A 119083-nucleotide genomic window follows, 5' to 3' on the forward strand; every position below is an offset into this window, starting at 1 on the left:
AACAAGGTCGCAGTGTAAACCTATATATGCTTCCATGCTGCAATACTATTGTAAGATCAATTTCTAGAAATATAGCTTCAGTATCCAATAATATTCAAGATTTAAAAACTGAATAGATAATGCCAAATTACCATTCCAAATATCGTAAAAATTTACACACCCAGCAACATTAATTGAGAGTTTATATTCCAACACATTATCCCACATAGTGTATATATCACTACTTTTAATCTTTACCAATCTAATTAGGCAAAACAAAAAAATACAAATATATATGTATTTGAAAATTACTGGCATAGAATAATCTTGCATACATTTAATAGTCAGCTGTAGCTCTTTTTGGTTGTTGTTTCTAACCACTTGATTATTCTTTCTTGCCAATTTTTCTATTAAGCCCTTTGTTTTATAAATTTTAATTCATTAAAAAATAACTACATATTTCATTCTTGTTATTATGTTTCAAAATGTAAAAAATTTAAAATGTGTACATGGCATATTATAATTTATGAAAATATTAGACTTTTTCAATAAATCTAAAATGGCTGCAACTAGATAAATTTCTTAGACATAACTTTATATACTACTTGAAAGCAACCATTACCTGAGTTTGGAATTGATGATATAAAATTAAATGTAATCATGGGTTTTCAACTAAATGTGTTACTATGTAAATAGCCAATGTCTTTTATAGAGTCTCATAAAACAAATATAAAACTTAAAATTATGCAAATCTTTAAATTCCAATTTAATATTTGGAGTAATATTTTAATATTGGTGAGAAGGGATATAGCAGACATTGTTGGCTCAACTGTCTAATCCGAAACCCATATTGAAACCCATTATCCTTTATCCACCTTGTTAAGAGGTTCTCACCACTGAGATATTGGCAAAAATCTGCTAGAATTTCTGAGAGAGCTTTTGCTGATTGACTCCCAGTCACACAATTTTCTACTTTGAATGTGGAAATTATAACTGGTACTTAGAGATTCATTTTGCAACCATAAGAAAAATCCAAGAGAATGATTTGTCAATTTGGCATCAAATAAGCTAAGAGTATTACTAACTGATACAAGTATAAATTATAGTTTAATTATAGAGTTAGAATCAATAAAGAGTCATCTTTTGAAGTACAATGTTAGCATTAAGTTGTCAATGTGAACACAAGACTTTTAGGAAAATATGTTTCTAGCTGTCAATTCTCATGTGAAATATACTCAAAGGAAAAAAATATAATTTATTTTCCTAAAATTCAGTTTTGGGTTTCCAATAGTTTTTTTCAATAAAGAAACTAGAACTTTTTAAAGAGCATATTCTATATCATGAGGAAGGAGATAGTCAAAGAGAGAATGGAATATCTTATGGCCTAAAAGCAAGGTTGCTTTCAATAGATTCTGGAGTGAAATATAAAAAGATAAATGAGACTTCAAAAAAATATATATTATCAATTAAAAACAAGCCTATGAAATCTATATGTCCATAAATATACTAAAAAAATAAAGCAATTCAATTTAAATGTATTTTCACTTCAAACAATTAACATTGGTTATTTGAATTAATTCAGAAACAATATAACTCTTATAGATGAATTATATGAAGATTTAAAATATAAGCAAAAGTCTATCCAAGCACATTAACACTCAGGAATAAATAAATACATAAATAAACAAATGATCAGCACTCTAGATAGACCCTTGAGAAATTCTATTAGATCAAGTGGCCATATACTTATATGTTATTAATATGTTAAACAATGATAAAGTATATTATAAAAAACACATAGAAATGTCTTAAAGTTTTTCATTCCCAGAAATGAATAGGCCTTCTAATAGATCATAATAATCCATGTTATTATCTTTATAACCTATAAGATAAATTCATATCAAATTTCATCCAGAGACACATTGCGAACAAAGTTAGAAATTAGAGTTAAAGCACAGTAAGGTTTAGAAGAGTCCCTGAATTTGCCTACTTTCATAAGATCACTACAGCTATCTTCCAAATTCCTAACCACCCAAAACTTCATCATTTTTATATCTAACACTAACCAGCTTCAGTCTTAAGCACTGGAAGGCTGAGTTTGCAATCAAAACTTCAGAAAAAGTGAGACACTTCTCTGATATCGCCATTCCTCTAATAAAAAAAAATAGTTAATGATTTCTCTTCCATGGGACAGAGCTTTTCCTGAAACATGCTCTATAACCCAGGGCACAGAGCTAAAGAAATAGTACCAGCCTGGTAACCATTTTTCTGCCAGAAAAGACTCTTCCAACAACAGAGACCAGGACATAAAAGCACAGCAGAGGCTCTGATTCCAGGCTTCTAGAGTGGAAATCTGGTTCTAACACTTATTAGTTGCATGACCCTAGACAGGATATTTAATCTTTCAATGCCACAGTATTCTCATCTGTAAAATTAGCATAACCATAGTTCTTACCAAGATTAAATGAGTTCGTACAGTTAATACAGTTCCTGGCCCATAGTAAGAGCTCAATAAAATGTCGCCCTTTATTATTAAGGTCATCTATACATAATAACATAGTCGCCTAGTTTCCTTTCAGTAAACAAAGAATATTTTTCGGAGGTATCTGTAACCAGGAGACTTTGAACTTCATTTCTCTTTATCCATATCATCCCCGGGCTGCCAAATTCTCTTGGTTAATATTGCATTGCTGTCTCTACTATTCTAATGACATTCCTCTCTTCTCAAGTCTGACAATTCACAGAAATCCTCTAATTTACCCTCATTCCTCTTCTCCCCCAATCCACACACATGAAGAAAACTAACAAGAATAGAAGAACGTAGGAAGAATTCTACTCCAGGACATAACTGTGTATAGTTCTTTTTAAAATAATAGATGTTATTAGTTAAAAGTGAGCACACAGAAGACTCTAGGATTTTGGCTTTGTGAATTTGATATTAGAAACCTCTTATTAGTGTTAAAAGATGATAGGGAGAGGAGATCTGGGGAAGTAAACAGTAGATTTGGTGTCTAAAATAAAAGGTAAGCTGTCAGATTCGGATTCCATAGGAGAGTGAGTGTCACTTCATAGATAGCTTTGTAGAGAATAAGAAGAGAGCATATTCTCTGTTGGCAGCAGCTGGGAGGCATCCCATTTTTCCTTCTTCTGAACCTTATCTATACAAGAGTGTGTTCTTTGGGAGTCGAGCAGAGCTGAGATTGAATCTTCATTTCGCCATTTCCAGAGCAAGGACCTTAGGATGTTATGTTCTTTTAGACCTAGTTATACTTGGTGAACCGTTCTTTGAATTTATGAGGGAGAATTAATTGCCCTCTTCAAGCACTTTGTTCTTGTATCTGTTAGGGAGCTTACCATTTTGTGATGTTTTGATTTGTCTCCAATTCTATATTCTATGCTAGTGAAATTCCAAAGGAAATTACACTAATCTTTTTTATTCTCAGAAGTTTTAGTGAATAAATGAAAGAAAGTGGAAACAATCTTGATAGGAATACCATACAAAGCTGTTAATTTGCTTTAACCTTTAGGAGACTGCCCTCCCTGTCATTTCTCTTCCTGGCAAGGTCTCTGACCTCTATGCTGATAAAAGGCAAAACAGGGGAAAGATCAACATTATTGGCTAAAACACTGGCTCCAAATTTCAATATGGGACTAGTAGGTGGAACATTTGAAAGGTCAACTGATTTTTCTAAATTTGGCTGAATGACCTAGAAATAAGTCAACAGGATATAAGCCTGGATCCCTCCTTTCATTGTTCCACCAATCTCCTCCCCTCTACTATTATCAACATCCTTCAAATCTGAGTCTTGGATATTCAGCATTTTGATTCATTTAAAAGCCAATCTAACCAGAAGTACCACAGCAAAGCAAGTTAAGAAAACACATTTATTCCAATGCCTTCGAGCTCCCAGACTATCTCCTTTGTCCGGATTGGAATTCCCTGGGATTTAGGCTCTCCTAATTACCAACCTGTACTATTTTTCTCAACTGGAGCCATCATCAGAATGATTGTTTTCCTGCTTATCTTAATTCACCTGTGTAGAATTCCCAAGAGAGTCTATCTTCCCATTCTAGTTATGCTTAGGAAAAGATGCACACATACATATGTGGGGGAGGAGGGACAAAAGTCTACAGGGAGAGTCTGTATATCACTGACTGATGAAGGAAATATAATTTAGAGTGAAGACTCAGGGTAGAAACACAGCAGAAGAGCAAAGGACATTTGAATTAGTAGCTCTATATGGTTGACCACATCAGGGTAGGGAAAGTTAGAGTCTTCACCCATGTTGATTCCAGCTCTAGAACCCAAAAGCAGCAACAAGGTCAGTGAATTAACTAATTTCGGGAAATGGGACATATCCAGAGAAAGAACAACACACCTACATAACAATAGGTAGCCCTAGAGTGCATGTAAATATTGTGACTAACAGTTGGGAAGGTTGAGCAAGGAGGAATTAGGAAATATTATTATAGGGCAAATTAGTATAAAGTGTAAAGATTTCAATTACTAAATTTCCTAGGAAATGGATGAGATGCAAATGGGACCAAAGATCAAGGGATTGTTTTAAAATCGTAAATAAGCATTGTGACTGATTTCTGAAATGTTTCAGGAATCGATATTTCAGGAATCAAATGAGATTTCCAGTTAGCTGTTAGGCATTAATGTCATTGACATTTGCTCTAGACATATCATTACTGAGTTTTAGATAAAAGTAGAGGAGTGTTCAATGGGTAAAGTCTAATAGTTTTTCTTTTTGGTTCAGAGCTTCCTCGTCCTTTGTTTGGCTTGACCATATCTCTTCAGGAGATTAGGGGATTAGGCATGAGTCTACTCAAAAGACACCTTCTTAAAACAGTAGCCTGGTTCAGTTTGTAGAACCCTGTCCTGAGGGCCATAGTTAGAAAATGTGGTGACTACTATTGGGGACATCAAGACTTACGGGAAAGATCAGACATGTATACAAAAAAATCAAAAACACTTAAAAAGAAAAATATTTTAAAGAAACATCTCTCTCTCTCTCTCTCTCTCTCTATCTATAGATATAAAGATATGGATATATCACAGGGAATATAGATAGAGTGATTAGATACATGGAATTAGCTTGTTAAAACTAGAAAAGATGCATGTAGAATTTAGTTAGGTTAAAAAGGAGGCAGAGATTGGAAGGGAGATGAGGACATTTCAGGTAGGAGAGATTCCCTTTAGGAATATTCACAGATCAGAAAATGAAAGTGAGATTTTTGGAATAATAACAGAATTGGCTAACTTGGATTAGTAATTAACAATTTGCCATAGCAACAGGAGATAAGATGGCTTATCTTCTACAGAAGGAGATAAGATGACTTATTTTCTACAGAAATAACAAAAAAATAATTCCAGTACAATATTAAAGGAAGATGACATAGGAGTTTGACGGGGCTTAGTCACGTAATCAATGAACAAATACATCCATAGCTAACATAAATAAGAAACTATTAATAAAGGGACCTTTCCTAATGCATATACAAAGTAAGATTATTAATCAATGATAGACAATAAAGGGAGTTTGTTATTTCCTATTTCACTGATTGGAAAAGAGTTATCCTACAGGATTTGAGAATGTTTCCTTTTAAAAGAAGGAACAAATTTGGAGGAATAGAATGGTGAGAATGTAAAATTTAAGTATTAATATGGAAGGGAAGTCACATGAGTAAACTGATGCTCTGGCAAGATTAACCTTGAGGGAATGGAGCTTATATGAAAAAAGTAAGACTGGAAGCAGAGATCTCTGGAAATCCATTACAATAGTGTAAGCATTATGACCAGGCATCAAATTAGGGTGAAGACAATGGAAATAACAGATATTGGTGATATAGCAAGAAAAAAGTAAGTTAAGAAACTTATAAGTTTCTTCTTCTTATAAGAACATCAGTCATATCAGATTAGGGCCCACCCTAACGACCTCATTTTAATTTAATTTAAATTTAATTTAATTTTCTCTTTAAAGATCCTGTCTCCAATACAGTCACATTCTGAGACACCAAGGGTTAAAACTTCCAACATATGAATCTTGAGGGGACATAATTCAGTCCATAACAGGTGAAGAGGCAAGTTTGGGTCCAGGTGAGGCATCTAAGTGAAAGTCTCCTGAGGAAAATGTGGGACTCAGGAGGGAGACTCAAAGCGAGGAATGTTAGATCACATTAATTAATGAAAGTAAAAGGCCAATAGAAGTTGATAAATAGTCTTGGATAAATGATAACTCTGTGTGGAAGAGAATATGGAATGAGAAAAGAAAAACAAAGATAGACTTTTGTGTTATCTCCGTTCTTGGGAGGTGGAAGACAAATAGCCAATGAGGGAAACCAGGATAGTGTGGTGTCAAATAGACAAAAGAAGATAAGACTTTTAAGGATCAGATGATTGACCTTCGGAGGTTACTGGCAATGAGGACAGAGAGATACCATTGAATATTCAAGCAAAAAATCATTGGTATACTTTAAGAAAAGAAGTATGGAAAATTGAGAGTAGAGCATTGATTCAAAGGGATTCAGGAGTGAATGAAGAAAATAAACGTGTATTAACACATTGGGAAAAATGATGTTGATACAAAGGAGAGAAAGAGTCTGAGTAGAGACAATACTTTTCCCTCAAAGTTTGTGCATATTTGATACAAGAAGAGAAGAAATCAATAAAGAAAGTAAAATGCCCTATGATCCAGCCATCCCACTACTGGGAATCTATCCAACGCACCTAAAATCAACAATCCAAAGAGCCTTATGCACCCCTATGTTCATTGCAGCATTATTCACCATAGCCAAGAAGCGGAAGCAACCTAAGTGTCCCTCGACTGATGATTGGATTAAGAAAATGTGGTATATATATATATACAATGGAATACTACTCAGCCATAAAAAAAGACAAAATCATCCCATTTGCAACAACATGGATGGGCCTGGACCGTATTATGTTAAGTGAAATAAGCCAGAAAGAGAAAGACAAACACTGTATGATCTCACTCATATGTGGAATATAAACCAACACATGGACAGAGAAAACTGGACTGTGGCTACCGGGGGCAGTGGGGGTGGGGGGAGGGGGGTGGGGGTAGGGGGGTGGGGGGTGGGCACAAGGGTTGAAGGGAGTCATATATATGGTGATGGACAAACAAAAATGTACAACCCAAAATTTCACAATGTTAGAAACCATTAAAACCTCAATAAAAAAGTAAAACAAATGATTCTGAAAAGGGACTACAATTAATAGGACAATATCCTACAATGTGTTGTGTTTAAATTGTATTCTACAGAGCCCTATAGCTCTTCTCTCTCCACCCGACCACCCCATACAATTCCACTAGAGCAGCTCCATATTTATTGCTTAATAATATTATTGTTTCCATTAGTTATTTCATTTGATCAAAAGCTTCTGGTACAAAACACATCTGAGAGCCACTTTCCTAGAAGATGGAGAAGAGAAAAGATAGGAGGAGGTAGTATGGCCCATCTCTTTTTAAAAAAGAAAAATAACATACAAACATTGCTATAGTTTTTCTCCTCTAAATATTCTCTGAATCATGGTTTATATATATACAGAGAAAGAGAGAGGATTTAGAGGCAGAAAGAGGAGAAAGAGGGTGGAATTCACAAATATGGTTTGTCTTTGTCATTAAAATATTCAATTAATTCATATGCCAAGAATCCGACGAGGAACTGGGAACTTGAGGATAAAATTTTGAAAGAGTTGTAGGGAGACTGCTAGGGAATCAATAAGACTTGAATACAGGAAAGAACATTATCTTGCTGTTCCTTCAATGCCTTGTCTAGTTCTATGTGTGTCCAAAAGCAATGGTTTTAAAATATTGTTTCTTGACCAGCAGGATCAACATCATTTGGAAATTTGCCGGACATGCAGATTCTTTGTCTCTATCCCAGACTTAACTGAATTAGAAATTCTCAGGATGGGGATCAGCAATCTGAGACTTAACAAGCCCTACAAATGATTCTGATGCATGCTAAAATTTGAGAATCACTGGTCTAAAATATTGACAGTGCTTTCTGACTGGATTCTTTTCCATACTACAGCTTCAGTTGTAAGCATCTATGGAATATGGACTATTGCCTTCCTTTTTCTTCCTCTACATCTCCAATACAGAGATCTATCCAGAGGCCGACATTTGGTAAGTGTATTTTCTCTGTGACCAGTATTAGACATCTCCTAGAAGGCCTGAGTACACTGAGAGTTGAAATCTTCATTTCTGACCTGGAGATGGAGAGCTCCAATCAAACCATTGCTCAAGAGTTTATCTTCTCTGCTTTCCCTTATTCTCGGGGAGACTCTGTCATCTGTTTTGTTCCACTTCTCTTCATTTATACTTTCATTATTGTTGGAAATCTGGTCATTATCTCAGTGGTCCAGCTGAATACTCGCCTCCACACTCCCATGTACTTCTTTATCAGTGCCCTTTCTTTCCTGGAGATTTGGTATACCACAGCTACCATACCAAAGATGCTCTCTAGCCTGCTTAGTGAGAAGAAAAGCATTTCCTTAAATGGTTGTCTCCTGCAGATGTATTTCTTCCATTCCACAGGCATCAGTGAGGTTTGTCTCTTGACAGCTATGGCCTTTGACCGCTACCTGGCCATCTGCAGCCCTCTTCATTATCCCACTATCATGACCCCCAAGCTATGTGCCCAACTGACTTTAAGTTGCTGTGTCTGTGGCTTTATCACACCCCTCCCTGAGATTACCTGGATCTCCACATTGCCGTTTTGTGGTTCTAATCACCTTGAGCACATCTTTTGTGACTTCCTCCCAGTGCTACGCCTGGCCTGCACAGACACACAAGCCATCATCATGATTCAGGTAGTGGATGTTGTCCATGCAGTGGAGATTATTACAGCTGTGATGCTCATTTTCATGTCCTACATTGGTATTGTGGCTGTAATTCTACGTATTCGTTCAACTGAAGGCCGCCGCAAGGCCTTTTCCACATGTGTCTCCCACCTCACTGTCTTTTTGCTCTTCTTCGGCAGCGTGGCTCTCATGTACCTACGCTTCTCTGCCACCTACTCTTTATTCTGGGATACAGCCATCGCTCTGGCCTTTGCAGTTTTGTCCCCCTTCTTCAACCCCATTATCTATAGTCTGAGGAATAAAGAGATAAAAGAAGCTATAAAAAAGCACCTGGGTCAAGCTAAAATCTTTTTTCATAAGACCAGAGACCTCAAGTAAAATCCAATAGTCGGGAGTCTATATAGTTGTCGGTTCCTTTTCATCCTCAACTCTCTGCAATCTGTTTTTTCCCATCCAGCTTTTACTGAAACTGGTCTCTCAAAGGTCACCAATAAACAAAGTTCACTAATAACTGAATTCAATAGTTTCTTTCAATCCTTATCCAATTTGACATATTTTTGGATCTGACTTTGTTAATTGAACTCTCTGTCACTCAATTTATTCAAGATAAATTCACTTTGTGGAAATGATCTGGGTAAATATTTACTTATTTTTAACGCAATCAAAATATTTGTTTGTAAGATAAGGTAATTGAAAAATCATCTTCATAAGATTAAGTTTTCTCCATGGTACTTCCAGTGGATATAGTTGAAGAATAACTCTAATTTCTAAATTGAGTATCCATGTATTGATCAATAGCAGTCTAGACATATTTCAGCAGGTTCTATTATGAATTCCCTTCACCATTTGTACATCAGCAATACTACACAATATTAATTCGATGTCTGGGTGAATAACAGATGCAAAAGCCATCTTTGTGTGCTTGCATCCAGCAGTAGTGAGCCTACGTGTGTCAAGTTAGTGGAGGCCATTGTGCTGAACACCAAATCAACTTTAATATCCATGACAGCAAGAAACTAGGGGAACACGTAGGCGTCTGTAAAATTAAGAGAAGGAAAATTGACGGAAAGTGGTTGGTTGAAGTTGTGTGACAGTTAAAGACTATGGCAAAGAATCTCAGGCCAAGGAGGTCATTGAAGAATACTTTAAATGCAAGAGATGAACATAAAAAATTTGGCTCTAAAAAAAATAGAGCAGCATCACTAAGGTATTTATTAACTAATCATATTTTTTCATGATAAATCAAAAAACAAAATATTTGCTTTTACTGTAATCAAATGTATCGTACTTATTAATTAAGCAATAAATATCCATTGAATGAATAAACCAATACCACCATGCTGCATTCTGATTATTCCAGCCAACTGATCTACCGTATTGAAAACAGCTCTCCCCTTTTCAGTCTTTCCTCCATCATCTTTCAGAATTCTGGACTCTTTTCTATCCTGCTTTCTTTGAGGGTTGTTTCTCTTGCTGACTCTTCTTACACATGCTTCACAAAGGATGATTTTCTCTGGGACTCACGTCTCAGTTGGGATGGGATAAAGCTTATTATTATGCAAATGTTAGTAGATTTTCACCCTTCCCTAGCCCACCTACCTGAATCCTATAGTTGTCAGCCTCATTTCCCCACTACTGTGCCACAGCCACTACCTCATCCATCCTCACCTCTAAATCTTATGCTACTTAAAAGTCAAATGGAAAGACAGAAGTGAAGGGAAAGCTCTTATAAGAGGCTAATGCTATCTAATAAAGAGCTCAGATGGAGAAGAGGAGGAAAAATGAGAGAAAAACCATAGGTTGTGGGTGGAGAGGTCTTGGTAAAAGAAACTCTTCAGAAAATACTTGGTGCAAGAAAATGAGAGAAGAAAGATAAAGGGATAGAAGAAGTGCTGCTGGGTTTAAGTAATGTGTCTATTTTTAATGTTTTTCAAAAGACATGACAAATGAAATTACTGATTCATTGACTAATTAATTAATTATTTTAACTGTGCTTTTCTAAGTGCAATATTGTTACAGAATTGGTACAAATAAATCTGCAGTATATGAAAGTGTTACATAATTTTCATATCCGTTCCACACTTTTTCATTTTGTATTATATAACCCTTTCCTACAATATTATCAATATCCCTAAAAATTAATATAGCTAAAACTACCTCTCTTATTTTCATACTCTCCCACCTTCAAGCTGCTCTCCCAGCTGAGACTGAGGTATTTCTTAACACTTAGATCTGATTGCTTTACTACTCTGCTTAAAAACCTTCTATGATTAAACCCACCCTCACTCCAAACTGTGAATGTAAATTAATTTTACTGAGTAACCTGTGTGTGCATGCATGTGTGCATGTGTGTGTATGTTGAATAAAGCAAATTCCAAGCTAAGGCAAAAACAAAAAGGAAAGGAAACATAAAAAGAAAGTTCATAGTGTGTTAACATTCATATGCCACCTTGTAAATCTGCAGTTAGTGAATACACGGGATTAAGGAAACACGTACCTTCTGGCCTGGAGAGTACAAAAGCAGCTAACTCATATTTCTTTTATCAACAACTGCGCTGCATTTATTAATCATGCTGTTGCTTGTAATAATAAAATACCATTTTATATATTCACAATTTTATATGTTCACAATTGCAATTATATATATATTACAGCAATAATACAATTTTCCACTAACGGGCACTCACTATATTTAAGACATCGTAATAAACATCTCCTATATATGTTGTTACTTTATAACAACACTACACAATAGGTATTATTATCATTCTTGTTTTATAAGTGAGGAAACTGTGGCTTATAAAGGTTAAGTGATTTCTCTAAGGACACACATTCAGTAAGAGGCTGAGCTGTGATTTGAACCCCCGTCTATCTTACTTCAAAAGCCTTGTTCTTTACCATCATTCTAAATTTCCTAATATTATGACTATATTCTTGAGGAAACAGAGGGATTGGGAAGACTTGTTTTTCAGCAACTACACAGCATAGACAAACCCTGCGGTTCTTGTTGGTACTATTGAAATATTTCACTTATTTCTTCAAGAAAGTTTTAAAAATTATCCACTGTGTTCAGGGTAAGTGCAGTGGTAAGTGTTGGAATAATATGGCTACAAGGCACATTCTCTGATATCCAGAATCAAAGTGAAGGAAAATGGGTTAGGCATTTGAGTCGTCTACAAAGAAGATGAGAAGACCAACGCAAGAGGTTGCTCCTTTCTTTACTCTTCCCCTTTTACCTAATCTCTTCTTTCCTTTCACTTTTCCTTCACACCTTTCTCCTTTGACTCTTTCCCACATTTTCAAAATCTGGTCTATGCTATGACCTAGGGACTTAATAAATGAGGTGGAGTCTAGCCTCTAGAATAGCATCTCTAATTGCAAGTCCAATCATTTTCTTTAACTAATCTTAAAAGGAATGGATTATTTTGTTTTGATACTCAGACTCTCCTGATACTCTGGACGAAAACTCTAGTAGGGAAAATCAAGTTACTTATAATCTCTAAGAAATCTATGTTGGGGTGTGTGTTTTATCCCATTTGTGAGAAAACAGAGAAGGCCTCTGGACAGAGGTGAGTATGGGGCTTGATGCCAGAGAGCTCAAAGCAGTATGACGGACTGAAGAAAAAATATTTTCCTTCAAATATAGCATGATTGGCTATGAGATAGGATCCAGAACACTTTGAATAAGTGAGAAAAATGGCTTTGGCCAAATATATGGAGGCGGAAAAAGATATGTGTACGCGTATTTGGTGGATGTGCAAGGTGCGGGGCAAGTGAGAAAAAATATAACTTCCTCTTTCATTTTGTAGGTTGTATAGTGCACAAATAAAACCACTTCTGTTCACATGGGCTTGAGGGCTTGGGCCTGATTGTAATCAGAACTATGGCCTAGAAAGCAAGTTATTATTTGACCACCTCACTTAATTCTCATAACAATCTTGTGTGGTTGATATTCATATCCACTGTGTAGATCAAAAAAAACTGAGGCAAACAGACTTGCCTAAGTTCATATCGTTGGCTAATGATAGAGCAAGTAACCAAACTGAGTCCAGGCTTCAAATCGCATGCTTTTCTCACCACAACACTTAATAGTATTTTTCTGAGTGAGAGAGGGGCTGATACAGAGGGAAGAAGGTGAAGGATATACATTCTTTCTAGACAGAAAAGAAATATACAGGGAAAAAATTCTGCTAATTATAAAAGTGTGGTCTTGGGCAATAGGCAATTGACTATATAAGCTGAATCTCTTGGTGTGGCGGGCTAGGAGGAATACAGCAATTTATGTATCTGGAACATCAGCTGTTTTTTAGGGATCCCTCTCATTCGAGTGTATTGCAGAGAACGAAACGTAGAACACGGTGAGCTCTCACCAAATATTTGAATGAACAAATGAAATATATAATAAATGAATGAATTGATTATCCAATTAATTATCTAAACTCGCTGTCCAGGAGTCTCATTTCTTCTTTTTTTTGCCCCACAGCTGAGAAGATGACAAGTAAGAGTCTGACAGAAGTAATTGAATTTCTTTTAACTGGTTTTCTCCATTTGCAGGAAAATGGATGGTTATTTTTATCTTTTTGCTCATGATTTACCTATTCATCGTCATTGGAACCCCTATGGTCTTTTTTGCCATCAAACTAGATTTCCACCTCCACACCCCCATGTGTTTCTTCATCAGTGTTCTCTCCTTCCTGGAGATCTGGTATACCATGACCATCATACCCAAGATGCTCTCCAATATAGCCAAGGAGAGAAGACCATTTCTCTGACTGGCTGCCTCTGAAGATGTATTTCTTTCGCTCCTTTGTCATTACTGGAGTTTGCCTGCTCACCACCGTGGCTATGGACAGATACCTAGCCATCTGCAAGCCTCTCTGTTGCCCCACGGTCATGACACCTCAGCACTGCACTCAGCTGACTCTAGGTTGTTGCTTCTGTGGCTTCTTCACACCACTCCCTGAGAGTGCTTAGATATCTACATTTTCATTTTGTGGTCCAAATCAAATACAGAATATCTTCTGTAACTTCAGTCCCATCCTGAATCTAACATATATGGACACTGGCACAATTGTTTTAACCAAGGTTGTGGACTCTGAGCATGCTGTGGAGATCATCACAGCGACAATGCTTATGGTTTTGGCTTATCTTTGTGTCCCTACAGTAATCCTACATAGTTGCTCTGCCGATTGACACCAAAAGGCCTTTCTACCTGCGTTTCCCAACTTGCTATTTTCTTGATATTTTTTGGAAGTGTGGCCCTGATGTACCTTCTCTGCCAAGTACTCCTTTTTCTGGGACACAGCCATAGCCTAATGTTTGCAGTGGTATCATCATTCTTTAACCTCGTTATCTACAGTTTAAGGAATAAAGAGATCAAGGAAGCCATAAAAATGCTCATGTGCCAATCTATTATATTCAGACATCATATCAAATAAGACACAATACATACTCATTAAGAAAGTGTATTTATGGCAATATCTATATTAATCTTTTCAGTGTTTTTGTTGCTGTTATGTTTATTTTTTCTGTGCGTTGACAGTAAATGGTATGTTTAGTCATTGTATCTCTGTGAACTTAGGAAATATCCTCAGAGGTTGATACGATAGAGTGCAAAGAAAATGGGATGAAGATGCACACAGTTTCCTCATTTATTCTTTCTTTGAGTCCAGAGGGAGTCACGTAAAATCCCTGACATCTCCTGCCCTAACTTACTTAAACAGAAATAAACACATTTTTCTCTGCGTTTCTATAACACATTTCTTGGGATTCTATTTTGTATGGTTTTTATTCTATCTTATATCACAGTTTACATGTGTTATGTGGACCACCTACTTTGTAAACTCCTTGAAAATAGTGTTTTATTTTCTTCATCTCAATATTGCCAGTGCCTATTAGAATTTTTTGCCCATAGAAATGCTCAATAATGTTTTGCTAAAAGAGTAAATAAATGATTAAGGCAGTCTTCATCTCTTGACAAAATTAAAAATTATAAAAAAAATTATGTTATAGAAAAAACCCAGACTATTCCCACATTCAACAAAGAATGGCAGAGGAGGAGGAGATAATGGGTACAGACAAGGTACGTGGTACATTTGCACATCAAGCAATTTTTAATAGTGAAATGAAGCCATATCACAGATAATCCACTCAAATTTCCATGACTGGCATGTACATAGATGTTAAATAGGATTTTCATTGCTATCCTAGGAATTTAGTCCCTTAAATATAAGAATTAAATTTCGGAGTTCAGTCTAAATAGCTATGAAGGAAAATAATATTTAGTCCTGGCTCCTACTTTCCTTTATTCTACTGAGAAATAATTTATTTTTTAGTTAAGCTCTTTTTTCCCTGAGTGAGACCATGTCTCCAAACATGCTATTTTTATAAACTTTGTAAGGATTTAGGCTTATATAGCTTCCTTCAGGCATCACTGCCCTCAGAAATAATTATTAGTGGATGGGGACATCAAGGAATTTTATATAAGATTTTCTAATGATACGTTGCAAATCATTCTTTAAAAGATAAGCACTTAGCTTTACGAGAAATTGTCCCATATCAGATCTTTGCCCTTTACATTCTGATTTTCGAATTTAATGATTCTGAGTAAAACGTATGACTTCAAGTAGTTGAAATATACCTGGTTGGCATTATTTACCTCAGCTAACAACAGCAATTCTTTTACTATGTAGATTTAAATACAAAGTGTTTTTAAATCAACCGTTTAAATTTAGTCATATAATAATTCTCTGGAATAAGTAGTTTACTCCTTAGTCTCCCCATTATGTACTTAATAAAATTTAAGCAAATTTCCAATGATCATCCGATCATTAAATGGTGGAATCAAGCCTGTAAATTTGATGATTCAGTTTCAAATACAGAATACTTTCCATTATCTCAAGCTCTCTTTCAGTTTCAATTACACAGTTCATTGTATAAAGGAAATATTGTGGGTTATGGTTTTTCTTATTCAATGCAGTAATACCAAATAAATAAAACAGAAAAATAACAAAATAAATATGGGAGAGTGAGATATGATACAGGTAGGGAGCAAAAGAGTTCTATTTTTTAACTATAGGACTGCAAACTTGAATAATATATAAAATTCCCAATACAGTTAAGGGACAAATGACTTTAGAGGACCTGAAGTAATAAGAGTTAAAGTGGATACAGTTGACTGCAATAAGGTCTTTCTTATTTTTTTATATTTTTTTTTTCTTGGAGTTTCTGAGCCCAAGAAAAGAAGATCTGATAACTGAGCAGAGGCTGAGGCAAGCTGGGCAGTGCTGATTAAACTAGTGTGTGAAGTACAGATCTGCCCAGAGCTGATAACCATTACCAAAGGCAACAGCTCTCCAAATTATTCCCACCCTTGAAAACGAAATATAATAATTCTCTTTAAGAATTCTCTTTAATGAAGCTGTCTGTGAGCAACTCTAGCTTCGTCTGTAACCTCTCAGCATCCCTTTATGTATAGTGCAACATGCAATTTTGTAGATTGTACACGATTCTATACCTCCATGGTATATGTCATGTATTCTTTACCTGTGTCTCCTCTAATCAGGGTCTTTGTGTGGTCAGAGCTGGTAAGCATTCTCGGAAAACAACAAAAGTGGCAAGAAGTTCAGAGGTCCAAGTATTAAGCCACCAGGGTTTAAGATTTTCTCATCATGTCTTTCTATCATTCTGAAGGAGACACCCTGATACTCATAGTAATACTGGTAAATAGTGCTCAGAGACTGGAGAAACTATGTCAATCTAAAGGGACTGAGAAGATGGCAGGGGGGGAGGGTGTGGCGGGGCTGAATTTAAAGTCAGCAGCTGCCCGAGGATCAGCCTGAGTGCTGTTAGAGAAAGTTTTACACTGAATCTCTTGCCTGCAATGACTGAAAACACAAAGGACACTTGTCTGAATATATAAAACCTCTTCTCTGTCTCCTGTGCACTTCCACACTGCTACCTGTTCTGAAGACTATTATTCTTATCCACTTTTATTTTATTTCATGACGACTAGTTCTGCTGATTGGGCCCTATTATTTCTTTGGTCACAAGGTTATCACATGGTTGGCACTCTTGGTGAGAATATCCTGGATTAGAACAACCAGAAATGTTGATGAACTAAAAGAAGATTGACTAAAATAGTTGAGGAGCAGAGAGGCATCATGGTCATACTGACTTGAGTTTGACTCTTTGTTTAAATATTTATAGACCAAACAACCATGGGATGAGACTACCTCTCAGAGACTGTTTTTTCATATAAAAATGGGGATGAGAATACCTGCTTCACAGAATCTCCTACAGATTGGGAATTAATGTAAATTAATCATGTCAATACGTGAATTAAGATATGGTAGATTGTAATTGATGATTCTTAGCTCTTGGATAAAGATTAAAAAATGTCCCCTCTCCAATCCAATTCCAGATAAAGGTTCCTTGGTGCGTGTGATATAACGTATTCTCTAAGATTTGTGTTCCTGCCTTTAGTACCCAAATTTGACTTGAATATAATGAAACTATATGGAAAAGCAAAGTAATACTAGACTTTCAAAAAGAGAACTTAGAAGTCTCTCAGTTTCTTTGGATGAGATGATCCAGGAACAGGGAAAATCAGAACTGTAGACCCTTGATCTAGACCGTGAAAGCTAGATCATTCAAATCGAATTTACACTGAAATAAAATTTGGCATGTTTAGCCTCACAGCTTTGTAGGGGGATTGGAACCATCCCACTACTTTCTTTTTGTTTGTATGTTGCATTTTTGTAAGGTTGTCTAAAAGGACTGTGCTTTTGGATTCTGCATTCTTTTTCTCCACTAAAATTAATACACAAAATAGTATGACTTTTACCTCACATTTTAGAAGTCTGTCCCATTTTCAAATGTTTTGTGACTTCGTCAGTTTGTCAAATAAGATATCCTAATTTTTGTTTCATGAAATACAAATAAATACACATATATCCTACTTCTTTTGTTCCTTCCATTTAAATGATTAGGGCACAGCTAAAAAATATTTTTAAAAACCTAATCTGTGAGACCAGGAATAAAATCTTCTTCCTATTTTGACAAAGACTCTACAGCAAGAATTAGGATATCTTGTTGACTTAAGGGCTGTTAAAAATCTGCATTTGTGTTTCGCTGAAGTTGTTGAGTTATATTTCCTAGAGATCAGTTAGAATAAGAATACCTGAGTTCTTGTAATTCTGTACAAAGTCAGAAGAATGGACAACCCTGAATTCCTTCCTGATTTATAATTCTCAGACATAAAATCTAAAACTAATCAAAGAAATAAAACACGATCTTAACACAGCCTCTTTATTTTACGTCCATAACTGTGTTTTTCTCTTTGTATTTTTTAACCTAAAAACTTTGCTTTCTTTTTGTTTTCTAAAGTCCTACTGAGAAACTCAGCCCAAACCGCTGAGTCACCCAGTATCTGTGAAAGTTAGTAGCTGCCTCAGCTGAATCTGTCTCCTGAAGATAATGTAGATTGTAGCTGGCAGAATTCTGGGCCCAAGTAAGAGACTATTTTTTTTTTTTTTTGGTCTCTACCACATATGTAACATTTCCCTCATGTCTATCCGAATTAGACTAGAAAATTCCATGTGAATTGTTTCTTTTTTTTTCTCTCTCTTTGTGTCTTTTGGATATATTTTATCTTGCCAGGCTCTTGACTTTTAGGAAAAGCAGAGCACTTTCTAAAGGAAACCGTGAGTACAGAATTCTTTGCAGTATAATTGTCACTGATATAGTTAGGAAAGCTGTCTCCTTTGAACTTTCTGTACTATCTTTGACAGGATGATTTAGAATTGTTTCTTGGCTTTTAAGAAGTAGAGAAGCTTCATTTAACTCTCTTTTTGTGACTCTCTCACTTTATAAAATGACCTTGAGCTTGTAGCTATACAGCACCAAAATCCAGCAATGATCTGTTTATGGAGGTTCATATAGGGAACAACTGGGTAACTTGGAGCAAAATAATACACAATTAAGATTTGAATCGCCATAGAATGATTTAATTCTAAAGCCAATCTAGTAAAAGCCATCCACAGAGAAGCAATTATATTTAGGAAAAAGGAGACTAAAATTTAAACTTTATATTGAATGTTCTGGCTGACATAAGCTAGAGGAAAATGTACCCATATCCAGATGAATGAAGGTGGACTCTACGTAGATTTTGCAGGATATCATCACAAATAGGTTGGCTCTCACTATAAGGAAATGGATAGTTTATGTTGTTTGACAGTACAGTGCTTTATATTGCAAAAGTCAATTACTGAGATGCTAATAATTTGAAATTTGTAATAATTAGGTAGAAGATGTGCTAAACTGTTGATTTTTAGTGTTTGTGAATAAAGCAAATAAAAGATTAAATAATATATGAGATGCACTTTTAAATAAGAAGAAAATATTTCCAAACTTTTGTGTATATCCCTCATCAAGTTAATTGAAGGTCATTTTTAATTATTCATTAAATTATGTTCAGAATGATCGGTACTTTTCCACACCTTTTTAGCCTTTGAAAACAATAAAATTACATTTCTTTTTTATCCATCTGAAACTCTGTAATTTTTCTAATTTAAACTTGTCTTCCATCATTAGTCCAAATTAATTCTTTTCATAGAACTTAAATGTTGGCATAAATTTATGTGAAAAGTTGGAAGTGTTCTGAATGATAAAGATATTATTAGCCTAAACGGTAGCTGTATATGGTTAAAATGATATAAAAATACTACAACGCTTCTAACAGACTTTTACAAACTTAAAATTATCTTAACATAAGTCCAACAAGAGTAAACGCTTTGGGACATATAGAAGGGACAACATACTAGAGCTTTGAGAACCAGCAATAGATAGAAGGTTTTTAATTGCAGGCTATGGCAAGTGGTGGGCCAAAGGTGCTGGAAACAGCGGAGGAGATCCAGAAGAGGCGTCAGGAGGTGTTGACTCGGTACCAGAGGTTCAAGGAGCTGGTTGCTGAGAGGGGTCAGAAGCTTGAAGAGTCCTATCACTACCAGGTTTTCAGACGAGATGCAGATGACCTGGAGAAATGGATCTTGGAGAAACTTAAGATTGCAGAAGATAAGAGCTATGAAGACCCAACTAACATACAGGTCACTCAGTTCCACTGACTTCCCCAGAGCAGACCCTAAGATCTCTAGGGAGGGAAACATTCTTATAAATATATATCTGGTTAACCATAGGGGGATGATGTAATAGAAAGATTAGACTATCTGTTAAGGAGAGTGATTCTGCCTCTAAATAGACCACTTCTTCAACTTCTTAAGCCTCAATGTCTTACATACAAAGAAAACTCATTCTACATAGCATTCTATGAATGTAATATTCATCTGAAGTTAGGCTATGGGCAAAATGGTGACTGAGAGTTCAAGGAATTTATTCACGTGATTTCAATATTTTGTGACATTAAGGATGGAATTGAGGTGAAGAGACATCAATGTTTCTGAAACAACTGCTCCCTACTTTCCTCAGAAAGACATGAGTTAACCAGGCTTTTTCCCAAATGGCTATTCATGCCCCTTGTGAAGGACAAATGAAGGGTCCTAGGAGGAGAGGTTTGGTGGAAGCTCCTACTCCTACCTGTATTATAACATGTGGCATAGTCATGATCAGAAGAAAGGGTTACATGCCTAAAAGGGGCAGTGGATGTTGGAGAAGGAACACCTGGAAAAAGGACAAAATGATATCTATTAAATGGATCAATTTATATATGACACTGATAGCATAATTCTGCATGCAAAAACCTCTCAATTTAAAAAAAGCCATTATTGTTATGATCATCTTCTTCCTTGTGCTCTACTTTCAATAGCACTTAGTTCTTCTTTTCTGAAGAGGAATTCCTCTTTTCTGAAGAGGAGAAACTCTGTGTTACATTCTTTCATTCCCACAGAAGGCAACTGAGACTTTAAAATAATAGAATATTTAGTGGAAATTCCCCAAAAGCAGTGGGGACAGGAAAAAAACCTTCCTCTATTGTCCCTGACTTAGCCTGGAACCCTTTGAAAACCTATGTGCAGTGATTCTGCCTTGAGTGATCGTTTCTTTTAGGATGTGACTCTTCCAGCTATGATCATGGGTTATCACTTAATCTAGGTTTGGAAAGAGGTAGTTCTGTCTAAAAGTAAAATGAGGAACCAAGGGCCTCTTCATGGTCTGGGAGACTAGGCTTCATTATCAATAAACTCTGATTTCTGAACGTCAGGGGAAATATCGGAAGCATGAATCCTTCGAAGCAGAGGTACAAGCAAAATCAAGGGTCATCCCTGAACTGGAAGAAATCAGAACAGTTCGATTTCCTGAGGGACATTTTGCCCATGAGGACACCAAGGTAAATGTACGGTAGGGCTCTTGAATAGAAGTTTCCAATTGTCGATTATGTTATCAGGGTTTTAATTGATTATATTGGGTATTAACTTTGATGTAGTTGGCTTGGAATCAGGCTTCTGCCTCTTATCTTCTACTGGGGTTGGTGCAGGAAAAATGATGGGATGTCCTTGTGTTCCTCGTGAAGAGCTATGATACAAAAGCTGTCCTTGATGGCATCACATTCCTCCTTATGCCATGCAGCATAAATTGGCTCAAGATCAAGCCCACTTCAACCTGGTTCCACATTTCCCAGATGAATTGGCTTCCCAAATGTTCTTTCTAATTATTTTTCTGACCTCAGATTCCTTTTCCTTTAAACTCTTCAAACAAGGGTTGCTCTCCCGTATGAATCTTCCCTGAAATCTTTCTCCCTTTGTCTATGATGCTCCTTTCTCTTCATAGCCCACATGTTGTAACCACTATAGTAGCCCTCCAAACTCTCACGGTCACTTTGAAAAACTCCTAACATCCCTCGTCTTCAGAAAATCTTCCCTGAACACTGAACACTGAAAATCACCACCCCACCACTTTGGAGCCCATTATTAATGTACCAGCTCTTTTCTGACTTAATCTATGTACTCTTCCAACATGTTTTTGTTGATATAGCCTATTCAGGATCTTTTTTGTATAAGTGGATTTTTTACTGTTTATTTTTTTAAAAATTGTTAAAACAAGTTTGTATTACATGTTTAAAAATTGGGACTGGTCTTCCCATATTGAGCATATAAATTTTACCCCATTTTACTGTCAACAAAATGTGGTCAAGGAACACAGACTTTAACCAGAACAAAACCTTATTAGAAAGAGAGATCTCTAACAAGAAAATCTCCAACGTATTTCTTGATATAAAATAGAAATCATTTTTGTATTATTCACAGTTTTGTGTGCCACCAATTCTCTACTTTAATTAAAATGTTTGACAAATGGTTGACATACCTTCACATCTATCAGAATCACTGGGGCTATGATATATTGTGTTGTGCAAGATTCAGATAAAAATGTGGTCTACACGCTACCTTGAGCAGTGGAGTAGCTGAAAGATACAAGATTCTTAAAGACATGACATAGATGATAACTTCAATTTTACAAGAAATGTACTACATGATATTCAAGCTAACCTGTCATCAAAACTCTCGACTACATAGTCTCAAAATCCTCTTATTGCTTTGGTGCCACTGATTTACTTTATAAGCCAGCAAAATTTTAGCTCTTATACTTTCTGGAAAACAGTTCATGCTGTTACTTCTATGACTCTGCCAGTGCTTAGAACACCTCTGCCTATCATCTACCTGTCAAAATTCTATCTGTTCCTCAAGGTCCAGTTAAAATGAGTACTTTTCCAGGAATCCTTACTTTGTCTTGTCTGAGCGTTTTTAATCACTTCATCCTCTAAAACTCCAAAGCATTTCTAAAAATTTTTATCTTGTGGAAGATAGTATATGGCTGGATTTAATAGCTATTCCCATATGTATCCTATTTCCTCCTTTAAATATTTGTTGAGCAGTTAATGCACAAGGGAATAGGAGGAGACATGTTTATCCAGGTCCCTCTCTGTACAAGTCTTTGAGTCTGCACCTTCTCCACAGTCTCTGTGCCTGAGTGGTTTTGCCTCTCCTCCCCAAAGAACCACCTAGATGAATTGCGCCATCTGTGGGACCTGTTGTCAGAGCTGACTCAGGAGAAGGGTACCCTGCTGCTGCGGGCCCTGAAGCTACACCAGTACTTGCAAGAGTGTGCTGACATCTTGGAGTGGATTGCAGACAAGGTATAGGACTCAATAGTACACATATAGGACTTCCCACCTCTCTGTCCCAGGCACCCATATCAATTTAATGCAGGCTATTCATAAAGAAATCAGTGTGTCTGTTCCTGGACTTTGTTCCTCGAAAGAAGGAGGAATTTTGGCAAAGATTTAGGAGTATTCCGGAGTATTATTAACATTGTATATGTGGGGGGGGTAAGTCTAAATGTATGTATCTGAACATGGAGAAGGCAGCACTTATGCAGAAACTGTGCATTGAAAGATAATCTAGGCTTATCTCTTTCCTACCTTCCACGATCCTTAATGCCTTCTCCTAGATTTTTGCTCTTATTCTGGGTCCAGGTTGAGCATATTGCCAGCTCTTTCCCTGGTCCCTTGTCTCTCAGTTCCTACAACTACGGAGTTTTCTATTTTTCTAAATACCTAAGAATAATACTATAGTTAGGACTGAAGATTTACACAAGCAAGTGTTTAGCACACTGCTTTTGTAGTTATTCAGTTTGTTGAATTGAGTAGAACCGGGATGACTTTATTGTTATGTTCCAGATGTATGTTTTATGTTCCAAAACATAAAAGGTTGCTTCCACGGGCCATGGCTGACAATGCCCTTGGCCTTGCTGAAGGATTACCCCAAAGGGCACTGTCCCCTGGGCCAGGGTGCCACCTCAGGAAATATACTCCTGCCTCTGGCTTTTTCCTGAAGGAGTTCCCCCAGGATCCACCAATATCTCCTTCTGAGTTATCCTGGGAATGCAGGCAAGGATTTGGGGCATTTGATCTGCAGGAATTCATAAATGTTTGCTGGTGACTCAATAAACTTTTCTGTGTCTACAGGAAGCTATAGTGACATCAGTAGAGCTAGGTGAGGACTGGGAGAAAACAGAGATTCTGCATAAGAAGTTTGAAGAGTTCCAAGAGGAGCTGACAGCTCGAAAGAGGAGAGTGGATCGAGTGAACCAATATGCCAATGAGTGTGCTGAGGTGAGGCGGGGAACAAAAGAGTCAATCTAAGGAAAGCATCTGCCATTTAGGAAGAACTTTTGGCCATTAGTAGGTGGGACATGAGAGATATAGGATATTGTGAGAAAACAGAGGGATTCATGTCCCTGGAGTAACATACCCAGAGCTGTTTCTTCTCCTCTCTGGTTCCATTCCTTGCCAGCCCACGGAAACAGAGGTGTGAGTGAGTGTGTATGTGTGTGTGTGCACGTGTAGAGGAATTAAATCCACAACGAGATAACTCCTGCACTGTGCAGTAGACTGAGTACTCATGTTTATGCAACACTCTTCACGAGAAGAACCACAATAAAGTAGAGAAGAATATAAAATAATGGTGGGCGATCACAATATACGTGATATCATTATACATGATTTTTTGTTGGGGTGGAGGGGACAGGAGGCAAATTTACCTTCATTTACTTAAGAAAATGCTTAAATAAGTTTTCAATATCTGAACAGATAAATATTCAATGTATAAATAGTAACCCTAGTATATACAAGAAAACTGGGAAGCTGGTCTGATTTACATATATATAGAGGAACTAGAAACTCCAGCGTTGGCTATTATGTTTTTCCAATTATAATTTCTTTATCACTGCAGCTCCGTAATGGGAATGATCCTTCTGTGTTAATAGAACAAAGATTACAGGATGAATGGGTACTGGAGTAGGAAGAATAACCTGTTTCTCAATTTTTTTCCAAGTCACTCTTCCAACAGTCCCTAAATTTTCTCCCTCCACCACCTTTCTCTCGTTGTGGAGATTTCCAGTTATCTATCACTATCTACCAAACTGCCACAAAACTTAAAATAACAAACATCTTATTTTTTTGGTGATTCATTGAGTCAGATTTGCTGATTCATGGTTCAGTGACTCAGCTGCTCAGCTGGGCAGTTCTCCTGACCTCACCTGGTTGCATTTATTGTCAGCTCAGTTGGGTTGGAGTAGCTAAAACAGCCTTGCTCCCATGTCTGAGGCCTTGGCAAGGACAAGGAAGGCTTTCTCCATATGACCTCTCACTTTTCAGTAAACCATGCTTCCTTGTGTGTCAGTGTTCAAAGAAGGTAAGAACAGAAGCTGAAAAGCCTCTTGAGGTCTAAGTGCTGGAGCTCAGAGAATATCATTTCTGCCACATTCTATTGGTAAGCAACTCACAGGCCAACCCAGACCCAAAGCATGAGGAAATAGACTCCACTTCTTGAAAGGAGGACCTTGTGGCAAAATAACGTGACCATTTTCTCTAATCTACCATAGGAAGGATTAACCCAATACAATACAAAGTGTATCATCTGCTCTTTTGTAGTGGGGTCCACACAGCTACGATAGAAAGGGCCATACACTCAGGAAGGAGAATGTAGAAAATTCTGTTGGGAGAGGCTTTGGTATGGGAATGGAACTGGAAGAAACAGGGACTTGGGCATACAGGAACTACTCAAAATTGCCAAATATCAAAATAGGCTGATGCTGCTAGCTTAATCAGTATTTATAAATCTCATTGCTTCAGATAGTGTATGTGTATATTATATATTATATGTGTATTTAAGTGTGTATAATTCTGATAAGAGAGAAATAGCTTTCATTAGATTCTCAAAGGTTTCAGGACCCCAAAAGAGTGAAGAACCACACTCTTAGAGTTTTGGAAAATTAAGTCGTAGTTCACAAAGGGAATTTTCTCTTCTTCTCCTTGGTTTTCAGGATTTTCAGGGGATTTGGCAGGCATCAACAAAGTGGGGTTCTGAAAATAACATCACGGTAGGGCAACCATCATGTTATTAGCAGGCTAGCCCAGTGCTGTGGGCAAAAGACACAATATCTGGCAGGTTGGCTTTCTGGATTTTGGTAATGTGGATCAGGTTAAAGCTAGTGGGCAGGGCTAGGGTGAAGTTCAACATCTGGCTAAATGGTCATTCTCCACTTCTGACAAAGTATGAACCAGTGTGAAATGAGAAGGGTTTAAATGATTTTTAGAATAATCTCACCTTGGCATAATTCCAGCATTGGTTTTCTCCCACAGGAGAACCACCCGGAGCTGCCCTTGATTAAGTCAAAGCAGGATGAGGTGAATTCTGCCTGGGAGCGTCTCTACAGTCTGGCTCTCCAGAGACAGAAAACACTGTCTGATGCTACAGACCTCCAGCGATTCAAAAGGTATGAATCTGGCCACCACAATATAAGAAACTCTGCAACAGCACCATGTTTGTTATTTATGTTAGCCTCTGTCTACTATTAACAATTAGTGGCCAATATCTCAAACCAAAAAAGGTCGTGTGCTTGCCTCTAAGATAGCAAGGGAGGGGATAGTTAAGAAAACTATGACCTGCCCTATAGCCAAGTTTGTGGTAAATGGAACTCAAAGCAATAAAAATAACACTAGTGAATTATGATGGAAGCTCATCAGAGGCAAGGAAAGCAGATTAAGAGTTGGATGGAGGTGGAAGGTGGAGTTGTGAAGAAAGACATTCACGAAGAGCTGACCCAGATATGGGAAGTATATCTGGAGGCTCAACACTCAGGATGTGTAGGTCCCTACATCTCAATGGAAACCGTTAAAAGCGAAAACACCTTACATTACATTTTGCTAGTGTGTAGGAAGACGGTAATTTCTAACTGGGTGAAGTAGGGTGGTCCTTGCTGTGTGCTCTGTTTGCCCTGGAATGCCTGCCATCTTCTTTTTTTGGAGCTCATGTTGATATCTGGCAGGGATGTGACCGAAGCCATCCAGTGGATCAAGGAGAAGGAGCCTCAACTCACCTCTGAAGACTATGGCAAAGACCTTATTAGCTCTGAGGCACTGTTTCACAATCACAAGAGACTTGAGAGGAGCCTTGCAGTCATGGATGACAAGGTAAGCCACTGTTGAGGAAGGGCTAGCCCCTTGAGCTAGAAGAGGCATTTAGTGGTCATCCTGCCTCCAGAGGATACAATAAATTCACTGTTTCAATGAAGGAGAAATTCTGTGGCCCTTGAATATACCTCCTCACTCTAGTTCATAACTTGTATGTGAATATTGGATATCTCTTGTTTTTATTTAAATTACTTTTATTTAAATACACATATGTGTTTTGCATACTCTTGTGTTTTTTGTAATATATTTCATGATTAAAAAACAAAGAAGATACCTCCAAGAATGGTTTCCCAATCTTACTCAGTACCCTGTGGCCAGAGATCTTTCCTTTCATCTAATCATACTTTCTTCTGTTGCGGCTGAATCCTGTTTCTTTTTGTCCTTCACTCAGTAGATAAGGGAAGACATTTCTTCTTCCCTTGTTATAATAAACACAGAGCTTACTAAATCCACCTTTGGGTTCTCCTCCAAAACCTGGGAAAATCCAGTTCCTTTACTTAGAGGAGTAGACATAGGCATACTACAACTTGGAGCAAGGCTGTATTCTTTTTTTTTTTTTTTTTGTGAGGGAGATCAGCCCTGAGCTAACATCCATGCCAATCCTGCTCCGATTGCTGAAGAAGACCGGCTCTGAGCCAACATCTATTGCCAATCCTCCTCCTATTTTTTTTTTTTTTGTCCCAAAGCCCCAGTAGATAGCTGCATGTCATAGCTGCACATCCTTCCAGTTGCTGTATGTGGGATGTGGCCTCAGCATGGCCAGAGAAGCGGTGCATCCGTGCACGCCCGGGATCCGAACCCAGGCCGCCAGTAGCAGAGCGCACGCACTTAACCGCTAAGCCACCGGGCTGGCCCAAGGCTGTATTCTTGAATGATTCCCATCCTTACTTCCCCTCACAACTTTAACCATAACTTAAGGCAATTACTCCTCAGCTTCTACAATGGAGTCACCTCACAGGAAGATGCCCCACTTACTGTGATTTAGTGATAGCTCTGTCCCTGAGTCCAGTTTTTGAAAACTATTCCACCATTCTACTCCTTCTTCCGTTCTTGCATGTTTTTTGTCCTTGGTCTTTTATCTTAATAATGAAAAATAAAATCCCATGATTTTATGAATAATGATAATAAAATCTTAAATCCTATACAACACCCGATTATAGTTGAGTATAATGAAAGGACTAATGGTGACATGTGGAAAGTCACCCATATTCATATTTTTGCCCTAGTAACCCTGCTCCCCAGGAATTGTACTCAAAATGGTCTGGCATTAATGGAACTTTCTTGGCAGAAATTTTCCTGGTAGAAATTTCTTTCTGATTCCCACAACAATATTTATGGAAACAGTATAGAGGGTAGTGAAGGACAGACTTAGATCTAAACTTGCTTCTGACACTTACTAGCTGAATGACCTTGAGTAAGTAAAATACTTTACCACTCAATTTTCTCATAAACAGGAAAAAAGAATAGTTTCTACCTCACAATATTATTAAAGGAAAACTATAAAATGAGAAAATGCATGCGAAGTGCTTAGCACAGTGAAAGATAAAAAGCTCAGTAAATTTTTATTATTAATATAGTACATTAGTATATTAATCTAAACATTTCACTATAAGTGTATTAGTAAATTATTATTGTTCATATGATTGTTTTGTTACATACCTCCCATAAAACTTTGCCACGAGGAGTCAGAGTGCTTGGATTTCCCACTAGGTTTCTTTTTCATCCCAAAGGTGAAGGAGTTATGTGCCAAAGCAGAGAAACTTAAGCTTTCTCATCCTTCAGATGCACCTCAGATTCAAGAGATGAAAGAGGATCTCGTCTCCAACTGGGAGCACATTCGAGCGTTGGCTACCAACAGATATGCAAAGCTAAAGGCTTCTTATTGGTGGGAAAATTCTCCTCTCTATTGCTCTACCTATCTCTACAGGGTCCAGGTATAAGACCAAAAGCAGAAACTAAAGAATGAAAGGAGAAAAATAATGAGAGACTCAGCCCTCCTGCTTGCTCAGTAGAGGCAAAAGAAGTTTTAAGTTGCCGAAGGAAGTCCTTTGCAGGCTGATATAATGCTCAGCATGACACCTGCCCTAACCTGCACGCCTGTCTTCCTCTGTTTGTGTGGTTGTAGGGTGCTATGAAATGGCCCATAGGACTGGAAGAGCAGCTGAAGAAACTTCAAAATCCTGGTGCTAACTGAAACAAATCTCAATTTCTAAGCCAAAGAGCATAAAAATAAATCCAGAATTGTCTCCTGAATGTGGGTTAGCTGGTCAAATAACTGGGTATTAGTTCAGTATTTAATTTTTATAGTTAGTTCTTAGATCACCAGAGAACAGTCTTTATCTTATTGTTATGATTGAAAATCAAATGGTGAGCATTTACTTTTTTGAATAGGTAACCATTTTAGTGGTTTGTGTTTTTTTTTTTTTATTTTATTTTTAATTTTTATTTACTTCTTTTGATGAGGAAGATTAGCCCTGAGCTAATATCTGTTGCCAATCTTCCTCTGCTTTGCTTGAGGAAGATGGTCCCTGAGCTAACATCTGTGCCAGTCTTCCTCTACTTTGTAAATGGGGTGCTGCCACAACATGGCTTGATGAGTGGTATGTAGGTCCCAGGATCGGAACCCTCGAACCCCAGGCCGCCAAAGCCAAGTGTGTGAACTTAATCACTATACCACCAGGCAGGCCCTGGTTTTTGTTTTTTATTAATAGAGTTTAGGATGAACTAAGATATGTGAAGGCTCCTAACCCTAAGTCTAGTCCCCTCTTCTCACGAAGTGGTTCCTGTTATTTATATGTTATGTACTTATTTATTGGCTTCATTTATTTTACTCCACTTTAAGTCCCTCTAGGGTAGGTGTGATCTTGTGATGTTGGAGATGCAATGTCCATGTGCCTCATCACACCATGACACATCTACCCAAGGAATAGACAACCTGAAGTGAAGGACTTGCAACCTGCACCACTAACAGAACCCGAAGTACATCAGGGGAATGGAAGGGTAGGATTAGCGTGAGGAGCATGTGCCACATCTTAGCTCAGTCCCACCCTAACATCATTCGAAGTCCATTTACATCGGGCTTCTCCTTCCTGTCCTTTACTTTACCTTTCCCTCAGGTACCAGCGATTCTTATCTGACTATGATGAGCTCTCTGGCTGGACGACAGAGAAGACTGCTCTGATCAATGCTGATGAGCTGCCTACAGATGTGGCTGGTGGGGAAGCCCTACTAGACAGGCATCGACAGCACAAGGTAGACAGGAAAGGCTTCCCCAATAGGAGGAAAGGGAAGTGCCCTGGCTCAATGCCAAGAATGTTGGAACGTTTCTTGCTGCATTTTAAGACGTTTTGTCTTGTGGCCACAGCATGAGATTGACTCTTATGACGACCGATTTCAATCAGCTGCTGAGACTGGTCAAGACCTGCTGGATGCAAATCATGAAGCCTCTGAGGAAGTTCGGGAAAAGGTAATCTAGTTTCACAGAGTTCGTGAAATTTTGATGGATATTTAGCCCTCGATGAATCTCATAATAATATGATAATCTCTGAATGGCAAGAGGATAGAAGTCATGTAAACATATTAATAACATGGACCCAAATTTCACACTGCTCCCTTCTCATATTGCTTTAGCTAAACTGAGTCATTTGAAAGTCTCAGGACATGATGTGTGCTTCCACATCTCTGAAGCTTTATTTCATCAACCTACCTACTTTCATCAACCTACGTTCTACCTAATATGAAACCTCTATACCATCTTGCCTCATCACATATGCTGCATTTTATCACTTTCCCATGCTCATCTCTAGAGTGTAAATTCTATGAGGACTGCATTTTTTTCATGTTTGGATTCCCTAGCACAATGCCTGGCACGTGGCTGACACCTGTGCCTTTTCATCTCTCCTCTAAACAACCTCAGAGAAAACTGAGTTCCCTATATCTGTGTATCTCAAATTTACATTAAGTAAAAAGAAAGCTTTAAGCACTCAGAATTCCACTGATGGAAGAATCAGGTTAGCCATTATCCTAACCTCCTTGATCACAGGGGCTCCCCTCAACCCCCTGACACAGAGAGATTTTGCTCTAGTCACAGAGTCACAGGAACTCCCTGAGATGATAATTAAAATAAGATTTGCAGGCTCTTTGCATCTCATTAGATTCCACGTTCAGCCTCCAGCACTATGATGGATGAGGTTGAGATGACTGTATTTTGAATTCCCCCAGAACTCTATGAGAACATTATAATACAGATTTCTATTATTAACAATTTTCTGCCAAAGCAATAGCAGGACTCTAAGTCCTAAAAATTTACCTCTTATCTTGGGATCCTGAGAATTCGTGCTGTCTTTTGGATGGAGTTAACACGGCAGCTGTGTTAATAAGCTGGAATTTCTTGGGCAGGTGCTTGGGCAGAAACCAAAGCTTTTATGGGTGAGAATGACACTTTTCTCTTTTCTTGATGGTTCTTATTTGGTTTCAGAGTAGAATGCAAATTTATCAGTCTGGTATTTTAACTGCTCTAGAACTTGAATTTCTCCAAATGTCCACCCTTTTTAGACATAGCACTTTTCTCTGGAGCACTTTGTATGACCTAACAATTACTTGGAGCAATTACTTGCTTGTGGCATTATGTCCTCCTACAATCCTGATCCCCCTTCTCCACCCTTTAAATCTCTGTTTGGTACCATACTTTCTATACTTCTACTCCCTGGTTCTCCCAACCAGAATTAATCTTTTCTTGCTTATTTATACATATTAAGTGTGTTATGTCTCTTTTATGATATTTATCTCATTTTTCCTATACTACAGTTATTTGCTTAGAGAATGGAGACTTAAGAGAAAAGTGCATTTCCTGTTCATTTTTGTATCCTTCAAAAGACCTTGCATTTATTAGATGTCCAGTAAATGTAGGATAAAATAATTAAATATCTTCCGGATACATTATCTCTTTCTTTCTAAAGATGGAAACACTTGCCAATAACTGGGCAGCCCTGTTGGAACTGTGGGTCAAGCGTCAGCATCAGTATGAGCAGTGTTTGGACTTGCACCTCTTCTACCGTGACAGTGAGCAAGTGGACAGTTGGATGAGTAGACAAGAGGTAACAGGAGGGTCTCAGCAAGTGTCCCACACCATTTCTCCCACTCCTCATTTTCCACCATGACTACTCTCAGCATCCTCAGAAGCACTTCTATGGTCTGAAGCTTGTCCTCAGGACTGGAGGGTGATCCATAAGGAGAAGAAAAGATTGACCCTCTCTATAAGGCTCCTACAATTCTCTCATGGACAAATGAGTAGAAAAACTACCTAAATGAACAGTAGGGGGGTTTTAACCTCTACTGAACACGAAGAAAAATAATTTTTTTGCAAAGGGGTCAGAAAGAGAAAATTGTGATGAGTCAGGCAGAGTTAACCAGAGATATCTTAGAGGTGGCGAATGGTCTTCTCAAGGCAGCTTTGAGAGCTCAAGACTGGTGCCTGGATTCGTTGGGAGAATTCTATGTGGACAAAGTTGATAAAGTTGTGTGAGACGATTGGGAAGGAAATCTGAATGTCCTGCTGTTTGATGTTAGTCTCTACCTACCATACTACTTTGAGCTAATTCCCACTTTGCTCTCCAACCCTCTCACCTTTCTTCATCCTTGTCTTAGAGATATTCCAAAGAGAATGTTTCTCACCAATGAGGCACAGCTGGGATATGTCTTTCTGTCTTCTCATAGGCTTTCCTGGAAAACGAGGACCTGGGAAACTCCTTGGGCAGTGTGGAAGCCCTTCGTCAGAAGCATGATGATTTTGAAGAAGCCTTTACTGCCCAGGAGGAGAAGATCACAGTAAGAAATGGGCCCTGGTTTGGGCAGTGGCTTCATGTTTGTATATGTCATCTCATACAATACTCATCCTTACGTAGAATCGCTGATAAGTATCAGACATAACATGGGGATTATTCTTAAAAGAGCAAACATCTGGAAAAATAATCGTACCATTTTTATCACCACATCTCTTATTCCATAAAGCATGTTTAGACAGTTTTTAAAGATTTCAAGCCATTTATATTTTCAAATGAAGTGCATGATTGTCTTAATTTTTTCTGCAGTGTAAATAAAAACTATTGGATCCATATCTGATATAGAATCATTAGTTAAAGGTTATAATGTTTGAAATTTACTTTTTCAGTGTATTCTTTTCCAGTAATGTCTCCATTTAGGTTTCTCTAGTAATATCTAGATAGCTAAGTAATATCTGTTCTATTGCTGTATAAGTATACCTTCATCTTTGTGTCTCTCATCTGATGCTAGGCTACTACAGTTTTCCTGTGAACCATAAATTACAATATCCCAGAAACTGGTCAATGTATAAGCAGGGCTCAGAGAAGTGTGAGGAAGACTTTATTACCCCAATATACTCTATGTCTCTGGCTGTCTCCTCGGATGGTGCTGGCTTTAAGCTCACACGCACATATACCATCACCACCAGCAACAACAATAACAATAAAATTCCAAGTCTTCTCTGTAAATCTTCAGTCAATACGGAGCATAATATGGTCCATTATCAATCCATAGGATTGTTCTGCTGATTCTCATTGGTAAAAGCTAACAGTGTATTGTTTATAAAAGGCTATCCTTTATTTTAGATGATTTTCCTATTCTCAACCAATCCATCCTGAGCTCTAGCAGTTTTGGGAGTTCATAAATGAATATGAGTAAAAATTAACCTCTACAATTTCTGACTCCTCTCCTCATGTGTCCAGAGATAAAAATGTAGATAGGAATATATATACATAATATATGATGGCTAGGTAGACAGATAGATAGACAGACCACTGAAGATGGCTATATCAATAGTGCTTCCTGTTGAAAATTTAAGAATAAATCAAATACTCATCTTTCAGTGACATCGAAATTCATTTACTATAACCTAGATTTTCAAAATATTGTTACATAGAAAGGGTAATTAACCTGCCTGAGATATATATTTTGAAATACAATTTGTAATAGAAATCAGAACTAGGACCTAGATCTTCTGATCCTGAAACTTGTCCTCTTCCAACATTGCTATGCTTCCTCTTTAAACAGCTAGCCAAACTGTAGCCACTTACTCAGTGGCTGCTGAAGGAAAACCACTCTGTTGTTTTTTTTTTCAGACCTTAGACAAGACTGCAACCAAACTGATTGATAATGACCATTATGATTCAGAGAACATTGGTGCTATCCGGGACACGGTATGTCCAAGGTCCCAGATGTGCGTTTGCCTGTCTGTGCACTGGGGTCAGAAAAAGTGTTGGGGGCATAGTGATCCAGGTGGACAGTAAATCTCATTTGTCCATATTTAGCTTTGCTGACAGTGACTTTGTTCATGGTTTTTGCAGTTGTTGGCTCGGCGGGATGTCCTACGTGAAAGGGCTGCCATTCGACGCAGATTGCTGGAGGATTCATGGCTTCTGCAGAAACTGAATCAGGACTCAGATGACCTAAAGAACTGGATCAACAAGAAGAAAAAGTTGGCAGATGATGAAGAGTACAAGGTAGGCAGGATTTTCAGACCCTGGACGTACCCATCAGAACTTCAGTTTTGTGGAATAAGAGTCTTGAAGCTGAATGGATGATACGGTCCAGCTAGTGAGGCTCATTTTACAGATAAGGAGACAGAGTCTCAGAGAAGGGCAATGACTCCACCAAGGTTATACATCTAGTTAAAAGACAAGAATCTAGGTTCTGGTTTTCCTATACCCTGCTGCCCCTCATGCCTTTTCTCTGGCATAACTTCCAATGGTCCTTAGCAGAATGAGGAAAGGGAGGGACTGCTCCTCAGTCAGCTGCTTATAGTCCCTTGACCACCTCTTCTGCTCCGTTCTGCACCTTTATAGTAGGAAAATATTGTATCTAAGCCCAATGTACCTTTAATGTTACTGAAAGATACTTGGAACTTAAAAGTAACCTAAGAGTTTGATTTAATATGGACTTACACAGTTTTGTTGCTGGAAGGGAACAACTCCTTATTTTATAGATGAGGAAGTCAGAGATTTTAAATGGAAAGTGAATTGCCCAAAGTTATCCAATTATTTAGAAGGCAATTTAACATAAGCATTAGAAGCATGAATTCTGGAGAAGGTGAACCTTGGCTTGAATTCTATCTCTTTTCTCCTTTACTTTATGTGACTTGGGGAAATTCCTGAATTATCTCTGTGCCATAGATTTCTCTACCTTGGGGTTGTGTAAAACAGATGTTTTTTACTCACAAATATTATGTAATATAAACTATTATACACACATATAAATGCTCACAAACGTTCATGTTTACAGTCAGGGCTAGAATTAGTCTCTTGGTTTCTAGGCCAATATCTATTCATAATGTTTACTTTTCTATATCTCATGTGGTCTTAAATGTATACCTCTGATCTCTTTGTTCTTCTGTCTTTATAGAACTATGAGCATCTTATCTGTACCCTTCATTCTGTGAAACTCCATAATATGTGTTTGTGTTCTCTGGAGGAGTTATGGTTCCAGTGTGTATAGGGTAAATGGATCTTCTCTCTTTGGAGCAAATGGATGGGTGGTTCATGTACTAGGGCAAGGATGGAAAAAAATCCATCTTTCATGACAGATCTGATTGATTCTTAATACACGCATGGGGTGTCATATTCAAATTGATCTTCAGGAAATATCTAGGCTCTGCAGAAATAAAGGCAGGGATTGATCAGCCAGGTTTGCCACGTGTAGAAAAGGAGCGGTTGGTCACCAGAGTTTCCTAAGCATTCTCCAGCTCTGTGCTTGGACTAGGACAATTATCTCTTATTTTTTCTTCTTAGTAAATTATATGTACAGTGAGAAGTAACCCCGTCCTCAAAAATTTCTGCCCCTTATTCATCAAGTAATGGTTTCCTTTTATTTTTTGTCTTGTCTCAGGATACACAGAACTTGAAAAGCCAGGTTCAAAAGCAACAAGTCTTTGAAGAGGAACTGGCAGCTAATGAGATTCTGCTCAATGACCTAAAAAAAACTGGCCAGAAGATGATTGAGGATGATCACTATGCTTCTGACATTGTAACTGCTCGTGTGAATGAAGTTGACAGACTCTGGAAGGAATTGCTGGAGGCTACAGAACAGAAAGGTTAGAAGCAGAGGTTTTGGTGAAAGGTTAATTCCTAAATTCTGAAACCTACTGTTTTCATCTTTACTATCTTGAATTTACCTGGTGACCTCTATGAGAAGGGATGCTATTAAATTTGCTTCCCTTATTGGTCAAGTAGCTTTTAAAATCCAACCTAAATTTATCACACTATATATTTATGCAATTTTATGTTTTCTTTGTGTATGTAGGTTTTTTTAACTGAAATTATTTTTGCTTTCCTTCACTTTTCTCCAACTCTTTTTTTCTTTCTCTTCAATAAATATTCAGGAATCATGAATTCAGTATTGGCTATGCACCTAAAACTAGTGTCCTTAAATTAGGTTTTATATATTTTGGTTTTAAGGATGAGACAAGATATTATGATTCAGGTTATTAAATTAGACATTAAAATATTGTCAGTGCCACATGAGATGTTCCTACAATATTTTAGTCTTATAAATAGGGCTTGATGACTTTTTGCTTTTTTCACCTATCTGAAAGTGTTCAGGCTCTGCTGTAAGCCTGAAAAATATTCCCACATGTCTGTTTGAATATTCTCTACTTAGATTTATCCTCCCCTCTTACACTGGAAAATTAATCAACTGTCATAATATAACACAAATAATCAGTTTCCCCCTCAATATTCCTCTTGTTATGAACATCAACTATAGACATGACTCTGCCTTGGCATAGAAGACATACATCATACTGATTTTGTTGAGTGTCATCCTGATTTTTGGTTTAGGAAAAGAATCCAATTTGGCTGTAACAATAAGAAGTTGCTGCTACTTTCCACCATCAGGAGATAGAGTAATTGCTTCTCAGAAATAATGTAAATAATTTTATAAGGTCTTAGAATAAAGAATTTAGCTGAGAACAATGTAGATAATTAAGACATTTTACAGAAGAGAAAATTATGGGGCATGGTTTATGATGAAGGACAGGCACAAAAAAGGGAGCTAGTAAAACTCTGAGAAAGACATTTATAAAAAGACACTTCAAAATTTCAAACTGAGCCAAGCCCAAGTTTTGTACTTCTCTTGGAAAGTGCAGTGTTTGGGTTTGAATCCCTTTGAAAAGGAGGTCTCAAAAGAGAGTAACAAATGACATGTGAAAATACCTAAGATGGTTAAAATCTAATACAGCAGCGCTATGCCTTACCAGGGAGTGAACCTATTGTTTATCTTTGTTTTGAGAACACTACTGTATTCAAAAACAATACCATTTAAATTCGACAAATTTAAGGTGACTTCTTGAACAACCACGCATGAGACAGTTATATATTTTTCCCAGTGCAATATCAAAATATTATATTGCTCCTTAAGTCAATGGCAGCTATATTATTGTGCAATGAGGAGCAGTTATGGTACCTGTCTTATACCTAATGTCTTCTCCCAGGGACTGAGTTGCATAAAGCTAACAAGCTGCTGCAATTTGAAAATAATGCAGAAGATCTGAAGCGCTGGCTGGAGGAGGTGAAGTGGCAGGCTGCCTCTGAGGATTATGGGAGAGGCCTGGCAGATGTACAAAATCTACTCAGGAAACATGGCCTTCTGGAGTCTGCTGTGGCTGCTCGTCAGGTTCGTTTCTGGCTCTTTGGCCAATTGTAGGCCAAAGCACCTGTATATGCTCTAAGCACACTCATAGTAACTAATTATTACTAAAAGAGAAAGAGCAAGAAACCAAAAGTAAAAATGAAAAAATTTTACTTGGTCAACTGCCTCTTCTCAAAATCTCCTCTAATCCAGACATTCTCCTGGGTGCCTGGTGTCTTTTGTCAGAACCCTGTAGCTGATAAAAGACTTTATCGACTCTTCTAAATATAACTCTGTACTCTCAATCCAGAAACCTGGGTTTTACATATAGCCTTGTCACTTACTAATTATGTGATCTTTCATGTGTCTTTTCACCTTTTCACATCTCTATATCCTCACCTGTAAAATACGGATTTGGATAAAATTGCCTCTTCTTGTTCTGGCATTCTGCAATTCAAAGTTTGAAAATATCTTTTTTTTTTTTTTATTTATTTTATTTTTTCCCCCCAAAGCCCCAGTAGATAGTCGTATGTCATAGCTGCACATCCTTCTAGTTGCTGTATGTGGGACTCGGCCTCAGGATGGACGGAGAAGTGGTGCCTCGATGCGCACCCGGGATCCGGACCCGGGCCACCAGCATTGCAGTGCGCGCACTTAACCACCATGCCACAGGGCCGGCCCTGAAAATATCTTTAATCCTACCATTTTTTTTGTTTTTTTAGTTAAGAAAATTTAAAGCCATAGAAGTAAAGTAATCTCCCTGATGTCACAGAGAAAATTAACAAAAAGGCCAGGACTATGATGCAGATGTCTAGGCTCTTAGTTTCAGGGCCAGCCCCTAACATCCCACCAGACTATTATTTAAAATAAATATATCCAGTGAGTTTCTAGAGTATAAATACTGTATGCGAGTTTCTGGAGAACTCAGTGGAACTCTACTTTCAGTTGACTCAATTTCTTGTCCCAGGAATCCTAGCTTGTATTTAAAAATGATTCTGCTATTCCTTAGAAAGACCCACTGATCTGTCTTGTTAAAATACACTTTTATGATGTCTGCTCTTTGGTCACTCTGGGTGAAATGGGAAAGACAAAATAATCTGACAGAAAACAGAAAAAGCGAAACAAATCCAGTCGCTTATATGGCTCTAAGAATGGCTTGATGGGACTTGAAATAAAGTAAAAGGCTGGAGGAAGGAAAACTATATAAAGATGGCTTTGAAATCTAACTGGAGGAGGAGAGTTTGCAACAGATTCTCAAAGGAGGGAAAAGATGACGTATGATGAAAAGTAAACAAAAATGTACAAAGAAGAGGAACAGCCTGTGTAAACACGTAATAGATAGAAGTATATGACACTATTTGGGAAAGTTAGGGCATCCAATCACCAGCTATTGGTTCTCCTAGTTGGGGTAGAGGCTAAGATATAACGCTTGCAGGGAAATTTTTGATACAGGATATTAAAGTTGGAAAAGATCTTCAATACCCTTTAGCCTAAACTCCTCATTATATAGATGAGGAAACCAAGATCAAAAAAGTGAAAGAGCTTTCCCAAGATCAAATGACAATTGACTGACAACCAAGAATAGAAGCCACATCTTCTCTCTCCTCAGTCTGGGGCATCTTGCTCTACATTAGACATTTTCAAGTAGTACAGTGGATCCATAATGTTTATGATAATTATGATGTTTTAAAATCACTTTATTACACTATGATGTTTTCCAAAGTTAATGTCTCTACTAAGAGATGAGAACAGTTGGCTAGTGAGAGATTTTAATTTTAGTACTTGATGAAGCCTTTAATTCTTTTTTTGTGTGTGTGTGTGTGTGAGGAAGATCAGCCCTGAGCTAACATCCATGCTAATCCTCCTCTTTTTGCTGAGGAAGACCGGCTCTGAGCTAACATCTATTGCCAATCCTCCTCCTTTTCGTTCTCCAAAGCCCCAGTAGATAGTTGTATGTCACAGTTACACATCCTTCTAGTTGCTGTATGTGGGACACAGCCTGAGCATGGCTGGAGAAGCAGTGTGTCGGTGCGCGCCTGGGATCTGAACCCCGGGCTGCCAGTAGCAGAGTGTGCGCACTTAACCGCTAAGCCACAGGGCCAGCCCAAAGCCTTTAATTCTTTATGGAGAAGTGAGTATACATTTTAAGAAGCTATTGATGGTCAATGGTTTGTTCCAAATTGAGATAAGATTGATTGAAACCTTTATAGGTTGAACACTGAATAGCAAAATAGAATAAATAAAACCAATGCCTGCTATTCATCTATCTCTTGAAGAATTTCTCTTATGTACCACCACCGCCACCCCAACAAACAAACAAAACAAGCAAACAAAAATCCTGTGCACTGTGCTTCTGCCAGGCCAGTTACAGTTGACCTTACCAATAAAGATGGAATGCATCTCTTGTATCTATTTTACCATCTAGGAATACAGCTAAAATTTTATTTCTAGGAAGATCCTTCAAAATACTGTGTCTGTATTCCTCCTTTCTTAGATACAGCCCAAATGGGGACTGTGATTTACTTGAAGTCACACTACTAGGTAATGGTCAAGGCATTACCTTCACATTTCTCTTTCTGAGGTTCTGACATTTGTTTTTGTAACATCACATTTCATCTCATAGGCATTGTTCCTGCTATCCAACAAACTTAGGCCTCAGAAGTATCCATGTTATTTACAATTACAGCTCATTTTTAAAGGGAAAGAAAGAGGATGGAAGGGGAACTAAGATAGAAAAAGCCTCCCACTGTTTTCCTTGGGGCCACAATTTATCAACACTCCCAAACCATTAAGGCTCTGTAGTCTGGAGTCTCTGATTTCCCTGGGACACTCTATAAATATTTTGTCCTTTCTAAAATGTGGTTTAAGAACTACTTTCCTAGCTCTTTGCTTGATGAAGTGGTCCTCAATGTAGCAACCCCTCCCACTCTATTTCACTCTATTTGAAGTCCTAACATAGTACACATGGGTGCTGATTCTCCCCATGACCCCCCACTACCACCACAAATTCCCATCTCTTTCTACTAAATGGTGGGATTTTCTGACACCCATTCTATTTCTCCCTCAGGATCAGGTGGACACCATCACAGACCTGGCGGCATATTTTGAAGAAACAGGGCATCCCGATGCTGGGGACCTACGGGGCAGGCAGGAGTCCCTGGTGTCCCAGTTTGAAGCCCTGAAAGAGACGCTGGCCACCCGGAAGAAGAAGCTCATCGACTTTTTCCTCCTGCATCAGATCTACAGAGACACAGAAGACGAGGAGGCCTGGATCCAAGAGACTGAACCCTCAGCCGCTTCCACCTACCTTGGTTAGTACAGCCTGAGCAAGCTAAGCCATAAGAGAAGACCAAGGTCTGCAGGTTGTTTGAGAGACCTGCAATACGGCAGTGAGGGGGTACAAAGTTTGCTCTCAGCTCTTTCGCCTCAGACTCACAAAAAATGTTCCAGTCTTCCATAGACTTTTAAAAAATTCATACTGAAAAGTTTACCTCTGAAAACCAGACATAAATAGTGCCGTGAATGTAAGGCCTCTGGGAAGAGCTAGGGTGCTCAGCTTTTTGCTACTGGCTCTAATTTTTTTGTTGCCAAGGTCCTTGGCTGAGCAATCATGGTTAGTGTTTGGGATACCAAGTGTTTTTGTCTATACTGCCAATGACTCTCTTTTATAACTGTATGAGCTATTACAAGGATAGAAGGGTTGAAGCAGTACATATTTTTCTCTCATTTGGAAGCTATCAGTTGACCACGGTCAGTGCCAGGACACTTGCATTGAAATACAAAAAAAAAGTGTGCATAAATATCGTGCAAACTTAATATACCTATATTGGGAACATCAATGAGGGGCTGAACAATGATAACAATGGAGAGCCTAGTCTGGGAAAATTTCCTAGAAGAGAAAAGATCTTTTTGAATGGTGGACAGGAATAGAGAGTTTCTGGAGAGGCATGTCGTGTGAAGTATAGGGAGGGAAATTCTAGAGGTAAGAGAGGGGAAGCATCTATGGGAGACAGAAAGGATGAAGTAGACAGCTGGAACTGGGGATCTTAGAAGATGAAGGAAATTAACAATACATAGTACTTATTATGTGCTTGTTAATGTTAAGCAATGACTGAGGCAGTTTTTAAAGTTATTTCTAATCCTAACAAAGAAAACTTCAAAACAGGTAACATTGTGCCATTTTCATGGTGAAAAAACCTAGGTTTAGAGAATTTAATAATTTTCTGACAGCTATGGAAATTAGTAAGTGGAAGATTCTGCTTTTAATACCACAATACGTTGAAAGAAAATTGGTTACATAGTATTGGAAATTTGAGCTGAAGACTTATTTGCCTTTCTACCTATTTTCCAAAGAGAGTAGTCATTTATTCATTATCTTTTGTGGAATAATGAATGAAATTTTCTTAGTACAAAGAAGCTAGGGGGAAGAACAAAGCTGAGCAGAGTTAATTCAGACAGATGGTATAAATTTCAGGTGGCCCATTCAATGATTAGAACTTCAAAGGGAAGAACTCATAGGTCCAAGAGTTATAAAGAAGGAGAGTAGCCTCTTCTTATTCCGTACACTAGAACAATACCAGAGCTTGAAGTTTTTTTTCTCTGTAGGCAAGGATCTGATTTCTTCCAAGAATCTTCTGAACAGACACCAAGTCATCCAGGCTGACATTGCCAGCCATGAGCCACACATCCAAGCAATAACAGAGAGAGGAAACAAAATGGTAGAGGAAGGTATGTATGATTGAGATTGGGTTTCCCAATCATCATTATGCCAAACTTATAGGAAGAAGCTTGTTCAATTTTAGGGCTTCAAGGGAATTTAAAGATATCTGATCCACCTTTCCATACAATGCAGAATTCGCCTTGGGCATTTCTGACAGATATCCGATGTTGCTTGTATATTCTAATAATAGGAACCTCCCTACCTCATGAGCCAGTCATTTCTATTTTTCTGTAAAGCCAAAATTATTTAAATAAAATATTTTTACTCTAACAATCAATATGCTCTTCTATAGAAGTTACAGAATTTAAGTTACAAAGCCCCATAAAATAAATCAGGTCCTTTTCTCACATGGGAACTTCCAGATCTGTGAAGATATGTGTTAGATTCCCAATGTCTTATAGTCTTTATGATAAATAGCAACATTTCCTTAAATTTCTTACTTTATACAGTCTCAATATCTCTCCTCTTCCTGATTTCCTATCTTCAGAAATCCTTACTGCTTAAATATGATGTTCAGAACCTACCATCATATGCCAGATATGGTACAAGCAATGCAGATTACATTGGGATTTTTCCTCTATTAATTCAGGAATAAATTGCTACCATCCAGTACCCAGCTATCAAAAGTATAGTTTAAAATTCATCTTGCTGAGCAAAAATTCAGATCTCAAGAGTGTTTCAAATCTAAAAATGTTTATTTGGGGTTCCTGTTTACTATAGTAACTCATCTTATTTTTTTTCGCTTTTCCCTCGAAATCTCCAAAAGTAATTGTGGATTTTATCTATTTCTCCTTTTATTCCATCAGTTTTTGTTTCGCGTATTTTGAAGCTGTTATTGTATGCGTAGATATTTAAGCTTGTTGTGTCTTCTTGATGAATTTAAATCTTTAACATTATGATATAGCCCTCTTTATCCCTGATGATATCCTAAAGGCTACTTACTGCGACTTTAATATAGCCACTCAGCTGCCTTTGATTCATGTTTGCACAGTATACATTTCTCCATCCTTTTGCTTTTGCTTTGTTTCTTTATATTGAAAGCAGATTTCTTATAGACAACATATAGTTAGGCTTTGCTTTTATTTTATGCACTCTGGTAATTTCTCGCTTTTAGTGAAGTGTTTAGACCATATACATTGAATGCCATTTGCAACAACATGGATGGACCTTGAGGGTATTATGCTAAGTAAAATAAGTTAGATGGAGAAAGCCAAATATCATATGATTTCACTGTTACGTGGAAGATAAAAACAACAAAAACAAACACATAGATATAGAGATTAGATTGGTGGTTACCAGAAGGGGGTGGGGGAGGCGAGGAGGGTGAAAGGTGTAAAAGGGCACATGCGTATTGTAATGGATGATAATTAGTCTTTGGGTGGTTAACATGATGGAGTCTACACAGAAATTGAAATATAATGATGTAAATTTATTTATAATAAATAATAAATAATAATGTACTGAAATTTATATAATGTTATAAACCATTGTTACCTCAATTTTAAAACAAAACAGTTATCAATATAGTTAAGTTTAAATCTAGCATCTTGCTGTTTTGTTTTCACCTTGTCCATAAGTTTCTACTTTCTTTGGATTAATTGTGTATTTATTTTGATTCCATTTTATCTCCATATTTGTTTCTTAGCTATAGCTGTGTGGGTGTGTTTATTCCAGGATACTGATTCTCTAGTTGTAGTTTTGTGGTTTTCATAATGATGCATTTCCACACTCGTTATTTGCTGTTATTTGCATTTCCACACTCGTTATTTCATAAGTGTACAGTGAAATTTTCTGGAATCTACATGATGTGTGATAATGCCTTTTCTTCAATGGTTAATGGAATATATACTTGTGTACTCTTTTTTTTTTCTTTTTCCTGAGGAAGATTCGCCCTAAGCTGACAACTTTTGCCAATTTTCCTCTTTTTTTGCTTTAAGAAGATTAGCGCTGAGCTAACATCTGTGCCAGTCTACCTGTATTTTGTGTGTAGTTTGCCACCACAGCATGGCTGACAAGAGGTGTAGGTTTGTGCCTGGGATCTGAACCTGTGAACCCAGGCTGCCAAAGTGGAATACATTGAAGTTTAACCACTATGCCACTGGGCTGGTCCCTACTTGTGTATTATTTTGTTTTAAACTTTCCTTTTTTGATTTCTGATATGGCAACCATTAATAGATATCGCCATAAAAGCAAAAGCTTTTAGGGGTCCTCAATACTTTATAAAATTAAAAAGGGATTCCAGGAGCAAAAATTTAAGAGCCACTGTTCTAGGATATAAAGTATAGATCTTTAACTTATCACAGTCTTTCATATAGTATCTCACCCTTTCACTTGTAGAATAAGATCCTTAAACAATATGTTTCATTTCTCCCCTTTCATCCTTTGTATATTGATGTCACACATTTTAATTTTACATATGTAATAAACCCCACCATGCATTGTTATTAATTTTGCTTTAATAATAGATTAGCTTTGAAAGAGATTAAGAAATGAGAAAAAAAGCCTTTCTATATTTACTCACATATTTGCGTTCTTCATTCCTTTGTCTATGTTGATATTTTTACCTGTATAATTTTCCTTCTACATGAAGAACTTCGTCTAACATTTCTTGTAGTACAGGTCTGCTAGCCATAAATTCTCTAGGCTTTTGTTGGTCTAAAAGACTTCATTTTTGGAACACATTTTCACTAGATCTGAAATTCTTGGTTGACAGTGTCTTTCTTTCAGTACTTGAAAGATGGTGCCGCACTGTCTTCTGACTTGCAGAGTTTCTGATGAGAGATATGCTATCATTACTATCTTTGCTCCTGCATATGTAGTGTGTCTTTTTTTTTTCCCCTCTGACTCTTTTAAGCTTTTTATCACTGGTTTCCAGCAATTTGATTATGATATAACTTGGTGTGTTTTTTTTTTGTTTCTTCAGCTTGGGCAATCATTGAGCTTCTTAAATGCACTTTCTTATGGTATTTCCAGGGCAGCCTTTATTCTGGAACTAATTTAGAGATTAATCTACTACTAAGGTACAACCCTTCTGAAGACTCTACCTCACGTGTTATATCTTTCCACTTTGGTGGGTGCTAATTTTAATTATTCACAGCCCTGTGTAAGCCTTAGGAATTTTTTGGCCTGCTGCTTTCCAGTCATCCTTTCTTCAAGAAGTTTCCTTACACATGTGTGCAAAGGAGCCATCAGTTAAATACTCTAGGGGACCTTTCTGCGTTATCTTCAAAGCTCCATCTCTGTGCAGCACCTTCTCTTCAGGACTCTGTTCTACAAGCTCTAGCTGTCTTGTCTTCTTCCAACTCTGATCTCTGTCTCCTCAACCCAGTGTGACTGCTAGTCCTGTTTGAGTTAGCCTTTCCAGCACTACAGCCTAGAACCTGCCCCAGGCATAAGCTGCAGCAATCATAGGGCGTATCTCATATTTTCCCTTCTCTCAGGAGTCACAGTCCTCTGCCTATTGTCTGAAAATCATTGTATCTTACAGTCTGTTCTGTTTTGTAATTGTTTAGACTGGGAGAACAATTCCTGTAGTAATAAATCCTTTATGGGTAGAAATGGAAATCTGCTGAATTTTCTGTTTAGTCTAGAGAATACGTGTTTTTGGAACTCTGAGTGGTGCCTACACATAGGTATTCTATTTTCAAGTCTGTATATCATAGACTATGCCACCCCATTCACCACCACACATACACATCTATCCTCCATTCATGCCTATTTATGCTTATTCTCACTTTCAACATTCTAATTTCCAGGAATTTGGGTAAAAATGTCACATTGACCACATGCAGCATCATTCCCATGTCTTGCTTTCTCTCTCCCAGGTCAACAAAAGGATTGAAGTATAGTGGACATTAATGAGGGTAACACTCACCTTTTCTCTAACTACTCCATAGGACACTTTGCTGCAGAAGATGTGGCCTCAAAGGTTAAGAGTTTGAATGAGAATATGGAGTCTCTCCAGGCTCGAGCTGCTAGACGGCAGAATGATCTTGAGGCCAATGTCCAGTTTCAGCAGTACCTGGCTGACCTGCATGAAGCAGAAGCATGGATTAGAGAGAAGGAGCCTATTGTAGACAACACTAACTATGGAGCTGATGAAGAAGCAGCTGGGGTAAGATGGGCGTGGGAATGGACATGTCTAATACTCACCAAATGGTACCAAATTAGACTGTGGGACAGCTACAGATTCTGTTAGATTATTTGGGGTTTCCACAGTGATAACCTTTGGCCTTCATTTGCTGGGATAACCTCAAAGTTGATGGAAATCCCAAAAGATACACTACATTTTCCTAATCCCACAGAAATCCAGATTCCTTAGAGATTATCTAAACACAAAAAGGCATGACTAGAGATCCATGCCTGTCTCGGTCCCATCCTAAACTTCCCAGACTAACCTTGGGATTTCACAAACCAACCATGGTTTTAAGATATCAGCACTTTAATTACTCCATTGAAATGAAATCAGGCAGACAAGTTGGGGCAAGAAGAACCTCGAAGGTCATAGCTACCCTTTATATCCATTTCTTTGTTTTGTTCATTGTCCTGTGGTAAACCAGTATAGTATTTCACAAAACTATGGTACTAGAAATAATTGAAATGGGCATCTAATGTTATGCTAATGTTTAATCCTACAAAGTAACATTATCAGCATCATCCTCTTTGAGCTGCGATGTGTGTTGATAAAATGTGCAATTTTGATTTTGTTTTGATTAAAGCAAAATATTGAAATTCTTGTTCATTTAACTCCTATTTTGTTGATACTTGCAAATTTAGACTTAGAAAAAAAACTTTACATAAATGGAAAGTGTCTCTTACGAGGAATTAGGACAATTGTTATAACCCAAAATAAGAGTTGAAACCCGCCCCCCCCAAGGAGTGCTTAGTGTTCTTCCTGTGTTTGCTTCTGATGATCTTCCCTTCAACAAATCCAGGCTCTTCTAAAGAAGCATGAGGCCTTCCTAGTGGATCTCAAAGCATTTGGAAACAGTATGCAAGCTCTACGGGATCAGGCAGAAGCCTGCCGGGTAAGAAGGACTTAGGGATGGCAAGAATCACATTCCCTACCACAGAGGAGAAGGAATTCTCTTTATTACTGGTTTTTACTCCCTATAACCCAAGAAAAAATTGTGAAGAAAATACTAAGTTTTATGATCCTTATAGGCAGGAATTGTAGCATTTACAGAGTTTAGTCCATAAGAGGTTCTCAATAAATGTTGTCATGTGTTCATTGATATTATGTTTTGCTTTCCTTTTTCCTCCCTTTCATATTTCCATTCTTCCTTCTTTCTTACTCCCTTTATTTACATCTCGCCTTCTTATATTTCTTCCTGATTTCTTTCCTTACTACTTTAGTTTTTTTATACCAACACTTATTAAATGTCTACCACATGCAAGTGTGAATAAAAAATAACCCTGACTTGTAGGGAAATTACAGTCTATTAGGGGATCAGAAATTTTAACAAATAAGTGCACATAATAGATACATGAACAGGGAAAAGGGTCTCAAAGAAAGAAGTGTTCCATTCTCTTGAAATAAGAATGCTGAAAGATAGGAATACTTTCATAGTTGAGGCAAGCCAGTTTATCTGAGTTACTTAAAACAAAGGTGGTTTACTATGCAAACAAGGATGAGAAGGGCTTTTCTAGTCAGTAAGCTATGAGAGTGAAGGTACTGAAGCATGAAATACTCAAGCATATCTGGGTAATGGGAAATGCAAATAGTTGAGAATATGAGATTGACTAGGGTACGAGGTGAAAAGGAGTGCCCTGAAGAGTGATGAAGCTGGAATCAACTAAACGATACGAGTGTCTCCTCTGTGTACTGGAATGAAAAGGGAAACACTTCTTACATTCAAAGAATTCTTTCTAATTAGAGCCTCTGAATTCATACACTGGGAGTAGACAAAAGACATAGACTCTCTGTGTCAACTCAGATATATTTTTACAGAACTTCTACTCTGTGCCTTCATCAAGCTGTGCACAGTGGGTGCCTAAACAAGAATGGATGGATTTAAGAATTGCATATTATGAGGAAACACAGTACTGGAAGGATATAAAATCAGAGGGATCTTTAAGGGGAGGTAAATCTTCAACTCCAATTTGAAGAAGGTGTGGGTCATCACTTATCAAGGGGGAGTATATTTTGTTCATTCTCTCAGAGATATGATATTTGCAGAAAGTAAAAATCAGAGACAACTACACCTTGGGGAACAGGTTGCTTTCTAAAGAGAGATGCAAGATACTTGATCTCAGTTTATATTCTCAATTTTTAAAATTCTATGCCCTTTCCTGTGCTGTAGATCATTCATGTCTTAAAAAAAAAAAAGTCCACGGTTCCTTGACGTAATAATGTAAAGGCCTAGGGGTTGGAAGGATTGTCAGTACAGGCCCAGGGAATGGAGAACGTGATGAGAGATAGTGGGTCTTTGACTTTCTCAAACAATTTTGAAATATTGATTACCTGCTTTAAGAACTGGTGTCTTAGACTATTTAATACGTTTCTGGCAAACTACATACTCACTTGCTCACTCTGTGTTCATTCTTCCCAGCCTGTCTATCCCCTGAGAAGTGTTAGAGTGGAGCAGTATCTCTGAAAATGACATATGGTAATCTGTCAGTAACTGACAGCTGTGTAAGAGGTTCCAGCCTGAGGCTCCTCTCTACTGTCAGGCCCAGGGACAGCCCACCACTGGTAGGCTGTGCAGGAAGACATTTCCAACGGTAGACTGACATGTTCTGCTTCTTGTTTTTGTTCAGCAACAGCAGGCTGCACCAGTGGAGGGAGCTGCTGGAGAAGTGAGGGTTGTGGCTTTATATGACTTCCAGGCCCGCTGCAACCGAGAAGTCACGATGAAGAAAGATGATGTCTTAACTCTGCTCAGTTGCATCAACAAGGTGACTTTCTTTGCTAATCTTCTTCCCATCAACAAGGTGGCTCTTCCACAGTCATCTCTCCCAACCCTACCAGATATCTATATTTTGACCCGCCAACATTTTTCTATTGTTATCTCTCTTAAATAACCATAATTTATTGAGCACTTTCTTTCCTCCAGATGTTGTATAGGATCCTGTACGCACATATCTTTTGGGATAATAATGCCAGTTTTACAGTTAACCAAATGAAGACTCAAGTAGCTTAAGTAATTAGTCCAAAGAATATAGAAGATGAGGGGCAATTCTGTAATATATTTACAAGAATTATGTGTCCCTTTCTCCCAGTCTCTTTGCTTGTTCCTCTTCTGTGCCAGTGTTCCTAGTGATGGAACAACAATGGCTGGGGTTAAAAGAAGCCTGATCAAAGAGAAGGCTTTTGTCAACTTGATTTTCTTTAGACTTTATGCCTGTAAGAACAGTGACAAAATATTGGCTAGGATTTTAAATATATTTTTCATAAGAGCTCAAGTAATTTTTTTTATATTCTAGTATTTAATCTCCAAAAATGATTGGGGAGAAAAGAAGAGAGTTTGGGATATTGCTACTCTGAGGACAAGTGAACTTTTTAGAGAAGAAAAATGTTTTACTATCAAATAAGCTGTGTGCCAGTGCCTACTTCTCCTGCTCAGGCTTCTCCATTTCACTGCATTATTCTCTGAGGAGATTAACTCCAGAGTAGTTAGTATAGCAACACTCCCAAAATGTTCTGTGGGGATCAGGGTGATACTTAAGCATAAAGCATTCATGTAAGTGAAATTCAGGGCAACATACAATTTTTAGGACCTCTGGGAGATGGATAGGGGAGGAGAAGTTCTTGTACAATATTGTTATACATAGACGCTCCACCCACAAGAAGCCCAATTCGATTCTGGCTCTCTGGGTTTTTTGTGAATTCCTAGTGGACAAAGTGCCCCATCATTAGGAGAACTATCACTAGTTTTTGAAAACCTCATTAAAGTTAAGGGTCTAACATCAAATGTCAGATTCCTTGATTTCAGATCCTTGTCTCTGCAATTCCTGAAACTCCTTATTTCCATTCTTTGTAATATCTGAAAATAATATGCCACCCATAAGCAAAGGTTTGCTTTTCTTGGCCATTAGTCTGTGCTTGTGCCTAGAGACTTAGTTATGAGAGTTGAAGCCTCTCTTACTTGTGGCTTTTCCAAGAACTAAGGAAGCAGTGGGGATCTGCTCTCCCTTCAGGACTGGTGGAAGGTGGAAGCTGATGGTCACCAGGGCTTTGTGCCAGCTGTCTACGTCAGGAAACTGGCCCACGACGAGTGTCCTACTCTCCCGCAGCAGCGGCAAGAAGAACCAGGCAGCATCACCCAGCGCCAGGCACAGATTGAGAACGAGTAAGTTCTGGAGGCTGGAGAACTGGACACTGTTTGGCCAAAAATTTCCAATTGGCCAAAGATACTTCTCATCACTGCATCTGTTAAATTAGAGATGTCTTGCAAATTTGCAGATTTTAAGAGCTAAAAGTAAACTTAGGGTCCTTCAAATACTTCAGTTTTTAGTGAGGAAAGGGACCCCCAGAACCGTTAAGTCAATTGCCTGAGGTCAGACACTCAATTGAGCCACATCTTCCGACTCCCTGCCCAGCATCCTTTCAAGGTTATCCCAAGGTCTTCTGACTTTCATGTGAACTTTGTTGACTATACCAGGCTGTTTCATATCCAGTTGTCCACAGGCCTGTGGAAATTTCACTTCTATAAGATGGGGAAAGGATGTTGCCAGTCACATTATTGGAATATTGACATTTTAATTATTTTTAAATGGAACACTGCACGTATATCTCTCTGTTCATAGTGCTATTTTCATTCCATCTTTATTTCCTCTTCTCCTTTACTGTTCTTCATTTGATTTTTCCTCTGTCTCCTTTTCATTCCTTTCATTCTCTCTCTCTCTCACCCTGCCTCTACTCTTCTATGTTTTCTCCATTTTTTGTTCCTCCTCTCCCATTTTCTTCGTTTCTCCACTCAGGTACCGCTCCCTCCTTGATCGTGCAGAAGAACGCCGACGTCGTCTATTGCAACGTTACAATGAGTTTTTGCTGGCCTATGAGGCAGGAGACATGCTGGACTGGATCCGAGAGAAAAAGGCAGATAACACTGGGGTGGAACTAGATGATGTTTGGGAGCTTCAGAAAAAGTTTGATGAGTTCCAAACGGTGAGAAAGAGGAACCTTCTCCTCTAGACAGCTTTTTAAGGGTTATCATTGTTTCCTTTTATCTTATAACTCCTCCTAAGTAACTCCTTAACTTCATACTTGCTAAATATCCTCCCCAAAGTCACTGAGAGTTCCACATTTCAAATCTTCCTCTGGGTATTGTAGATGGAAAGAGGTTGCAGAGGAAACTAGTCACCCTAGCTTTGCAGCTGCAGTCCCTGCCACTCCCAAATCCTACTGGGAATGCTAGTCTCCCTAAATCTTCAAAACTTGTCCTATACCGTACTGTGTTCCTGATGCCCAGGTTGAGATGGGGTGTTTTGGGACTCTGTTTAAGGTTTAATTATGAGGTAGAAGTTGGGGTGGGAAGATAGGAATAACAACCTGACTTTACAGCTAGACATTTTCTAAGTTTTTGCCTACCTAAAATTCTTCCGTTACCCTTTATTCTATCAGATTTATTCTACTATCTTAACTAGCATGAGTGTAAACTCCTTCCTTCCTTTCTTTTTTTATGATACCTTCCAAATGAATTCAAGGCCATAGACAGATAGATAGATGATAGATATCTCTTAGAGATAGAGATTATATATATATGTGTGCATATATATATATATACACACACAAATAATTTAGGAATATATTTAAAAAGAGAAAAATAAAAGAAAGGGGAACAAGACTAAAATTGTAAAAGAATACCAAAATGAGACTTCCATGAGACAACACATTGAAAGGCCATTGTATAATGTAATGAACAATATCATCACCATGGACATAGTGATGAGCTTCCTAGAGCTGTTTCTTACAACATACCCTAATATAAGCAGATTGCAACTCAGTCAATGACATTCTATAGAAGGTGGAGGAGTTTATAATGGTATAAAAGAATATTATATGGCTCAGCTATAGACCCCTCTGAAGGTGTAATTTAATCTGTGGGGAGATTTTTAAGAAATCTAGGAAAACAGGTATACTCCATACTCCAGGTAACTAACAGCTCTCTTGCCAAGTTTTTGATAGCCACCAGGTGTCAGGGAGTTTAAAGTTAGTCTTATTTGTGGTAGATTGGAGTACGGTGGATTGTTGTGTATTGCAAGTGAGGTTTGTGATATGTTTTAACCTTTAGCCGAGTTGAGGCAGAGATGAGCAGACAAGTATAAAAGAGTCTTGAGAAGAGGATTTACACTGCTTTGGACAAATTTTTCCATCCAGGATTTGAAGACCAATGAGCCTCGGCTGAGGGATATCAACAAGGTGGCTGATGATCTTCTATTTGAAGACCTTCTAACACCAGAAGGAGCTCAAATACGGCAGGTAACTAAGGCTCCTTCCATTTCTCCTCACTACTAGGTTGAGCTTTGGGAGTCTTCATTTCACTTAAATATACTCAACTTCATATTCCACAAATCAGCGAGAACATGCCAAAGGTAACGGCAACATGGAGCTGACTACAGGAAAGGTCAAAGACAATAGTCCAAATAGTCCAGCCATGTATACATTTTAACTGATCTGAAATCCTTAAATTACAACACATACTCCACCTCCTCCTGACCACCACAGACACAAGAAATTCAGTGCTCAAATACATGATACAAAGAAAATGCAGATAAAGGAGCTATGATAGTGGGAAGGGGTGAATCAAGAAAGCTCACTAGAAGTGATAGGCTCTGATAAAATATGATGAAAGAAGGAGAAGGATATAGGTCAGTAGAGATGGGGGAGGGGCTATTCTAGACCTGATTCAGATTTGTACTTATGGTTCCATAAAAGATCTAATGAATGTTAATGAAATGTCTAGTCCAGCTCCCTGGGTTGTCATAAACCAGCGAGGATGAATTCTCTGCCTCTTTGGTGGTAGTTGACATGGGGTAAGAGGGAGAAGGCATGTGTATAGGAACAATTCATTTACTCTCTGCAGAAAGTAGGGCTCTAAGAGGCTTCTTGGTTTAGTCCATTCAGGATGCAGAAAGGTATTATATTTCTCCTAGAGAAACTTAACAGCTTCTAACCACCAAGGCAACACTTTCCACTTATTTTTCGGAGATTGCAATGTAGTCTTTGTGGCAGCAAACATCATTTGCTGCTCCAGGGTTGATGGCTTCATCCTGGAACATCAGTTTGGGAAGGAAGGTAATCCCTTTCTTAATCGCACTGACACAAATGAGGCTCAAGCTCAAGCTTTCCGAGAGAGAAACAAACCTCTGCAATTTCTGAAAGAGATAACATGAAACAACTGTGATTTAAACCCCATCGAGTCTTCAGACACCACTGAGCTGTCTGAGTTAGCTTCCCAGCTAAAGTCTGATATGTCTGCCTCTTTTAGGAGTTGAATACACGCTGGGACTCCCTGCAGCGGCTTGCAGAGGAACAGCGCCAGCTGCTGGGCAGTGCCCATGCTGTCCAGATGTTTCACAGGTGAGAATTTTTAACCCTAAAAAGCAGTGCTGCTCTAGAACCTGCTCAAAACACCCTAAGTCTAATTACTATAGTAGAACCATAGCTATAAATATAACCCTTCTTCCCGAGATAGAGATAATAGGAGATCAGGTGCTTTAGTAGTACACTCCTCGCTTGGCACATAGGATACCCCCAGACAATCAACTTCAATTTTCTAGTGCCTAGGCTTGGGCCCTGGTACATAATTAGCAGTCTATATATGTTTTCATGATTGTGAATGAAACTTGAAGTAGAAACAAGAGGTTTAAGTAATTGTACTTCTAAACTAGAAGTAGACAGTAGAGGGCAACATACATCACATTGACTCTTGATTCAAGAATTTTTTTTTTTTTTTGGGGAGGAAGACCAGCCCTGAGCTCACATCTATGCCAATCCTCCTCTTTTTGGAGAGGAAGACTGGCCCCGGGCTAACATCTGTGCCCATCTTCCTCCACTTTATATGGGGCCCTGCCACAGCATGGCTTGGCAAGCAGTGCATTGGTGCACGCCTGGGATCCGAACCCGGGCTGCCAGCAGTGGAGTGCGTGCACTTAACTGCTACGCCACAGGGCCGGCCCCGATTCAACAATTTTTTATGTCTGATTTCCAAATCTGTGTCTACACTAAAAAATACACATGTAACTAAGTAAGCAAACAAATGAACAAACAAAATGGAAACCAAACACATTCACTGTATATAAATGTATTTTGCAATATTCAGAGAAGGGAAAACTGAAATGCAGACGAGTTTGATTGTTTAGAATGGCTTAAGATGGAAAGCCATGAAATATAGTAGTTAAGCATGTGGCTCTGCAGTCAGGCCGCCTGGTTCAAACTTAGGCTCCACCACTTAGCAGGGGTATAACCCTGCGAAAATAGCCTCTTAGGGTTCAGTTTTCTCATATCCAAAATGGGAATGATAATAGTAACTATACCTCAAGTAGTAGTTGTGAAGATTCAATGAGCCTAAGTTCTAGCACGTTACGAAGGATGGTGATGATGATGGTAGTGATGACTTCCCTGTGAGCCCAGCTAGTTTGCCTCTGGTACACATTATTGCTGCTAAACTCTTTACTCTTATTTACCAGAGATGCAGATGACATGAAGGATCAGATTGAAAAGAAGTGCCAGGCCCTCAGTGCTGCGGATCCTGGCTCAGACCTGTTCAGTGTTCAGGCCCTTCAGCGACAGCATGACGGCTTTGAGAGAGACCTCATACCCCTGGGGGAAAAGGTGAGACACGTGCTTCCGAGCTTTTCTAATACTTTCTTCTTCATGGTTATTCCTATCAAAGCCCTCTTCTTTGGTTTTATTTCCCAACCCCTTCTTCTTACATTTCTCTTTATCTTACTCCATACTTATTCTTGTACCCTGTCCCTAAGGCAAGGCCACTAAAAGGACATCCCCCAGGAACAATTAACATGGGGGGGAAACATTTTGGAAACGACCCTCCTATTGTCCAAGTGCCTCCTTAGTGGGTTCCAAGTGACCAGAATGTACAAAAGTTGGTTGGAGGTCAGCAGCCTAAGATAAATAGGAAACAGCCAGACCCAGCATGGCCAGGCCTATGCCTGAGCGTGGTACAGGGTTTCCTACACTAGTAATTGAATGAGCTTAATCCTACTCCAACCAAAAATGAACTCTGGAGCTTTCCTGATACACACTGGGATAAATCAGAGGCATCGAACATCTTGGCGTTATCACGCAGAGTAAAAAGAAGCACAGAAAATGTCTGTATTGGAAAGATCTTCACATTAAATTTGGGAGTTGGGCCACTAATTTATGTTGCCACTAACTAGTAGTCACTTAACCACCCTGTTCGCTAGTCTTCTTATCTTAAAAAACATATGGTAATATCATGTTGACTACTTCATGTAGTTATCTTGTGTACCAAAGGGATGGCATTATTTCATAAAGTAACAAGATGTTCTTGTACCCCGCTGATGTCTATTTGAGGAGTGAGTGCCACCAGGGCTCAGGACTGTTCTTTCGCTAGCATTCAGGTGTGACTCTAGGCTGATTATCAGAGCTCCTGCACTTCTCCAGGTGACCATACTGGGGGAGACAGCAGAGCGGCTCAGTGAGTCCCATCCAGATGCCACTGACGACCTGCAGAGGCAGCGAGTGGAGCTGAATGAGGCCTGGGATGACCTGCTGGGGCGTACGAATGATCGTAAGGAGAACCTAAAGGAGGACCAGAAATTCTACCTGTTCCTCAGCAAGGCCAGGTAAAGCTCAAAAGGAAGATCTCCACCAGGTGGGGTGGGCAATTTCCACGTCTAGCGTCTGAGTCGAGCTTCTAGAAACAGTCCGGGCACAGGTGCTCTTCGCTACTTGGTTTGGAGAGCACCTTTCTGTCCAGATCTTTCCTCTGGTAAGGCACACATAACTCAAGGTCAGTACTTCAAGCCATAAAATGCTGAAGTTTGAAGGAGTGTAAGGCTATCTAGGCCAATTAAGTAAGCTTCTACAGAATTTATACTATACATAAGGTTCTCTGTCAGTAGTTGTAGGATATGGGGGTTTTCATTCTACTGGAGAGGCAGAGAAGAATACAGATGACCATGGTGGAACATAATACAATCCAAAACAGGCATCCTAACAAATAGATGGAACCATACAAACAAAGGCACAAGGATAAGAAAGGTAAAGCATGTCCATGAAGCGAGGGCAGCTAGAGCACAGGTTTTGTGGGTCAGAGGGGTGAGGAGAAGGAGCAGGAGACACACTTAGAAATGCTGAGATCAAATCCTAGAGAATTTTCAATGCCTTCCTAAAGAGTCTAGACGTTATCAGAGTCTAGCAAATACACACCCTATCTGTGCAACAATTCCCACATTCTGCCCCATTATATAAGTCTGCTAGGAGGAGCGTTTAGGATTGAGGGTCCAGAAAGTATTAGCTCACGGTGTAATACTTTTGAAAAAAAGGAGGTAAATTTTGGCAAATGATGGTAGTTGTTCTTGGCAACACTCTTCCCAATACATCGTCTCTGGAAAGCTATAGTTTTGCACACAGTATAAAAAATGGAAACAAAAGAATTCCCAGAATTCTATACAAGACTGTTGCAAGAATTGAAAGAGATAATACATGTGAAGAGATTTTCAAATGCCAGGGATTGCTATTTTTAAGTCACACAGTGAAAATAACAAACCTAAGATCTGTGACACATATAAAGCCAAATAGAATGTGTTAATCTGGAAACGTTTTCTAGAGAGGAAAAAGCCCAAGGACAGACAGCCCTGTAGCAAGTTGCAAGGTTTTCTTGTCAATCCCAATATGTCTATTTCTCTAGGGACTTACAGAATTGGATCAGTGGCATTAGTGGCGTGGTATCATCACAGGAGTTGGCTCAGGATTTAATTGGCACCGAGATCTTGATAGAGCGACATCAGGTATAGCTACAAAAGCCATAGCCACTGATCACATGACCTCACAACCTTCTCTTACTTTACAACTTTGGTGAGATGTCATTGGCCTCACCACTTTCTTCTCCATTTTTCCCACAGGAGCATCATGCTGACATGGAGGCCAAGGCTCCCAACTTCCAGGACTTAGAAGACTTTGGTGCAGAACTTATAAACAGTGGGCACCGTGCCAGCCCTGAAATTCAAGAAAAGCTTCAAGCTGTCAGACTAGAGAGGGATGATTTGGAGAAAGCTTGGGAACAACGCAAGAAGATGCTAGATCAGTGTCTGCAGTTGCAGGTACGGAAATTCCCAGTTGTTAAGCAGAATTAGCCTCAGTCTGTTCCTTCTATGCAATTTTACATGGTTAGTACAGGCACTCATTTCACTGGGCTTCTCATGCGGTAAGCACAAGGATATCTCTTGATTATCTGACATTGTATTCTCTGCTTTGTAGACTGATCATTTCATGTTCTTTGCTCTTATCTCTGTTAGAAGCACCAAACAAAATAAGAGTCAGTCCTGGGCATGAAGCAGGGTTATTATAATTTATTTATTGATTGAGGGTTTGATTGATTGATTTTTATTGAGAACCTACTGTATACAGGGCCCTGGGAACAGAAAAATTAGTAAGATAGTGTCCCTTTTCTTAAGAAGTTAAATTTTACATGTAGACAAATCATTCTAGTACAGTAAGATGATTATTAATAAAACGAAAATGTATGAATATTTTGAAGATAAAGAAGAAGGAGTGATTAATGCTTTAGAGGGAAGGGAGTGAGAGTGTCACAGACTACCCTGAAAGATAGTGTTTACCAGAGTCTTAAAGAAATAACCAGCTAGTATTCACCAGGTGTAGGATATGGGAAATAGCACCCCAACAATGGAATATAGCTTATATAAAAACATAAAATGTGTTTTCAGGGAAGAGTAAAATGTCCAGTATAGCTCAGATTCATGGTATGAATGTTTCTCGGAAGAATGTAAGCACCCCTTAAAGAATCCCATATATCAATATCAAACGAGAAGGGTAAGATAATTTCCTTTGTCCCCTGGAATGATATACCATCTACCTCTACTTTTATTCCCTGCAGTTGTTCCAAGGGAACTGTGATCAGGCTGAGAGCTGGATGGCGGCACGTGAGAATGTCCTGAGGTCAGATGATAAGGGTTTATTAGACAGTCTGGAGGCCTTGATGAAGAAACGCGATGATTTGGACAAAGCAATCACTGCCCAGGTAATAACAAATAGTACAAGAGTTCCAACAATAGCTGTTAGTAATAATGACAGAAATATTACACATATATGTGGTTTTAAGATTTAGAAGTATTTTTATTCCCATTTGCTTCTTACAGAAAACTCTGAGGTAGGCGGGGCAGGTTGAAACTGTGGCTTAGTCTTACCCAAGTCACGGTGTGGCATTGGATTTTCTAACTTTAAGTCTAGCCTTTTAAAACCCAACTTTTAGAACTAGAAGTGACTTTATATACTGTCTATTCCAGTATCCTTCCCAATGCAGAAAGTGGGATATTGGCCATGGGAAGTGTCTGTTCTTTAAGAAACTCAGTACCACACAAGTAGTCCATCTCAGAATCATTATTGTTTCTCCTCTTGTTGAGTTGAAATCCACCTCCTTGTAAGGCATTTACTCTTTGGCCCTGATTTTGTTTCCCTTCATGAAGCCACAAAGAATATCTCTGCTCTCTTCTAGGAGGGGTCAGAGATTGCAATAACAGCCTAAACTCCAGCCTCCTGGGCTTTTTCCTTTTCCTTTGTCTAGGAAAAGAAGATCACTGAACTAGAACATTTTGCTGATCAGCTCATAGATGATGACCACTATGCCAAGGAAGAGATTGCTGCTCGGCTCAAACATGTGCTAGACAGGTCAGGCCTGGGCAATTGTTTTGTGAGCTAGAGGAAGATGTAGCAAAGTGACCTCTTTGCTAGCATTAAGGATGGGGGTAACGTTCTGAGTTCTTCTCATTTCTAACATCATTTTTTTTGTTGTTTTTTGTGAGGAAGATTCGCTCTGAGCTAACAACTGTTGCCAATCTTCCTCTTTTGTTTTTCCCCTTGCTTGAGGAAGATTAGCCCTGAGCTAACATCTGTGCCAATCTTACTCTATTCTGTGGGTCACCGCATGGCTTGACAAGTTGTGTAGGTCCGTGTCCAGGATACAAACCTGCGAACCTGGGCCACCGAAGTGGAGAGCACTGGACTTAACAACTACATCACTGGGCTGGCAACTTCTCATTCCTAGATGCCTAAAACTATCTTGAAACTTTGGGAAACTTTCTAACCTCATAAAATGAAAGACACAGGAGGTACCTTAGAAATTACCTGGCTTAACCACTATATTTATATTTGAAAATAGTAAGACTATGTTATATATAGCATATAAATGTATAAATAATGAGAGGAGAAGGGACAGGTTGGAAAATGGGAAGAGTCATGGATATGATATCAGAGCTTGGGGGAAGGGTAAGGGGCAGAGAGTGATTTGGCCACTTCCTCCAGATGGAAGGCTCTCAAAGAACAGCTGACTGCTGAGCGTACAAAATTGGGAGACTATGCTGACCTAAAACAATTCTACCGTGACCTTGAAGACCTAGAAGAATGGATCAGTGAGATGCTGCCCATAGCCTGTGATGAATCCTACAAAGACCCCACCAACATTCAGGCAAGTTCAAAATAAGAATCTTAGAAAACTTCAGCATACCCAGACTGTTGGATAATTGGTCATCTGCCTATAACGAATACTTCTTTAACTGTTTAGGCCACTGTCCATGACTTCAGGGACTTCTGAGGCAAATATGAAGCAGGTCTTCAGAAGTCATTATCACTTTGGTTATGATAGAAACACTAACTGTTCCTTTTAAATAAATTTTACCTTATCTTCTTCTTTAAATAAAAGGGTAATTTAATTTCTGCTTTCCCTTCAGAGGAAATATCTGAAGCACCAGACCTTTGAAAATGAAGTCAATGGCCGAGCTGAGCAGGTGAAAGGAGTCATCAACATGGGGAATTCCCTGATTGAGCGGAGAGCGTGTGATGGCAAAGAAGAGACCATGAAGGTAGGAGTTCTGCTCAGGATGGGTTTGGAGCTACAAAGGCACATGAAGAGAAATCTTTTACTTTCAATGTTTCATGTGTAAGGATATGAAGTATGTTCTGTAGTTAATAGTCTTTTCTCTGATTGTTGCACAAAGAAGGAGGAAAACAGTGATGCTCAGATCTTATCACTCCCATCACACTGAGTACCTAGAACTCCAAGAAAGCTTTAGACTGAATTCCTAAGTATTATCATGCTTGTTTTACATTTTCTATCCCTCCTGCCAAGAGTCTTTTAGCATTAAGAAATCAGTTGCTGTAATCAGCCCAGGACCCTTTCTTCAAATTATCTTCTATCATCTCCCATTGTTTTCCCAGATTAAGCATAACTGGTTTAAAATGTATGGCATTCAAGTACTGGCAGATTTTGACTAGTCCCTAACTCCAGAGCCTTCCTACATTATCCTTTCAAGTTATCACAGGACCCAGGATCCTAAAGACTATAATGATCCCTCAATTTCTTTTGGTAAGTGTCAATTGGAAGAGCTGGAGAAACACTGGGACGACCTGTTTACGAAAACAATTGACAAAGGAGAGAAGCTCAATGAGGCTAGTCGCCAACAGAGGTTCAACACAGGCATCCGGGACTTTGAGCTTTGGCTCTCAGAGGTAATTGCACCTGGAAATGGTGGGGACATGGGAGCTTAATAAATACTTGTCGAATAAATGAATTTATGCATGAACAGTTTCCTTGACTCTTCTTGGGAAAAGTTTGAGGGCATAGTTGCTAATCTTATTCTCCTTAAAGATAGTTTTCATCTGGCATCTTTATTGCTTATTCTTCCATTCCCAGGCAGAAACACTGCTGGCCATGAAAGATCAGGCCAGGGACTTGGCATCTGCAGGAAACCTGCTCAAGAAGCATCAGTTATTGGAAACAGAGATGTTGACCCGAGAGGTAAGTAGTGTTGGAATCCCACTCCTCTGGGCGGAATGGAAATGTTTCTGATTTTCCCCTCTTCTGTCTTAGGAGATCATTTGAGAACATAGCCTTGCAAAACTGTCCTTAGTGTTCTCAGCCAGCAGTTATTATAACCGGGTCAAATACATGCACTGCAGAGTTGTTCAACAGTCACTGTTAACCAATGATCATTAAACTATATGTTCTAAGACTCCAGGAAGTGGATCCTAAAAGCTACTTTTTTTTAGTGATGCATGCATATAAACTCACCATCTTCCAAAGCCGCATATTCGATCTGTCTTTGAAAGAAGATGGAAGTTTATTTCATAGAATTAGAGAGAAAAACAGCAAAATCAGATGGGGTTATACGCAATGAAAGTGAACTACATATATGCTATGGAAATTCTACGAAGAATTCTAGTTGCAGCCTAATATCAAGCAGAGATTTATCCTAGGAGCAGTGATAAACATTCTGGTAGGTGTTAATTTTATACAGGAGAATTTTATATTATCAGTTTTATTTGGTGATACAGATACCCACAGGAAGGACAAGAAGTCAGAGGCTTTCTGAGTTCATTTCAGGACTTGATATTCCCTGTGACATAAAGATTTCAGGACGATGATATTTCCTGTGACATCACTGGGGGGCAGAGTTAGAATGAAAATAGACACAGAAGAGGCTGAGTGTGTTCTGAGGCCAGTCTAAGAATGTTACCAATAGAGTAGTTCTTGTTGAGTATTTCAGTCAATCAGTCTATGTCAAATTCAGTACTGTGAAGAAGTCAGTCCTGTTTGGGGACAGAGTGCTGGCTCACCAAGGTCTTATTTTCTAGTTGGGAGAGGAAGCAAATATATGGGAAACCTTCTGAAAGAACAGGACACAGAAGGCCAAGTGTGCAGCTTATGTAATGTAGTCATGCTCTCTATAATGTCCTCTGACCTTGGCCTTATCCAATCTGAGTTAAAAGAGCGTAAAATCAAATTCACTATTTTCTAAAACAGTCTATTTGACGCGGTCTTTGAACATGAACCAGCAATGGTTAAAGTCAGGGATCTACTTAATGCCTGTGCTATACTGTTCACTGAGCACACTGGGGCTTTCTAGGATGCACTCAAGGACCTGAATCAGTTGGCTACTGATCTGCTCTCCAGTGGGACTTTCAATGCTGACCAAATTGTGGAGAAAAGAGATAATGTCAACAGCCGCTTCCTGAATGTCCAGAACTTAGCAGCTGCACACCATGAGAAATTGAAAGAGGACTACGCCTTGTTCCAGTTCTTCCAAGACCTGGATGATGAGGAATCCTGGATAGAGTACGTACTGCCAACTCACATTGTGTGGGTAATCCAGGAGAATAGATAATCTACCAAACATGTTCCTACTTGATGCGGAAATGAAATATGTAATTGTTTCTTGCAGTTGGTATGACTTCTTAATCGTGTGTGCCTTAGCCTAAAGTTAATATTGGTTGATTTTATTTTTCCCAAAGTCTCTCACTGGATACAGGCAGAGGGAGGCAAGCATGCAGGGAGTGGGGAGCAGTTCACATATATTCTGGGAACAAAATGAATGTTCTAGGTAGTTCATAGAATGTGTAATGCTCGTGAAGACAGCTGGGCGTTTACAACTTACTCAGCGGATGAGATAATTTTCATTATTCTCTCTGTATCTTATATGACGCCAAACTGGACACTGGGCAGAGAATGTTACACAGTACATGCCATAGTTTCATTACTAATTCTATTTTTCCTATAAAAAATATGATTGATAAAATCTTAGTAAATCAAATTATTTTCCCTACTTGTCATTAAATTTGCCTCATCATGTTACTCTTATACAAACCTGATGATTCTTACTAGTAATCAATGAATTAGAGGAAAGCATTGTACATAGGGCAATAAGTAGGACATTTTGGAAACCTTTTTAGAAACAGTAAGGTAATATGATCTTGTGTATGTAGTCTTTGGCTGTGCTTCATGATAATGGTCAAACATTTTATGCTCAGAACCAATCCAACTGCCATTACTCCTATACTATCAGCTCTTTACACTCATTCTACCTAAACTCATTATTAATATTAACAGCTAAAAATAATAAAGGCTATGAAGTTCATATATGTACATTTGTTTCTTTATATGTGTGTGTGTGTAATTTTCACTTTTTGTTTTAGAAAGAGAAACATTAGTGTATGTTCTTGAGCAAAGATGGAAAGATACAGAGGTAGACAGGCAGAGGAACTAATAGGAAGGCTGTTAACAGTTGTGCATATGCTGGATATTAGTATATTATTTTAATTTGTGCATGTTGGCATAAGGCAGAAGTTTTGCTGAAAGCTTCTGGCATTAATTATCTTTGTGGTTGTTACCAGAATGTTCCAGAATTTACCCCCTCTCCACCCTAGCTCCCTCCCCACCCCTAGCAACACACACACTTTTAGAAAACCATTGTTCTAGGATGACCTCAGATGTCTAAACTCTAAATTTTTTGTTTTCTTTCTTGGTTCCAGGGATAAGTTAATTCGAGTGAGCTCCCAGGACTATGGGAGGGATCTGCAGGGGGTTCAAAACTTAATGAAGAAGCACAGACGCCTAGAGGGGGAGCTGGTGGCACATGAACCCGCCATCCAGGTAGGAATAGTCAAATATGAGACCTAGAAAGATAGAGATAGTCAGAGGTAGTAGTCCCTCATGTTATGGATAAATAGGATGATGCTACAAAATGTGAATGTGGCACACCAAGGTCACACAGAGAGTCAGTCATAGAGTTCACAAGTGTTCTCTTCTCCACATTTTGTCTCCAATCAATAGAATACTTCTGCACAGGAGCCCATGCTCTTCCCTGGACGCAGCACATATAACACTTCAGGGCACCGTGGTTGACAGTTGAGATGCAGGTTGGGACATCTGCAAAAGCTGTACTTGAGCCAAGCCATATGGGAAGAAGGCAACTCTGAGTCTGTCTTGGCAGCAGGGTCATCCTTTGACCATGAATAATCCATAAAGCAGATCATGGAGAATAGCCTAGTGCAAGCACTGAAGTATTTGTCCAAATACTTGGGAAAGTATAGCATGGTAGATCTTACAGCAGCTTCCTTCATTCTCCCGAGATTTTCAGGACCACCCCAAGTACCATGGAGTTTATAAATGATCTAGAGGGTAGGAAGGACTAGATACTTTTCCAGGGAACTATGACTAAATGGGAAGAGACTACGGGGTAATGAACATGGAGGGGATGTGTTCTTTAGAATGTGCTGGATACGGCAAAGAAGCTAGGAGACAAGGCTGCTGTGGGGCAAGAGCAGATCCAGAAGCGACTGGCTCAGTTTGTTCAACACTGGGAGAAGCTCAAAGAGTTGGCCAAGGCTCGGTGAGTTGGGGATAGGAGGCTCAATTCTCTTCCTGGTTTGTAGGTATTGGACTTAGCATTGACTTCTCTCCCCAACTACCCACCTCTATTTATCTTCTGAGTCCCTGCTCAAATGCCACGTCATCCATGAAGCTTTTCCCCATTTCCCCCAAGAAGAAGTGATTGCTGCTTGTGTTCTGACTATACCTCTACTCCTGCACTTACTTGCAGCTGTTTTTTATCATTGTTGCCGTATATATGTTATCTTTCATACCAAGTTATTCCCCACATGTCTGTTTTACTTTGAATATCTCACCAGTTTTAGCACTGCGTGCAGCATTTGGTATTGAAAGAATGAAGGAATATATTTTCTCCCTTAGAGCCATATAGCCAATTAGAACCATATAGCCAAATAGCCAAATAGAATAATTTCTGCCTATAATTTCCTGCTTGTTGGCAGTAGCAAGACCTGTTTTTCTGGGGAATAAAGGGGAGATTCTAGCATTTTATGGTGTCTTCATTGTATAAGAAGAACAGCAGTGCTCAGAGTAGAGACACTGCTTCACTGCTGTTACTCTCCAACTCTGAAATCTTGACACTTTTGTTTGGAGAAAGTTTCCTTCTCCCAATTCCTAGAGAGAGTGGATGATGCCACAAAACTGAACTCCTGAGGCAAGGGTCTCACCCTTTTCACAGGAGTTCAGCACCGCTGACCAATAGGCACGTATCAGATGGTTCTGTGGCTCAGTTCAACTGTGGCTGCCTTGTGAGACTGTGTCATTCTGCTGCACTCCCACTGCTGACTAGTTTCTTCTTATCCTTATTGGGGCTTACTGTCCTGTTATAGAGGGCTTCGACTGGGAGAGTCTCTAGAATACTTGCAGTTCATGGAGAAGGCTGAGGAGGAGGAAGCTTGGATCAGTGAAAAGGAAGCTATGGTTGCCCAAGGGGATTGTGGAGACACATTGGCTGCTACTCAGGTGAGCAACAGGCCAGATGGATCAATTTTCTTCTCTTTAATTTGAATCTTTTCTTAAGTAGTCCATGTTTTCACCTGTGAAATTACAATCTTCTCCTGGTGGGAGAAGATGATGGAAATATGGCTAATTCTGCCAATTTTAAATACGAAAAATCAAGGTCCAACAATGTAAGTGACTTGCCCATGCTCATAGAACCAATCAGGAGTGAAGGCAGGACCAAAAGCTTACCCCCATGATTTGTGCTCTGTCTGTGACTTAAAGTCATCGCAGTTAAAGGCCTTTTCTTATAGGGACAGGTTTTCTAAAGATTCTCTAAATACTAATGTTACACTGAATTGGAAAAATTCTTATGTCTGGCCATTGGTTGCAGTTTCTAGAAAATACAATTTTAGAATGACCCGGTGGGTAGAGTAGTTCATGAATTAGAGACACTCTTAAATACAGAATTCAGTTTCCCAGTAAAGAAATGTACAAGCTGTCAGTGTGATCTTGAGTTAATGTGGATTTTTACCGCTTTTGAGAGAGTGATTATAAGATAATAGTGTTCTTGGGATCTTGAGAACTGTGCCTAGTAGCCTTAAAACTTGGGAATTTACCAAGAATTCTTTGTGGAGATAAATTCACTTCTATGAGATGATATAAGGAAAGGCTTAGATTGGCAAAAGGGAGCTTAAAACCTGAATAGCATATAATTCAAACTACCAACTCCTCTTGTGTGAAAAGTCTTCTGGGACATGTGCATTACCACTGCACATCTTCAAGCAGTTTAAGGTTTCATATAAAACACTCTCAAAGGCTTTTCTTTTTAAATTAAACTTTTATTTTGAGAATTGTAGATTCACATGCAGTTATAAGAAATAATACGGAGAGGTCCCATGTACCATTTACCCAGTTTCCTCCAATGGCCACATTTAGCAAAACTATAACACCATATCATAATCAGGATATTGACGTTGATACAGTCAAGATGCAGAACATTACCATCAGCACAAGGATCCCTCGTGATTTTTCTTTATAGCCACACACACTTTCCTCCTGCCGCCCCCATCCCTGACGACCACTAATTTGTTCTGCATTTCCATAATTTTGTCATTTCAACAATGTTATATAAATGAAATCATACAGTATACAACTTTAGGGGATTGGCTTTTTCACTCAGCGTGATTCTCTGGTGATTCATTCAGGTTTTTGTGTGTAACAATAGTTCACTCATTTTTATTGCTGAGTAGTATTTCATGGCATGGATGGACCACAGTTTAATCATTCACCTGTTGAAGGATATCTGAGTTGTTTGCATTTCTTGTTTATTATGAATAAAGCTGCTATAAATAGTCTTGTTGAAGTTTCCATGTAAAGATCGTCTTTATTTCTCTGGAATAAATGTCCAGGAGTCTAATTGCTGGGCCTTATGGCAACTGCCTGTTTAGTTTTGTAAAATAAATAAACAAACAAACAAATAAATAAACAAAATGCCAAACTGTTTTCCAGAGAGACTGTACCATTTTACCCTCTCACGAGCAATGTATGAGAGATCCAGAGTTTCTCCACATCCTTGTCAGCATTTGGTATTGTCTCCATTTTTATTTTAGGCAGTCCAATAGGTGTGTAGGAATATCTCATTGTGGTTTTAATGTGTATTTCCCTAATGGCTAATGATGTTTAACATTTTTTCTGTGCTTATTTTCCATCTGTATATTTTCTTCAGTGAAATATCGCTTCATGTCTTTTGCCCATTTTTTAGTTGGATTATTTGTTTATTTGTTTAATTGTATAAAGAACCTTAAGAGTTCTTTTACAGATTGTGCTTTTGTGTCAAGTCTAAAAATTCATTTCCTGGTCCTAGATAATGAAGATCTTCTCCTATGTCTTTTTCCAAAAGTTTAGAGATTTACATTTTAATTTTAAGGCCATGATCCATTTTGAGCTCATTTTTGTCCGATATAAGACTTAGGTCAAGGTTAATTGTTTTGCCCATGCATGTCCAATTACTTTAGTACCATTTGTTGCGAAAGCTATCTTCTTACTGCAAAATAATTTCTTTCACACTTGTTTATATTATTATATTTGAAGTGAGTATTTTGTAGACAGCACATAGTTGGGTCAAACTTTTAAATCCATTCTGCCAATCTCCATTTTTAATTAGTGTATTTAGACCATTACATTCAAAGGCTCATTTTAAGGAGAACCTTTAAAACTAACATGCAAATTCTAAGAAAAGGTTTTATGAGATTTTATTATTGATAATCCTCATTAGTTACCCAAGATATCTATCCAGCTAGTCCCTCTATGTTATCTTTCATGAAGAAAAAATTGACATTCTGCATTTTTAGTTCCCTGGGTCCATCTGGATTGGCTAACATAAGAAAGGAGAGTTGTTTACTTATTGTTGAATCTAGCTTTTCTTCCAATTACTTCATCTTCTCCTTAAATAAAGAGACTTTATTTCGTGAATTGTATAAAAACACACATATGTAAAAAATGGTTAAATCAGATAGTCAATCTTATATTGTGAATCCTCTGACCAATCTTCATTTATAATTTCTGCGTAAATATGAAACATAATACAATCATAAAATATACTGTAGCTCACCTTGTCTTAAAAAGAATAACCATCTTATTTTAACTCCTAAGAACACCATGTGTTAGAAATTCTTTTATTTTCAAAATGTGATAGTTAAAAAGCACATTTGTCATACTTTTATGTTCAACAGAAACATACAGAATCTGTTTCTTCCTTTAGCCTAGATTAGTATGTGATGTAGAAAAAAATGGATGGGGTGCCTTTATGACAAGAAGAGGCAAAAAGTCAGCAGTGGTAGCTGTGGATGGTAGTGGTGGTGGTGATGGTGGTGAGGGCTGATATAAATGACACTTAGGAAAATACAATGAAATATGGAAAAATACTGCTACTCATGCTTCTTCCTCACTCCTTTCTCCATCAAACCAGCTACACAGACATCATGGTTCCAGAGAGCAGTTAGAAACAGAGAAGATTTAAAATGATATTCAAAGACAGCTCAGTGTTCTCTTTACCTCCCTTTAGGATCCATTCTTAGTATAGGATGTTCTTGATACTTAATATTTTTCTGCTAGATACAATGTTTCACAGAATTATATAAATTTCAATATGGAGAAATCCTTATATATGACCTTGATCAACACTCTCATTCCCAAATCCAAAAAAGCTTAAGTTCACATAGTAAGTTAGAAGGAGCGTCATTTGTATTCCTGTGACTCTCTTATTTCTGTAAAGATTGCCCTTTTTGGCAAGTGAAGAGTTCTGGGAGAGGAATTTAGTGGAGCTGTGCAGGAAGAAGTGGACACTCACTGATGCTGCCAAGTTAGCTGAGTGGCATCAAAGACAGTCAGAATGTGGGTGGGATGGATTGTCCAGCCTTGAATGCTTTGATTCTCACTGACTCATTTATGCAGAGCTTGCTAAAGAAGCATGAAACATTGGCTAATGACTTTGCTGTCCATGAGACCCGAGTGCAAAATGTCTGTGCTCAAGGAGAAGACATCCTGAGCAAGGTGAGCAACTCCAGGGATTCTAGGTCAAACTTTCATTTTCAAAAAGGGATTGGGACAAATATAGAAACATGAGCAGTGCTTAAATCATACATAGAACTTTAATAATCTCTTCCTGGCTGCCTTTGTTTTTGTTGTTGTCAGCAAATAATTATCTACTCAATTGCTGTTTTCTGGAAATTCTTTTTTTCAAGTTCTTATAGGTATACCTCTCAGATTTTCTATATCGTTTGTTGATACTCTGACTCTTATTGTATGCAGAACAAAGCATTTATAAAGATCTTATCACTTGCTTTGGTTACAGAATATTGTAAGAATGTGAAGAAATTTCTTTGCTACCTTCTAGGGAGGAAGACCACCAGAAACCTCTTTGCAATGTGAGAATCATTCTTTTAGTTAAATGTTTGTTTTTAAAAACCCTCAATGATCTAAGTGATATACAAAGAATCCTAAACAGAGACAGCTACAGCTACAAAGATCACATTTTTGTGGACAAACATGAGAAGATTGTCCAAATGCTGGAGTGGAAATAAGCATCTGGGACATGGATGAATAATAGAATAATTACACTGAAGAATCCACATTTCTAACCCTGGAAGCTCATCAATATATCTGTTTCTCTCTTTCTCCACTCAACCTTGTTGTTGCAGGAGGAAAGTCAGCAGAAGGAGAAGATTTCTGCCAAGATAGACGTTCTGAATCAAAAGACCCCTTCTCTGTCCAAGGCAATAGCTGCTTGGAAGTTGCAATTGGAAGATGATTATGCCTTTCAGCAATTTAACTGGAAGGCTGATGTGGTAGATGCCTGGATAGGTATATGTGTGAGAGCCAGGGTTCTTGGGTTTGAGAAATGCTGATAAATTCTACGTATAGAATGGTTCCTGGGGCTTTCTTTCTTACCATGAAAAGAGAGATGGTCCATTCATCACCCACTCTATCCTTCCTGGATACAATTACACTCACATGTGTGTAAACACACACACACACACATACACAAAGAAACATGCTGATGGGGTGACTAAGTACTATAATTCCAGAGAACATATTTGTTGGGAATTGGTGATTTCAGATGTGATATTCAGAAAGATAGAAGCAGGGCAAACATATATTCTAGGAAATAAGCTGTGTGTTTGATTACTTATAATTTATGTCTAATCTGAAGTTTTCCTTTGTTCTAAACACTCAGAAGTTCTTTTGGCCCTATCTCTGTTTCAGTCAGTTTTATCCTATGTAAGTATAGAGAAATAATCCACTGGTCCCCATTGCTCTCATATTCCAATGAATCACCTACTTTGAGAGTCAGGAGGCTTTCTTGTGTCCTGTAGTAAACATTCCTTTTCAAGGACCAACTGTCTTCTCCCTCTAATTATGATCCTTACTCTTTAGCTGAAAAGGAAAGAAGCCTGAAGATCAATGGCAATGGTGCAGACCTCGCTGCCTTCCTCACTCTCTTGGCAAAGCAGGTGAGAGCAGGGCTGCCTTGTTGATAGACACCAGTGAAATCCAAGAAACACATCACATAGAAGCTGAACACATAGGATTACTTCATTCCTGAATTTTGTGGTTTTATTGTCTGTAGGACCTGTAATATTGTTCCTTTTTTCCTTTCTGATATTGATAATTTGCTAATTTTTTCTCTTTTCCCTTCCATTTCCTCTCCCTCCCCCATCTCATCAGTCTTGCTGCTAGGTGTTCATCATTTTTATTAGAGAACTAACTTTTTGGTTCTTTTCTGTTATATCCTTGTATTGTATTCCATTAATATCTTTTTATATCTCTATCATTTTCTTTTACTTTCTTTGGGATTAACTTGATTTTTTAAAAAATTTCCTGAGATGGATATTTAGATTATCGAATATTTAGCCATTTTTCTTTTCTATTGATTTAAAGATATAAATTTCTCTTTAAACAAAACTTTAGCTACATCTCACAAATTTCATATGCTATTTTGTTATCATTCCCTTAAAAATTTTCTTTCATTTCTGATGTAATTCCTTATTTAACTTATTGGTTATTCCCTAGTGTATTGTTTGATTTCTAAACATTGGAAATTTTCTCATTATCTTTTTTGATATTTATTTCTAGTTTAATTCCACTTTATTTTAAAAATATACTCTATATTATTTTAGAAGCTTGATTTGCATCCAGTAAATGGTCTATTTTGGTGAATAGTCTACCTACAACTGAAAAAAATAGGCATTTTACAGTGGTTTATATTAACTAACAGATTTTGGTCATTAATCATGTTGTTTTAATACTTTGTTGTTTTTATATATTTTGAGGCTAGGTTAAAAGTTGTGTGGACATTTAGAATTATGAAATCATCTTGACGATTTGATACATTTAATTATGAAATGTTCTTCTTTCTAACAAAATTTTTTGATTTAAAGTCTTCTTTTCACATACCAGTATACTATACCAATTTTCTTTTGCTTAGTGTTTGCAGTATATATCTATTTCTATCCTTTAATTATTTTTTTTACATTTATGTCTTTATATATTATTTTATTTTTGTTGATTTGATACATTTATATATTGCAAAATAATTACTACCAATTAGCTAACACCTCCATCCCATCACATAATTACCTTTTTATTCAGTGGGGGAACACTGAAGTTTTACTCTGTTAGCAAATTTCAAGTATATAATATAGTATTGTTTGTTATAATCACCGTGCTGTACATTAGATTTCCAGAAGTTGTTAGTCTTTTAGCTGGATGTTTGCACCCTTTGGCCAATATATTTGACCATATATATATATATATATACACACACACACACACACTCCCCACATCTTCTTTATCCATTCTTCTGTTGATGGACACTCAGTTTGTTTCCATATCTTGGCTATTGTGAATAATACTGCAATGAACGTGGAAGTACAGATTGTCTTTTATGAATATCAAATAGTTAAGTATTACTTTATTTATCTAATTTGATCATTTTATTGGAATAATAAGCCATTTTCATTTAAAGTAATTCATGAGTTTTGATTTTAAGCTGTAATTTAACATCCTCCATCATTCCATCCAACCCCTACTTTTTGGCAGAGATTGAAGTTACTCAAGACATAATTCAGTTTTTTTGAGGACTAGCCTTTTCCAGTTTGCTTTTACACCTAAGACCTTTCGGGGAGTTCAACTAAACCTCTTTCACCAGGGCTGCTCCTGCTTGATATGTCCTGAACTCAGCACTGTAGGACTACAGAATATTCTACTTAGCATTTAGAGTCTTAGCTACTGTTTTCTGCTTGGCTTCTAGGACTTGTGTCCTGTACAGTTTAGGAATCTAGAAATGCCTTGAGGGGAAAATACAGGGAGAATATTGAACCTACTCTTCTGCAGTTCTCTTTAAACGACTCTTCAAATTCTTGTTGACCCAGTTCCCAGAACTCCAATTTTTGTCTCTTCAGCTCCATAAGATTGTCAAATGTTCTGAGCAGCTGCTTTCTCCTCAAGCTCTTATCCTGTGCAGCTTATCCTTCAGAGGAAAAAACGACAGAGAGTATTACTGTCTTACTTTAATACTATTCCCTTCTCTCTGGAATTTTGATCCCTCAAGTTATAGCCACCTATGTTGCATTCTGATTTCTTGTACTTTTATCAAAAACAACTGATATTTTGTATTTTTATCCAGTAGTTGAAGTTGTTCTCAAGGGGTGAATTGGTCCAATACAAGCCACTCTGTTAAAGCTGGAAATGGAACATCCCAAATTTTGTGATTCTGATATCAACATGTCCACAAAAATATCATTTGTATAACTGGCACCTATGGGAGGTCTTTTGTTAGTCTGCACACTTCCAGGATCTTCAGTAGTGCACTGCTACTAACGAGCACACAAAATCTAACAAGTGACACAAAAAAGTCTTAGAAAGGATGCGAGCTGTAGGAAGGATTTAGATTTGATTCAGAAAATTTGGAATGTCATATCATGCATCTTCCAATATTCCCTTAATATTAACTTTACACTTAACTTAAAATCTAATTATAGAACATATATCCATTGGAATTTAACCATAATTCCAATCCTAAATGTTCACTTAAGTTTCTAAGTCAGATTTCCTTTTCTTTGGTCATCACTCTAACTATTGTCTAGTCTTTATCTCGTTCATGATAAAAATCTGGTGGAACCTAGATGTGAATGACCCCTTGGAATCTGCATTATTTCTCTGTTTACAGCATCTCTATGGGTCTTTCGCAGGACACACTGGATGCCAGTCTGCAGAGCTTCCAGCAGGAGAGACTGTCTGAGATAACTGACCTAAAGGACCAACTAGTGGCTGCTCAGCACAGCCAGACCAAAGCCATTGAGGAGCGCCACACTGCCCTGCTGAGTCGCTGGGAACAGCTGCTGGAAGCCTGTGCAGCCCACAGACAGAAATTGCTGGAGAAACAGCAGCCCCTGCAGGAGGTAAAAAAAAAAGAAAAATCTATGAGCCATGATCAGGCTTCAATTATCTGTATATTAGCTATGGAATCCAGAAGTAGATACTGGAAACATGTTTAGATAATCTGTAGACTTTTGAATAAGTTCATTGTAAAGGATCAGGAAGATAGTCTTTTTTTTTTTTTTTTGAGGAAGATTGGCCCTGCACCGACATCTGTTGCCAATCTTCCTCTTTTTTCTTTTTCCTCCCCAAAGCCCCAGTACATAGTTGTATATCATAGTTGTAGCGGGAGACATTCTTATTGAGCATGAAGTAATTTATTTTTTTAGATTGATAAGAAGATTTTTTTAGACTGATTTATCATTTATCCAGCTGACCCGAGATGGAAGTCAAGCACATGTAATCGAAGAGGTAGATGGGACAAGATAGTGGAAGATCTTAGTGTGTGGAAGAACTAAAACTGGCAGGCAGGAGTCAAGGTTGTCCTTGTGCTTTTCTCTAACTCAAATAAAAGGAACACTAGACAAGTAAAACTTGTGTTCTCGCCTTGTATTGACCTTTCCTAGCTGGGAGAACTTGTGTATGTCTCTGAACCTTGATTCCTCCATTTATGAAATAGGCTAATGTTACCACCATCTCCTGCTATTCTGTGTTATTACTATTAAAAGGTATAAGAGACCTGAAAATGCAATATACACCATTAAGTTCTATATCGATATAAGTGATTCTTTCTAGTAGTGGCTGCTAAGGTATTAGATATTGATCATAAAAAATATCAATAATAAAAGGAAGTCAAGATGGTCAGTGAAATCACTGAGCACTCTTAGACCATAAGAAGTATTGTACCTAACAAGTTGAAGTATGGAGTTAGGGGAATTAGGAAACAAACGCAAAAATAAAAATCAGTCAGTCTGGACCCTTAGTTAATTTCTATTCTATTGAAGGACATGGGACGTACAGAAATAAGTCTTAAGTAAAACATTAAATCAATTAATGGGCGACTTTACACACATTTATAATCTACATAAGAAGATACTTCACATTCTGATTCTATTTTGCTTGATTTTCAAACTGCAAAGAGTTTTGTTATTTTATTTTCTGGTTATAAAATCTTTGTAAAATAGTCAGTTGATCCACAATATTATGAAAATAATATGAAGTACTTAGATTTTCATGTCCTCCCTGTGTAGGAGCTATGTTACTTTTCTCTATGTTGATCTGTTTTAGCATATAGATTGCTGAAATGAGCAGAGGGAAGATGTAATGGTGTAGTACATTGAATTGAATCTCCCTTTTATTTGGGCCACAAATTTTTTCCTCTTTAACCGCTATGTTTGTGGATGAAAACTCATTTGCATAATATGAATCTCTTTGGAAATCCAATCTGCTCACCCAAAATCTATGATGCATTTAACTCTAAAACTATTTTTGATTACCTACTGTTTGGAACAATCCAAGTTATTTCTCTCATTCAGAAATTCAGAGTCCTTCAGAGCATATGGATAACTCCAGAGGGTAATACAGGGCTAGGGATACAGGTTAGAGGGTAGGAAAGGGGTTTAAGCAGGGGCTTCAGGCATGAGATGAGCCCTAAACAAGCTTTAGAAGGAAGGTAGGAAAAGAACTCCGTATACACAGAGATGTTAGAGAGGCATGGTAGACAGAAGATCAGAGAAAAAGAGCAAGAGGATAAAGGATGTGATAGATTTGCCTATCTCATAAGTGATTTGTTTATTCAACCATTTGTCCACTCATTCATTTAACATCTACTTTGGCATGTTCACTATGTGCCAGGTAGAATTGGAGCACAGACTTCAGAACAAGAAATGATGAAATCTTATCATTGAAAATGACCCTGGCCGCTTTGGGAACCTTAGAGCTAAAATAACTCTAGAACTCATTCAACCTCCTTGCTTGTATGATGGAAGACTGGACTAACTGCACATAGTGAGACCAGGACCAGAGTTTGTACCTTGAACTCACAGTCCAGGCATTGGATCACATGGTCCTCATTGGTTTTAGTTCTGCCATCTTAGAGTGCTGACCTTAAAAATATTGGAAGACAACCATTTTTCTTTTTATCCTCAGTCTTCTCTTTTGCTGAGGAGCTTTATTGGAAAAGATGGAGATGTCTTTTTTTCTTTGTAGGCTGAGGAGCTCTTCATGAAATTTGCACACAAGGCTTCAGCTTTCAACAACTGGTGTGAACATGCTGAGGAAAACCTGTCAGAGCCTGTGCACTGTGTCTCCCTGAATGAGATTCGGCAGCTGCAGAAGGACCATGAGACCTTCTTGGCCTCTTTGGAAAAGCACCAAACATATTTCAATGATTTACTGGAGCTAGACCAGCAGATTAAGGCCTTAAATGTGCCCTCCAGCCCTTATACCTGGTTAACAGTAGAAGTACTAGACAGGATCTGGAAGCACCTATCTGACGTCATCAAGGTAACTTGGGGCACAGCAGAGACTTTCTTTGGCTATAATGAGCATAACCATTTAATTTATTTTCCAAGTTGGGGGACTTTTGAGAAAGAAAGGAACATTATCAATAATTACACTGGTACAGCATTCAAGAGACAGGATTGTCTAAGAAAAATTTGGAAATATATTCACAATAGGTATAGCCCAATGCCCCATAGTTTAGACAGTCTCAAGCTTCTGGGTGTTGAAGAGTGATTCAAGGTAGCAAAAACAACCTCCAAGAGGTGGCTCTAAAAATGAATTATGAAAAGTTCATGAAGCTTTGTATATATGTTCAGAGTCTATATATTCCTCCCATCTAAGACATTCCTTATTTTATACACACCTCCAAAAGTGCCTTTTTAAGTGTTTGTATTTAATTTTTGTCTGTCTATAATGATGTTCATCATAGAAACTATGGAAAATATAAAAAAGTTTAACAAAGAAATATTACCCCATAATATCACCAGTTTTAGATGGCAACTCTTGTTACTACTACCTTCCCCTTTAAGGCTGTTTTGTTATTTCACCTGGAAAAAATTTGAGAAAAAAATTGAGAAGAGGAAAGGTTTGCCTTGATTACTAGCTTATTTGTTACTGGGCTTGGTCTTAGAGACACCTGCAAGTACTTATGGCAAGTGACATAAGCTTTCTTCACCTTTTGGAGATGAGAGGAGGTGGGCTGAAAGAAATATGAGCAACTCGGCAATGCCTCTGGAAAATAGGTTAGATTTGGGAGGGAGAAGATGTGCAGCTGAGCCTAGGAACCAGTTATCTTACTGCAAAGAAAGATCTTCAATGTGTATCCCACTATCTGTGATTTGGGGTTTTAGGAACGCGAGCAGGATCTGCAAAAAGAAGAGGCAAGACAGGTCAAGAACTTTGAGATGTGCCAGGAGTTTGAACAGAATGCCAGTGCCTTTCTTCAATGGATCTTGGAGACCAGGTGTGCTGTGCCACTTTGAAACTCATGATCCCTATGACACCTAGTCCACTCACCATAGGGATGAAAAACAAATCTGAGGGGAGGAGGAGGGACTTCTACAGCATTTATGCTGTCCTAAAATCACCATATCCTGCCTGTGCTTTATATTTGAAATTGACTGCTTTCTAAATCAATCCCTGCAAAATCAAGAAATGAGAATTGCATCCTACTGCCCATTGTGAATGCTTCTGTATTATCTCCTTGATACTTTCACTTTTTCTTCCGTTGCTTGTAATTGCAGTCCAAAAATAATTACAATCCTTTATGTTTGCATACCACTTTGTACTTTACAAAGTACTTCTGTATCTATTGCCTCACTTAACTTTCAGAGCAACCTTGAGAAGTGTACACAGCAGATTTTATTACCTTTGTTTCCAAGTATGAAAAGAAGTTCAGTAGATAAATTGACTTGCTCAAGGTCACCTATAGTGTATTTATTAGCACGACCAGAAGCAGAGCCTACTGTGAACGCCTAATATGAAGCTATTATGTTGGCTGCCTACTAAAGATGTGATGAGAATCAAATGAGATAATATATGCTAATTGCTTTTATTAAATGCAAAATGCTCTATATGTGAAAATAATGTTTGTCATATCTTCTGGGACAAATGGCCTGGTAAAGAGGAAACTTAAAATGTATAATATGTTAGCATAAATGGTCAAAGTTGGTAGACTGTGTCCAGTAGGTGGGTCAGAATTCTGGAATTTTGAGAGTTAAAGTGGTGGTTTAGACAATCTGTTATATATACTGTTCCTACAAACTCAGTGGTAAATCAGACAATGACTCAAAAGAAACTCTGTATCATGGCTAGAAAAAGTCTGACAGAAGGCAGAGGAAACACAGCTCAGCCTCCTCTGTCTCTGGTCTTGGTTCCTCATGACCTGGCAGCGTGTGCCCAACACTGATCATATCACCTGACACCTGAGCTCTTCATTCTAAAGCAAGGAGCCTCACAGAAGTTTCTGAGCTTCTCAGTGTGGGAGAGACTTTGGGAACAGTGGGTGGAACAGGTTCATATTTTCTGGCTATAAAAGATTTAGAATGTTTCATAAATTTGAGGAAAGAAGATTATTGAAGTAATCCATGTTAATATATGACTTCTCTTTTCTCTCTTCTGATTCCTGTTCCGGACCTCCATGTCCAGAGCTTATTTTTTGGATGGGTCAGTATTTTATATTATGGTGTTTGTTTTGTTATATTATTCTGAAAGTTAAGGAGACCTTAGCACTGAGGCATCTTCATCCCACCTCAGTCTGCTTGTGCCTAAATAAAAATGTGGGGTGAGAAGGAGAAGCAGAGTATATATCATTCTGGCCCTACACTCCACCAGGTACAGTCTTGCCTACATTAGGTTAAGGATATATTTGAAAATAAGAACTAGGAGGGAGGTCGGGAAGCCTTCTTGCAGGCAGAGAAGAACCAGGGCAGGCCTTGCTTCCCTTCTCATATGTCTGGCAGAGTTACCAGTAGACAAAAGGATTTGATTTTGTGAAAATTTAGTGCTGTGAAAATTCATTTCAGAGAGGCCATGTAACTTGGAAGTAGAGGTAGAGAAGTATAGGGGCTTTGAGTTAGTCTGTCTCTGTGAAATGTTGACTTCTGATATTACAAGTAATGTTTTCCTCTGGTTCTTAACTAGATCTTTGCTCGAAGAAACAGGAACTCTGGAATCCCAGTTGGAAGCAAATAAAGTAAGTAATGTGTGTTCATTAGCTGAGGATATTGGCAGAATTACAAGGAGTGCAAGAAAAACCACTTAAAGGCAACCCTAGTGATACTTTTTTGTAAACTCCCCGGCCTGAAAGTCAAGAGCTTAAGGCTCTGGTGCCAACCCTGCCACCAATTTGCTTTCTAACCACCGGCCACCACTTCATGGACGTGGACTTCAGTTTGTTTAAATCTCTCAACTTCGATTTCTGTATCTATACAGTGAAGTTAATAATATCTACATTATAGAGTTACTTTAATGATTAAGTAAGGGAATAAATGCAAAAGATCCTAGCCTACAACCTGGAACATCAGCAAACTTCTGTTATTTTTTGATGTGGCAAGGTGATACAATTGAATCTAGATGATCTCTTAACAATTGAGTGAGGCAGTGGACTAGAGCAGTGTTTCTTAACTTTATTTTCATTATCACCTTCAGCAAGGAAAAAAATTTTATTAATTTAATGGGAGAATTTACATACTATAGAGTAAGATGTTGTCAGGTAGGATTGATGTTTGGAGGGTTAAAAGCCGTTGTAATATCTAATATGTTTTCACACCCACGTCCATCATCAGAACCACTTCACTCCTTCCATCCTTGGAGAAAAATATTCCCCTGTTGAGAAATCAAGGCCTAGATGCAGAAATTTGGCATATAATGTGCCTGGATGACAGGAGCAGCCTGTGGAAGTCTGTCCAAGCAGATGAAAGAGGCCCAAGAGTGAACACTGGGGAGCTTAAGTGGGCTTGAAAGCTCAACCACAAACAATAGTGCAGATAATTCATTCTGCAGATCACTGGGAGCTGATGATGCATGGATCCTGGAAATTCTACTCTTTTCTATCTGCAGTATATAACTACTAATTCTTAGGTTTATATATTACATATTATCAGAATGACAGAGATCATATCACTTAATCTCCCTACCATTTTATAAATGAGGAATACAGAAGTGAAGTAGTTTTCCTGAGTAGTTTCTTTTTCACAGAGGACAGGAAGATTCCTGAAAATAATTAAAAAGGAGCAATTATGGGAAACCCAAACTCATTATCTTCTTATCTTCTCTATTATCCTTTGGTTTGGATCTGACACACTGGGTGACTGCCTCTTTTCTTCTCTGTCTTTTTCCAGAGGAAGCAGAAGGAGATCCAGGCAATGAAGCGCCAGTTGACCAAGATTGAGGACCTGGGGGACAGCTTAGAAGAGGCTCTGGTCCTGGACGTCAAATACAGCACCATTGGGCTGGCCCAGCAGTGGGAACAGCTCTACCAGCTTGGGATGCAAATGCAACACAACCTGGAACAACAGATCCAAGCCAAGTACTGAGAGCCTGTGGCCAGGGCTGGGGAAGGGTGTGGGTGGTATTAGGTGTTAGGAACTTAACTCCAAGGGCTAGAGTTTGGGGTACTGGATAAAAGAGCTGCTTCAGAGATAGTACACTCACCATCTCTAGAACAAATATTCTCTCTCTTTATTGACCCACAGAATGACTATTTCTCTTTATATGAGGGTCTATTATGAAATAGGAGACAGTGCTCCCATCCCCCTCAGTCTCCTCATCATCTAATTCTCAGAGTCTCTTCACTATCTTATGTGATCTCTTCATAAAGCATTCTCTTTTGTAAAATTCCCTCTAAAATATCTAATTGCAAGAAATATTCAAGGTATGGAACAGAAAAGCAGAGTTTGTTTTATTCTAAATAAATTAATTATATCAGAGCAGCTCTAGGTCTCCATAGCTTTTTGACAGCATTATTATGTAGATCAGAGATTGACAAACTTTTCCTGTAAAGAGCCTGATAATGAATAATTTAGACTTTTTGACCCATATAGTCTCTGTTGTAACAACTCAACTCTACTGTTGTGGAGAGAAAGCAGCTGTGATCATTTATAAATGAATGAGCATGGACGTGTTCCAACAAGATTTTATTTAAGGACACTGAAATTTGAATTTCATGTAATTTTTATGTTTAATGAAACATGCTTCTTCTTTTTATTATTTTCAACCATGTAAAAATGTAATAACCATTCTTAGCTCATTGACTATACAAAAGCAAGTCACAACTAGATTTGACCCATGGCCGATAGGTTGCCACCCCTGAACTAAATGACTCAAATAGCATAATACCCACTAAAATTCCTCTCTATTTCATATGGCATGTATTTTGCTATTTTCATGTTTTATTTCATGGGTTAATTCATGTTTTTCCTTTTAGAGACACCAGAGGTGTGAGTGAGGAGACACTAAAGGAGTTTAGCAAAACATTTAGGTGAGTATGCCTTCATAGTTGATTGGTTCTTTGTTTTCCAGACCATTCAGAGTGAATCTCCAAATGACATATTTTTCCTTCAGTGTGACTTGGTAGGATCTTAAATGAAGATCTAGATGTTATTTAGCTTCAAGTAACGGTTTTTAATATATCTATGAGATTCCTGGACTTTAGAAAATACATTTCTCCTATGTTCAGCATTTTATGCTTCTTCCTCTGTCCATTAAGTTAAAAAAAAGTTCAGAAACATAGGCAAGCTCTTCACTCAGTTCTCTGATAACCTTATGACATGTTAATAAAGTCCCAGCTGACTCAACAAGAACTGTTCTTTTCTGTTCTAATCTGGTTCTCTATTGAACTTGATAAAATGCTTTTATTCTTTAGACACTTTGATGAGAATTTGACAGGGCGCTTAAGTCACAAAGATTTCCGGTCCTGCCTGAGAGTGCTCAATTACAACTTGCCCATGGTGGAGGAGGATGAACCTGAGCCCAAGTTTGAGAAATTCCTAGATGCTGTCGATCCAGGAAGGTAGGAGGAAGACCAAGGGCCAGACCGTAGCAGGGAATGGGGTTTGGTGGGACAAGCACAGAGAGTAAAATGAGCCGTAAAATATAAAATTAACTCATCTTGAGACTAGGAAGATACAGATGACCATAAATGAATTGGGCAGCTTTTGCTGCCCTTTTAGGATTAGCTCAGAAGTTCATGGCACTAACTCCAACTGAGGTGCCAGATCTGTAATTTGCTTCTTTCCTGGTTTATGTTTGATCCATGAATTTCAGCTGGTTCTGAGAATGGACCTTGAGAGAAAAATCCCTTCATGTATGTAAAGTTCTAAGGAGACATGGATGATTCAGAGGCCAACTCCTGGGGGTGGGGTTGTTGTGTGCTTGTGAAGGTGGAGTAGAGTCATAGAGGGATCACATTACTGTTAGGGACTGATTCTTTCAAGGACCGAAGAAGACCAGAAATAGAGGTCTTCAACTCAACTTGAAGAGCTTGAGGTATCTAGAGGCTGGTGCTGATGGGAAATTCCCAAATTCTATGTAGAAAGGCAAGCTGAATGACCCCTGTGGAAACAGAGTCTGGAACTTAAGAAACTGTTTATTTGGCTGTAAAGATGTGAGGAGAGAGGTCAAATAGAGATCATAGCCCATGATCTCAGAAAACTGAATTGGAAGAGGCACATGGAGAATCTGGTTTCCCTCTGTCTCTGAGACACTGAGTAGGATGAGAAATGGGCCTGCCTTCCTCTCTGTCTTGAGAGGGCACAGTTCCTGATCCATTTCTCCCACAGGAAGGGCTACATCTCACGAGAAGACTATACCTCATTCCTGATTGACAAGGAATCAGAGAACATCAAGTCCAGCGATGAAATAGAGAATGCTTTCCAAGCCCTAGCAGAGGGCAAGGCCTATATTACCAAAGAGGACATGAAACAGGTCAGAGTCTAGTTGCATTCACTCTCATTATGCTTTCATCATATTCTAGATTTTGCTTATCTCAGACCTGGTTGCCTACTATAGACAACTACCCTCCCTGCCAAACCTTTTATGTTTTTTGTTTTTTTTTTGCACAGATATGGTCTTGCACTAGATATCATTTGCTTTGATCACCACTTCATGTTGTCTTGACCCAGCTCAAAAACCTACAGGCAATCTCTGATGACTATCAGGGTCAATCCCAAATTTACAACTCAGTTTTTAAGGCTATTTTTTATCCCATTTATTTAATAATCCAAATTTAGGGAATGGGATAGATAGTGTAGTCAAAGTGAGATGAGACTCTTCAGGTAAGAGCTGAGTTGAAGAGATGAGTTAATTTTATTTATTAGAAAATTTAGATTTATGAGAAAAGTATGTGATAAGAACAGGGCTGGCTTTTTCTTCTAAGGTTTCTCCACTTCCTGGGTTTAAGGCATAATGGAAGCCCCGATGAGCCAGGTATTTTAACTCCTTATAACTGTATCTCTTTCTTTTTATGTTTCAGGCCCTAACCCCGGAACAAGTATCATTCTGTGCCTCACATATGCAGCAATATGCGGACCCCCGGGGCCGAAGCCATGCTGCTGGCTATGACTATGTTGGCTTCACCAATTCCTACTTTGGCAACTGATAAGCAGCTTTTCCTGTATCATAGAAAATCTTGGTGTGGTGGGAAATATTGGGGAATGATGGAGACAGGAATGGAGAGTGGAAAGACAGTCCTGTGTGTGTGTGAGTGTGTATGTCTGTATTACAATTATTTCAGGACCAGAAAAAATTTCAAGCTTGGGAGCTATAAGGCATTAACAGAGTTGAGAAGAGAAGGCCGTGGGCTAATTTTGTATGCAACTGGTTACTACTGAGAGGTGCCAAAGTTTCTATTTTTTATTTTTTGAGTTTAGCATATCTTTATTATTTTTATTTTGTTCTGATTATAGAATAAAGTGTTTTCTTTTATAAAAAGGCATTAATTTTTTTAAAGTATTTCTTAAAAAAGTGAATAAAATAGTGAAATAAAATGTTGTTGACCCAATTGCACTTCTGCAATACTGAGAATTATAGTGTCATCTAAATATGGGCAGCTAATTACACTGTAAATAAGGGCCGTGGTAAAGTAGATAAAAAAGATCCAAGACTATTTACAAATAATTTCTCTTGAGCTTTGGAATATGCTTAAATCCTTACATTTGAAAATGAAAAGTTTTATGTTCTGGGGAACCCTAATATTTTGATCTGTAAAATGGAACCACACAGAGAAGACCAGCATAGCACTTATTTTCTTTGTAATCTGTCTTTTTTTCATACTTCCCTTTTAGAGTGAATGTTGTTACTCTCAGAATGGAAAATTCCAGCATAACAGGACTTGTTTTTATCCTCCATGTCCCTAAATTTCCCCTTAAATTTTAGTGTGATAAGAAGAACATTTGTTTTGATTTACTTCCATATCCTAGTAGTATAAAAGTAAGTAGAACTGTTTATAAAATTAAGAATTAAGAAAAAAACAAGAGGTGGTGGTATCTTCAAAGAATTTTCAGGTCAGGTTTGGTCTGAACAGGTTCAAATGCTGACATTTCTGTCCTGACTTGTGAAAGTTGATGGCATCATTTACTTATGAGAATTCTTATGTCGCTTCTTTGCCTTCTGTGAAACTGCTAGTATCCTGCACAAACAACCTCCATCTCTCAACCCGGGTATATTGCCGCTTGATTACCATCTTAAATCTGAATCCTATCCTTTGCATAGAAATTAGTCCTTCCTTAGTCAGAGACAAATCCTATCACAGAAGCCATATAAAGAATTTGGGTTAAAACTAAAAAGCTATTTTTGCTGCTAATAAGTATTTTTACTGATTTTTGCTTAAACAATTGGTTACTACGGAATATGACAGTCAAAAACTATTTGAAAAAATATTCATAAATGTCTAAATTGTCTGATTATAAGTTATCAAAAATGATTACAGTTGAAAAAAAGTGTAGCCCAATGGGTCAACGAAAATCAGGATCATTTAATATTACACTTACCAAGTGTGGAGAATCTAAAAAATGTGTGCTTTTAATAACCAAAGGCAAAGGTGAATAAGGCTCCATTTTCCACCTGACTCCTTCCCTGCTAGGCCTAAATCAGATTATTGGGCATGTGATAGTCAAGCAATGCTCTTTAAGGCAAAGGACTATTTGTACTATCTTATAAAAGAGAAGCTAAAGAAGACAATATTTATCTGAAGAATCAACAACAATGCCATAAGAACACGGAAATGTGAAAGTTATATATTGCTCCTCCTGAAATTAAATTCTGATCACCTATGCATGCAACTAAAAAGTGGTAATATGGGAATTATCATACATTATTTAGTTGGGAACTATATTCAATATATAATATGACAGTTAGAACTTGTATCAAATTCACTTCTTGATCTCAGGGTTAAGTTCCTCCTAATCGATACTTGTCTTTTCTTGACTTTCTGTTCACTTACTTAAACTGGAATCCCTGACTTCTTATTGCTAATTCTCTTCTTTACAACGTATAGCTTGGAACCTGCTCTGAGTCACAGCCCTATGGCTACATCCTGATTTTTCTTTCATGATTCCTACTGGTTGGTTGGGTGTCTAAAATTCTTCCACTCCTAACAGAACACTCCTTTTGACTTTTTATGGGCCTCTCTGATACCAAACATTGGCCTGGAAGGCATCTGAATCTTGTTTCCTATAGCTTGACCCATTTCCCAGTACTTAATACTCCCAAGTCTCTGGATCTAGATCCATCTTCCTACCTTCTCCAGTCAGACACTGTGCCAGATATCAGCACTTTGCTCTTCTTTATCTGGTTATATCATGAAATATAAAATGGTAGATACTGCTGGCTCTGGCCTCTCCCAGCATCACTAGGCAACAAACAGGACAGCCTAAAGTAAAACTGTCTAGAAACTCCAAATAATGATAGATGATTATATCATGTGCTTCATGTATGGCAGGCTCTGTTGTAAAGACTCTGTATTAATCAGCACAAAAAAGTCATATAAAATAGATACTGTTATCACTCCATTTTGCAATTAAGAAAATGGAGGCACAGAAATGTTAAAAAGCTTACCCTGGGCAACACATCTAAAAAGTAGCAAGACTAAGCTTTAAACTCAGGAAGTCTGACTCCAAAGCCTCTGGCATTAATTGGCTCTTTACAAGACATGAGTTGGGCATATGTGGTCATGTTCACATCAGAGGGACCTCTGCTTTGCTGTGTGTGTATGTGTGTATATGTATCTGAAAGGAGGATTCTTTTTTAAGCATATAGTCACTTTCTTAATCAAGGGAAGGAATTTGAATCATCTAGGGAGATTTTGTAAACTATTTCTGCCTGCCCCCACCCTAGATCAATTGTGTCAAAGTCTATAGAGATGGCTCCCAAGAACACACATTCTGAAAAATCCCCCAAAGTGATTTTTATACCCTTCCATACTTAAGGCTACTACATTTAGAAGTTAGATGGACTTTTGAGTATTACTTAGCAATTCTTAGAACATCTTTACCCAACATTGCTCAGTGTGCATTTGGGGAATGTTATGCTAGATGGTCTGAATAGATTTTGGAATTTATTTTGTTCAAGCTGGCTCAGTGCAATGGGGGGATTACTTCCAGCTGGTAATGAAAAGGCCCCTAGAGTCCACGACCTTTCTCTCCTCGCCCAGGCCCTTTCTGCCATATGGACTAATTCTCCTACTTCTCTACAACCTGTTTTTTTCTGTGGGATCTAGCTTTCTTCCTCCCAAATTTTATTTCTGCCAAATTCTAACTAGAGGATGTATTTCTTCCCTGAGAGCGTGGAAAAATATAAATTCCTATCTGAATAAATATCACCTCAATGTAAATTCTTTCCTCTCTCTCAAGTCTTGCCCCACTTCTAACTCATCCCTGAATCATGCGAATCCTACATTTTCAAAATGTCTGAGGTTTGTGATTTCCGTCAGTTTCCAACAGCACTATCCATCTTCGGATCTCTTTGCCTTTCTTTAGGATGATGGCAATGGATTTCTTACTGATCTCTTTGTCTCTGTTTTCTCCCTGTTGAGATCTACCATCCTCTCTGCTGCTGGATTAATCTTCCTAAATCACTTTCTGATGCCACTTTACTCTCTGCTGAAAGGTTTACTGTGTCCTATCTCTCATTGCCAAAAGGATCAGGTCTGAAGCAAAGTATTCAAACTACTGTCTACAAAGAAGTCTTAATCCAAGCTAACTTCTCAGTATATGAGCATTTGTGAGACATTTTCAGACATTTCCAAATGCTTCATTGTCCCTCTCGACAACTCCCCACCCTCCGAAACAGGCCTATATTGTCTTGCTATGGAGACTTCAGTTATTCTGCCCTTTCTTCTTACAGTATCTTTTCTTCCCACTTACTGCATTCAAAACTTACCCGTCCTTTAGGAGTAAGTTCAAGTACTACCTCAGATATGAAGACTTCTCTGATCCTCCACTGAGAATAACCTCCTCCTAAACAAAAAGCCAATATCACTTTGCTTAGCGTATTACCAATAGTAGCAGCCAACATTTATTGGAAGATCATTATGATCCAGGTATTGTGCTAAGTTCTTTACATGCATGATCCTGTTTAGCCATTAGTGCAAACTATGAAGTTACAACCATTTTATAGATGAAGACATTGAAGTTGAGAAAGATTAAGTAACTTACCCAGGGTCACAGAGTAAATTGCAGAGCCTATATTCAAATGCCTAGCTGACACCTGTGTGAATTCATTACACCTTTACTTATCCCTAAGATTGCCTGGCACTATGCATGACGTATTGTAGGTGGAAAGTGAACTAGGCAGGATAGAGAGTTCCACCACAAATTCTAAAGGACAGGATCCATGCTGAGGGGTGACCCAAGTGAGGAAGGTATCTGATACCCAAGAACATGAGACCATCAGAAAGCAACGGCAATTATCAAAGAAAATAGGAAATAAATATATTTTCTAAAATAAAATCTACCCGACTAAAAAAGCCAATTAAAAGAAAGAGGGCAAAGCAATAATAAGCCAGAGATAAAGAGGACAACTGTGTAAAAAGATGAAAGACATCCAGTGAGAGAGAGAGACAATAACATACCTTTCGTTTAGTGAGGCATTCAAACTGATTTGTCAAACTGATATTCGCTGAGTTTCAGATCTTGAAAGAATATTATAGGTTGGGTAGTCTAATTATGTAATGATTTTAGAAGTCTCTACAGTATCCTTGATAGGTCCCCAGGCAGCCATGTTTTGAACTTGAACACTCCAAACTTCCCTCATCTTGTTCAACTCAGTTAGAAAATTCTTAATGAATTGGGTTTCAGTAACTAGGGGTAACATCTAAGGCTGAATATGAAAATTCAGATTCTGAGCTCAGTGTGAGTTAAGCACAGTGAACAGAGCAGGAAACCCTGCCTCTGCATTCCCCAGCAGCTGTAGAAGAAGTGCAGGTGGCAGGATGGGGCTCTCCCAGAGGTTGTGGGTGGAAAAGCTTTGACCTGAGGCCCTGAATATCTGGCCCACTGGCCAGAGTTCCTGGTCTATGTCCAGCCTGCACAGAGAAGACTATCCTATTAGGGTAATTTTCATTCTTTACCCAGCAATCTCCCTCGGAAAGCATTTCTCAGGGCTCTCTGCACAGCTTGATTCCTCAGACTATAAACAACAGGGTTGAGGAGAGGGGTCACTACAGTATAAGTGACAGCAATAAGTTGATCCCGCTCAAGAGAGTAGGTGGCTTTTGGCCTCAAATACATGAAGGAGGCACAGCCATAGTGAACAATGACCACTGTGAGGTGCGAGGCACAGGTGGAGAAAACCTTCTTCTGCCCCTCAGCAGAAGGGATCTTCAGGATTGTTGCCAGGACGTAGGTATAAGAGATGGTGATAAACGAGAAGGAGATAAGGAGGACCAGCAGGCTGAGGATGAGGATCCCCAGCTCACTGAGACCTGTATCCCCACAGGCTAGGCTTAGCACTGGCGGTGTGTCACAAAAAAAGTGCTGGATCTCATGGGAGCTGCAGAAGGGGAGGTGGAAAATGACCAGTGTCATTCCCAGCCCAAAGAGATATCCACTCAGGAAAGAGGTGCCAACCAATTGTGCACCGAGGGTAGGATTCATGTGGCTAGCATAGTGCAGTGGGGCACAGATAGCCATATATCGGTCAAAGCCCATGACAGCCAGAAGGAAGCAATTGGTACAAGCCCATGAGGCAGAGAAGAACATCTGGGCGGCACAGCCCACATAAGAGATGGTCTGAACCCCCATGACTAGGCTGGAGAGCATCCTAGGGATGATGCCCAAAGTGTAGCAGGTCTCAGAGAAAGATAGGAAGGAAAGGAAGAGGTACATGGGGGTGTGCAGATGGCTGTCCATCCTGGTAACTGCAATAATGAAGATATTGCTGGTCAGGGTGATAAGATATAGGGAGAGGAACAACGCGAAAAGCAGGAGTTGTAGCTCCCCAACTGGAGAAGCCTAGGAAGACAAAGCCCCTCCAGGAGGTTGCATTGGTGTGCCCCATTCTGAGCGACATCCCTGATAGATCGGTTGATTCCTTCCACTTTGTCAGTAGCTGCCTAGCTTCTTTAGAAGGCAGGATGAGGTGGATTCTCATTTCTCTGTGCCTGTTGTAACTCGAAAATGAAGCTCTGATTTAGACAGCAAACAAACTTCATAAAGGTATTTGTTACATTAGCTACACAGATGTATGGATCCATTCTCACATGCCCTTATGCCTGGGCACATGTACAAAAATACACAATGTGCACACACATATGCATACAAACCCATGCATGACTACACATATGCAGACACACATATACATGCATATCACATACAAAGTACTCACACACAATTATGCACATTTCACACATTCAAAACTATGAATTGCACATTTACCGTTAATAATGACATCCAGAAATATGTCAGGCATTCACATACATTATAAATGGATTTATATTTAGATGGCACATAAATATGTTGATATTTCTACCACACATATATTCATACCAACTTCATACATACATTGCCACATAAGAATACACATGTGAATCCATATATACTGCCACTTAGAACTTGAAGTAAGGTGGCTTGGACATTATTTTATATATCAAGCAACAGAGCCAAGAGGGTGAAGTGACTTGCTTGAAGTCACAGAGAGTCAAGACTAGAGAAAGTACCTCAAGTCCTAATCTAACATTATTTCCCCCAAACAAATCATTATGACTCTTCTCAGATGCTGTGGGAAAATCACTAACAGGAATACAGAATAAGAAACAGTTTGTTCAGCAATAATCCCTTGTGTCTATACCAGCCCTCCCCATGCCCTTTTACATGTGAGTCCCCACTGAGCACTAAAGGAAGAATCAGGGCTCAGGGCAAGTTGTGTATTTCTCAGCCAGAAGATCAGCCATCAGGCTCTACTGACTCTGAAAAATCTGCGGTGAACCAAGGCATGCGAGAGATTAGGCAAGGGAGGATTCTACACTCACCTGAAGAGGCTCACAGTGAAGACAAGTTCTGCTTTTCATCAGTCACGCACTAGACTGTCCCCCAGCAGGCCTGCCTGCAGGAGAAAGACCTGAGATCCATCTTTAAACTCTTATTCTGAGCAAAGAGTGATGTTCCCAAATGATACCAGGAAATCTCCTTCCACACCCCTATTCCCCAGGTGGTGAATCATATCTGCTTCCAACAAAACAGCCTTTCTCTCTAAGGGTTCTCCAGTCCCAATGGGTGCCGTTTCAGGAAGCACATGTAATTATGCTTTTTTTAGCTGGAAATATTCTTTTGGGGAAAGTAGAAAAAGGAAATGTGAACAAAGATATGCTAGGATTATAATTCAAAAATAATTTGTATACCTGGGGCTGACCCCTGGGCGTAGTGGTTAAGTGCACGGGCTCCGCTGCTGGCAGCCCCGGTTCTGATCCTGGGCGCACACCAATGCACCGCTTGTCAGGCCATGCTGTGGCGGCGTCCCACATAAAGTGGAGGAAGATCAGCACGGATGTTAGCTCAGGGCCAGCCTTCCTCAGCAAAAAGAGGAGGCTTGGCCTGGATGTTAGCTCAGGGCTGATCTTCCTGACACAAAAATAATAATAATAATAATAATAATTTGTATATCTATATGTGCTAAATATTATATTAATTATTTTCACATGTTAAATCTCTTTTAGAACAGAAGGATCTAGTGAGAAAGTATTAATAGTTGCATTTTATAGAAGGAGAAACTGAACCTGATAGAGTTAAGTGACTGGTTCAAGATCACAGAACTCAAGTTTTATGCTTTTAAATTCACGCTGTAAGATGTATAGTAAGAAAACGGAAATTCACCTCCCCCTACTATTGTCTCAAAAGCTTGAGATGACCATTTCTAATGTGTTTCCAGTTTCAAAGTCTCATACACATTTATATTTATATTTTGCAGAATACCCTGATTTCCCTTAGGTTCAATTCTTCCTGTGTCCTCATCCATCTACTCCACTTCTTTTAGACACATCTTTTTAAATGCAACTTTATCTTATTTTCATCCTCTTTTTTTTCTTTCCACAATACTACAATATCTGCATCTAGTTTTCCAATCTACTTTCCACCACTCAGATTGTCCTGAAACCTGATAATGTGCAGAAAGTCCACCTAGGTTAATCACTTTATCTAACTCTTTCCTCTCAATGTGCATTTTTCTCTAATATACTAATGGTGTAATTATTTGTACCTCCAATACACATTTTCACTCGCTCACTGATTCAATAGAAACAATAATGATAATTGTTAACATGTTTTCAATATCAGACATTTTGCTAATCTCATTATATGAATTTAACACTCACAATGTTTAAAGATTATCACTATCACCCTCATTTTTCAGATGAAAAAACTGAGGCATTGGAAAATTAAATAACTTACTCAAGATAACACAGCCAGTTGGTGACACAGTGGCAAGTAGACTCAAGAACTTTCTCTCTCTTTTTTCAATTGAGGTCACATTGGTTTATAACATTATATAAATTTCAGGTGTACATCATTACATTTCAACTTCTATATAGACTATATCATGTTAACCTCCAAAAGTCTAATTGCCATCCATCATGGTACATATGTGCCCCTTTATCCCTTTCGTCCTCCCCCTCCCATTTCCCCTCTGGTAACCACCAGTCTGTTCTCCACAGCTATGTGTTTGTTTGTTTGTTTATTTTCCACATGAGTGAAGTCATATGACAATTGTCTTTCTTCCTCTGACTTATTTCGCTTAGCATAATACCCTGAAGGTTCATCCATGTTGTGGCAAATGTCAAGATTTTGTCTTTTTCATGGCTAAGTAGTATTCCATTGTATATATACACCACATCTTCTTTATCCATTCATCCATTGCTGGGCACTTAGGTTGCTCCCAAATCTTGGATATTGTGAATAATGCTGCCATGAACATAGGGATGCACATATCTTTCTGAATTACTGTTTTTGTGTTCTTTGGATAAACACCCAGAAGGGGAATAGATGGATCATATAGCAAAATTAAATTAAATTAAGTAAATTAAATTAAATTTAAAAATTTAAAAAGTACATTTTAAGGGAAATGATAGAATTGTTTTGTATGTTTGTAGTGGTAGTTCCATGAAATGATGCATGTGTAAATCTCATAGAACTGTATACCACAACTCAATGAATTTTACTTTATGTAAAATTTGAAAAAATAGTAAAAACAACAGGAGAAAATTAAAAAAAAGAACCCATTCTCTTAAGTATCGTATCATTCCTCATACCCTGTTTTGGTTAGGAGATCAAAAACTGAGTAAGATATGAAAACTAGTATAAAATTAGTATAATTATTTGCTTTAGAGCTATTTTCCTTGCACTACTGTTTTATTTGTTGGTCTAGAGACTAATCACATATCTTTAACTTAACATAATATACTTAAACTTAATATTGAATTACTTCCAGTAAAGCACAGAAAAGTTGCGATGGCATAGTTCCATTTACATAAATCCATCAACACTTTGTTATAATTTTTAAACAGGCATATGCCTTTTTAAAGAAATTAAGAGAAAAGATCTATCGGTGTATATAATCTTTTACATTTGACCATACATTTACCATTTTGAGTGCTCTTCATTCGTTCCTACATATCCAAGTTACTGTGGGTTTTATTTTCCCTCAGCCTTAAGGACTTCTCTTATTATGTATTACCGTGTACATTTGCTAGCAACAAAATATCTCCATTTTTGTTTACCTGAAAATGTCTTCATTTGCAAAAATATAGTTTTTCTGGATATAAAACTCTTGGTCAACAGAATTTTTTTTTCATCCTTCAATGTACCATTTTCAATGTCTTTGTCCTCCATACATTTAGGTGAGAATGCTGCTATTAACTGCATCACCATTCTCAAATTTCTCTTGCTGTTTAAACATTTTCTCTTTTTCTTCAGCTATTAGCAATTTGACTGTGATGTGCTTAGGCATGATTTTTGTGTTTCTCTTACTTATGGTTTGTTGAACATCTTGAGTTTGTAAGTTATTATCTTCCACCAAGTTTGGGAAGTTTTCAGCTACTATTTCTTCAAATATTTTCTTCCTCTTTATCTTTTTGTTTCCTTCTGATATTCCAATTACACATATGTTAGACCACTTGATATTGTCTCAAAAATTTCAAAGAATTTGTTCATTTCATCTCTATTTTTTCATCTTCAGATCAAATAATTTCTATTGATTTGTCTTCAAATTCATGGATTCTTTCTTCTATCATCTCCAAAATGCTGCTGGGCCCATTTCATGAATTTTTCATTTCAGCTGTTATAACTTTAATCCCTAAATTTCCAACGGTTTTCTTTTTATAACTTCTATTTCTCTGCCAATATTTTTCATCTGTTCACTCTTTAATACTATATTTCTTTTTCATTCTTTGAATATATATATAATACTTGATATGAATACTGCAAAAGTGAAATTGTGGGTTCACTTTGAGTCAATTTCTATTCAGTGATTTTTTTTCTGTGTATGGATTACACTTTACTAATTTTTTGTATAAGTTAACATTATTGATTGAAAACTGAACATTTTAGATAACACATTGTAGGAACTCTGAAAATATATATATATTTTTTTCTGAGAGTTGTACTATTTTTTTTATCTAGTAGGCAGTTAACTTCCCTGAACTAAAAATGACCAACATTTCTCACCTATTATTTGTAGCAGTTGATTTCTCTGCTCAAATTGTGTTTGGCTTCCAGATGCTGCTTTATTCTCATTATTTTCTTTTTTATCTGGCTTCCTGGGTATCTCCACTGTGCATACGTATTTAGCTGTCAGCAAGTATTTGTGCAGACTATACTCTCAGATCTTGTGAGTCTTCCTCTCTGTCTCTAAATTTCTGGTTGCTATGCTACTCTTTTCTGCTGACAACTCAAGCCAATAAGAAGTTAACTTTCATATCTCAAATCTTTGTGGTAGTAAGAGAATATATTCATTTAAAGGCACAACAGACTCGCAAATCTTACCAGGATCCATTCAGTCTTTCAAGAGTATATTCCTCTTTCCTTTGTGTGGGTCTTTTCTCTTATGAGGCACCTTATGATCCGTCAGGATTCTGGCAGAGATAATACCCAGATTTGGTATTTCAGTTCTTCTGTAGCTCTCTCATTTACAAAATTCCCCTCTTATACTTTCAGCTTTTGTTCTGCTCTAAATTCTATTATCTGCCTCTTTGGGGGAATGGGAGGTGGGGTGTATTGGAAACTGCTCCTGGACCAAAAAGCTTAAAATTCACAGTTCTTACTAATGTGATAAAATTGCAATACTTATTTTAAGATTAAGTGTTTCTCAAATTTCTGATTGACTTTGGTCACTTTTCAGTGACTTCAAATAATTGTTTTTGTCGATGTTTAATAATTTTTATCTGTGAAAGGAATCACTGAATCTCTTCATACCACTATTAACTCCTTCTTTTCTATTTCATGTTCAAAATCCCCATTCACTCTATTTACGGTTAAATAGCCTACCCACTCAACCCATGCCTGAATCCAGTAGGGCCACCTGATATTAGCTAGACCAATCAAAGTATATTAATCTCTGGCTGCAGTAACTGATATAAGTGGTGGGCAGGTAAATAAAACCAGACTAACAGACGTTTATTTTTCTTTTACACAACGCATGGTCAAAAAAGAAAAGAAGTGCAATAAGAAAATATTTCTACCTTAATGATAATAAAAATGAAGCATGTTTACTTTTGTAAAATGCAGCTAAAAACTGCTTAAAGGCAAATTATAGATTTAAGTTCTTATGTTAAAAAAGAGGAAAGTATTAAGAGCACGGTCTATGCTTAACAATTAAGAATCTAATTTATTTTTGGAAAAAAATCAAAATAACCAAAAAGTAAGGAGAAGAAAGAATGTAATAAAGATATTAATAGTAAAAAATAGAAAAAGATAAAGTGAGCAATAGTAGAATTTGAGTCCTTTAAATTCTTAGTGAAATGGATAAATCCCTAAGAAATTGGTCAGGAATAAAAACAAAATAGGTAGAAAAAGCATAAATGAACAAGGGAGTATTAGTTCAGATCCTACAGACAACTAGAACATAAAGACATATGTGAAGAAGTTAATGCCAAACAAACTTAGATAAGAACAAACAGTTCCCTTAAAAACACAACCGATCAAAAGTGACAAAAATAAATAGAAAATCTGAATAGCCCAATATTTGTTAAAGATATTGATTTCTAACTATAAAACTTCCCCAAAAGAAAACTCCAGATTCAGATGGTTTCATTGGTTAATTCTACTAGTTAAGGAAAATAGAAAAACAAGATTACACAAATTCTTTCAGGAAACAAAATCTTGAGAACAATTCATATCTTATATTATGAGACCAGAATAACATTGAAACTGAAACCTGACAAGCATGGTATAAGAAAACAAAATTACAGACTACTATAACATATTAACATAGTTTCAAAAATATTCCTAACAAAATATTATAAAATATATTCCAGTAATATATAAAAAGAATAATATTTCTTGACAAAAGGAATTCATTCCAAGAATGAAAGACTGATTTATTATTTGAAAATCTGTTAACGTAATTCACTGAATTAGCAAAATAAAGGATAGAAAATAATCTACTCATCTCAACATTTATAGAAAAATTATTTGTAAAAATCAGTACTTTTGTTGATAAAAACTTTATGAAAAACTAAAGCGAACACCATACCGTATTGTGAAATATTGAACTCTTCTCCCTAAGATGACCACTCTTACCATCTCTATACAACACTATACTGGAGGTCTGAACCAGTGCAATAATGTAAAAAAAGAGTGTAAAAGATATAATGATTTCAAAAGATTAATAAAACTCTTCAGTTGCAAAGGGTATGACTGAATATCTAGAAAATCTTACTAAATCTATTAAAGGAGCTATAAAACAAGTATATTTAGCAAGGTCTCAAATCAATGGTTTTTCTTTATACTAGTTACAAAATATGATATACATGTATTTTTTGTGTGTGAGGAAGATCAGCCCTGAGCTAACATCTGATGCCAATCCTCCTCTTTTTTGCCGAGGAAGATTGGCCTTAAGCTAACATCTATGCCCATCTTCCTCTACTTTATATGGGATGCCACCACAGCATGGCTCGACAAGCAGTGCTTCGGTGTGCGCCCTGGATCCAAACCGGCAAACCCCAGGCCGCTGCAGTGAAGCGCGCGCACTTAACCACTTGCGCCACCGGGCCAGCCCCCAAAATATGATATTTTTAAATGTCAATATCAGTAGCATCAAAACATAAAACACTTAGAAGTGTACATACATTGTAACATTATTCACAATAACCAAGGCATGGAAATGACCTAAATGTCCACCAATGGAAGAATGGATAAAGAAAATGTGGTATATGCATACAATGGAAGATTTTTCATCCTTAGAAAAGAAGGAAATCTTGCTGCTTGTGACAACATGGATGGACTTAGAGGACACTAAGCTAAGTGAAATAAGCTGAAATAAACCAGACACAGAAAGACAAATAATCTTTTTGTGTCTGGTTTATTTGATCTCACTTATTTGTGGAATCAAAAATAGTCAAACTCATAGAAACAGAGAGTAGAATGGTGGTTACTAGAGGCTGTGGGAGGGGGATGTGGGGAGATGTTTGTCAAGGATACAACTTTCAGCTATCCAAGATGAAAAGATTCTGGAGATCAAATATATAGAATGGTGACTTCAGGTAACAATACTGAACTGCATACTTGAAATTTGCTCACAGGGCATATGTTAATTTTTCCATCACATACACAAAAAAATGGCAACTATGTGAGGTGATGGATATGTTAATTAGCTTGATTGTAGTGATTATTTCACAATGTATATGTGTATCAAATCGTCAGATGGTAAATCTTAAATACACACAATAAAATAGAAAAGAAAATCAACACCCAGTTTTTCTGCAACAAATAACCTTCAGACAAAGCAATATTATACCTTAAACACTAGAGTGTGTTTCAATATTTTAGTAATGACAAATAAAAATTTGCGTATGAAAAAACTTGAACTCTACTCTCATGATCTGTGCGTTCTGCTATATGTAAAGTATACTTCAATTTTAAAAATATATTGATTTCATAATAAAAATTGTAGATAATAAATCTTGATAAAGTCTTTTTGGATAATGGCTTTACATTGAAGAAAGAAAAGATATTTGGTACTTAGAGAAAATATACTTTGTAAAATCACCTTGGTTTATGATGCTTTTTAAAATGAAATATAATGTACAATGTTTTGGTGAGTCATGGTTCTCTGTTTTTGTTACCATCATAAACATAATTCTTATTTCCATTTTTTATGACAAATATGTGTTTAAATTAATAGGTTAGATATAGTAGTTCCTGAGATATTACATACATTCTTTGAGACAATTAAACCACATTATCATCAATTGTGTCTCAACTGTGAGTTGGTATTCTTTCTCATTTTATGAAATGAGATGCTTTCAAGGAGGGTTATATGTGCTCCTTGGACAATTAAATGAATTAAGTTGAAGATTGGTTACTCTGGGAAATTAGATTTTTCTCTTAAGTTCTCATGTTTAATGGAATCTCAAAAACACATATCATCCATCAACTGTCAAAGATGTTCATTTTTTCCAAAACACTTTCCTCTGGCCTCCACAGTTTGTGATGACAAATCTACTGTTGTTCAAATTGTTTATCCCTGTAGGTAAAATGTCAGTTTTTTCTTGCTGATTTCAAGATTTTTTCTTTGTGTTTAGTTTTCAGAAGTTAGGCTATGATGTATCTCGCTGTGGATTCCTTTTGGTTTATCCTGTTTGGTGTTCACTCAGCAAAGAAATACGAAGTCTCAACAAAGAGGGAAGCTCATTGTCAGCCTGTGAAGATCCTAGCTCCCTATTTGTCCTTCTCTGACATTCTTCCAGCAAAGATGTTGAGGTACCCTGTCACAGCTTCATAAAGGTGAAAATCCAGGATCCCCACCTGGACTTTTTTGGCATAGGTGCAGGCAGGGTCAGAGTATTGTCTGTGGTGTTGGGTTGTAACAAAGTGGTTATTCTCTAAAAGTGTTTTTTCTTCTCTCTTGAAAGGCTGCCCCCTTCCTGGTCCTTTGACTAGAGGAAGCAGGGTTTTTGTTTGTTTGTTTGTTTGGGAAGGGGTACTGTGCTAATTGGTGTTTTCAGGTTGTTGACATCATTAGCTCCAAGACTGGGAAATATTAGGCAACAAAAATACCCAGGGAGCTCACGACTATAGTCATACACTGTACAATGATGTTTTGGGTCAATGATGGACCGCATATACAACAGTGGTCCTGCAAGACTAGTACTGAACAGCTTAGGTGTATAGTAGGATACCATCTCGGTTTGTGTAAGTACACTTTATGTTGTTCCCACAATGACAAAATTGCCTAATGACACATTTCTCAGAACGTATCCTCATCATAAAGTGATGCATGACTGTATGTTGTTGTTTGGGGTCCAAAGTCCGTACCTGTGCTGTGTTACCCTTTCCAGTGTTCAGAGACTTCTTTTGCGTGTTTTATATATAATGCTCAGAGTTTTTAGTTGTACTAGTGAGAGGAACAGAGAAAAGTATTTCTGCTCTATCTTCTGAAAGCAGAAGTCCTATTGTTGTCAGCTAGATTTTATCACAGAGAATTTCCTAAACCAAATGAACGAAATCTGTAATTCCAGCCTTTTCAAAGTTAGGTAAATAAGGGGGTAGATATATGGATAGCTAAAGCATGTGTAGGACCTGAGCTTTGCTTGCTCAGCAAGAACCCACATGCTCCATTGCAATCACATGTCCTCCTGGCCTGCCTCTGTGCAGGATACCACTCGTCTGGGCAGGATGCCCAGCTACTGGGATTTGTAACAATCTAGGGCCTGGCCAGCTTGGATCTTACTTTATCTCACTCAAAGAACATCACAAATGGACACAGAGCCGCTCCATGTGAGCTACTGTTCCTGGGAATGCTGGCCACACCAGGGACAGCCTCTCTCGGCGAGCACACAGCCTTTGTGCCCCCTCTGCCTATATAAGTAGCCACCTCCCTGCCCGCGGTAACAGTGCGCACTTCCGTCCAGCAGGCTGCCACTGGACACTCCCCATAAGTAAATCCCAATAAACCTATATGTCTCGTACTGTGTCTCCAGGTCTCTTCTTTAGTCTCTTCGCTACCTATCCTGCACTGTTTGCACAATTGGGCGTGCGGCCAGACAGCAAGTTATAGGCTAAGAGGATTTTAATAAAAAAATCTACTGAACAAGGTGATTGAAATCAATAGTATTCTTATTTTTCCCAAACTTCTCAATATAGAAAGTTAGGAAAAGTGTTTAGAAGTAATAGTTGAACAATCATAATTGACAGTCATTTGATAATAACTGGAAAATGTATTATGAGAAACTTTCCAGAAACTGAAAAAACTGAATGTTACTGATAGGTGATGAATATTTTTTTGCAGGTCAACTAGATTCCATAACATTGTTTTTGAGAAAGTAGAAAAAGGCACTGATAAAATTATCCTCCAATAAATTGTTAAAAATAACTTTTGATGATAGACCATTAGTGTATTAGTGAAATATGACTTGGAAGGAATTCAAAGAATTGAGTGGCATTGCTTTTTTAAGAATAATAATAAGATATTTTGGAATAAAATTGATTCTGAACAGTCTTGTTTTAGCAAAAAGAAATATTATTAATGGACATATGAAGTAACTTTTTAAAGCACCATTTTCATTCAGAGGCAATTTCATATTAAAATTTTAATTTTTGGGTCCGGCCCCATGGCTTAGTGGTTAAGTGTGCACGCTCTACTACTGGCGGCCTGGGTTCGGATCCGTGTGAGTACAGACGCACCACTTGTCCAGCCATGCTGAGGCGGCATACCACGTACAGCAACTAGAAGGATGTGCAACTGTGACATACAGCTGCCTCCTGGGGTTTTGAGGAGAAAAAGGGCAAAAAAAAAAAAGAGAAGGATTGGCATGGATGTGAGCTCTGGGCTGATCTTTCTCACACACACACACAAAAATTTAATTTTCACATTTAATCAAATTTTCTTTTTTACATAAAATATAGTAAAAATATTTAAAAAAATCAACCTATAAACATTTTGTTGCAGAGAAGTATGATAAGGTGATCTATCAAAAATTATAAGCATATGTATATATATATATATATCTCAGAGAAGTTCAGAAAAAAATAAAAGATATATTTAAAAGTGGAAGATGTGATAGAAAATTACTGCTGCATATAATTTCCATTGAATACATTTTTAAACAATGAGCTAACTTGCAATATGTTAAAATATCAATATATGCAGTATATGGAAATATTATATATGGGAGAATTTTAAATATGAATATTGCATACATACATATATTTATTTGTTCATTTATTTATATCTCTATTATATATCCTCTTCCTTCCTTCCTTCCTTCCTTCTTTCTCTTTCTTTCTCTCTTTTTCTCTTTCTCTCTTTCTTTCTTTCTTCATCTTTCCTTCCTTCCTTCCTTCGTTCCTTCCTTCCTTCCTCCTTCCTTACTTTTTCTTTCTTTCTTTCTTTCTTTTTCTCTTTCTTTCTTTCTTCCTTCCATCCTTCCTTCCTTCTTTCCTTTCTTTCTTCCTTTCTTTCTTCCTTCCTTCCTTTCTTCTTTTCTTCCTTTCTTTTCTTTCTTCCTTCCTTCCTTCCTTTCTTCCTTCCTTCCTCCCTTCTTTCTCTCTTTCTCTCTTTCTCATTTCTTTCTTTCTTTCTTTCCTCTCTCTCTCTCTCTCTTTCTTTTCTTTTCTTTTCTTTTCACCATATAAAGAAAAATATAGGCATCTCCCAATTTATAGGGTGTTGCTCAAGCAGATCTGAAATGACTTGAGATGGCAGGAAAAGGAGACTGGCTTGGGAGTTTTGTGGTGACTAGGAAGTGGAGGCAGGGTGAGATTTCCTGGGCAGAGGCTTTCATGGTTTGAACCCCCACAAGTGACAAAGGAAGGGACACCAGACTTTCTTATCAGCTTGCCCAAATGTGTGGCAGAAGGAGAAGAGGAATGAGTTTAAAGGTTTAACAGATGTCAGAAAAAAAAAATGGAGTCAGACTCTTTGTTAAATTCTGCCAGTATCACGCTGTGTTAATTAATGCAGCTATAAAGTATGTCTTAATATTGGAAGGAGTAATTATTTCCATTTTATGCTTCTTTTTCAGATTGTTGTAATTACTTAAAGGCTTGTGGCTTTCCATGTAAATTATAGAATAAGTTTGTCTTTTCTACAAAAATCCTTGCTGGGATTTTGAGAGGAATTGCATTAAAGTATAGATCAAATTGGGGACTAATTTTGTTCTTTTTCTAGTTTCTTGAGATAAGACTTAGATTATTTATTAGAGACTTTTTCTCTTCTCTAATGTAAACATTTAGTGCTATGAATTTACCTTTTAGTACTGCTTTAGCTTCATCCCACAATTTAGATACTTTGTAACTTCATTTTGATTCACTTGTATTATTTTTGTTTCCATTGTGACCTCCTCTATGACCCATGGATCATTTAAATTCCACGTGTTTGTAGATTTTCCTACTGTCTTTCTGTTATTTCTAACTTGATTCCATTATGTTTGGAAAACCATGATATCCTCTGTATGATTTCCATCCTTTTAAATTCTTTAAAGTTTTTCTTGTGGCCTAGGATATGGTTTATCTTGGAGTGAGGTGGAGGGTAGATTACCCCCTTGGCTCTGCTAGCAATGCTACTATGGGCAGACAAGGCTTGGTTGGCTTTTGTGAGGTGGAGACTGAGTTAGGATATCAGCTCTGCTGACACTTCAGGTGCAAGAATATTAGGCTTCCCACTGCCAGTGGCTATGGGTCTCCCTATTAAGTCTCTGTTGGGCTTCTCCTTTCTTGATCCTTTACCAGAGAGAATGAACTTTACTTTTACTTTTTACTTTACTTTTATTTTACTTTTTTTTGGTTTTACCTAGGCCTGTTTATAGTTTCAGGTTGCAAGTCACAGGGTTCTCTACATCTCAGTCTGGGTTATATGGGGGATAAGAAAATATCTTTGAGAATTCATTGTTGTATCATTCTTCAAGTCCTGATGTCCCTAGCCAACCCATACTCTCCTTCTAAAAAAAACTACTTATTTATTTTTTTAATTGAAATATAATTCACATATAACATTATATTACTTTCAGGTGAACAATGTAATGATTCAATATTTGTATATATTGTACAATTATCATCATAATAAGTCTAGTTAACGAAAGTCACCGTACATAGTTACATAGTTTTTTTATTCTTGTGATGAGAACTTTTAAGATCTACTCTCTTAGCAAATTTCAAATATGCAATACAGTATTATTAATTACAGTCAATAATGTTCTGCTATTCACCTTGCAGAGTCATTTTATTATTGTCTGTTGAATTATTTCCAAGTGATTTAGCTGTATTTAGAGAGGTGAGCAGAGCAAAGTGAATATATACCATGTTTTTCTGGAATCTGAACAAATTAATCTTTTCAAGAAATTGGCAAAGTATTTTCCCAAATTCCTAGCTATTTTATGCTTTTTACATCCCTACTCAGCAGTATATGAGTTACAGTTCTTCCAAATCCTAACCAACACTAGTATAGTCAATCTTTTTTTCTTTGTGAGGAAGATCAGCCCTGTGCTAACATCTGCCAATCCTCCTCTTTTTTGGCTGAGGAAGACCGGCCCTGGGCTAACATCCATGCCTCATCTTCCTCCACTTTATATGGGATGCCGCTACAGCATGGCTTGCCAAGTGGTGCATCGGTGCGCGCTGGGATCCGAACAGGCGAACCCGGGGCTGCAGCAGCAGAACGTGCGCACTTAACCGCTTGCGCCACCGGGTCTGACCCAGTCAATCTTTTTTTATTTTTAGACATTACAATAGTTGTGTAATAGAATCACATTGGGTTTTTAATTTGTATTGCCTAATGACTGATAATGTGGAATATCTCTTCAAGTGCTTACATCTCATCCATATATATTCTTGAAGTGTTCTTAAAATCTCATTGTGAATATATTATATACTTTTGAAATACCTTTATTTAACCAATTCTATGTAGTCATTACATAATTGGAAGTGCTGGACTACAATGAGATCTTATATCCTACCAGGAACTTTTTTTTTTTTTTTTTTTTTTTAAAGATTTTATTTATTCAGTTTTTTCCCCCCAAAGCCCCAGTAGATAGCTGCATGTCATAGGTTCGCATCCTTCCAGTTGCTGTACGTGGGACTCGGCCTCGGGCTGGACGGAGAAGTGGTGCCTTGGGGCGCGCCCGGGATCCGAACCCGGGCCGCCAGCATCAGAGCGCGCGCACTTAACCGCCAAGCCACGGAGCCGGCCCTCCTACCAGGAACTTGAATAATTTTTGACATCTTTCCTGATACTCCTCCTCCATGGCACCTTCTCTGACTACCCTGGTCCACTTTGTCTTATCTTGTCTGTTCACTGTTATAGTCTTCAACACACTACAGCACACAGTAGTCCACTCTCTCTGTGGTTTCACTTCCATGATTTTAGTCACCCTCTGTCAACCATGGTCCAAAAACATTAAATGAAAAATTCCAGAAATAAACTATTCATAAATTTTAAGTTGCACTCATTTTGAGTAGCCTGATGAATCTCATGCCATCCTGCTCCATCCTGCCTGAGACATGAATCATCCCTTTGCTCAGTGTACCTACGGATATACACTACCCATACTACCTACCCACTAGTCACTTAGTAGCCCTCTCAGTTATGAGATCAACTGTTGAGGTATCCCAATGCTTGTGTTCAAGTAACCATTGACATCATCTGCTCCTGACATCCAACCATCAACATCATCATGGCTCCATGATCTTCCTTCTGACATATCGTCAGAAGGCCCATAGTAATCTAACACTACATCACAATACCTATGGCATTCACCTCACTTCAGCTTATCGTGTAGGCATTGTATCATCTCACAGAATCACAAAAAGTAGCATGAGTACAGTACAGAATATTTTGAGAGAAAAAGATCACAATCACATAACTTTTATTACAGTATATTGTTATAATTCTTTTATTTTATTATTAGTTACTGTTGTTAATATCTTACTGTGCCTAATTTATAGGTTAAGCTTTATCATAGTCATGTATATACAGAAAAAACATAGTATATATAGGGTTTGGTCCTGGCTGTGGTTTCAGGCATCCCCTGGGGATCTTGGAACGTATCCCACATGGATAAAGGTGGACTACTGTAATTCAATTTTCATGGGCACTATCTTCTTTCCACTGCTGTAGTATAAATCCCTGTAAGAAGATACTATTCCTTACACTTTTATGACTTCTCCCATAGTACAATCTTTAAACACTGTAAGCCCTTCTTAATACCCAGGAAGGGATTCTGAGAGGGAAAGAATGTGTTTGTGGTAAGGGGGGAGAGCAAATTGAATGACCATTAGAGATGCAAATTCTCACGCACTCTCTTCCCTGCCAAAACAAAATTTATGAAACAGCAGCAAGCCCTGTTTATGGGCAGAATATGAACTTTGCAAATTTTAAATCCCCAGAGATTCCCAGAGAATTTTACAAGTCACAAGCTACACAAAGCCCTGTAACTAAGGGGAACAAATTACTAAATTGAGTGGAAAAATTCTCTTGCTCCCTCTGAAGAAAGACGCAAGGAATTCCCTCTGGTATCCTAACCAGAACCAAAACTCTAGAGCTGAGGAACCTCAGGAGCTGATGATAATTAGACAATATCTCTAAACTGGTAGAAGGAACGACTCTAAACCATCGTGGTTTAGTGAGTGGTGAGAACTGATCACAGCACATATTGCTTAGCCTCACAACTCATGACAAAAGACTCTAGAGTCATAGAAAGCTGAAGCTTGTACCAAATCAGGACCTTTTTCTCCCTTCCCAGCTGGGGAAACTTAGACCCAGAAGGTGCAGCATCTTTCCCAACGTCACTGAACTAGCAGTGGTAAAGTTAAGAATTGAGACTCTTAGACCAGTGATTTTCATAGTAAGTCAAACTCTGTCTCTTTTGAGTGGAGAACAAAGCATCCCTCCAACAATGTGAAGACTGTCCTGGAAGAAAATGACTGCAACACTGAACTGGCTTTGGAGCCCTGACAAAATACACAAGGTAGGAAACTGTTCTAAATGGTTTGACTCTCTATTCAAGATAATTTATTGTCACTACATGTTCTCCAAATTACCATTTCTCTTTGACTTTGGAAAGGGTGTGCCTGTCTTCCTTAGGCAAGAAGACAGAAAAATACTTGTCTTTTTTGGGGGAGATAATTATTCACAGATAAGAAGGTGTGGATACAGTGGGAGAAAGACGGAAATAGGAAAAGAGGAAGAGGAATCAGGAAAAGAGCAAGATACGAGATAAGAAAAGATTGTCATGTGATTCATGCATGACTATGAAAGAATAAGGCTCTTGTCAGCTCTAACAGGATGAGAGAATCAAAGGGATCTAAAAGGCAGAGTGCATAGGGCTGTGGATTATTTTTGGAAACATTTATAATTTAGACCATTTTCCTACTGCCTCTTCTGACTCTCAGTGATCAGTCACATTCTGCCATGAGAGTGCTTATTCTTAGCCTGAACTAAATTTAATTAGGATTGGAAAGTCTGTTCATCTCCATGCTCAAAATCACATTCTGAGCAGTGCTAAACAGCTAAGGGAAACAGAAATTGTTGATAGCTTCAACACTTCTTTGCTGATTAACCTATCTATCCAACATTTACTGGGAATTATTGCCTTCTTAAAATGCTCTATATTATCACCCTGAGAAACACAGAAATATATGACAGAGAAAAAAAGCATTCATAAATGAAAAGAATATACAATTAAAGTCAAGACAGGATTTATTCTAGTTACAAATATGCCATTTCATACACACAATTATCTTATTTCTAAAAGAAGTAAAATAATCACAGTTCTCCTACACATTTCACAGCTGTCCTGCACACCTGCACACCTCAATAAAACATTTGAAAGAATATGGCAAAATGCAGACTCTATAAATGCTAGTTATTAAATATGTTGGCAGCTGGGACAGGACAACAATAGCATGATATAATACAAAGCTGAAGGAGTTTGTTAAATATAAGGAAAAATAACATGATGTAGAAGTCAGAGGAAGATGAGATTAAATCGGGTGTAGAATTAGCAAAGATTTCATAGAATGACTAGCATTTATCATTTTCAGATGCCAAGCTTGGCATTGAAGAAATGGGCAAAATCTCAATTGCAGTCTGCACTATGCTTGCATAAAGGGTCTGTTTATCAATACTAACAACATAATCTAATTAATCACTGTTAATCCTAAGGGTCCTGGGATATCCTATCTTCCTCCCCTCTCCTCACAGTGGAGGAAAGGGAGCATGTTCTTTACTTTTCTTTAATATTTCTCTTCTCCAAGAAGAAACAATGACTTTAGGCTTCTCTAAAAATTACAAGCCATTGTCTAAGTTTGGTCCCCTTATTACTATAAATCAATGATCAACATTCACTCAGTAGATTTTACAGACCATATAATATGTGGAAGGTATTGTGTTGGACCTTGACTCTGTTTGTCTGTTAGCTACTAGGTAGCTTTTCCAGTATTCAGAATCTGATTCATTTCGGGCTCTCCTGATGCACCTGCATCTCCTTCATCTGGCCATCAATTAGAATATTTTTGCCCTATTGTATTACCAGTCAAATAAAAGTCTTAAAAGAAAAAAGGCCGGGAAAAGTCCTCTTGTCATGTAATTAATCAATAATTCATTGCTGAATAAATAAGATATGAATGAAAGAACAATTAGGAGAACACATCATCTATGCATATATGGTGTTTTGGTAAAATAAATGAAAAATCAGTTGGTAATTGTAACTCTGATCATTTGTCTCACTCACATCGCAGTTTTCAAAGAATAATGGAGAGTTAAATGTTTATTTCTTGTTTCTTTCAGATATCAGACATTAAATAATGAAGATCAACCAGACAATCCTACAGGAATTCATTCTTGTTGGCTTTTCTGTTTACCCACATGTACAGACACTCCTCTTTGTGGTCTTCTTTTGCCTCTACCTTCTCACCCTCACAGGTAACCTGGCCATCATGGGTCTTACTTGGGTGGACAGAGCTCTCCACACCCCTATGTACCTCTTCCTCAGTGCACTCTCCTTCTCTGAGACCTGCTACACCACGGCCATCATCCCCAAGACACTGGCAGATCTACTGGCCAAAAGTAGAAGTATTTCAGTCACGGGTTGTGGCTTGCAGTTGTATTTCCTCCTGGGATTTGGTGGCAGTAATTGTATCATCCTTACATTGATGGGCTATGATCGCTTCCTGGCCATCTGCAACCCTCTCAGATATCCCCTGCTTATGACCAACATGGTATGTGGACAACTTGTGGCCTATGCTTGGGCTGGAGGCTTCTTTGTCTCTCTGATAGAGACTGCACTCATATTCAGGGGCTCTTTCTGCAGCCCCAACCTTGTCAAACACTTCTTCTGCCATATGAGGGAAGTTGTGAGGCTGAACTGTATAGACAGTGACCTCACAGAATTTATTATAATCCTTATCCCAGCGTCAGGCTTGCTGGGCACCTTCCTGCTCATCCTCCTCACTTACGTTTTCATTCTGTCCACTGTCCTCAGGATCCCTTCAGCTGAGGGCAAGCAGAAGGCATTTTCTACCTGTGCCTCCCACATCACAGTGGTCGCCATCCACTTTGGTTTTGCGTCTATTGCTTATCTGAAGGCTGAAGCCTCAGGGGGAGATGACACACTGATAGCAGTCACTTACACTATCATTACCCCGTTCCTCAACCCCCTCATTTTCAGCCTCAGGAATAAGGACATGAAGAATGCTTTTAGAAAGGTGCTTGGAATGACAAGGTCTTTGAATGAATACTTTTGGATTATTTCTGCATGGTTGACTGTCCCCAGAATTCAGTGACACATCTACCCTTTGTCATCTGGAGGAGCCTGTACCATTTGTCTTGTCCCAGAGGCTGGCATATGGAAATCAAGTGACTGAGCCTGAGACTTAACCCATCACGACAATTTACTCAGCTTGTAAAGGAAGTTGTCCAATTCTTCTACTTCTACTTCTTCTACTGTCCCACTGTATCTAGTTTTACTACTACTATTAGTTGTCCAACCACGTCTATTTCTATTATCTTCCTCTGCAGATACTAGGCTTCTGTCAGTCAGTTTCTGGGTGTCCTTCACCGTTGATGGGATGGGAAAAGAAAGATTGTGGAAGGAAAAAACAACGCCTGTGACCACTACACTAAGAAATATTTTCAAATCTCTAAAGATGTAAAGATTTAGGAATTTTGCTAGGCAGCAGTGGGAAGCATCAGGTTGCACCTCTCAGGAAATAAACTGTTTGTAATAGGAGATACATTATGTAGAAATCATCAACTGTCTACTTGTGTATAACTGGACTGATACATCTGTTTATTAAGTGCCCATGCCATATTGATTACTAAATATTTTTTATAATATTGTTCATGACTATGTCCTTCCAATATCAGATGATAACCTCCTTATATACAGGATATCTCGGAACATTGATTCAAACAAATAAACAGGATAGTAGAGCTTTCATGTTCTATGAATGCAGGAATACATGGGTGAGGGCTGGAAATAAACCCCATTTTCTTTAAGATGAAGATATTCCAAAACAAATGTTTTAAAAAAATTAGTGATGTCATGAAATTGAGGGTTTGACAAAGAAAGGTATTTTGAAATAATTTTGGCAGACATAAAATGTGTAATAAAGGAAATCAGATCAATATAGCAGTAATCTTTATATCACCAGGAACAAAATTAGAAACACTGTGGAGGTTATATTACAGAATATTTGTAAGTGGTCTTACTGAAAATTCTGACATATAAGCTTAGAGGCTATCTGAATCTCTTTCTCATATCTGCTATAGCGAAATCTGTTACCTCTCATGAAGGACATAATTTTTGTGCTAGGGTTTGGTATACATAAAATATATGAAAAATGTTGGAGTCATTTCTGAACTCCATTATTTACATGGATATTATAAAGACAAATGAGATAATGGATACAAATTATATGTACATATGGTGATTAAGGTTACCTCTTGCCACAACTCTATTTTCTTCTGTAGGGCCATTTTTGTGGCAAATGTGCAAGCAAAATATTTCACCTCTTTAATCTGTGATCACTGTCTCAGTGTAAAAGTATTTTTTCTACATTTATTGCACCCCTGAGAATTGAGTTATTCAATCGACAGAAGCTATAAAATCTTGGAAATAAATACTAATAATTTATCCACTCATGGTGAGTGTAGAAGATATGATGTTAAGTCTAGAGTCAAGTTCCTGAAGTTGAATTTGGGCAAATTGCGCTGCATATACCTGAGGTGGTGACTACGGCAGGGATGGCTAGTTGTTTAGAAATAAGTAACTGAATGGGAGCTGGAAAATACTCATATTTTTGGAATTCAAGAAACACACTCGTAAATAAATCATGAGTCAAATAAGAGATCCCATGGATATTAGAAAAAGTGATTTGGAAAGGAAAGGAAAACACTACAGGTGGAATCTTGTGGGATAGTTTTTTAGTGTTTAAATGGAAATATATAGCCTTAAAAATGCATATTAGAAAAACTCACTGGCTGAATATTAATAAGCTAAGCATTCATCTCAAGAATTAAGGAAAGAAATAACTAAATGAACAGAGAAAGATTGTAAAGAAAAAATGAAAAGTTAACAGCAGAAATTGATTAACTAATAGTGTACAATGGAGTGGTTCAAAGAGGTCAAAGGCTGCAATATTGAAAATATTGATGAATTATATCGTTCCCTGGTGAGATTGATGAAGAAATAAAGATAGGAAAAGAATAACAAGGATGGGAATGAAAATTTGGGCATTTCTCAGATCAAATAGACATAAAAAATGAGAGAATGTCATGAATGACTTTATGAACATAAATTTGAGAACTTACATAAAATGTGAAAATTCATATAAAATATGTATTAAAACTGACATAGGGAGAAATAGATATTTAATTCTCAAGAAATTTAATTTCAATTAATATATTTCACATTAAAAAAAAAAACTCTATATCTTTTAGCTTCACTAGCACATTCTGCCAAACTTTTAATGTGGAAATTATGCCAAATTTGCGCAAAATCTTCCATGGAATAGAAAAGATTAAACACTGCCCAATTCATTTTTTTGGCCAGCGTGATATAGAAATTAAATCTTGAAATCTTACTCAGGAACATAGATACAAAACTCTTAAGTAAAATATTATGAAACCAAATATACATACTCAAATTGGATTTAGTCCAGAAATGCAAGGTTAGCACATTTGAAAATTAATCATGGTAATTTACCACATTGTTAGAATAAAGGATATTAATCATATGATTATCTTAATTAATACAGGAAAATCCTTTCATAAAATTTAATATCTATCCAGAGAATAAATAAAACCTCTTAGCATAATAAGAATTAAAAGGAAGTTCCTTAAAATAATGAAGATGTTCTGAAGAAAAATCTCTATCAAACATCTTACTTAATGGCCCGGGTTAAGTCAGTAACAAGACGAGAAAGCCTTCCACCATCACTTCTATTTCATCTTATTCTATAAAGTCAATGAATTAAGAAAAGAAAAGGAAAAAGAGACACAAGGATAACAAAGGAAGAAAAATGGTCATGTCTCATGAATTATATGATTTTGTATGTTAGAAATTCAAAATAATATGTAGATGAATTATTAGAATTAATAATTGATATACTGCTGGGTACATGATAAATAAACATATCAATTGTATTCCCATAAATTAGCAAGAATCGGAGTACGATTTTTAAAAATATGTCATATATTAAAGCTTCAAAAGTATGAAAGCCTTAGGAATAAATTTAATAAAAGACATACAAAACCTTTTCAGAGAAAACTGTAAAGCATTATTAAAATAATTTTAAAAGAACTATGTAAACGATGAGATATGCCATTTCAGGGATTAGAAGACCTGATGTTTTACATATGTCTATTCTTCCCATAATAATATATGTTTCAAAGAAATCCCAATGAAAATCCCAATAATTTCCTTTTTTGTGTATGAAACTATAAGGTGACTTAAAATTTACGTGGGTTTACAAGTACTTAAGACAGTCTTGTAGAACAACTTAAGATGATTTGTTTTACCAAATATCAAGACTCAATATGCAGCTATAGTGTGGTATTGGCACAAGTGACAAATAGACCAATAGAGTGGAAGAGAGAGCCCCAAAGACCCAAGGTCACATGGGCAGTTACTTTATGACAAATATAGATTTGCAGGGAGGTAAGAAAGCAACAGACTTTTCAAAAACTTGTGCTAGGAAAACTGCATATCCATACAGGAAAAACAAAACCTGCCTCCGTAGTCAATTTCTGTGTATTAAAAGCTAAATTTGAAAGGCAAATCAATAAAACTTTTAAATGCTGATATGAAAGAATATCTTCACAATATCCTTAGGATATGAAAAGATTATTTAAACTGGACATAAAAATCTTAACTAAAAATGAAGAGATCAATTGAAATTGAGAAATTTTTTTCACTAAAAAACATTATTCAGCAAACGGATTGGCAAGGCACATAAAACTAGAAAGAAATTTAAGGAATTGATTAACATAAAATTTTAGATAGTGATTACATTTGGAAGGAGGGGGCTGTATAGGGAGGGCCCCATAGAGGGACTACCGGCCTGCAAAGTTCTTTTTCTAGATCCAGGTAGTAAATACAAAGGTCCTTGCTTCACAAAAAAATTCACTAAGTTGTGTGTTTGGATGATTTTCTGAATCAATGTCTTATTTTTTAATATAAAGATTAAACATGGAATTCCAAAGAATGAGACAAAATATATAGAACAAGTATAATTGTCAAAAGGGTCTTACATAATATATATTAAATTCCTATCAAAAATAAAAATAATAGATAATTTAATCAACAGCAAAAAAAATTCAAGACATATTAATATATCCTTCATTAAAGAAAATATACAAATCTCCAATAAATATGTGAAAAGGTATTTCATCTCGTTAGTTAACATGCTAATAAACATTAAAACCCCAGTGAGATACCACGATACATCCACTTAAATGGTTAAAATTAAAAGGCTGGATTAACAAGTGTTGATGAAGCTGTGGAGCAACAAGAACTCCTGTATCCTCCTCGTGAGAGTGTATAGTGGTCCAGTCACTTTATAAAACAGTTTGGTATTATAGACTTATTTTGGTGATACCTATGGTCTAGCTTTTCTTCTCTTAGGTATGCACCTTAGAGAATTGTGTGCATATGTGTACCGTGAGGCGTATATAAGAATGTTCATAGAAGCAATATTCGCAATAGATTAAAGATGGGAATTACTCAAATATTCATCAATAGTAGAATAGATAGACAAATTGTAGTATATTCATAGTGTATTAGTATGCAGCAATAAAAGTGAATAACTATAGCTACATGCTTCATTGTACTCATGAAGCTCCTTGTTTTTCAGTTTAGACCTTATCTTTCTTCAACAATCTAAGAGATAGATTATAATTCAAGGACTTTATCTCTAACCTAATTTCTCATTAGATTGTTCTAAATTTTAATACTCTGAGAAGCATTAAGGTATTCTCTCTTGTCAATAACGAATACAAGAAGACATCAATGAAGAAATAAAATGAGATCAAATCTTCTATTCTCAACCTAAATATGAAAAGTTTTCTTTTGTTTTTTCTATATATGTGAAGAATTTACTCTGTGCAAGACACTACACTAGCTATGAGGAAAGCAAATAAACCAAAACATATAGCTTGTTCTTTCAAGAAACTCACATTCTACTTGTGGAAAGGCCAGACAATCATGATATAACTTGGATTAAGGTTTGCACAGAGATCCCTGGGAGCACTCAGGAGACACAGCATCCACACAATGTCACTAGAAGTTTCAGTCATATGGTGGGCCAGTGTCACCAGACAAGTCTGCTCTACCTCAATGTCTCAGCATCATTTAAGAAGCCGTCTAAACAGGGCAAAGACACAGCCAGGAGGAGTCCTCCTGGGGTCAGATCAAATAGCAAACACTGACCTCAGGAACTCTCCCTTCAAAGGAGACTGAATTTGTTTTTATTTTTCTGTGGAGCAGTTTATTTTCCAAGGCAGGGTTGAAAACAATAGAACAACCAGCAAGCTAAAAGCTGGGCATAGTCAGGACAAGGATAGCAAAGGAAGTCCTATCAAAACCACTGTCATCCCAGGGTAAATGTGGGTATAACCAAGACTGTGCTCTGAGGAACAACATCGTAGATTTGACACTGTAAGAGTGTGAAGCAGGATAGAGTTCACTAAAATACTTGAGCCAGTAACTAAAGAAATAGAAAAGCAGATAACAAAAACAAGACCCAGGGTATATGTGGAGAAACCAGTAATCAGAGTTTCTACAATACATCATCCAAAATATACAGTTTCCAAGAACAAAAAAATATGAGACATGCAAAGAAGTAGGAATATATTACCCATTATCACAAAAAATGAGGCAATAGAAACTGCCCGTGAGAGTGACTAATGCCTTATTTAAAAGACAAAATCTTCAAATATAATTTTAAACTACAAAGGAGTAATAAAAGTTGAAAAGTTGCAGTTGAAAAGTACAATAACTGAAATGAAAATTCATTGAGAAGAGCTCAACAGATCTGAACTGGCAGAAGAAAGAATTAGTGAACCTGAAGTTAGATCAATAGAGATGATGCAGTCTGAAAAACAGAGAGAAAAAAATAAAGAAAAATGTTGGACACCATTAATAAGAATAATGAGAGTAGCAGAAGGAGAGAAAAGGGAGAAAGGGGAAGAAAAATTATTTGAAGAAATAACGGCTGAAAACTGCATAAATTTATGGAAAACCAATTCTGCACATCCAGGAAGCTCAACAAACTCAAGAAGAGTAAATATAACGAGGTCTACAAACAGACACACCAAACAGCAGCAGAATATACATTCTTCTCAAGTGTACACGGAACATTCTCCAAGATAGGCCACATGGTAGGGCATAAAGCAAGTCTCAATAAATTTAAAAGGATACAAATCCTACAAAACATGTATTTCCACAACAATAAAATGAAATGAGAAATCAATAACACAAGGGAATAGGGAAATTCACAAGAGTGTGGAAAGTAAACAACGTACTTCTAAATGACCAAGGGGGCTAAAAAGAAATCAGAAAAGAAATCGTAAAACACTTCGAGATGAATGAAAATAGAGACACAATCTAATAAAATTTATGAGAGTCAGCTAAAACAGTGCTTAGAGGGAAATTTATAGCTAAAAATAACTATATTTAAAAAGATTTCTTTTTAATAGATTTAAAAATAAGTAATCTCACCTCCCACCATAAGACACTGCAAAAAGAATGGCAAACTAATCCTGAAGTAAATAGAAGGCAGGAAATAGTAAAGAATAGAGTGAAAATTAATAAAATAGAGAGATTATTAAAAAAATAGAAAAAAATCAATGAAGCCAAAAGCTGGTTCTTCCATAAGATTGAAAAAAGTGAAAAAACTTGAGCTCAATTGACCAAGACTAAACAGAGAAAACTCAAATTATTAGACTCAGAAATGAGAGAGATGACATCTCTACTGACCTCACAGAAATAAAAAGGTTTACAAATGAATACTATGAGCAATTGCATACCAATAAATTAGATAACTTCTATGTCAATGATATGCACAGATTTGTAGAAAAACAAGACCACCAAACCTAACTCAAGAAGAAATAGTCAATCTGAATAGAATTATAGCAAGTAGAGTGATTGAAAGTATCTATTCTCTCAATATTTTTAGTAATAGAACCCTCTGGAATTTTAGCAGGGTACACAAATGGCCAATTAGTTACTATATTCCTTAGCCTCCTTTGCAGCCGGGTTTGGTTAGGTGACTAAGTTCTTACCAATGAGATGTAAGTGGAAATGATAGGTTTCCTGTGGTTTCAGGCCCAAAGACCTATGGAATTACCAGGGCATTTTAAAATAAGTATGTTTCACATTGTAGGCAAATCATCATCACCTAATTTGTCTCTTTATTGTCACATAGCCTAATGATGTAGGAATGACAGCAGCAGCAGCATCCATATTTGATAGAAAAAAAACTGGCTCAGCTTTCTACCTCTGAAAGAGAGAAAGAACAGTAATTTCCCGAGCTCCTAAATTATCATATTATGTATTGCTTAGGTCATCCAATAAAGATTTATTGGGTACCTATTATGTGCAAAGCATTCAACTTAATGAGGATAGAGAAATGAGTGAGAGCTTCTGCTCCTGAGAAGGAAAAATCCAGGTAAATACACAATTACTCTGTATATCTGTTAACAGAGTCATAGTCACAATAGTGGATATGATGGATCTGCTGGACAAAACCTTCATGGAACAACTGATGTTCATGATGTTTAGTCATGTGCAAAAGTCCAGAGGCAAAAAACAGAGTGGGATCTTAAAGAACTCTGACATGACTGGAGGGTTAAACAAGAGAGATAGGTAATAGGTGTGGAAGGGAGGGTGCCCATAAAAGGGAACATTCAAGAGCAAGTAAAAGATGAATGGTACAATATGATCAACATCATTTAGTCCCAAGAATATCAATGGATAAAGAGCTGCTCTTGGATCTAAGAGGAAATGCAATGGGAGAAATCCTCAAGATCTTCCTCATTAATTGTTATTTGGAACCTAAGCTGTCAAATGAGAAGGGTGTGTTTAAAAAGCTTATCACAGTGTGAATGTTAAAACTCCAGGCTCATCTTCCCTGGTGGAAGAATGCTGCCCTGATATCATAAAAATCTTGAAGTGCCAGGAGAGGAGGAATGTTGTTCCAAGACTGACAAGGAAGGAAGGACATAGCCCAGAAGTTAGAGTGAACAGAAAAAAAAGATGCAAACAACAAGAGCTCAATGCACACAGTGCGCTGATAAACTCAGAGCTAGCGGAGGGGTCTGAGAACTGTGATTCAGAAGCAGTCTATCCAGGAGGGCCTTCTCTAAAAGGAAGGGCAGATTAGGAGAAGGCTATAGATAAAGGGAGAGAGACAATATCTGGCAGGGATTAAATAACAGGCCAATCTGAAAAGCAAATGGCATTCTGTTTTAAACAACTGAACAGGAAACCTGGGAAGATGATGATGTCAAGTGATATGGAGGAATGGGGAAGTGTTAGCGTCATGGGCACCTCTGGGCACAAGGGACCCTACTTGCAGGCTTGCATTTGAGTTAGCAGACAATTTAAGCCAGAGCGGTCTGCAGAGCAGGACTGGCTTCAAAATGTTGTGAACCAGGCGATGAGTTTCTTAGGCTCCTTCCCACTGTCCACCCCATTTTTAACAACATCTTTCCTCCATTCACCAAGACTGATTCTGGGACAAGTTGGAATTTCAACAAAATTTCATGCAGTGTTATTACTGGATAGAACTCTAGTTTGTTCCCAGTTTGTGTAATTTACAAAATATGTATCTGAATGAAGTAAATTATTCAAGATTATACAAATCAAGACTGAAACTAATTTCACCAATATTGTTTGAGTTTCTGCTATGTTCTAGGCACTGCTCTGTATCCTGACAATAGAGGGATGAGGACAGGTACCTTTTCAGAATTTTTGTCATTGCTCAGTCCACTGCAGCATCTGAATTCCCTTACTTTGGCTCTTGGGAGTTTCTAACCATCATTATTGAGTTTTTTCCATCCTCTACTATTATCCATCCCCAAGGTGTGCTATGCTTTCTTCCTATCCTATCTTCACCCTTACCACTCATACCTCCCTCCAAACTCTGTCTCAGAAAAATATCTGAAACATTAAGTCAGTTTTTCAAATCTGGATTTATGTGCCCTGGAGGGTGCAAAAGGACTTTCCAAAATCCAGGTATGAACCATTCTGAAGGAATCATACCCTGATCTTCAACTCCCACATCTGCTCTTCTTAAAACTGCTCTGCTTGACAAAGTATTTCTTCTCCTTTCTCACTTTCCTTTTCACAACTTTTTCTCACTCTGTACAAAGGAAGGCATAACATAATTTACTGTGTGGAAGTGCCCCAGAGGGTAAGTTAGTGGCAGTGTAAATGTCAGTGCTGAGAAAGTGAATGATTAGTAAGTGGGTAACACATCCTTTTGCAAGCCAGTGGTTTCCAATCTGTTTCTTTGTGGTTTCTTTCAATACAATTGAAACAGAAGCTAATCGAGTTGTCAGCTAATAGATCAATAAAAATCATTTTGGTGATAGATGACTGTGTAATTTCTGACACATAACTAATAGAAAGTTCAAATAATTAAGTGTTATCATTATAACAAGGCAACGTCCATTGCCCAAGCTATGGTATATCAATGCCATTTATTTATGTGAACTAGTTTCCTCAGTGTTTATATCTCCAAAATGAAAAGTAAGTGTGAGATTGATGCTGAAACCTTTCTCATTATGGTAATAAGTAGTCTTCATGAATGCACACAAGAATTGAAAAAAGTCTAAGCCACGTTATTATGAAATGGTGTTCCAATAAGTTTCTAAAATGTTCTCTAATGTATTTTTAAACATTTGTCATATATTTCTATTGCCCTGGTGAAATATATGCTAACTATATAATAATATCTAGAAGAATGTCTTTTTTAAAACACTTAAGGCCAACAGTACAGGAAACAAATCATATAGATAGATAGATAGATAGACAGACAGATTATGATGATACATTAGATAGAGACAGAGAAATTAATAAAAGGCTTGCACTATGATAATATATTACCATACTATGACTTATGAGTTCACTAAGAAAAATAATGTAAAATTTCCACTTTTTAAAGACACCTGCACTCGTGAAATTTTAAGACAAGTATTAATGGATAGCGCCATTATTTAGATTTCACTGGACATGTAAAGGAATGATATAATAGTTTAATTTAAAATGTCACTACTGACAATGCAGCGAAAATTAGATTTCCTGCAACTATTTAAATATATGATAAAAAAAATAGATGTCAAGTTTAAAATATGCAAGCTGATAGATTATTTTATTTATTTATTTATTTTTATGAGGAAGATCAACCCTGAGCTAACATCCAATGCCAATCCTTCCCTTTTTGCCTAGGAAGATTGGCCCTGGGCTAACATCTGTGCCCATCTTCCTCTACTTTATATGGGACACTGCCACAACATGGCTTGACAAGTAGTGCGTTAGTGTGCGCCCGGGATCCGAACCCGAGAACACTTGGGCTGCCGAAGCAAAGATTGCGCACTTAACCACTAAGCTACCAGGCCGGCCCCTGTTAAATTACTTTTTAAGTTGCTTCAAGGAAAATATGTGAAGACAAGTGCTTAAGTCCCACCCAAAATGAAAATGCTTAATGATATCTAATATGTGATCCAATCTCAAGTCAGATTCATAATTTTGCCAGATGCCCTCTGGAGATGCCATACCACAGGCAATATTGATAGCAGACTGGAAAGGCACAGAGGGATGGTTGGAAGGCACATGACTGACCCTTCCACTTTGATGCCTCTCCAACTGTATCAATTTTCTGTCACTGTCATAACAAGATGACACAAATTTATGGCTTAAAACAATAGAGGTTTAATCTCGCACAGTTATGGAGGCCAGAAGTCTGAAATCAATATCATTTGGCCCAATTCAAGGTGTTGGCAAGGCCATGCTCCCTCCAGAGGCTTTAGTGGAGATTCCATTCCTTGCCTCTTTTAGTTTCTGGTGGCTGCTGGCATTCTTTGGCTTGTGGCCACATCACTCCAATCTTCCAGCATTTTAAAGTCTCTCTTTGTTCCATCTTCACATTGACTTCTCCTCTATGTGTCTATTTCAAATTTCCCTCTGCCTTTCTCTTATAAGGATCCTTGAAATTGCATTTAAGGTCCACTTGGATAATCCAGGGTAATCTCCCATCTCAATACCCTTAACTTAATCACACGTGCAAAGACTTTTTCATATGATGCAATATTTACAGGTTCTGGGAATTAAGACATGGACACCTTTTGGGGATCCTTTTTTCAACCTACCACACCAGCCCTGAGAATGAGACAGTCTAATTCTAGCACAGAAAATGTACTAAAAAATACTAGTAAAATGAATTGAAAAATGACTCATTTCTGAAGCAGAACTCCTTTGTCTCCTCTATGCTGAATTATTTCTTCAACTATGAATGAATACTTCCCAATCCAACCTCCCTCCTCCCACACTGATACCAAACCCAGTGGGCTCGGCTTCTGGTGAGTTAAATAAGACTTTACACCAGTGGAAGTTGTCTCACAAAGTCAAGTGTATT

The 119083-nt window shown here is 37.7% G+C and overlaps 4 protein-coding genes and 1 pseudogene across 4 annotated transcripts; 4 read left to right on the forward strand and 1 right to left on the reverse strand.

The window, feature by feature from the left end:
• Window positions 1–8227: 8227 nt before the first annotated feature.
• Window positions 8228–9193, forward strand: LOC101398481 (olfactory receptor 6K2). Its single transcript, XM_004442811.3, has one exon. It carries the CDS (start codon window positions 8228–8230, stop codon window positions 9191–9193), a length of 966 nt encoding a protein of 321 aa, XP_004442868.2.
• A 4094-nt stretch (window positions 9194–13287) lies between these two features.
• On the forward strand, window positions 13288–14253 carry LOC101398240 (olfactory receptor 6K2-like; annotated as a pseudogene).
• A 5430-nt stretch (window positions 14254–19683) lies between these two features.
• On the forward strand, window positions 19684–82976 carry SPTA1 (spectrin alpha, erythrocytic 1). Its single transcript, XM_087418961.1, has 51 exons — window positions 19684–19920; window positions 21030–21155; window positions 22818–22958; window positions 23790–23936; window positions 25968–26101; window positions 26654–26798; window positions 28529–28683; window positions 29915–30050; window positions 30163–30264; window positions 31757–31894; window positions 32514–32624; window positions 33935–34012; window positions 34160–34315; window positions 35697–35901; window positions 37300–37481; window positions 40504–40747; window positions 42042–42164; window positions 46053–46270; window positions 47091–47183; window positions 48916–49053; window positions 50296–50447; window positions 51079–51265; window positions 52478–52579; window positions 53589–53680; window positions 54790–54934; window positions 55748–55929; window positions 56997–57096; window positions 57211–57408; window positions 58203–58346; window positions 58890–58993; window positions 59627–59789; window positions 60052–60183; window positions 60692–60829; window positions 61014–61118; window positions 62227–62435; window positions 63629–63749; window positions 64367–64488; window positions 65315–65447; window positions 68880–68978; window positions 69626–69788; window positions 70362–70438; window positions 73178–73387; window positions 75513–75809; window positions 76658–76770; window positions 77955–77972; window positions 78450–78501; window positions 79649–79836; window positions 80734–80787; window positions 81172–81318; window positions 82088–82232; window positions 82780–82976. Exons 1-51 carry the CDS (start codon window positions 19684–19686, stop codon window positions 82903–82905), a joined length of 7227 nt encoding a protein of 2408 aa, XP_087275087.1. The 3' UTR covers window positions 82906–82976.
• A 4886-nt stretch (window positions 82977–87862) lies between these two features.
• OR10Z1 (olfactory receptor family 10 subfamily Z member 1) lies at window positions 87863–88814 on the reverse strand. The gene is given in 2 exon segments (XM_014797017.2): window positions 87863–88745; window positions 88747–88814. Coding segments are annotated over 2 exon segments (951 nt in total).
• A 17897-nt stretch (window positions 88815–106711) lies between these two features.
• Window positions 106712–107728, forward strand: LOC101397474 (olfactory receptor 10X1-like). Its single transcript, XM_004442809.3, has one exon. The coding sequence runs from the start codon at window positions 106751–106753 to the stop codon at window positions 107726–107728; it is 978 nt and encodes a 325-aa protein (XP_004442866.2). The 5' UTR covers window positions 106712–106750.
• The last annotated feature ends 11355 nt before the right edge of the window (window positions 107729–119083 follow it).

This window comes from Ceratotherium simum, chromosome 2 (assembly GCF_057802395.1).
Source record: "Ceratotherium simum simum isolate JZ-2026a chromosome 2, ASM5780239v1, whole genome shotgun sequence".
Taxonomy (NCBI): Eukaryota; Metazoa; Chordata; class Mammalia; order Perissodactyla; family Rhinocerotidae; genus Ceratotherium; species Ceratotherium simum.

What these genes read in the sequence shown, in the direction of transcription:
- LOC101398481 (XM_004442811.3), top strand. Translation starts at nt 8,228, where the DNA reads ATGGAGAGCTCCAATCAAACCATTGCTCAAGAGTTTATCTTCTCTGCT.
- LOC101397474 (XM_004442809.3), top strand. Translation starts at nt 106,751, where the DNA reads ATGAAGATCAACCAGACAATCCTACAGGAATTCATTCTTGTTGGCTTT.
- SPTA1 (XM_087418961.1), top strand. Translation starts at nt 19,684, where the DNA reads ATGGCAAGTGGTGGGCCAAAGGTGCTGGAAACAGCGGAGGAGATCCAG. An exon ending in GGAGGCTACAGAACAGAAAG is followed by an intron (nt 35,902 to 37,299) that starts GTTAGAAGCAGA and finishes GTCTTCTCCCAG; the next exon opens with GGACTGAGTTGCATAAAGCT. An exon ending in GATGCTGTCGATCCAGGAAG is followed by an intron (nt 81,319 to 82,087) that starts GTAGGAGGAAGA and finishes TTTCTCCCACAG; the next exon opens with GAAGGGCTACATCTCACGAG.